Genomic DNA, 144179 nt, shown 5'->3' on the forward strand with positions numbered 1-144179 from the left:
TATGGTTAAACCCAACACAGGCTCAGGGTGATTTGTACTGATATAACTTACAGTGCTAAGCCCACAGTATTCTGCTACCACCTACTGATTGAATTAACGTCAATTTACTCTAAGGTAAATCATCAATATTCACTAGTGGGGTGGAGCCTCCAATGATAAACACAATTACAAGTAAAAAGGTAAAGGATGGGTACTAAACCCGCATATGAAAAGCAGTGGACACTAGGCATACCTTTTCTGCTGTATTTTTGTTGACGTTTAGGAATGTGTGTGTTTCTCTTGCACAAAATAATATTTTTTCTTGTTGGAAAAAAAAAAATCAATGTTTTGGCTACTTTTTCATGAGGTTAAGATATTGCTAAAGAGGCAACAGGATTAGGCAAACCCTAGGCAGCCAGTCTCTTATAACTTAAAGGAAGGGGTAAGATGTAGTGCACAGGAACAACCTTTTGCCTCCAATTCAAGTCCCAATCTGATATTATGCTGCAATAGATTTAAAAGAGAAGAGGATATCCCATTAATGAAGTGAAGACATTAACAACACAAAAATCAATGATTACTTTTTGCTTTGTCATGAAAGAAAATTGCATTTTTCTAACTTTTAGTTAATATTCAAGACAACAGCCATTCCAGCTGATTACCCTTTACTTTATACTGTGGAATGCTCACACTTCTTTTCTGATCTCCAGATTTCTCCTTTACCTTTACTATTGAGTTTCTAAAGTCTTTCATCTATTCATCTTCATGACATTCTGGTGTCTTCTGCTACATTCTATTTACACTTGGCTTTGTCTTCCCAAGAATGATAGATGGGTTCCCTGCAAGAATCCTGCATGGGTTCCCACAAGGCATGCCGGGAGTTGTGGGATTTGGGAGTCCCTACTCCAAAGCACTCCTGGGGATTAGATATAAGGAGCTGCCAGCTTTACATAAATGACCAAGAGTTGGAAGGAAGGTGGACAATGCTTGCAAGGAGGAGTGGGGAGGCAATGACAATGAGATGACAATGGCAATGAGAGAGAGAGAGAAAGAGAGAGAAAACACAAAGAGTTGATATGTTGTGCTATACTATGCTTTACTGCTTGTACTTGTGGCTCTGGTGGGAAACGCTTGGGAAAGAGTTTCCTGCAATAAAAGTGTGCTTTTAACTTGTGTCCAGAGCCTACTTATGTTGGGTGTTTGGGGAGGTGGAGTGGCCCTTGGTGTCCACACCATCTTTAAAGAATGTGTAGCTAGGTCTTTTCGTTTAGTTATAACTGACATCATAATTTGAATCATTCTCATAATTAAACACAATTTTCAGGTTTTTCTATTATTCATGGAATACATGGTAGCAGGCCTTTTCTGACTCCAGCTTTATTTAAACAAGATTTAGCTGCATTTGTGGTGTTTTAAAATAGCAGCCCAAATCTAACCCCTGGTCGCAGAAGCAAATGGGAATAGAAATATTATTAAAGTTCAACAGCAGTTGTTTTTTTTTCAACCTTTCAAGACCATTTTGCATTAGATTGCAAACTGTAGAGTACACTTCATGAAGGAGGCAATTATTGCTATGGTTCATTTGTTCTGCATTTTAGCACAGTTTGCCTCAAGCTCTGTTCTTGAGAATTTCAATGAATGCCTTTAATGTTTAATAGTTTAGCAGACATACAAACAAACATCTTAGTCTGCATTTTGGCCATTTAACTACAGCACTATTTCAGTTTCGAGACAGTCTGCTTTTAGGTATTTCTGTTGCAATGTCACCTAAATGTCAAAATGATACATGTCAAGCTTTGACACACTTATTAAAGACATTCAGCTTAAAACAGTTTTAACCTTGTTAAAAAGTGAAGTTATCTTCAATTTACTTCCTACCTAAAGTAATACCTTTTACATTTCTATTATAGTAAATGGTTTGTATGTTCTATCCATTAAAAAAAACACAGACTTTGGTGGAGTTAACTGTATACACTATTTGTATACATTATAGAGACATTATTCTTCTTTTTGTTGTTTCAAGTATATGGGATGGCATTTTCCAAACCTTTATGCTTGGTTTCTACTATCATTACACTATATAGTAGCATACATCTACCTTATCATTCACTGCATTAATCTGTCATCCTGGGGTGGCTGTATTATTGATTATTAATCAATCAAAAAATCCTACACCCTAGGCCTCATCTCAGGGAGACGTAGTTGGGAGGCAGAGCATAACACTTGTGTGGAGGAAAAGCAGTTGGAAGGACAAGACGAAAGAGGAAGAATTTACAGTCCCTGCGTATGCTGTGTAAAGTACTTGATAAAAATAAAATGATTATATTTGAACCTATGACTGTTTGTGTCAGTTGTGTCCAGGGTTTGGGGCTCAGTACCTGTCTTCCACAACATAATACTTGAGGCTCATGTCTAGAAAAAAGATATGTGGTGAATAATCTTTGTGCTAATGGTATATAAAATAAGCAGACTCAGGAAGACATGCTTTTACAAATGAACAATTTCATAAACATATGTCAAAAAATCCAGCAAGCCATGCCTTTTTAATATAATGTATTATGACATTATATAATTATGGTTCTTAATGGTTACTGCTGCTATCTCAAAATAAAGAGGTCACATCTTTTGGTGCTCTGAAAAATGTAAAGTTTAACTGAATCTGATGGCTCCAAATAGTAGCCTGATTTGTTTTCGATCCTATTTTTGTAAAAATTGATCTATTTGTATGGAATGTTGTGTGATTGCAATAAAATCAATAAAATAAAAAAAAAAAAAAAAACCAAATAGTAGCCTGTCTGAGAGTCCGGCTGTATGCCCTGTGCTGGATGAGTTGTACATGGGTTTTGTCTTGGCACTCTGGTTTATTGTCATATCTCAAAAGCATGTAGGTTAATCTAAATGGTTGTTTAAGTACGAATATTGTTTGCATGAGTGTTCATTATTATGAACTGATGCTCCATCTAAATTTGGTTCTGTCTTGCACCCAATTCTGACAAAATACTTTTCACCCTTTCAACATCCTTTATCAGAATAATTACGTACATAAAAGAAATTAATGAATAAATGAACAAACCGCACTGAATGAAATTACAATATTTCGATTGGTGTGTGGTTATACAATATGTGGTTATGCTGTATCCCCAAATAGTCAGCCGAAAAAAAAATCCTATAATAGCTTCTAATTTTAATCAATTTTAATTTTCACTGAGTTAACACAAATCTTACTAGCAATAAAACTTATGAAACAAATGTATGTATTCAAACACATTATACTTTTTCTGAGCAATATATCATTTCCAGAAGTCAAATTACAGTTTTATCAAAATTTTTGTTCCTCAGAATTAACCTCATCATGCAAAGGTGATTTTTAATATAAAATGTCTTAATATAAAACTGTCACTTTGCTTATAATTAGCAGTTAATTAACCATACAGGCAATTAGCCTTAACTGCTGATTCTCTTAACTAATGAAATAAGTGTCCCATGCTAATACTTGATTCTACTTTTATGTATACAGCCTGAAAGAAAGCCAATTAAAGTAAAATGCTGCCTATACTAAACTTAAAATAACTCTCATCTCCTTGGCTCACAAGTGCATTGAGCATATGTGATTAAAACATACTGTTTTTCATGATTACCAAGTTCAGTCAGCCATGCTGGTTATAGAACATGACTTCTGAGGCTAAAGACTCTTTAAAGGCCCAGCACTTAGTAGTAATATTCCTGCAAAGACCAGGGGGGTATTTTTTGTACGTCACTTAAATCATCCGAGATCAGGTGCCTCATCTTGGATAAGTTAATACCGGTGACACTCATCCGGGATAGGTCGGTTTTTCAAACGCAGCCGTTTATTAGATTAGTCAAGCTGGATCTAATCATCTGAGATTAATGCACGCGCCCGCGCTGAGTGAAAAGCCAAAATATATCGAGTCTAGAAAACATGATCAGCAAGTCTTTGATAGGCTGTAACAAAATGACGAAATTTTTTTTTTCACACGCGCGGCACAAGACCTTTTATTTGAAGGACATGAAGAATTTCAAGATTTAATATGCACAAGGGGTAACACTGCAAAAGCAGCCCAGATCAGAAAAGACGGCTGGCAAAAAGTGACTGACAAATTAAACGCTAAGTAGTGTGCATTGTACTTACTGAATGCAGCGTTTCATTTCCTATGTGTCAGATTAATTATTATTTAATATGTCATAATTCCAGATCAAACGTGAGCACAAGGAGAACATGGGAACAGGTTAAAGTGAAGTACAAGAATATACTTCAAACTGGTAAATATTGATATATAACTATTTAAAGAATTGTTGACATAAACAATCATATATATATAATGTAAAAAATATTAATTTTAAAGCTAATAAGAAGGCAGACAAGCAAAAAACAGCTGGAGGTCCACACGGTCCAGACCTAACCCCTGCAGAAGAGTTGGCTCTCCACCAAAATGCCCATCAATCTGTTTCTGAGGGCATTCCAGGGGGAAGCTCCTCCTCAGAACCAGTGGCAGGATGCAGTGGTCACTTCATTTCAGGTAAAGGATGGTCATTGCATATATTTGTCCTCCATGTGTGCCATAGGTATGTTCCATATAGCCCTCTTTTTTGTTGGGTCAGTTGCAGGGAATGTCATATCCCTTGAACCTGTGTCTGACCAACGAGATATTGACGAAGGTCAAATATTTGATGAAGACACTGTGTCTGATTATTCATCAGGAGGAGAGGTACATTTTCCAAATAATGTTTGATCAAACTCCACTCTGATCAGTCCCATGTGCCCCAAGCACATTTGGAAATCCTGGTAATGAGAATGTTAGGCTGATTGAGATTCTTCATGGAACTGTGGGTGTTTTAGCCTGTGTATTACCTACCTGCAATGACATGAAATGCCTCTTTTATTGTCTGCACACGCAGGTGTCCAGGAAACACTATGAAAACCTGAAGGAAATATTTCAGAGCCAAACAGACTTTACGAATTGCCTGGCAAACTGCACTTTTAGTTAGACTTTCCGCATCGCCTACAGTATATAAAAAAGTGCCGCTTGTAAAAAACATCAAAGCAATGCATACTGTCTGTGTGGTTGTGAGAGCCCGACTTCACCTAGTTTGACTTCCAATATAAGGTGCTAATAAATCTTTGAGGTACAATATTCCCCCTCGGCTAAAGCGGTATCTTTTGAAAAGAATTTCCTCCAGGAGCAATAAAGGATCTTGCCGATCGCGCAAACCCCTCTCTATATGAAATTCTCGTCTTATAATTTGCGCACCAATATCAATTGGTCGCTCATTCATGAACGGCGAAGCCATGACTGAATGAATTCCACGCACGGACACTGATTACGTGTGTGAGCTAATCCTTGTTTACGTAGCACAAACCTGCTCTGAGCAGGTTTGAGGATTAGGATGTGTTGCTATGACAACACTTCCAGCAAGAGTTTCGAAAAACCGACAGATCCAGGATCAGGCCAAATCGTCAACAATTACATCCGGCTAAACGACTAATCCACATACGAAAAATACGCCCCAGGACTCACCATTCAATATGAATCTGAGAATAACACAATTTTGCACCATTACTGCTTAGTAATGTTCCTTGCAGAAATATTTAACAGCAACAACAATTTATTTCTTGTAAAGCCCAAAATCACACAAGGAATGCCTCAATGGGCTTTATCAGGATAAAGATAAGAAAAAACTCTCCATAGATCGAATTTTGAATGTGTATTCCCAACGCTGTCTCCGATTATCTAAAGGTGCAATGTTTTGCAAGCACTGATATAGTGCTGATAAAGAGCATTTTCTGTATCAGTACTGCAGCTAGACAGTAAACAGGACAGGCATTCATCTCAAACCAATCAGCTTTAAAGTCAGCCTTTGAAATCATAAACAGACACTGTGCAAAAAAGCATGCAAAATCCCCCATTTGCTCCTTCTCTTCTATCGTTATTCATGATATATCGTTATAAAATTCCTAAAATAATTTTCAGAACTTTTATTATTGAGTGATGGTTGCTTTCATGTGTGTCTATTTCAGGGGAGGCCTGAACTTAAAAGACCCTCATGTCCATGGCTTTCTGAAGCACTCTGTGATCAACAGACTGAGCTCAGGACAGCCGAAAAGATATAGAGGAAGCCCAAAGCTCAGACAAACCCTTCTTGCATCCTTTTCTTGTGACACCATCAATGCTAAGGTAAGGTTCTACCAGATCAGAATTAACAGCACCACTGACACACACTCTCTATTCTCTGCTTTCACTTCCCTTCTTAACCCTCCTCCAACTCCTCCCCCAAACTCCTTGACTGCTGATGACTTTGCCACCTTTTTCAAGGATAGGGTGGCTGCCATTAGCAGTCAATTCCTACCATTGCTGCCACTCATTATGCCTCCTTTCAAGCAACACCCACCAACATTCTCCACATTCTCTTCACTGTCTGCCACTGATGTTTCTTACCTCCTATCCACTCACCCCACTCCCTATCCACTCAATCCTATTCCATTTTTAAGCTCGGATTTTAAAGGATTTATTTATTGTTTTTATCCCCACTGAACACTTGTTTTTATGGATTATTTATTGAAACCTTGGAGCACAGTACTAACTGTTTTTGTTTGCTGATTTTTAATAAAAGGACCTTTGCACTGATTGCACTATCCCCTGGCTTCATTTGAGAAGTGTCCTCATTTGTCAGCTCATCTCGGTGACATTACTGACGGTGTCGGGTTCAAGAGCTCCCAGCAGTAGGATGGGAGCGTGGAGCGAACCCGTATCGTCACACAAAGAGGAAATCATATATTTTCACTTTTAAGGTTCAGTTATTGAAATGTTGCACATATTGTACCTTACAGCAAATAAAGTCATTACAGTGATTAGGTGAACTGAAGGATAAATCTCCTCACCTTCTAACTTTCACCATACCATATGTTACTTTGTTACATGACGTGATGTGTGATCCTGCAGACGCTACTGATACCCAAGCATTATACTGTTTATACTTGCACATGTAATTTACATAAATCTGTAAGATTCCACCAGGTGGCAGTGCGAGATATCATCAGGGTGAGAAAACGTTTGGCTTCTCTGTGTTATGAATTGCCTGGAACATCCATTAAATTCCAAGGACACCTTGCCACAATATCTCTGAAAAGGATGTTTAATGATTACATCCACCAATCCAGGGATGCACCCATTCCAGCAAGCATCGGACGCGAGACAGAAACAAAATCCCTGGAAGGGGCATCAGCTCATCACAAGGTGAATACAAGCATACACAAACACTACAATCATTTTAGGGTCACCAGATACCAAAACCTTCATTTCTTTGGAAGAAAACCGGAACACACTGTGGAAACCCACCAGAAAAACATGCAAACTCCAGGCAGGGAACACCAGGGACGTGACTCCGTGCGAGGCAGCAGCGCCACTGCTCTGCCACAGAGCCGCCCCCACATGCATAATTATTAACACTATTATTTAAATTAACTTAACGATTTATTTGTTAAATGAAACATACATACTTTAATGCATTTCATCATGAAAGTGATATCAACTATAAATCTAAGGATTTTAAATGTGCAGAGAGCTGGAATACCATAAATTTAATGTGTTCTGTGTAGTGATCTATTGCTGCTTGCCTCTGCTGTCAATGCAGGACAACTGGGTCAGTTTTAAGATGACGTTTACGATGGCCTACTTTAATGATAAAATAAACTATGAGGTTAAATTTTACATTTTGAGATTAAAGCCAAAGTTTCCACATTAATTACAAAATAGACCTTTTCACCATGTCCTTAGTTTTTTCTGATGTACATTCTGATGCTGCTGTGAAGGTACAAAAAAAAGACTGCACAGAAGATGGTATGTGAGACTTTAAAAATGTATCATGTCATTACATTGGGGAATATGCAACGCTTGAACATAAAAGCAACACGAATGCATTTGCATGTCGGTATTTTGCTTCATCACATCGAACCATTCATCAAACATCAAAGCAGGGACATCGATCCTGTACGATCTGCAAAGCAGCTTTCTGTCACATGTAGATAGTGAACAGAGACTCTGATGTCATGTTCAAACTTGATCACACTGCGCCCCCCGACTTTTTGCTGGTACTGGCAGCCATGACACGTGTGCGTACACTTTCTGAGTGTGTAGTATAAACCGGCCATAAAGGAGCAATGTAGTGTCCCTCCCTGTCATCGAACATGTCTGACAGTAATGTGCCAGAACATCTGCAACTTTATCTGGTATTCCATAAAGTGCAACTCCTGTAGAACTTCAGATGTTTCTTTTGCTGTAAAACTTCTCATCTCAGTTCACCTTTATTTGTTGTATCATAATTTTCAAATGTCACTTATTAAGCAAAATATTTGATAATAAAGATATTAGTGGTAGTAATAAAAAGGCAGTAAAGCCATAATAAAAAACCCGTTCAGCATTCAAAGAAAAATATGATGAAGAAATCTTAAACAGCATCCCTAAAGCAATTGATAATTACTGTAGATTGAACTTTATTTCTTTCTGAGGGGTATTTAGCTTTTTACAGGAGCTCTTTAAAAAAATTAAATACATACATACATATAAAATAGATAAATAAACACAGGGTGAGTATAAATTATATTAACATTTGAATGTCGGAAACAATTTATTCACAAAACATACTTCATATCTGCAAGATGATTTACAGGAATGTATCAACCTGTATACCATCATGTTCAACACATGTACCATACATATGTGGCACATAAATTGTCCACAAAAATGATGTGTAAGCATATACATAGCAGCACCATTAGGGTTAACATAATTTTGACTCGCCCTGTATATATATACACACACTATGGACGTACACCAGAATGACAAAAAGGAGGAAAATTAAAAAGAACGAAAATGTCTAAATTGATAGTCACAGTTACAGTGAGGCATTATACAGTCGTACTGATGTTGGTATAAAGGAGCTCCAGTAGTGTTTTTTGACGCACTTCTGCTGAAGAATCCGTTGTCTGAAAGTCCTCAGTGTTAGTGTGTCAGAGCAAGGATGTGCCGCATTGTTCACAATGGCACTCAGCTTTTTAACTCTCTCCTTTGCTACTATCTCCAGGCTGTCCAGAGTGCATACCACAACTAAGCCTGCCCTTTTAATTAGCTAATTAATTTGATGTGCCTCTCTTGAAGTGATGTTACCAGCTTAGCACAACACCACGCTGAAAATCACACTGGTCATCACAGAGTTATAGAAGATGTGAAGGATGTCACTACCCACATTAAAGGAGCGTAGTCTCCTAAGGAAAAAGACCCTGCTCTGTCCATTCTTACATAGTTCCTCTGTTTTCTGTGACCAGTTCAACCTGTCATTAAGGTGGACCCCTAAGTAGTTGTAGTAGTTAACCACCGCTACATCTACTCTTCAAATACTGACTGGACATTGAGGTTCTTTGGTGTGGTGAAAGTCAATAACCATTTCCTTGGTTTTGCTGATGTTAAGATTCAGACAATTCCCTTTAAACGAAGAAACAAACTTCTCAACCTGACTTCTATACTCTGTTTCATCCTCCTTATTAATACACCCAATATGTGCAGAATCATCTGAAAATTACTATTATTATTATCATTTTTAGTTATTATTATTATTCTGTAAATAATAATGACAATACTAATAGCATTAGAACAGTAAAAAATTGAAAAAAAAATCTTAAATTGTTAAACAGCAGGCCAAATATAAAACAATAAAAGTTAATATAAAAAGTTATGTCTTTAGATTTTGAGAGAAAATCTTAGATAGGTATTAACACTATGGTATTAATTAAATTTCTAAATGATTTGATACCTTCTTTATGTTATACCACAACAATTTTGAATGTTGATCAATATTATAAACCTTCTCATTTTTTTCCACTTAAGAAAATACCAAAAGGAAAACAGTGGATGAATTCACAGCATATTTATAGTACTAGGGTATCTACAGTATCGGATCACAACACTCAATATGAACCTTTCTTATGTAACGTCTCTGTTTCAGAGCTGAAATCACACTGACTGAGCCATAAAAATATTGAATATAACAGCCAAACTCAAAGTATCAACCAAGACTTAGCATGTCATTTCTAAACATTTCAGGAGAATTGAACAAATGAGTGCCCTTGGCAGACTTTTCTAGTAATGCCATCAAATATATTTTCGCCTGAGACACAATCATTATAGCTTATGTTTAACTTTAGGCAACCATCTCTCTTTGTCTAAAACATTTTCTCTGTTGTGTCTTGATCAAACTAAAAATGATTTCCCAGCAATATAAAAATGTGCATATTTCTAATTTCAGCATGTAATTTTCCCATTGAAATTAATAAAGTTTACCTAATCTTATCTGATCTAATCTTATCCACAAATTTACGGGGCTCATTTTTAAATCAAATGCGTTGCCATTCCAGGAAATCTTCCTTTCAATATTTTGGTCCCATAAAATCACCTTCTTGATCAGATGTCACACTGATTCCTTTTGTAATTTCCTTGAACTTCTCCTCCTGTTTACCTTGACGATAATCCAGAGTGATGTTCACAAGATCCAATATTCTCTCTGAATTAAGGTTTGGGTATTCTTCCTCATGTACTGGATAGGCTGCAAACACAAATTGTTACAATTGTAAGCGCCCTAAGGGATAGATTGGCACACAAACTGCGATGAGGGGTGATTCTGGCTCAGACAAGAGGCCATAATGGATGGACACTATACATGTCTGGGATGATTCTTGATTATTATCTCAGGTGGGGTGGAAGATTAACAGGTGGACTGGGGGAGATTATCTGTCAAGAGTAGTTCCTTCCCTAGTATGACAGATTGAAGTGCTCCTCTGGCATGGCCCCAATATGGACACCCGCAGGCATCTAAAGCAGGGGTCCCCAACCCCCGGTCCGTGGCCCACTACCGGTCCGCAGCCGTCTGACAGCCGGGCCGCGAGAGAACTGCCGGCAATGGCAAGTCACTCAGACTTTTCAGAACGCTTGGCGGGCGGGGCTTTGCAGCGGTGCAGAGAGAGGAGAGAGACCCATTACAACAAAGTATTTTTATGGTCCTGACAGTTTCCCCATATGACATGAGTCTATAGAAATCGCGTTACTATGAAGTACATTCAACAGATGCTTTCATTACAACGAAGTGACCTTGAAATGCTTGAACGAATCATCCACAGAGCAGTTAGATCTGTGGTCGCAGCTCAGTTGTGCACATTTGCACAATGATCCCCAAACAGAAACATTGTAAAAAAAATCTCTTTCTTCGAACTTTCCTCGTACTGGTTTTTTTTTTTTTTTTTGCTGTTTTTGTTGTCTGTGGTTTTCAGTGATGCCTTTTGCTTATTGCTTGTCAACATTTGAAAAACATCCATTGGAATTTAACTCATTGTCACCCTCCTATAGAAACGGCAGACACGAAAAAAAGATTGCAGTGTTAATGTTTGTGATGTGCAATCTGTTGGATTGGCAAATGTAAAGCATATGTCTTTGTTATATGCAAAAAAAGAAGAAAAATCTCACATTGCAAACGTATGCGAACTGCTTAATAACTTTAATAATAATAGAAATGTTATGTAAATTGTGTATAAAACTGCCCCCCCCCAACCAACCCCCCCTGACTGGTCCGTGGAAAAATTTGCATCTAATAAAGTGTTCCTTGCTGTCAAAAAGGTTGGGGACCACTGATCTAAAGGATATGTAGTCCTGAAGAACAACCTGTTGGGATCCTTGAGTGCTGCCAGAGGGTGCTGCCAGGAGAGGAACCCCCTGTTTTGTGGGGCGTTCACATAACCTAGAAGTGCTTTCACCATCCAGTGCTATGGCATGATAGTACTCCCGGGTCCAACATAAAATAAGCTGATTGACCTCATTCAGGTGAGCTGGAGTCAGGTGTAAGAGGACAATGCATGCCTGAAGGAGAGTGGAGAGAGATTACTGAGTCTGTGCTAGAGATAATTGTGTACTTTAAAGAAAGAACCTGTGAAAGTTACTTTTATACAATTAAAGTCACTTAATTTAAATCCTTGACTATGTTGGTGCATTTTTTCTCAGGGATCTGGGGCTTTGGGGTACCCCCATTTGGGCCACAAAATGAATGTGGTGTTTCAGATAGATAGATAGATAGATAGATAGATAGATAGATAGATAGATAGATAGATAGATAGATAGATAGATAGATAGATAGTACTTGTTGTTCATTTTGTTTTCCACGTTCAAATCTTTATGGTTTGTTGATTGAAAAGGTAAGTCATAACATTAATTAACAAAAGGAGGTATTTACAGTCATATGAAAAAGTTTGGGAATCCCTCTCAGCATAATAATTTACTCTACTTTCAACAATAAAGATAACAGTGGTATGTCCTTCATTTCCTAGGAACATCTGAGTACTGGGGTGTTTTCTGAACAAAGATTTTTAGTGAAGCAGTATTTAGTTGTATGAAATTGAATGTGAAAAAATGGCTATGCAAAAATCTGGGTACCCTTGTAATTTTGCTGATTTGGATGCATGTAACTGATCAATACTGATTACTTGCAACACCAAATTGGTTGGATTAGCTCATTAAGCCTTGAACTTCATAGACAGGTGTGTCCAATATGAGAAAAGGTGTTTAAGGTGGTCAATTGCAAGTTGTGCTTCCCCTTGACTCACCTCGAAAGAGTGACAGCATGGGATCCTCAAAGCAAAAGATCTGAAAACAAAGATTGTTCAGAATCATGGTTTAGGGGAAGGCTACAAACAGCTATCTCAGAGGTTTAAACTGTCAGTTTCAACTGTAAGGAATGTAATCAGGAAATGGAAGGCCACAGGCACAGTTGCTGTTAAACCAAGTTTGGCAGGCCAAGAAAAATACAGGAGCGGCAATATGCGGAAGATTGTGAGAATGGTTACAGACAACCCACAGATCACCTCCAAAGACCTGCAAGAACATCTTGCTGCAGATGATGTTTCTGTACATTGTTCTACAATTCAGCGCAAATTGCACAAAGAACATCTGTATGGCAGGGTGATGAGAAAGAAGCCCTTTCTGCACTCACGTCACAAACAGAGTTGCTTGTTCAGTGCTTTGGACTGATGAGACAAAAATTGAGTTATTTGGTCATAACAAAAAAGTGCTTTGCATGGCTGAAGAAGAACACTGCATTCCAAGAAAAACACCTGCTACCTACTGTCAAATTTGGTGGAGGTTCCATCATGCTGTGGGGCTGTGTGGTCGGATGAATTCAACCCAATATCAACAAATTCTTCAGGATAATGTTCAAGCATCAGTCACAAAGTTGAAGTTACACAGGGGTTGGATATTCCAACAAGACAATGACCCAAGACACAGTTCGAAATCTACAAAGGCATTCATGCAGAGGGAGAAGTACAATGTTCTGGAGTGGCTGTCACAGTCCCCTGACTTGAATATCATCGAAAATCTATGGGATGATTTGAAGCAGGCTGTCCATGCTTGGCAGCCATCAAATTTAACTGAACTGGAGAGATTTTGTATGGAAGAATGGTCAAAAATACCTCCATCCAGAATCCAGACACTCATCAAAGGCTATAGGAGGTGTCTAGATGTTGTTATATTTGCAAAAGGAGGCTCATCTAACTATTGATGTAATATCTCTGTTGGGGTGCCCAAATTTATGCACCTGTCTTTTTTTGTTATGATGCATATTGCATATTTTCTGTTAATCCAATAAATTTAATGTCACTGCTGAAATACTACTGTTTCCATAAGGCATGTCATATATTAAAAGGAAGTTGCTACTTTGAAAGCTCAGCCAATGATAAACAAAAATCCACACAATTAAGTGGGGTTCCCAGACTTTTTCATATGACTGTACTCATATCTTTATGGAAAATGAACACCTAATCAATTTTATAGAAGAATATGAAATTTCTAATTATGCGACTGGAAGAAAAACATAGGAGCAAATGCTGAATCAACATATCCTGTTTTGCACTTCTTTTAAACAAAGGAAATTGCTATTATTTTTTTCAGCAGAGAAAATTAATAAACTACTTGCAGAAGTTGAAAAAAAGAGGATTTGCATTTAACTTCCATAGGTCTTCTAGATAGTTTTCAACTGTGCTGCCTGCTTCTACTCAGCCCATACGTTGTTTTAATGAGAGGAAATAAAATTAAACAGCATTAGCTGAAGTATTAATATAAACTAGCTTAGAACTATGCAAAATAATTATTGTACAATATCATTTAATTTCAACTTTTTCACTTGAATATTTAAAAAAATTAGTTAACCTTTCTTTTGCTAATGCGCAGTGTAGTACAAAACTGAACAGCCCAGGTTCAGAAATTTACAGTATATTATTGATGTTTACAACAAGACTGATGCTTTGAGCATGATCTTTTGACACTATTATCATGGTCCCATGTATCATAATAGGTATCAAATGTACTTTGGGTTTCTATAGAAACTGATGCTTCAGCATGTTGACAGATAAGTGCCAGATTATATTCATCAGGAAATTTGAAAGACAAGTCTATTTAGACTCAAGTAAAAAAAAAAACTGCATTCAAAATATGCATCTATGATCCACTATGTTAGTTCTATTCACGTACAACATTTCTGTCTTATTTCCTGTTCTTAATTTACCCCACCATTGATGCAGCTAAAAATCATTATTATGACGAATAGATGTTTTCAGAGTTATACCCATTGGCACTCTCCTAGAAAGAAAAATTTAAAAGGGTCAATAGTTATGGAAGAGCCGGAATATTACATAAATATGAAATAACCTGAGTTTGTTTTTTGTTACCACCACTGATAAAACCACTCCATGAGGATTCATTTGATCGCAGACAGATGATCCCTACCCACTACACAACCTGTTTAAAATAACAAAAACACCAGTTTAACAGTCCCATTCCCAAAACGGTGAGAGAGACTAAGAGAATGACAGAGAGTAAAGGAAGAAGAGACATACTATTTTTTTGAGTGGTCGTTAAAGTGATGTGCTTTGATTTAGATTTTTTTATGAAAATCATAAAATTAATTGGGGGGGGGGGGGGGGGGGTTTACTAGCAGTTTTTCTTCTTCCTGTTTAAGCTTTTTCTCCTATTCAGCCATGATCTGGGAGCAGAATAAAACAAAGTAAATCAGATCTCCACATAGTTTGGCTATAACTTGGTACACTATCAGCTCATAGTCTTTGCCCCTTATTTTTTTACATCCCATAATGCATCCAGAATCTCATATCAATCTACTTCAGTGACTTCCAAGTGTGGTACATAGCCTGGTTTGGGGTAAGAATCAGGTGGCATTCGCTCTAAAAGGGTAAAGCACCTACCCTTTTCGCAGTAACTTTCAAGATCATTCTAACTGGCAGCAGGCAAATGGCTAGAGGAGTCGAGTCAAAGTTGGGCCAGAGATTACCAATATTGGAGAGCTACATGGATGATGTCACAAGCATCTCCCAGATTGTAGCCTATACAGCCTGGCTCAAGAAACGGATTGAAGAGCTGCTCCCACAGTCTATCCATATGGCGAGGACTCAGGGATGACTGTATCTCCTTTTGTGTGAATGGGGAAAGAATTCCAATAATAGGGGAGCAACTTATCCGGTGCCTGGAAAGATGGAACGCAACTGAGCACTTTGACTGACACATGGCACCAATGGCCATGCAGCAATTTTCAGAAGACCTGGAAGGGATAGACCAATGTCAGCCCCCAGGGAGAAGCAAGGTATATCAGTTCACCTTGTACCAGAAGCTTTGAGCTATGTGAAATCATGACAGCAACAGCAATGAGGATGGAACTAAAGGTAACAACTACATCAGGAAATGGCTGGGCCTGCCACTCTGCTTGTTTGATGTGGGCCTGTCTGGCAGAAGCATCCTTCAGTTGCTATTGAGGTAAATTAACTTTGGCTACAAACATGAGAAAACAAGATTAATTCTAGAGGCGAAGGAGTCCCTGACCAGTTTCTGCAGAATACCAGGGCCCAGGAAATTGACAACCTAAAGCACCAGGAGGTTGTGGTAAGAACAGTCACTATAATGTGCCTCCTTTGTTAAAGCTGCAGAAAATTGTCAGCTTTGCAGAGCACCAAACCCCACACTACAACATATCCTATCCAACTGCAAAGTTGCATTGGCACAATGTTCTTAGAGATGGTGGCACAACCAAGCGTTGTGGAAACTGGCAGAGATCCTGGAAGGAAGTAGATAAGAGGCAAACAGAGGCCACCGTTCAGAATACCAACAATTCTTCATCAAGTAAGGTAGGGAGGACTGCCAGCACTAGGAGAAAGTCAATTCTGACCCCATAAAGCAAATGGAACATGATGGTGGACATCAATTGGTAGCTCTACTTTCCCAAGGATATTATCACAACCTCTCTCTGGACAGATAAGGTGCTGTGGTCTACAGACACAAAAACAGCCATGCTGGTAGAAGCGACCTTTTTTTGGGAGAAATGGATAGAGGTAGCCCGTGAGAGGAAGAGAGAGGTCTATACAAGTGTACAGAATCAGGGTGGAGGACAGTCATCTGTCATGTAGAAGGTGGGTGCCGTGGCATTGTTGGAACATCCTTGTGATATTAAGAAACATCAGTATGTCAGGGTCCAGGCTGGCATTGAAATGGTTGGCTGAGAAATCAGGTAAAGGAAGTTTCCGGCTGTGGCTAAGAAGGAAAAACATCACACTGGGGAGAAAGGGTCCGCTTCAGGGAATCTCAGGGAGCTGTCCTTGCTACTGTTCCATCCCCAGGAGATGTTCTGTGAATAATGAAGCAAAACATTGATGTGGGGAAGGGGGGCCAGCCGAAGACCTTGCTTTTGGCCCAAGGGCACAGTCAGAAGTGCGGCAGACAGTGATGCCTTGCATGTTTTCCGTCTACCTGTACATGTACTCCATCCAGGTAGAAAATTGCTTATCTGAAAATGATTTATTACATCACTAATGATTACTTAATAAAGCACCAAGTAATTGTAAAAAAGACAAGTAAAGGGCAGTGTCTAATTTTCTACAATTCAGATTCCTAAAAAACAGATTATTGACATAATCTTGTCCACTTGTCAGACCTCGATATTTAAGGGAACTACTACCCTGATTTTCTTACATTTTTGGGGATTTTTAAAAATAATATCTGTGGTCAGAATTAATATAGAACATACTAAAAAATCTTCACCACAAAAAACATGGATGCAATCCATGTCAAAAAAGAGAGACACACTGCAGCCTATCACAAGTGAAGCTAGAGATCAAGAAAGTAGATGGAGGTCCTAACATACCCGGCAGTTCAGCATCATAGGAGATCTGACTATCATACCATAGATCCAAACCAAGCCATGCAGCCAACATGGCTGAAAGTGAGGACCCAGCACTCATCTTGCTCAACAAAAACATTCATCCATTAGTTTATCCCCCTGCAACAGAAGGTTATTGGATGACACTGGATTTGTATGAATGCGGAAGTGCTGAGGATGTCTTAGAATTGAAAGATCAGATTGACTCTTTTATCAGAATGGAAGTGGATACGAAGAAAGTAAAAAATCTAAGTATTCACATCCATTACAGAATGACCATGACTGAGTCTAAAACTGTGTCAAAAAATGACCAAAATTGATTCTAAAGCGAAGGAAATCACTGCCTAGCTGGATGATGTTAATAAATGCTAACATTCCATAATCAAGAACTTAAGCAGATATCAATGTTACTACTCTAACTCAGTTAATTAGCTCCAGGTACAATTAACAGAAGAGCAGAACGTGGCTAGGTTGAAAATTTGAGAATTTTAGGGGTTCTGGAAGAAGCGGAGTATGTCAGTTTACGTAAATTCATATCATCCTGTATAATCTCAGGGCCAAAGAAATGGCATTCCAGTAATCCCAAGTACTTCAGACCAGTGTCTCTTATTTTATACATCATGGAGACCTTTGAGAGGCTAAAATAGCTACAACCCCTGGTTTCATAATATATGGATACTCTGCAGTTTGCCTGTCAGGCACATATAGGTGTAGAGGATGCTTTCATCTACATGCTCCACAGAGCGTACTCCCACTTGGACAAAGCCGGCACCACAGTCAGGGTAATGTTCGTTGACATTTCCAATGCTTTTAATACCATTCTGCCTCATCAATGGGAGAAAAAGTTCAATGCTTTGCATCTTGATGCTCCCACATTCTCCTGGATTATTGACTATCTGACCAAAAGATAAGCAGTTTGTGAGGCTGAGGGACTGTGTATCAGAAATGTCGGTGTGCAATACTGAAGCACCTCAGGGAACTGTTCTGTCTTCCTTCCTGTTTATCCTCTAAACAACAGACTTCCAACACATTACCAGTGTTTGCCATCTACATACATTTTCAGATGACTCATCTATCACATATTTCATTAATAATGGAGATGAGTCAGAGTACAGGAAAGTTGTGGAAAAATTTGTCTTGTGATGCAGGGACAGCAACCTGCAACTCAGCATCAGCAAGACAAAAGAACTGGTGCCAAGAAGCCTCAGAGACCAGTCAATATTTAGGTGTGTGTTGAGGGAGCGAGAGGGTGTGAAAGTGGTGCTGAGCTACAAGTGCCTGGGGGTTCATATAAACAACAAACTGGACTGGTCTGACAACACAGTCGCTCTGTAGAAGGGCCAGACCACATTGTACTCGATAAGGAGACTCAAATCTTTTGATGTGTACAGCAAGCTGCTGGAAATGTTCTACCAGTCCATAGTAGCCCGTGTGGTGTTCTACACTGCAGTATCCTGTGAAAACAACCTCAGCAAAAAGAAGCACAATGCCTGAATAAACTTATCAAGAAACCTGTTCCACCATAGGGTGAACCCTGGACACACTGGAGGCTGTTGTGGAATAAAGGGATGATGCCAAAATTGGATGCCATCATGAAAAATCCCTTCCATCCCTACCAGGAGGAGCCCTTGGAGCACTTTTAGCCATAGGCTCATTCCACCACAATATACTCAGAATCACCTCTGGGGGTCTTTTCTGGCCATTGCTATCAGACAATTCAATGCTATATTGATTGATTGATTGATTGGATGTATTATCTGTCTTGTGAGTCTATATTCTTGTTTTTACTGATTCTGCTCTGTATGCATTTAAATTTTCCCAGGGGATATATAAAGTTTCATCCATCCATCCATTGTCTCCCGCTTATCCGAGGTCAGGTCGCGGGGGCAGCAGCTTGAGCAGAGATGCCCAGACTTCCCTCTCCCCAGCCACTTCTTCTAGCTCTTCCGGGAGAATCCCAAGGCATTCCCAGGCCAGTCGAGAGACATAGTCCCTCCAGTGTGTCCTGGGTCTTCCCCGGGGCCTCCTCCCGGTTAGACGTGCCCGGAACACCTCACCAGGGAGGCGTCCAGGAGGCATCCTGATCAGATGCCCGAGCCACCTCATCTGACTCCTCTCGATGCGGAGGAGCAGCGGCTCTACTCTGAGCCCCTCCCGGATGACTGAGCTTCTCACCCTATCTTTAAGGGAAAGCCCAGACACCCTGCGGAGGAAACTCATTTCAGTCGCTTGTATTCGCGATCTCGTTCTTTCGGTCACTACCCATAGCTCATGACCATAGGTGAGGGTAGGAACATAGATCGACTGGTAAATTGAGAGCTTTCGCCTTGCGGCTCAGCTCCTTTTTCACCACGACAGACCGATGCAGCGCCCGCATTACTGCGGATGCCGCACCGATCCGCCTGTCGATCTCACGCTCCATTCTTCCCTCACTCGTGAACAAGACCCCAAGATACTTGAACTCCTCCACTTGGGGCAGGATCTCGCTACCAACCCTGAGAGGGCACTCCACCCTTTTCCGGCTGAGGACCATGGTCTCGGATTTGGAGGGGCTGATTCTCATCCCAGCCGCTTCACACTTGGCTGCGAACCGATCCAGAGAGCGCTGAAGATCACGGCCTGATGAAGCAAACAGGACAACATCATCTGCAAAAAGCAGTGACTCAATCCTGAGCCCACCAAACCGGACCCCCTCAACGCCCTGGCTGCGCCTAGAAATTCTGTCTATAAAAGTTATGAACAGAATCGGTGATGTAAAAACATAAAATGATGTAATTGAACAAAATGTATGTGTGTACAGAAAATAGGACAGAATGATGAAACTTGTTTGTATTTTGCGTACGTGACAAAAAGCATGTATACTTTCTGGAAGTTTTCTTTTGATGATGTGTGTGACAAGAAAATATACCTTTAGGGTAATGACTTTACAAAATTGGAAAAATACAATGAGTCAGGACGCTATTTTTATTTCTTACGTGGTCAACGATCAGGAGATTAGAAAGGTATAAAAGAGCAAGGACATCTGCGCTCGAGGCAGATGAAGCGCGGTGTCCTAGGACTGTGTTTCTCTGTCATTTTACCCTTGTCTGGTATGTATCAATAAAAAGGTTTTGACTAATTTTAATTTTCTTCTCTGTCTTCAGTCACAAAAGTGTCCACAGTTTTTGGCGCCCGGACGTGGGGCAGGAGACGGCCGGTCGACTCCTCCAGCGAGACCATTTCAGTGATCCGTCTTACCAGCGGACTGCCGTCAACTTGAGCGCTCCGGCAGCAGAGCATGCAGCTCCGGCAAAAGTTAGGACTGCCCTGTCCTGAAACAGTTCTTGCGTGAGGAGTCCCTGGTCTCCTCTTTGCTACATCCACAGTGACTGAACGGATTTCCAGACAGAGCTTGCACACTTCCAGGCTGGGGTAAGCACCGGGGGATTTCCGAACATTTTTTTATTTTCTAAATAACGGGAGGGCGAGTTTCCTGTTGACCGTCTAGTCATACTCATATCTCAACGGGTTGCTTAAGGTGATGGAGACTTGACCCAAGCAGTTTGACGCATACGAAAGGTCTGATGAAAGGATACTGGCCTCACCCATATCCTAGACTCGGCTGGACGTATTGATGTAGTATTCTGCTGAACCGAATCGGACACGAAGTCACCTGAGCTGGAATCCGGGGATGTGAGCGGACAGGCTAACGGGACGAGTAACGGGGGTGGTATGGAAATATAAACCAAAAAGAGCACAGATTGCAGGATTGCTGTTAGGAACGGAATGATATGTAGCGCTATGGAAGATATGTAGCGCTATGGAAAAATAAATAAATCTACATACGGAATAAGCAACAATACCGTGTTCTCCTGGGAACTGGGAAAGGACCGATAGTTAGGTGTCTCCCCTTGGGAAAAAGAAGGGAACAGTAAGGGAATAGTGAGTGGCACACTTAATACCTCGCTGATTCATACGGACAAGGGATTAGGCGAATCAGTATATGTAGCGCTATGGAAGATATGTAGCGCTATGGAAAAATAGTTGGAAAATTAAATACAGAACCCGGGAGAGCAAGGGGAACTTATAACAGTAAGCCTGTTAATCGCCGCACAGGGGGACCGAAATCATTAATGCTGGAAGAATTATTTTCGGAGGATCAACAGACGCCCCGTAAAAATGGGTCTCCTAGAAAATTAATAGAAAAGAAGACAGGTTTAGATTTCAAGAAGGCATGTAAGAAATGGAATAGACAGAGTGGTGGGCGTTGGCCGATAGAGGGGACAGGAGATGTAAGTGAAATACAGGAAACTAGGAAGATCCTGTGTAGGAATAAGCAGGGTTGTTATAATAGTGGACCGTATCGAATGGATATGTTCGATAGATGGGAATTAGTAATAAAAGACAGAAATTTAGAAGCAGTACAGAAACAGAATGAATTGTTGCGGGCAAATGAGGGAAAGGCTGAAAAGGAGAAAGAGGAATTACTAATTACATTACAGAAAGTTCAGATAGGCACTGAACCACAGGCAGATGGGAGGAAAAGGAAGAATAATCCAAATAAAGACCCCCTTTATCCTATTATTTTTTCCCCTCCTCAGTACCAACCTCAGGCACCTCCATTATCCCCTCCTCTATCCCCATTCCGACTGCCCCCCCCTGCACTACAACTAGCAGAAGTTTCCCCTGATGATTCCCCAGGCACAGATCACTATGACCCCTCTACCCATCGTGATGACCCACCCTGTACTAGACAAACCCCCGTCTCCAAATGCACTCGAAGTCACAAACCAGCTCCAACTTTTTTCTCTTCTGATCCTTCACCTTTACTTACTTGCCCTTTAATAGAAGTTCCCAATCCCCATTATAACCCTGCCCATCCAGCCGGACCCCAAAATCCCACAACAGTTATGATAAATCGGAACTGGGACATCCAAGAACTAAAAGATGTCGTGAATGCACTTCCAGATCCAAAGGAAGTAGGAGGACTAAAATTTGTTGAACAACTTGATCAGTTAGATAGCATGTATAAGCCTAATGCTGCTGAATGGACCCAGGTACTTCGTCGAAAGCTTGGGACCACATGGGCCACTGTTAGCAGGGGTGTCCGCAATGACGTTCCATGGGTATGGAACCCAGCTTTAACTCGAGGACAGGGGATAGGTGGAGAAGGCGAATTTAACCCACAATGGGAGGCGTTGAGACAAAATATTGCAGAAAAATATAAAAAAGGAACGGACTGGTCCCTTATTTCTGCTGCAAAACAAAAGAGAGACGAAACGGTTGATGAATGGGCACATAGGATTCAAGACCTTATGGCTAATCACTCGGGCTTGGGAAATGCTGATGACCGCACCCGAGCTGCAGTTCCACCTTTTGTTTCCGGTTTGCGCCTTGATATACAAAACAAGGTCCGCACTTCCTGTATTGAGTGGGAAAGTGCCACGTTTGATGAAGTCAAACGACATGCTGAACATGCCGAAAAACAAACTAAGCAGAAGGAATCGGACTCTCATGCCAAATTATTGGCAGCACAGATGAACTATTATACCAGGAATGCTCCTGGCCAAGGTCGAGGATATGGCTTTAGAGGAAGGGGACGAGGACGAGGAAGAGGACGAGGTGGTTTTAGAGCTCCTCCTGTTGACCACACTAAGAATCCTTTTATTCCCTCTCCCTTAAATTCCAATGCTAATTCCTTCTCTTGCTACGCCTGTGGTGAAACTGGACATTTTCGTCGGGAGTGCCCTCACAGACAGCAACAGCCCCCACCTCCCCTTATTCCACCTGTTTTTTCTGACACCCCTGACCAACCATACTGGCCATAGGAAAACGCTGGGACCTCCAGCCATTTTTTTTTCAACTACCTTTGCTCACCCATAATTCAGAGACTGATCCTTTACTGACATTGTTCGTTGATGGCACTGAGACTGTTTTCTTAATCGACACTGGTGCCACTCGATCTACCCTCTCGCTGGCAAAGGTCCCTGCCTCGAACGAAACTGTTACTGTGCTTACTGCTTCTGGACAACCTCACCTTCTTCAAGTATCAAAACCTCTTCAAGTCCAGTCACGTCCTGGCGGACATACCTTACTGCATCGTTTTCTTTTCTGTTCAACCCCCAAGTTGTTGTGTCAAATTACCCCTTACCCCAAACCCTCTTTTGCAGCTTGGACTTTAGATATTTCCCCACACACCATTCTCCTCAAAGCCCTACATTTTTTTTCCCCTTGTCTTTTTCCCAATTTACAGGCCCCTGACATTTTACACTGTACTGCCCAATACTTCCCTATAGAAGTAGACACCCCCCTGGCTAGAATCTTTCCTTACTTCTGGTATTTGCCCCGAAACCCACAAAGGCAGCTGCTTCTGTTCATCTTACATGCTCACAGCACATATATTATCTTGGCGGCACAGTGCCTCATATTTCCTTAGCTAAATCACGCACTGTTAAATGGGGGGAAATAGGACCATGGGCAGAAAAATGCCTTGAAAGAACAGACTGGTTACAAGTTACTCCAGGTATTCTTGATACTCCTGACCGTTTAAGGATAGCCCATTGTGAGCCTCTGGTGATCCACCCGAAATCCTCCCTCCGCCCGCACCGTGCCCAATATCCTCTGTCTCCCGAAGCAGAGGCTGGCATCTCCGCCGTACATCCCGATCTCGTCAAACGCGGTACCGCCGTTGGACATGGACCGTTATGCCTCAGGGATACACTGAAGCCCCCTGTGTTTATGGATAAGCTCTTGCCCAAAATTTAGAAGGCTTTTGGCCGGAAATAGGACATTGATACAGTATGTAGATGGAAATGATATGTAGCGCTACGGAAGAAAATTGTACAATAGATACTCAGAAATTGTTGCTGTTTCTGGGGGAAAATGGCCATAAAGTTTCTAAGGTTAAGCTGCAGCTAATCAAAACAACTGTAAAATATCTAGGTCATGACATTACGTATGGAACAAGAGCTCTCTCTAGCGATCGCATTACAGCCACTACAGACAGTGGGTTCTAAATTTTACTGAAAGAGCACAGCCGTTGCAACAATTGGCTAATACTCCTGGCATCCTCCTTTCTGGCCAGGTCCTATGGAATGAACAGGCTGAGAAGGCTCTCTGTAACCTCAAAACTGCTCTTCTATCTGCGCCCGCGCTAGGTTTGCCTGATCATTCTCGTCCATTCACTTTGTTCGTGGACGAAAAGCAGGGATTTATGAATGCAGTACTGACGCAACAACATGGAGATAAACAAAGACCGGTGGCTTATTTTTTTTTAAAAAAACTGGATCCAGTGGCCGCAGCACTTCCTCCGTGTCTTCGTGCTGTGGCTGCAACAACAGAAGCTGTATTAGCAAGCACGGATGTAGTTCTCATGAGCCCCCTAACAGTTAAAGTGCCTCACGCTGTACATTCTATCCTAGTACAAGCCAAAACTTCACATCTCAACTAGTTACGCAGTGGTCCAAGGGGACCGCCTGCTGGAAGCAAATCGAATTTCATCAAGCTTAAGTGCACAAGCAGCTGAACTCGTAGCACTCACTCGAGCATGTCAGCTGTCCGAAGGGAAGATCGTAACAATTTATACAGATTCCAGGTATGCTTTTGGAGTCTGCCATAATCATGGAGCACTATGGAAACTAAGGGGATTTAAGACCAGTACTGGCAAACCCATCCAACATCAGAAATTGATCGAATCCCTTTTAGAAGCTATAACCAAACCATCGAAGCTAGCGATTGTTAAATGTCAAGCTCACACAGGAAAACAGGATCCTGTTAGCAAAGAAAATGAATTAGCTGACCACTTTGCTAAAGAGGCTGCATATAATAACACACCAACAGAGAAATGACCAGGACCCTGATAATCAAATTATTTCTTTACAGAGTGCAGCCACGGATATCGAAAGGAGAAAATGGTCCAAAGAAGGGTCCCTCTCTGATGGAGTCTGGACTCATAAACACACTAACAAACCTTTTCTCCCAAAAGCCTCTTTCCCAGGAATGGCAAAAATCGCCCATGGCCTCGATCACGCAGGAAGAGATGCCATGGTTCGAGATGTTGAAAAACATTGGGAAGCTGTAGGTTTCTCTACATATGCAGAGCAATTTTGCAGATACTGTGCAATATGTCAAAAGTTTAATGTGGGAAAAGGTACCCAGGTAAGTCCCGCCGTTACCCCTAATCCAATGGGTCCGTTTGAACACCTCCAAATGGATTTCATTGAACTAACCCCGTCTAAAGGGTACCGATATTGTCTTGTGATTGTCGATGTGTTCTCCCGATGGGTAGAGGCTTTCCTTTCAAAACACAACGATGCCAAAACAGTAGCTAAAGCACTAATTAAAGAGATTATTCCAAGATGGGGTATCCCTCAAAAGTTACAGATAATGGCACTCATTTTGTGAACTCCATTATAAATGAATTAACCACCTGGCTATTGTAAATACCATCCCCAAAGCGGAGGCATCGTAGAACGATGCAATGGCACTTTAAAAGCTAAACTCGCAAAAATTTGTGAACAAATTAATTTATCATGGCCGGATGCACTACCCTTAGCTTTAATGGGACTAAGGGGACGGACACACCGACAACTGGGACTATCGCCGTTTGAGATTCTGACCGGACGTCCCATGCCCGTTGGCATGGTTGTAGGAAATGTGAATTTGCATACTGTGGACAATGATCTTCTCTCTAGTCTTGCAGGTTTACGAACCTCGTTGAAGGAAATCCACCAGCAGGTTAATCAAGCCTGGAGGACCAGCCCCCTTTCCAAGGATTTACCAATTCCCTTGGGCACCTGGATCCTGGTTCGAGATACTCGGAGGAAACACTGGCATCAGCCTAGGTGAAGAGGACCATTCCAAATTCTTCTGTCCACACCACACGCCGTGAAAGTTGAAGGACTGCCTGCCTGGATTCACGCCTCACATTGCAAGAGATGGCACCCTTGATTGCTGTGCTACTATGCTTTTCTTTTCCCTTGTCTACTGCCCTGGTCACCTTGACTTTCCCGTTAGGAATTACCACATCAGTGCAGTTTGATTTCTGCTCTATTATCAACTGTGGGACTGGTCGACAAGCCCAGTGGACCGGGTCTGACAAATACGTGTGTATGAGGGGAAGTAACTGCGACAACTGGCAATGGGTTTTTGCTAACACTGGAACTGAGGACTGGGGTTATCAACCTTTTGAGGCCCAAAAATACGGTTTGAAAAATCGGTTTTCTATCATAAAAGGACATGCCTCTCATGAATGTGCTGACAACCATTGTAACCCCTTGATCATTACTTTGAAGAACCCCTCTTTACATGACTCAGGAATATATGTATTAGGGGCATATGTATCTGGAACAGACCCTTTAGGGAGATTTCTAATTAAGATTGACAATCCTGTTACTAACACCCCTCATTCTCTTGCACACACACCCATCTCCCCAACTTTTGGTTCAGACTTTTCTCCTGTTAAGATTATGAATATTTCCACCCTTTCATCCACTTTTTCAGTAGAAACTGGTTATGGGGATCAGAATAGATGGTTGCAGTGGGTTCTCTATTCAGCTAAGCAAGTTAATCGTTCTCATTGTTATGCGTGCGCTGCAGCCCGTCCCCATTTAGCTACAGTCCCTTTCCCATTATCTAACATTTCTGACCCCGTGGGGTTGCCCTGCCTTCTGTACTTATTCACTACTTCCAAGAAACCCCTCTCTGGTTCAAAGTGTTCTAATCTATCTATTCTTTTTCCCCCCACCCGTCACATGGCTACCCCTATGTTTCAAACTCACGAAGGAAATTATACATGTTTCAAATCTAATGGAACGACATGGGTAGGAGAATTACCATTTTCTTTCTGTTCTCAAACTTTTCAGGTCAACTTTTCTCTGAACACCGTTCTGTCTTCCTTTCTTCTCTCCCAAACCACTCCTAGATCAGATATTTGGTGGATGTGCTGTAGGTCCAAATTATTTGCCACCCTTCCCCCTAACTGGTCTGGTACCTGTGCTCCAATCCAATTAGTTATGCCTTTTAGACTTCTATCCTTACCTCCCTCTCACTCCCCATATTATTCCACACCTCCTTTTTATTTCCGACATACCCGCTCCCTTTTCCATATGCCTACTAATATCTCCTTGCATGGCCCTGGAGTATACATAGATGCTATTGGAGTCCCTAGGGGTGTCCCAGACAGATTTAAAGCTAGGGATCAAGTTGCTGCCGGTTTTGAATCTATCATACCCCAAATTACTATTAATAAGAATGTAGACTGGATTAATTACCTTTATTATAACCAACAACGTTTCCTTAACTTCACCAAAGACGCTATTGAAGGCATACATGAACAGCTTGACCGTACTTCTCTGATGACTTGGCAAAATCGTCTAGCCTTGGACATGTTACTTGCGGAAAAGGGAGGTGTCTGTGCTATGTTTGGTGATGCTTGTTGTACATATATTCCAAATAATACCGCGCCAGATGGATCAATAACTCGTGCATTGGCAGGCCTCACTGCTCTCTCTAAAGAACTTTCCACTAATTCTGGCATTACAAATCCCTGGGATCAGTGGTTTGCATCCTCCTTCGGATCCTGGGGACAATGGATAAGATCTGTTTTCATTTCTTTGGTTGTGACATTTTGCCTCCTCCTCCTGGTTGGTTGTTGTATTATCCCTTTGTTTCGCTATATAATATCTAAGTACTTTACCGCCTCTATGGAAAGGGCATATATGCTACATGAGGAGCGCATGTCTCGTATAGCTTCTTCCATTTTCTCCTCCCCATCCCCTTTCTCCCCCCCTTCCCCTTCATCAACCATTTCAAGATAGAATTATATTGCCCACATCATTTTGTTCAAAAAGGGAGGAGTGTAAAAACATAAAATGATGTAATTGAACAAAATGTATGTGTGTACAGAAAATAGGACAGAATGATGAAACTTGTTTGTATTTTGCGTACGTGACAAAAAGCATGTATACTTTCTGGAAGTTTTCTTTTGATGATGTGTGTGACAAGAAAATATACCTTTAGGGTAATGACTTTACAAAATTGGAAAAATACAATGAGTCAGGACGCTATTTTTATTTCTTACGTGGTCAACGATCAGGAGATTAGAAAGGTATAAAAGAGCAAGGACATCTGCGCTCGAGGCAGATGAAGCGCGGTGTCCTAGGACTGTGTTTCTCTGTCATTTTACCCTTGTCTGGTATGTATCAATAAAAAGGTTTTGACTAATTTTAATTTTCTTCTCTGTCTTCAGTCACAAAAGTGTCCACAGTGACAAAGGGCAGCCCTGGTGGAGTCCAACTCTCACTGGAAATGGGTTCGACTTACTGCCGGCAATGCGGACCAAGCTCTGGCACCGATCGTACAGGGACTGAACAGCCCTTATCAGGGGGGCCGGTACCCCATACTCTTGGAGTGCCCCCCACAGGATTCCCCGAGGGACACGGTTGAATGCCTTTTCCAAGTCCACAAAACACATGTAGACTGGTTGGGCAAACTCCCATGCACCCTCCAGGACCCTGTTAAGGGTATAGAGCTGGTCCACTGTTCCACGACCAGGACGAAAACCACAGTAGTTTTGTATATAAAGTTTACCTAATCTTTATCAGTATGCTGCTGCTGGAGCATGTGAATTTCCCCTTGGGATTAATAAAGTATCTATCTATCTATCTATACATATATATAGATATATATATATATATATACTGTATATATACTATATATAATATATTTATATATATACTAGACAAAGAGCCCGTTTCGACAACGTAAGATGAAACAGGCATGAGTTTGTGTCAGCAGTGTATGAAGAACAAATGATAAGTAACGAAGAAGTTGTTTTGTAATGATTGTAGTCCGCTTTACTCATTGCTGTACAGGCTTGTACTGTTAGTTGATGAATTTTCCAGGCCTACAGTATAATATTGAATGATGAATGTTCCAGTACAATATGGAATAGTAATAAGTATAAGCACCACGAACCTGATATAGGTGTATTGAATGAATGCGTAATTGAATCAGAATGCGTAATTAGGCCTTGAGCTGTAGTCGAAATCGCCTTTCAGGCCTCTAGAACTTTAATCGAAGTCGCCTTTCTCTTTGAATTTTTGCGGCCGTAAATCTGCCACCTGCCGCGATGTTGCGGTTGGATGTCGGTCTTGTAAGGTTTTTCGGGCAGCTGTGCAGTCGCCTTCAGACGTGTGTAGAAGGTGACTGCGCATTCGGCTTCAGATGGACGTGAGTGAATGAGTGAGGAGGCAGGCGAATTATGTATTAAGATATATATATATATATATATACATATATATTAAAAAAAGAAAACATGAGTAGTGTAAAATGAAAACAAAGACAGGGAAATGAGGGTTGGGCCCTGAAAGAAGACACATTTATTTATAATCGCTGATGGAAAAAAATGCAGTGTTGATGCAGTTGTATCCAGTGTGTCACCGTGGATTTAAAGAAGAACGAAATAAGCTTTTAGATGCCCAGAGCTACATGTTCCTCCTTAGCTGGTCCTTGAATGAATGCAGACTTGAGGAGTAACTTGCAATTGTGCATTGCCCAGGATCAATATTTCAACTGGCAGAGAAATAACATCAGGGGTCCTCAGGGTTTTTTTCTTCCTCCAGTCTAAGGAGACAGATGGAAGAAACATTAGTGGCAGTGTCAAAATTAATTTCTTCCCTTTATTTATCCATAACAACCCTGTAAATTGTTTCCTGTGCCTAGGTGTCTGGCAGTAGTAACATTTGACACTTTAGAAGAAGGAAATACTGTGGAAAGGAAAAGAAGGGAGAAAAAGAAAAGTAAAGTTAAAATGCATCTGATCGTGAGTATTGCTATTAGTGATTGTATTATGAAATTTTCTTTTTGATTCACCACAGAAAGGCATCACTGTTACTGACATTGAATGTTGATGCCCAGATGTGAATTGCTGTTTCTGTTTTGTAGACAACTATACAATGATAACTGAAAAAAGTCACAGTTATTATTGCTTTTATTCTTACACTATATGGAAGCTTATCTTATTTTTTCACAAAGTTATTGTAGTGACTCAACCTTTGAGAGAACAGTAAGTTGAGGTTCGGAAGAGGGAGGGCAAAGCAATGTTTGCTCTTTTTGCAATACTGCCACTCAGCGTGAATCTCACTTTGTAGGTTATGTAAAATAACAACACAGAATGTAAAAAAACAAAACAAAACAAAAAAGAAAACAAAGAAAGTAGGCACCATTTAAGAAAAAAACAATCATGATATGAGTACATCTATTATTACAAGCCATGAAAGAACATAACCGCTGATAAAACAGAATTGCAAAAGCAATAGTAGGATAATAAGCAGAATACAACTTAGCAAATTTAGGTGGTGTATGTGTGTCTTGTCATAACTCCAACCAAAGTGCCTGTTGCACACAGACAAATGAGCAAGAAACATATCCTTACCTCGAGAAAACAGTACGAAGAATCTGGGATTAAATATATTGTTTCCAGTTTCCATTTGTTGTCACAAACATGCCTCCAAAACATGGAAGTCACATTTTCTTAAATTGAAACCTTTGCTACTTTAAAGTGGAGTTATGCAGCAAGATTAAAGGCTTTTGTTCCAAATTGGATCCTGGTGACCATTAGTTCAATTATAAAATTCAAGAGTGGACTAGTTATTTTTAAAATTTCACAATTTTTTTTTTCATTTTAGAATGCAATGCCATATGTCAAATTAATTTATATCATTAATATGAAGAATTAATATCAAGATGAAAAATATTGAACTTGTTCTTTAATTAATTTATTGTAACACTGTGAATAGCGCCACGTTTTACACTGGCAAAACTGTGGCATTGGTATTTACCTGCTTCTCAATAATAAAGTTAAGCATATCAGGAAAGATGTGTTCCAAACCAAAGATCAATGGAACAGTAAAGTATCTGAATCAGAAACTGAAAGATAATCTCTGAGCCTCCATCCCTGAAGGATGGGCTTTTAAGGACACTTTTTGTTCTAGACTGATATTCGACTGTAGAATCGTTGTTTGTCAGCCACAAACCCACAATGTTTGAGTTACAAAGACAAACTCAGAATCAGCTTCTTAATACTTTGAGCAACAAAGAAATCTGTTCTTGACTGCATACAGTATCATCATCTAATCTTCTGCAAGCAGTGTGCTTCATGCTGAAGTCAGTTGAGCTCTCAATCAGACCCACTTTGTGTACAGCACTGCCGGTTGGCTACAGCTTCCATCTAAATCTTTAGCATACTCACATGAACAGTTTTGTCACTTTTGGAGTCTTGTAAGTGTTTCCAATGAAATTCAACAACTAAACTGACTATCTTGTAGCCAAGTGCAGATAAGGGTATAAAGGATATAATCACTTCAAATTCTAAGGAGCATAAGCTCTCCCACTTTCCATTTGAACATGGATCAAGTGCACAGTCCAAGTGCTTAAAAGAAGTGTCAACACCCACACTGGCCAGCAGATCACTAGCTAAACCTCTGTCCTTTCCATCACAAGACAAGTAAGCCTGGGCAGGCTCAAGTTGGCTTGAAGACTATGAAGCAGATGATTTCATGCTCTAAGGAAGTACAATAATGCTTTGAGTATTGCCCATAATATGTAGTAGATCGTGGCTAATGAAAGTATGGAGCATGTCTTAACACTAGAATTACCACAGCCTACGAAAAAACTCGTAGATCCAGCCCACCTTAAATCCCATCGCACCTCTCCATCAGCGTCTTTTGTCCTGTAAATGTGCCAATAAAGACAAGCAGCAAGCTTCCTGTTATTCCATCCCCCCCACCACCGCGCGTGCACAAATTTCTCCCAGCTCATGCCTTAATTATCTGGGAGTGAAGTGCTGGAGTTTTAGAGTGGAAATAATAGATTGTTATTTGGAACACATGCATTTCATGTGTGTTCTGTTTCTACAATAATGTGTGTAAACACATTGTTAAAACAGAAACATTTTTCATATTTTACTAGTAAATGACAAAATGTTGGCATAAACTATATAATGTGTGATGCCTGAAGTCCAAACATCAAATAAACACTTTCACAAAAGATTCAAGGATGAGACAAGAGTTTTTGTGGTGTAGCGGTAAGAATTGCTGACTTGTAGTTAAGAGTCCCTGGTTCGATCCCGACTTCCTCCTCTATTTGCCATTTTCAGTAGTGAGCTGCTCTTATTATTAATATTATGCAGTATACACATACATTTGGTTTGCATCTGCAACAGATGGTGTACATTTATAGTACTTGTGAAAGTTACCGTTTTTTTTTTCACTTTAATTCTCTCAGTCACGATCACGATACATACTACCACCCTAGGGATCTGACACTGTTAGTTTTTATTTGAAACTGGGAATAACGGTAGATGTGAGTGGTGTTTTGAGGCAATGGAACTGGACATTCTGTGATCTGGATGGATAAAAGCTGACACACAAACTCTGGTGAATCTGCCTTCTTTGTATCTCACCATCACTTGATTTTTTTTATTCAGTTTTATTGAGTGCTACTGCTCATGCTGAATTAGTATACACCTTATGGTTAATGATGTCAAAAAAAAAAAAAAAACAGAGACATACAGTAGGTATACATGATATTTGGAATTATTTATTTTATGACCTGTATAGTATATTTCGGACAACATTGCGGCACGGATGCAACATTATTCATATTCATTCACGTAATATCTTGGTTGTAATCAATGACCGCGTGTTTTTTTTCCCCCCGATCTTTCCAGTCTCCATGTTGCTGTATTGTGGTGTTTCTTTTGTACTCCAGGACATGCAGAGGAAATAATAGTACAGAGAGGTCAGTTCAGCGCTATATGCAATCATTAAATTCAAATGTTAAAAGTTCACATACACCCAAGGACTGTCCTTCCTCCATTTATGAAGTGTGTACCTGTTGCAATGCACACACTTCTCTCTATGCTTTGGTTCCTGTGAAGTGAAAAAAAACTGTAACTTTTACAAGTACTATAAATGTATACTGTTTGTTACAGACGCAAACCAAATGTATATGTGTACTGTATAATATTAACAATAAGAGCAGCTCACTACTGAAAACGGCAAATATAGGAGGAAGTCGGGATCGAACCAGGGACTCTTGATTACAAGTCAGCAATTCTTACTGCTACTCCACAGAAGCTGTTGTAGCATCCTTGTATCTTTTGTGAAAGTGTTTATTTGATGTTTGGACTTCAGGCCTCAAACATTATATAGTTTATGCCAACATTTTGTCATTTACTACTAAAATATGAAAAACGTTTCTGTTTTAACGATGTGTTTACAAAGATTATTGTAGAAACGGAACAACATGAAATGCATGTATTCCAAATAACGATCTATTATTTCCATTCTAAAACTCCAGCACTTCACTCCCAGATAATCAAGGCATGAGCTGGGAGAACTTTGTGCACGTTCTGCGGTGGTGGGGGGAGGGAATAGCAAGCTACTTGCTGCTTGTCTTTATCGGCTCATTTACAGGATAAAAGACGCTGACGGAGAGGTGCAAAGGGATTTAAGGTGGGCCGGATTAACGTTTTTTTTTGTAAGCTTTGGTAATTCTAATGTTAAACTGCGACATAATTGGGGGTTAGTGCACCCCTGGGGCCTCATGTATAAACGGTGCGTTTCCACGGTAGCTCCTACCCTGACGTACACAAGTTCAGTGCTCGGTTTTGCAAACTGGCAGCACCCAGCGTCAAAGCAGTGCTACTGTTCCAGTGTGGTTTCCTATTCTTTTTTATATCCACACCCCGATGCGGCTTTATAAATACACTGAAATTAACCGCATATTGCTCATTAGTTTAATGCATCTGATTGTAATTAACCTGTAAAAATATAATGGTCCATGGAATGGCCAAACTATTCCAAATACCATAGCTACTTTAGCGTTGTTACTCTCACTGCACCTTCCTTTTCTTCTTTCAGCTGCTCCCGTTAGGGGTTGCCACAGTGGATCATCTTTTTCCATATTACTCTCACTGTACCACTCGGAGTATTTATATCACTGTATCTCAGTATGGAATCACAGATCTACAGCAGCTGATCAGAAAGAGAATTATCGGTATACAGCATCAAGCATATGCTGGCTCAGCCATGCTGCCTATTTGAACTGCTCTCACATGGCAAGCGCTTCAAAACCTTTCCTGTACGGACCTCACAGTTCAGAAACAGTTTCATCCCAAGAACTATAAACACACACAATAAACTTGCACTACAGTTATAATATTGCACAACCCGAGCCACTTTATAAAGCGTGTATTTACATATGATGACGATATCATTTTTAAGATGAAATGCAGCAAAATATGTTTATTATATTATACAGATAAAACTTAACTTAATTTAAATAATCTATATTGTTAATAATTAAACATAAGAGGATACGGTGTCACTGCGCTAGCAAGGATCTGGCGTTCCGTTCACGGATTGTTCCTGCCTCGCGCTGTATGCTTGCTGGGACTGGCATGACACTGGATGGATAGATGGATAGAATAATTAAACATGTACTACAAAGATATTTCAATGTTCCTTAAAAGTTTTGAAGAATCAGCGTTCTAAGCTTACAGGTGGCTTAACGCAGCTTTTCTCAACCTTTAAGTATTTGCGACCTGAGTTTTAATCGCACCCCCCTAACGTTTTTTTGAAACCCTAATAAAATTTATTCCTATATTTTTTGCTGCCGATACACCACTACAAGTTTAAAATTTCCCTACGAATAGCGAAATTATGCCACATATGGCAACATTCGTGCCCCCTTTTTTGTAGGGGGGTGCAACCCACAGTTTGAGAACCGCTGGCTTAACGTCTATTACAGAGCTGATTTTGTGACAATTGGGTATTTGGAGAAAGAAAAGTAAGGACAGGAATTGGGGGTTAGTATTTTTGAAAAAGACAGTACTGCTGCAATAAAATATTTCATCGAAGGTCGCGCCCAATCACTGCACCACCGTGATCCCATGTTTAATAACATGCTTTAACTCCTGTCATCATGAAAATTATATCACGTATACATCTCAGTATTTCAATTGTTCAGAGAGCTGTAATATCACGAATGTAATGGATTCTGTGTCCTGTCGGAGGAAGAGAAAGCCCGGAAGCACGTAGTAATTCACACACAGAGGACATAGAAGATCAAATACAAAACAAAGCATTTAGCATGCTACTTTAGTTACGATGGGATTTGAGATACTAGTAAATTAAACGATTTAAAGATGAAGTTTATGATGTTCTACTTTAATGACAAAATAAACTACATGATTAAAGTGGAAATTTCGAGATTAAAGTTGACATTTCGTGCTTTTTTTCCCACTGTGTGCCTTTTTTTTTCTCTGTACCCTAATAAGCTTTCATATGAAACTCAGACGGTGGGCTAGGACTCGCCTTTTCATGGCGACTTTGATATCTGACAACTTCTTTTTTATTTCAGGCACTGTGCGACTTTGTGAACTTGAGCTTTCGAGTTTCTCCGACATGCTATGTTACTCGATCAGCTTCCTTTTATTGTTTATACCACTGTTTAAACCAACAAATAGTACGTTTTTCCTCGCCTCCACTTGGCATTCGCTGAAATTCTTCTATTTTCCCCCGTGCTTTTGACATTGTCTTTTCACAGAAGGCTGATCTTAAGGGCTATTTGTATTGATTTGCATATTCAAAGAGGCGTAATTCTGGGAGGAGTTGGGGTGGGGCAGCAGGCACGTGCACGTGTGTTACTTTTCACGCTGACCGGGATTTATGTAACGGAAGAACATGGAAGTTGGTGTTCGCACAGATTTATGCATCTGGATTTTTTTGTGTGTAAGCACATTTCCGCTTTTGTCCGTATGCCATGTTATAGTGTGAATGCATGAGGCCCCTGGACACCAAATGCTTTTTTGCTACACTTTTAAAGGAAATGTCACAATTCACCAAGAAATAGTGAAATTTTAATGGAACACATTTTTTTCATAATAAGAGCATCACAATTACTTCAACACTGATCATTTTACACGCTGCCAATTGAACTGTAAAATCTATTAAAAAAAACTACTGCAACAATCTATTATTATATGTACAAGGTGCAACTAACGAAATTGATGAAATTCAATAAATCACTGAGCCAACTGCGCTTGAACTGGCTGCACACAAGCACACAGAAGCCAACACTGATGCTTGTAGGCTAGTCTAGTGCAGCGGCTGAATTCCAGGGACAGTGATGCTGCAGTGCTGCAGGGGGCGGCAGTGGTCAATGGCTGGCTGCTCAACGAATGTACGGCACTGACTGATCAGCTCTGGCGTACTGGCAAATTGCATTGGGAACTGACTATAGCTGGTTGCGGCATTCAACGAATGTACGTTGCCAAATATACTCGGCTCCAGCGTGCTGACAAATTGCATTGGGAACCAACTATAGCCGGTTCTGGGGCCTCATGTATAAACGGTGCGTACGCAAAGAAATGTTGCGTACGAACGTTTCCACGGTCAAATCGCAATGTATAAAACCTAAACTTGGCGTAAAGCCACGCACATTTCCACGGTACCTCATACCCTGGCGTACGCAATTTCTCCGCTCGGTTTTGCGGACTGGCAGCACCCTGCGTCAAAACAGCAGTGCTACTGTTCCTGTGTGGTTGCCCTTTCTTTCTTAGACCCACATTCCTGACTCGGCTTTATAAATACACTGAAATTAACTGCATATTATTTATTAGTGTAATGCATCTGATTGTAATTAACCTGTAGCAATATAATGGTCCAGGGAATAGCCATAGTATTCCAAATACCATAACTGCTTTAGCATTGTTACGCTCACTGCATCTTCTTCTTCTTTCAGCTGCTCCCGTTAAGGGTTGCCACAGCGGTTCATCTTTTTCCATATTACTCTCACTGCACCACTCGGAGTATTTATATCACTGTATCTGAGTGGGGAATCACAGCAGCAGTTGATCTGAAAGAGAATTATCGGTATACAGTTTCAAGCAAACACTACCTCAGCCACGGCAAAACGCGTCAAAGCCTTTCCTGTACGGACCTCGCGTTTCAGAAACAGTTTCATCCCAAGAACTATAAACGCACTCAATCAGTCCATCAAGTGCTCTTTGTAGAACTGTTTGTACTTATAAGTACAATTACCCCACTGTAAACTTGCACTACAGTTACAATATTGCACAACCTGCGCCACTTTATAAAGCGCGTATGATGACGATATCATTTTTAAGATGAAATGCAGCAAAATATGTTGCTTATAGTATACAGATAAAACTTTAACTTCATTTAAATAATCTGTATTGTTAATAATTAAACATGTGAGGACACGGTGCCGCAGCGCTAGCTAGTTCACGGATAGCTCCTGCCTTGCGCTGTATTATTGCTGGTGCTGACACGATACTGGAAGGATAGACGGATAGAATAATTAAACATGTACTACGAAGATATTTCAATGTTCCTTAAAAGTTTTAAAGAATCGGTGTTCTAAGCTTACAGATGGCTTAACATCTATTACAGAGCTGATTGTGTGGCGACTGGGTATTTGGAGAAAGAAAAGTAAGGACAGGAATTGGAGGTTAGTACGCTTGAAAGAGACAGTTCTTCTGTAATAAATTATTTCATTGAAGGTCGCATATGGCGCAGCAAGCCTCTTGCGTGAGATATGAATAATGTTCCCATGTTTAATAACATGCTTTCATTCCTATCATCATGAAAAAGATATCACGTATACATCTCAGTATTTTAATTATTCAGAGAGCTGTAATATCATGAATGTAATGGATTCTGTGTCCTGTCGGAGAAAGAGAAAGAACGGAAGCACGTAGTGATTCACACACATAGAGCACATAGAAGATCAAACACAGAACAAAGCATTTAATGTGCTACTTGAGAAACTAGTAAAATAAATGATTTTAAGATGAAGTTTATGATGTTCTACTTTAATGGCAAAATAAACTACGTGATTAAAGTGGAAATTTCGAGATTAAAGTTGACATTTTCTGCTTTTTTCCCCACTGTGTGCCTATTTTTTTTCTCTGTACCCTAATAAGCTTTCATATGACACTCAGACGGTCTGCTGCGAGTCACCTTTTCACGCCGACTTTGATATGTGACAACCTCTTTTTTATTTCGGGCACTGTGCGACTTTGTGAACTTGAGCTTTCGAGTTTCTCCGACACTATGTCACTCAATCAACTTTCCTTTGTTGATTATACCACTGTTTAAACCAGCAAACAGTACGTTTTTCCTTTGCCTCCACTTGGTATTCGCTGAAATTCTTATATTTTCTCCCATGCTTTTCCCATTGTCTTTTCACAGAAGGCTATTTATATCGATTTGCATATTCAAAGAGGCATAATTCTGGGAGGAGTTGGGGCGGGACAGAAGGCGCGTGCACGTGCGTTACTTTTCACGCTGATCGTGATTTATGTAGTGGAAGAACGTGAAAGTTTGCATACGCACAGATTCCTGCATCTGGATTTTTCTGTGCGTACGCACATTCCCGCTTTTGTGCTTACGCCATGTTATAGTGTGAGTTCTACACACAGCGTTATACATGAGGCCCCTGGTGTTTTAAGGATTAATATTTTGTCAGGACCTTGTTTTAGGCCTGTGCAGGCCAAATCCTGCCATTGCAGGTAGGGTTAGACTGCCTGGAGTGAGACCTGGTTATGGGTCTTTTGAGGTCTCACACCCTTTTTTCGCTATTTGGTGTGATTTTGTATCATGACAGTAAGTGGGTGCATAATAGTTCAATGGCAATTGTTACAGCCTTGACCAAACCAGCTTCAGATCTCTTTCCGCACAATACCTGTGGCAGGTTTTACTTTCATCTGTGTCGATATGTTTTTTCTTTCAGTTCTCTGTTTCCTCCCGAGCTTCCAACATATGTAGGTTAGGTTGAATTATGAATTTTAATCAGCCTGGTGTGCATAAGAGTCACATGTGACTGGGTAGCATTCAGTCCAGAAATATGTCTTGCCTGTGTTCAATTCTGCAAGAACAGACTCCATCTCTCTGGAATGGAGTGAAGAAATAAAGCAGTTTTAGAAGATAAATGAATTGATGTGTAAAACCAGGTTTCTTAACTGTATATAAAGTTTGCCTAGAATATTTTGGAACAATTTTTTTATTATCAGTAATCTATTACAGAATTGATTGAAAAGTTATATGATAACTCAATGTACTTACTGCACTCATCATCTTAGTACACAATCTCCTTGTGAAAGTGTGTGATCAAGTAGCATTAGCTTGAGGAATTGAATGAGTTCAGTGCTGGTAATAGAACTGTGGAAAGATTGTTCTGCTTACAGTACCAACTCAACACCACAGTGGCAGCAAAAATAACCACAACAACAAAAAACATTAATCAGGACACAAAAAATAAGTTTGTGTTAAAGAATTTATCAGTATACAAATTCAGCCTAAGGCCCTACTGGGAGACTCACAATAAAAGTCAACAGAGATAAACAGAGCATTTAGCTGAAGTGAACTCAGTGTTCTGGCTGTTATCTTGTCCAGATGTTGATGAAGCCTGAATGATTTGGAGGTGGAAGGTTATAAGGGACCACAATTCAAAAGTCCCAGGATTGAGCAGGTCAGAAGTTGCTCCAGCTCCAGCATTTCTGGGGTCCAGTGGTTGTGAGATCTCAAATGCCAGTGTGTGTGGTAACTCATTTTGTAAGTTTAAGATAATGTTTCAAAATCATGTAGAACCAAGCTTTGTCCACATTTCTGAATATCACAGATTATCCTGGAGAGATAACTAATTCACTTTTACTGAAAGAAAACTATGCAATTTAGATCACAGAATGTGAATATACCCACTGCTCTTAGCTTCTTTAAGAATCCTGCACTATAAAACCTCTTTACTTTTTACTACTATACTACAAGTAAAGAGAGTCATACTTGAAATAACAGAAAGCATCTAGAATATTTTTTATTCAAAAATTGTGGTATGGCTGTCTGGATTTAGTCTGAGCATATATTCGAGAAAATGAGCAAACTCCATACAGAAAGCATTAACCACAGCACTGCACAAGATATGTGCTTTCTTTTTCTTGACCGGACAATATATTTCATCTGTTAACTGTTTTCATCACTGTTCTATTTTTACCCTTGGACTTAAAACTTCCACTTACATTCAAGGAGAGACCACTTTGCATTTTGGTGCAGCACTGATAATGTACAGTAAGGATTTTAAACTTTATATCATCAGTAGAAGTAGATATTGGAATTTGTTAACAGTATAGGTTGACACAGTGAAGCTGTATGTATTGTTGCTGCACCTTTTGGCGGCTGGAATTCACGTTCGGTTGTAGGAGGAGAATGGGTATCTTGGCCTGATCAGAGGATGATTTATTACCCAGAGATTAGGCCAGTGTGATGACACGAGCTAATCAAGAGCCGGGGGAAGGAAATATATTTGCATCTGGCCAGTATACTTTAAGGGGCATACTGATAAAAGACAAGCATCAGGAGTTGTCCCATCCCCCATACGATAGGAGGCAGTGGCCCTCTTATGGTAGCCCAGCCAGGACACCTGCAAAGGTGCTTGGGACTTGGAGTCAAGACGTACAGCCCTGTCGAGATCCCTCAATATCAATAGAGGGTGCTGTCAGGGGAGAACATCCCTACTTTTTCTATGGCCTGGAAGTGCTTCTTTGAAGACACCAGACAACAGAAGCATTCTCAGGTCTGACTTAAAAGGAGAGACTTACATCAGAGAGTCAGAGTCAGAAGACAGTGGGCAAGAGTAGAAAGGAGGAAAAATAGTCTATTTTATGCATTATTGGCTTGTCATTGGAAAGAGGATTGTGAAGAGGTGCTGCTAAAAGAATAAATATCTTTAATTCTAAACCATGTATTGTATTACCGTCTTGGGTTTGGGGCTCAGTGTTGATGATACGTGTCCTTATTTTTCATGGGTCTCATACGACAGTTTCCTCCTACAGCCCTTGTTGTAGTAGATTTTGGCACCAGTAAATCATTCAGTGGTGGCATTTGTATGCATCATATGAAACATTGTTCTACATCGGTGGCAATCTTCAGCTCATTTTTGCTGTCTAAGACTCCGGCTCCCAGGAACTTTGAATTTGAATTTAATTAGACAATTTTTTAAATTATAGCAATATTACAAAGCATGAAATAAAAGATTTACAATACATTTTTAAAAATGTTTTTAATTATATTTCTAGAAGTTTAAATTTTAGCATAGGGTAGCACATAATATAGAAATATTATACATTTGACTGACCTGATATATTTTATCACAGTAAAGGATGTGTGACAGAAAACCAATAAAAACGCCATCCATAAAAGAAAATAATATCCTGAACAGAACAAAGCAGTATACCCGTGGTGTGTCAGGCGAAGCATGTGGTAGTTTTGGAGTAAAACAGCTGACACTCATAAGTGGCCATTTTGTCCCTGAAGTGGCACATTCGCACTGATTCACATACTGATAAAATAACTAATTATCCACAGTTGGATCAAAAAATTTTGCCTTATTGTGCTGTAAGACAAATTATATTTTTGCACTGAGAAAATTAACTCTTTTGTATCAAATAAATATATTTATCACGACTCCCTTTTTAAAATTATGATAATTTCAAATTGAATACTACCTCACAACAGTTTTCATGCTTTTTTGGAGGGTGTTTTGTTCTAGCATTGGTAGATGGGATATTAAGTCTTAGTTGATTTCTTACTATTATGCTGTAAGATTTCACATCTTCTTTGTGCTGTTATTTTTCTTCCGTTTTTACTTACTGTCTTTTTTTTTGGAATTACGGCTGTTCTACTGATTGACACTTTGAATATTCATGCTTGCTGATTTTTGATATTACACTATTGCAGGAAGCACATTTTAATGCTGTTGATTTGCAATAGCAAACGCCATCAGATCATGTTAGGCTCTTCATACCCTCGGATGCTAGTATGTTACAAATTGTAATTCTCAAGTCAGGTGGATATTAATCAGGTTGTTTCTGTTTTTAGTATTAGAAACAGACAGTGTAATATCTGTTCATATTTATATCTGTTCCTTTATAAATATAGTGCCATACAGAAGCCTCAGTATCCCTCGATGGATATTGCAAACAACTTCTTCTTAGGGATAGTTAATTTCTTTTTCAAGTGGGCCCTATAGTGTGTCACAGGTGGCTAGGGGGGGGTGACCCGGCCGGGACGCCCCAGAGGACCGGTGGAGGGCTTACGCCTCCCCCAGACCATGTGGGGGTGACCGCAATGGTGGCTATGGGGACCATGGGTACAGAGCTTTGAAGCTCAACCCTGTAGGGGCTTGTGGTCACCTCCAGGGGGCGCCCCAATGCCTACGGAGCCCTGGACCTCAGCACTTCCACCACACCCGGAAGTGCTGGGGGGAAGAAGATCAGGGACACACAGAGTGCTTCCAGCAGGTGCAGAGCTGGTACTTCCGCCACACTGGGGAGTGCCGGCGGAAGCTCATCGGAAGACACCTGGAGCACATCTGTGTGTGTATAAAAGGGGCTGCCTCCCTCCATTCGATGGCTGAGTCGGGTGGAAGAGGACGGAGCTCGGAGGAGAGGAGTGGAGGCGGTCAGGAGAAGAGAAAGGCACTGTGTTGAGGGCCTGGACTGAGGGTGATTGGTGCTGCGGCACTGGGTTGTGTGTGCATATTGTAAATAGTAATCTGTAAATAAACGTGTGTTGGGTGACAAAACGATGTCTGCCTGTCTGTGTCCGGGCTGTTCCCCACAAGTGTTAGATTTTGTTTTTAAATCTGATTTATGCTCTGTTTTCTCACTTTTTATTTTTGCCTTGCCCTTTTGGTAGTTGTTGCTTTGTTAGTATTCCTCTATACTCTTCACCCTTGTTCATTTTTTGACCATATCTGTTAATTCCGGAATCAACTGCCTATCTTTTTCTATTTAACTCACAATAATCCCTGGACACTCCATCTGTCCTTTAACTGGCAATAATAAAGTAGCTTTTTTCCACAATTAATTTTATCTTGTGCTGGCAGATAAAATCCTTGATTTCCAGGACTATTATATCTGCCATAGAGTGGATACTAGCACACTTAAGGATTATTTATTGATTGCTCTTCTCCTCTCTTACATAATTGCTCTTCCCCCACAATTTTGGCTCTTGGTAAATTGTGCAAAAGCTTAATTTGGGTGAACACTTTTTATATTTTTAATATTTCAGCAAGAATTTTCATTTTACTTTCCTCCTCAAATTCATGTTATTATTACTTCATGCATATTTACCACTGATACCACTGACATGGGCCTTATTCCCGGTGCTATCTCAGATCATAAATGCTGTAATTTAAAGTTGCACTTTTAGTGGCACTACATCAGTCCTCCACGTGATACTTAAATACTATTCTGTTGGTTAGTGCACAATACTGTGAACAATTTTGTTAAAAAATAATTAATTCATGACTTTCACCCCTCAGGGATGACCTTGTAGTTTTGTGGAAAACATTTAAAGATTTTATTTCACACTTTACAAAAGCATTTGCAATTTATTTAACGCACTCAAGAAATAGAGAAATTACAGAGCTTCAAACTACAAAACCCTGAGTAAGGACAACCCATTACTTTTGCTCACAGCTATAAAGGGCAAATTACTGCAATGAGATCAAAGCTTAATTCTCTTTTATAATATTGTGCTGAATTATGATCCATCACACTCACTCTTATTACCATTTGTCTGGGGCAGCTCCAAACAGGCTTTTAGACATAGGAATTATGTAGAGATGAATCTTCTGCTGCCATTCGTACGTTGAAACTGAAGATCAGCAACATAACTAATGGTCACAAAAAAATTAATAATGATTTCTGTGATTTGTTGTAATTTATTTTCTGAATTTCTACTTCCTGTTCAAGGCCAAGTAGATGATTTTTATGGTTAAACATGGCCAAATCATCTGGTGCAGAGACTCGCAGAGTGGATGCCCAATTAACATTATTTGATCTAAAGCAATTTAAGTGTATAAAATATCCCTTTGACAGTTAGTCATGTGGAAGTTTAGTTATTGTCTATTTCTACCTTCTAGTGTTTCTGTCATCATGCTTGCGTGCATAGAAGGCTCAGGTATGCCCATCAATACCTCTCTACGACAGGAGGAGGCATAATCACTATAACTGACGCTTAGCCCCAATCCTGATGCACCTTCCAAACCACGCTCTTTGCAAGCTCGAACCTATTTAAACATGCAACCTGCAGAGGGGGATTGTCACTTGGACCCACTATCGAAAGAGACAGGGCCCTCTCAATTGTTCTGTTAAAGTGCCACAGCAGTGTATTTCTTTCTGCTTACCTTTAGCCAAATTAGAATAATTTTTGTTACTAAACAAGTTTATCCAACCTGGCAGCCCGAACCCTTACACCGATGTCTCATGAGTTCTTGTGCTGTATTCAAGTAAATATAAGCCCATGGAGTGCACTGAAGTGAGCACATGTCTTGGAGGGACAATTAGGAATGGAAGGGGCAATCGGTAAGCAAGCAAGGAAAAGGTTACATAGAGGTAGTGGATATCAAAACAAACAAAAAAAAAGCTAACAGTCTCAGTGGGAAGTTCAACAAGGTCACCTAAGTATCAGGAGAAGCTACCTCACTTGCTGGATGTCAAAAGGTGAAGAAAAAACAAAAGAAAGAAATCACGAGGAATTGTTTCTTTTAGTCAATTTGGGAGAGGGTCTTGTTGGTCTGTAAACGATACAGTAGGGGATGCGGTTGGTTCTCTTTATCTTTAAGCATATTGCTAGGTGATCTCTTGGATTTAAAAGACAAACTGCAAATTAACACTTTACTGGGCTTTTTTTCTTTCTTGCAAACATACTGTATCATTAGTGGTAGAGTATTATTTGTTTATTATAAATTCTCATATATCCTTATTAATGTGTGGAAGGGTACACTGTTTTGTGGTTTGATTTTTTTAAGATGGTAATAGTAGTTTCTTTTCCATTCTCTCCTCTTTTGATGTGTTCTGTATTTGTGGCTGTGGCTTTTAGGGAAGTAGTGTTGGTTACTGGCATTTCTGGAATATTTAATTTTCTTTCTGCTGATAATAATTGTAACAGCTTGGAGTAGGAAAAGTGGCTTGGGGTGCAATACACCCCAATATAAATATGGCAGTTATCTCACTTTTGCTGCAAGTGATAAAGTTATAGAACAATGTCATTGATGAAAATTAATGTGAAACCACTTGTGAAAATTGATTTATTGTAGACTGCTGTTGATCTTTACCAGTATTTACCAGTATATAACAAGTTCTTAAACTGTTATATTTGTATGGTAAAGAGACAATTAACTGCTTAAATTGAAACTATCTTTGGAAAACACTTGACCATATGGTATCTGATCCATGATTCATTATTCATTCAATTCCCCTTCAGCTGTTGTTTTGTCCAACTATAGCATTTCTCATACTGTCCAATTCAGTAGAGTTATATGCTGGGTTGTCTGCTGACCTCACTACTTGTGCTCTCTGCCTGGATCCTTTGCAGGCTGCTCCTTGTAGTACTATTATTTTCCTATATAAATGCAATCATCACATTGTCACATCTCCCTATACGGAGATTACATTCTTCTTTGCCTCTGCAATGCCTCAGAAGACTGTCCAATTACTTTGAAGTCTTTTTTTTATTTATTTAAATCCATATTTAGTGTAAAACATTTACTGGAAGTAATGGTCTTTTCCAGTCTTTAAATCAACATTTTCAACCTACATCAATTCCTTCCACTGTTCATGTTTCTAAGTATTTCAGGTACCTGTTAGCTGAAATATCCTTGTTAATAATGTTGGTAGCCAACATAAATTTCTGTTACATTTTCAATGACGCAAAGAATTCCTCCTTGTGGGATTTTCAGTCGTACTTGCCAGTTGTCTAAATGTATTCTGTCTTCCATTTCAATGGTACCTGATTCACAGTTCCTTTTTCTCTGCTCCCTCATATTGGTCTATTTCTAAATTTTTTTAATGGGGAAGAAACCCAAGTTAAATCATACTTGTTTTATTTGAGACCACGACAGTGCAAGTGTTTCACTTCTGGACAATTGTATTATTGAGCATTCATTATTTCCCTGCAAAAAGTTGTTTTAACCTTTCAATGTCTTTAAAATATAGATATAAACATGGCAAAAATGGACGTGAAGCCTCCAAAAAGTTTCACAAGCATGCCCAGACTTTCACAGACCTGCCTAGAAATGGACTTACCACAGCTTCTAACAACTATCTGCAGGCTTTTAAATTCTTCCCCATAAATTTAAAAGTTCGTGAAAATACAAAAATGCCTTACAAGGAAGAGGGTAACCATAAACCTCTGGGTTGTTGAGACAATCCAAAACAAAGTATAATTAAGAAATTGAGAATTTACTGAATAAATCAGAAAAGGTAACAAAAATAGTATAAAAGGATTTGCCTAAAAGGTAATCCTTGGAGAACAAGTCCCAAAGTGGAATCCAAATAGCAGAATCCAAGAACACAAGCAATCATCCACAGAAACATAAAAATCCAAAAACTGCTATACTCACAGTAACCTGCAGGCAACACTCACTGATCCAATACTGAAAACTTCTCTGACTTCATGAAAAAGGCAGAAGGATGACCCAGTAGCACTGATATTAGGGTGAACTGGTATCCTGTGGTTCCACCCACAAAACACAAGGAATGGTGGCACATTTAAAGACACAGTATAATAATACTAAATAATAAACAAACTTTATAGGAATTACAAAACAACATGAGAAATAATATTAAAAAATAAAAAAAATAACAATAAAACAGAAAAATAAACATAAGGGAATAAACCTTCATTGAAACATAACAGTTAATGCCTTAAATCAAGGCTATGCTATTACTAATTTTTACAGCTATTACTTAATTTAAATTGATAAATGTTTTGTCCGCACATCTTCAGTAATTAAGATAATACAGTAAATATAAGATACCTGGGGCCTAATGCATAACGCCGTATGTAGAATTCCCACTAAAACATGGTGTAAGGACAAAAGCAGAAACGTTTGTATGCACAAAAAAATCCAGATGCATAAATCTGTGCGTTCTAAAACGTCCATGTTCTTCCACTCAGTAAATCCCGGTCAGGGTGAAAAGTAACACACGTGTACACGCCTGCTGTCCCGCCCCGTCTCCTCCCAGAATTACACTTCTTTGAATATGCAAATTAATATAAAAGCCCTTTAGCTCAGCGTTCTGTGAAAAGGCAATGGCAAAAGCACTGGGAAAAATAGAAGAATTTCAGCGAATACCAAGTGGAGGCAAGGAAAAATGTACTATTTTTTGGTTTAAACAGTGGTATAAACAATAAAGGAAGATGATCAAATGACATAGAGTGTCGGAGAAACTCGAAAGCTCAAGTTCAGAAAGTCGCACAGTGCCCAAAATAAAAAAGAAGTTGTCAGATATCAAAGTTGCCATGAAAAGGCGAGTCGTAGCCCACCGTCTGAGTGTCATATAAAAGCTTATTACAGTACAGAGAAAAGAAAAAAAAAAATCGGGACACAGTGAGAAAAAAGCTCAAAATTTCAACTTTAATCACGGAATTTCCACTTTAATCACGTAATTTATTTTGTCATTAAAGTAGAACATCATAAACTTCATCTTTAAATCTATTAATTTACTAGTTTCTCAAATACTATCGTAACTAAAGTAGCATGTTAAATGCTTTGTTTTGTATGTGTTCTTCTATGTGCCATATGTGTGTGAATCACTATGTGCTTCTTAAACGGGCTTTCTCTTCCACCGACTGGATACTGAGATATATACTTAATATCATTTTCATGATGATAAGAGTTAAAGCATGTTATTAAACATGGGAACACGGTGGCGCAGTGATAGTGACGAGCTAGCGCCCTTTCCAGAGACTGCCTCACGCAAGATGCTTGCTGCATCGTGAGCGACCTTTGATGAAATAATTTATTGCAGCAGTACTGTCTCTTTCAAACATACCATCCCCCAATTCCTGACCTTCCTTTTCATTCTCCAAGTAACCAATCGCCGCACAATCAGCTTTGTAATAGATATTAAGCCATCTGTAAGCTTAGAACGTGATTCTTCAAAACTTTTAAGGAACATTGAAATATCTTCATAGTACATGTTTAATTATTCTATCCATCTATACTTCCAGTGTCGCGCCAGCCCCAGTAAGAATACAGCACGAGGCAGGAACAATCCCTGAACTAGCTAGCACTGCGACACTGTGTCCTCACATGTTTAATTATTAACAATATACTGTAGATTATTTAAATGATGTTAACATTTTATCTGTATAATGTAATAACATATTTTGCTGCATTTCATCTTAAAAATGATATCGTCATCATATGTAAAAATGCGCTTTATAAAGTGGCTCAGGTTGTGCAATATTGCAACTGTATCGCAAGTTTACAGTATGGTAATTGTACTAATAAGTACAAACAGTTCTACAAGGAGCACTTGATGGATTGATTGAGTGCGTTTATAGCTCTTGGGATGAAACTGTTTCGGAACCGCGAGGTCAGTACAGGAAAGGCTCTGAAACATTTGCCGTTTGAGAGCACTTCAGTAGACTTTGCGCATGGCTGAGGCAGTGTGTGCTTGATGCTGTATACCGATAATTCCAATCAGCTGCTGTAGATTTGTGATTCCACACTCAGATACAGTGGGATAAATAGTCTGAGTGGTGCATTGAGAGGAACAACGTGAAAGCAGCTATGGTATTTGGAATAGTTTGGCCATTCTGTGGACCATTAAATTGTTACAGGTTAATTACAATCAGATGCCTTAAACTAATGAACAATATGCGGTTAATTTCAGTGTATTTAATAAGCCGCATAAGGGATAAGCATCTAAAAAAGAAAGGGAAACCACACTTGAACAAAAGCACTGCTTTGACGCTGGGTGCCACCAGTTTGCAAAACTGGGTGGAGAACTTGCGTACGCCAAGCATTTAGCTGGCATGAAAATGTGTACTCCAAGTTTAGGTTTTATACATCGATATTCGAGCTTGGAAATGGGAATATTCAACATTTTGTGCGTACGCACCATTTATACATGAGGCCCCTGGTGTGGGTAGATTGTCACTTCTTTCCTATTGGGTTAGTGGCTGAGAAGGGACCCCACCAATAGTGAGCAGCATGTAAAGGAGTGACCGGCCATGACTAAATTACAGCAGAAGTATCACTAGCCTCTGTTGTCTTTGGGATAACTTTTTAGCCTACTCTAAGCTATCCTAGTGAATCCCTATCTGGACCCCTAAAGGACTGGCAGGTTGTACAGACACCACTTATAGAGCTTAAGTGAGAGTTTATTTGTTTTCTGTGTATGAGTGTGTTTGTGTTAAACTTAGGGTGCATGACAATAAGCCAAGCCATAACGAATCTAGAGTTCAACCCTCCACAACAATAAATTACTTTTTCTTTCCTTTTTTCCTTATAGTTATGCCCCGTTTTGATCTATTTTAACTTCCCTTTCCAATGTCTATTTTTTGTACATCGTCTTTAAACTTTTTTCACCTCTCTTGTTTTTTCAACTAAACTGGTTTCTACATTGTACTCTGCAATGTTAATTATCTTTTTAATTGCATTTTTCCCTTAAGTTATGGTCTCTTTTCATTATTTTTTTCATGGAACCCAAGTTGAATAAAAATATTTAGCTCTGTTCCAAAAACCCCAACCTTCAATATATAGAATATGTCACGAGCAGCTGGGGGACAGACCCAGCCAAGACGCCTGGAAGGACCGGGAGGTGGCATGTTCATCCTCCGGGCCACGAGGGGGCAACCGCCCTGGATCAGGAGAGGACCATGGGAGAGGAGCAAGGAGGCTCAAGCCCATCGGGGCCTGTAGCCACTGCCAGGGGGCGCCCCGAGCCTCTGAGAGCCCGGGAGGCATTCACTTCCGCAACACCTGGGAAGATGGAAGAAGAGCCTTCCAGGGATGCCTGGAGTGCTTCCGGGTGCAAGAGTAGCACTTCCGCCACACCAGGAAGTGCTGCCGGAAGAATGTCATCAGGCACCTGGATCACGTCCGGGTGAGAATAAAAGGGGCCGCCTCCCTACAATCGGGGAGCTAGAGTCGGGAGTGGAAGCAGGACGAAGCTCCTGTAGAGAGAGGAAAGGCGGCCCACGGACATTGAGAAAGAGGTCAGTGAAGAGGGTGATTGGTGCTGGGAGCACTGTGTGTTGTGTGAGACTTATTTGTGCTTCAATAAACATGTGCTTTTTGTATAAAGATGTGGTGTTAGTCTGGTGGTGTTCGGGCATGTTTCACAAATAACAGTTGGTTCATTTGTTGTATTTAAAGCAGTAAAAGTGATATGCCATAGAAGTGGCCCCTTCTGGTACTATAACTCTCACTCCTCAAAAACTTACAACTTTTGACATTATGTTTTTGTTCTGTAGTTCTGTATTCTCTTTCTGGTTGGCTGTGTGTCAATCAATCACACTCTCACAACTGATTGGGCACCTTTTTCTTCTTGTCGATTCTTAATTCTTAGAAGCACAAATTAACAAAAACACAGCTAAATTGTAATTTGGGATAAAACTGCTAGTTTAGTCAGGGCCAAGTGGGTTTGCCTACCAAGGCATTTTACTAGGAGTTAACATCTTTCTTCGTCTTCAATTTGTTCTGCTTTTTTTCTCCACTCCCAGGCTACTTTCCATTACTGATTTATGTATCTGTCACTTCACTTGGTCTTTTTCCCATAAATTTGATTTTAATGTCATATGATTTATTTTACAGAATACACCTAGAGTAGGAGGTGTCATGTTTCTATACTGAGATGATACTTTTGCTTCTTACTGAGGATGGGTCATGGTGGATGCATCTTTGTGAGGTTTGGATGCATATTGTGGGGTATGTCATTTGGGGTCTCTGATATTGTAATTTTATTATCTGTACTCTTGCTAACTGCATTTATTAAACATGAACTATAGTAGTTACTGCTGTATTTGCTTTCCTTTTTTAATAACTCATTTTACTTCAAACCCCTTATACAATAGTTTCTCATCCCATTTTAACAATCCACAAATCAAGCTAAGATGTTTGCTTCTATTCTTTTTGTTTAATGTATTATCTTAATATATCATATATATATTTCATATATATCCAACCCGCTAACTACAGGGTGATGGGGGTCTGCCAACACAGGGTACAAGGCAGGAAACAAACCCAGCCCACCGTAGGGCACACACACACACACCCACACACCAAGTACACAGTAGGGACAATTTAGGATCGCTAATGCACCTAACCTGCATGCCTTTGGACTGTGGGAAGAAACCAGAGTACCCAGAGGAAACCCACACAAACACAGGGAGAACATGCAAACTCCACGCAGGGAGGACCCAGGAAGTGAACCCAGGTCTCCTAACTGTGAGGCAGCAGCGCTACCACTGTGCCACCTTGTTAATCCATTTTATATATATATTGTAAGTGAATGGACATTTGGAGGCACTATTGCCCACCTTTTCCCCAACAGACAGACGCTCTAGACACAAGTTATAAGCACCAGAAAGTATTTTAATTTTTTTCTTCTTCTTCTCAAACAGTGCCTCCAAAGCACCACAGCCACAATAAACACAATAAATAAATCAATAAATACAATATTCTTCTCCTGCACACACTCCTTTTTTCAGCCCAGAAGTACTTTCGGGGCTTCTGTCCCCATGACTTAATAGTACTTCCGGGCTATGGAAAAGATAGCATTTCCTGATGGCACCCACGGCATCCAGCAGGGCTGAGAAGCCGAACTCCAAATCCCATGGTGCCCTGCGGGAATCTGGGGCACCACTATGCTGTAGGGAACTTGCCATCTGGCGTCTTGGATAAGGCAGTGTCCCACAGTAACTGCCTTCCCCTCTCCACTTCTTTGGGCGTCCTGGCCGAGATAAGCCGAGATATACAGTATATACTGTATATATTGAAAGAGAACAGACAGATAACGATAAATACGTAAAATAATCACAAAAAAATGCAATAATTGCGGAATGTCTTTTCAGACATGAAAACCCAATTGAACTGCCTCAAGATGGTGGATCTTCTGGTCTTAAGTCCTTCCACCAGGAAATGGTGAGTCCAAGTAGACTGACACCAGAAGTGATGCTGGGTGATATAGGCATCAATCTTCTGGAAAGGGAGAAAGATAAAAGGCTTTAAGACACAGCGCCAACCCCTGGAGTGGTGGGGAATTACAATCACCAGAGCCCTTAAGCTGTTCCCTACATACATGTGCGACATGACTATATATATATATATATATATATATATATATATATATATATAGTAACAATCTGGTAAAGAAAAATACCACCGTAGCAGTGTTGCGGAGAGGGGAAGGAAGAGGAGCCATGTCTGACATTCTTAAATAAAGCAGCCACTGGGATGCTGGGGATGGGAAATTTATATGGAAGTTCCTTTATTTTTTGTCTTTAAATAAAGTTAAGGGTATAAGTTGGTGAGTTTTTTTTTTGACATGTGGTTGTTCTTTGTCTGTTTTTTTTGGGGTACCGGTGCTTTTGTTTTCAGAGTTTGCATTGTTCAGTTAAGGCAGAAGAGCAATAAAACCTTTCTTTTTGGACTGCTATAAGCACTTGCCTGTGTGGTTTATTTCTGCCATCTTGAACTGGATGCTACAATATGTATATATTTATTTTAAACCTTTCACTTTGATTTACAATAAACTACTTTTTGATAACTTATTTTATAACTTATTTAGTTTATTCAGATTTCAGGACTTACTTTTTACCTTGAGAACTAATCATAATATATCCCTTGATTTATGTGTTTATGTAACCCAGCCACAGGGGATTCACAAACCAGTGTGTTTCTTTGTGCTGGTCCCAAGCCCAGATAAATGGGGAGAGTACATCAGGAAGGGCATCTGGTGTAAAATTTTGCTAGATCAATATGCAGACAAAAATACAGATTTCCATACCGGATCAGTTGAGGCCCGGTTAACAATGGCTGCCACCAGTACTGTTAGCCAATAGACTGCTGACGGAAATTGAGCTACTGTTGGCCAAAGAAGGAGAAGAAGAGGTGGAAGGTGTGTCCAGAGGCAGGGGTATAAGAAGAAGTTAAAGAGAGTGAAAGTGAGGGTGGGAACTTTGAATGTTGGCAGTATGACTGGTAAGGGGAAAGAGTTAGCTGATATGATAGAAAGAAGGAAGGTTGATATACTGTGTGTGCATGAGACCAGATGGAAGGGGAGTAAGGACAGGTATATCGGAGGTGTGTTCAAATTGTTCTCCCATGGTGTGGATGGGAGAAGAAATGGGGTAGGGGTTATCCTGAAGGAACAGTATGTCAAAAATGTTTTGGAGGTGAAAAGAGTGTTGGACAGAGTGATGATTATAAAGCTGGAAATTGAAGGTGTGATGATGAATGTTGTTAGTGCATATGCCCCGCAAGTTTAGTGAGTTCTTGAGTGAGTTGGATGTTTGCGGATGACATGATCTGCTACGATGACAGCTCTTCTCCAGGTTGGTTTGAGGCAGTCAACTGACTGCACATTGCCTTGCCGACATGTGTGGGCAGTCTGATTGTCTCAATATCAGCCTGGAGTGGCAATCAGGTGATCGAGCCTGCAACCGCTCAGCATCCTGCAAAAGGGAGAGCAAGATATGAAAACAGGAGAACAGAACAGAGGTTAAAGGGAGAAAGAGAGAGAAGAAGACAGGAGGCGGAAGGAGCCAGTACAAGCGAGTTCAAGAGGAGTAGAGCCAGGCAGCTTTGTACAGAGGACCTGGAGGGTAGCAGGAGGCCAACGTCCAGGGGGCTGCTGTAGTGGAGCGCTCCAGCTGAGTGACTTTGGGGGGGCTGGAGTGATCAGGTGGCCGCAGAAGCCCAGGAAGGCAGCGGGGAGTCAGAGGCTTGGACTGAGAGCCCCATTGTGAGCGCATATGGCCTTTGGGGACCCGAGCCTATGTCCGGAAAGGGAGCCTAACCGTAGCCATGGGACGGAAGGGACCCGGACCTGTGGAAGGTTAGCTGTGTCTGTCAGTAGGGTGAATCCTCTGCTCTAAGGCCCACAAGGGATAAGCAGAGGAGACGCCAGTTAAAAGAACAATGCACATGACTTTTAGAAAGGACACTTTCCTGCCAGCTAGTTTTAACCTCATTTTAATGGATTTATTTATTCTAATTTAAACTGCCACAAATTCACCTTTTTAATTGGGTTATTTATTTATGAACACTTGTTTTATTTTGAGTTGCTTTAATAAAAGCACTAAGCATTTTGCACCTTCCCCTTTCTCTGTGTGGTGTTCTCATTTGCCAAGGTCATCCCTCGGAAAAGATATCGGTGGTGGCGGGTTGAAGAGGGTCCCGGTGGGATCTGGTAGCGTGGAGCCAACCCACACCATCACATGGATATATTGGGAGAAGAATCTTAAGGATGGAGGTGCCTTGTAAGAGGAAAAGAAAAATGATAAACGCAGAGGACAGGGAAATGTGGAAAAAGATGATCTGCTGTAGTGACCCCTAACAGGAGCAGCCAAAAGAAGAAGAAGATTTATGTGTTTATGTATGTTAATAAATAGTACTTTGCTGTTACTGTATAAAAATTATAGATGTAAATTTGTGTAAACACTTTTGAAGAGTGCTAAATTAAACAGAATATATCACAACTATATACTTGTTTGGTAAACTGAAGATAGAATATGAAAAAGCTAGCCAACACTCAAAATGTTTTAGTAGGATTCAGACTGCAGAAGTGTGCATCCTTAGTTTCCCAAGAAAGACATTAACAAGGAATTTTTTTGGATTTCAGTCGATGATTTCTCTCCTGCTACCCTCTTGCATTCACCCATTGATGGTTTCTAAACAAAACACATTAACAACTGGAGTTTGTCTATTAACATGGAGATTCTCTGAGCCACTCTCACTGAACAACACACTTTTTAAAATTTCTGCACATATCTTGCTCATTTGTTTATCACAAGCCCTGGCACAGTGATCCGTGCCCCTGGTGTCCAAGTGATATTCAAGACTAAATATCATGCTTCATGTCACATGAGGAGAAGATCTTTTTAGTCTTTTGTTCTGTTTCATGGTTTTGCATTATTAACCACTTTCTAAATTTACAGAGAAAGATTTCCTTTACATCTTTGGAAGAATTTCTGTGCCTGTTTTTGTAGTAGCTCCTGCCTATACAATGGTAGTGACAACTGTGATGTGAGCTCCAGTATGGATGCTTTTGCTAAGCTATATTATGTATAGTCTTCACTTGCAAATTGTTGAGTACGTTTAAAATGACTAACAGGAGGCATCTGGAAAATTGACTGTAATCCTCTAGTGTCATATTAAATAACAGACTTTATATTGTGAATAAAAAGATTGGTGTGCTTTTTTCTTCTTGTTATCAATATATGCAGTGCTAGATGAATAAAAAATGCCCTTCACTTTTATCCAGGGATTTTTATCCATTGTCGCAAAAACCAGACATAAGAGTCATAGAAAGGTTTGGGGCAGCCAGCCATATATTGGTATTCTGGCTGCAAAGTTGCAAAATGTGCACAAAAACGAGTCCAAAACAGAACTGGGAGAATAGGGAAAAGGTGGAGGCTTTTAAAGGGGAAGACAGGAAGTGAGGTTAAAGGGGGTCGGGCTCATAAGGGTCTTTAGCCATAGGCTCGAGCCCGGACGTGACATCACAGGGACCGGAGCCGGCAAGGTCTCCTTCCATAGGCTTGGACCCGGAAGTGACGTCAAGACGGCCAGATGGAATCTCCAGTGAATGGTCTGCAGGAAAGGGAGAAAAAGAGTCGGTGCACTCTGCCACATCCCTGTCTGATTCGGAATTGCCCTTACTCAAGCCCTTTAGCTGCCTCCCATGCACACGTGTGTGACACCATATATTTCTACTAAAAATATCTACATTTTCTTTTTGTGCATAATGAATTACTTTTTTGTATTATGTGTTTTTATTAGCGTTAAATAATATACCCATGACGTCTTTATTATTTTTTTAATTAAAGGTAGTTAATACTGCATTCCTAAACTTAAGTATAAAAGTGGCAGCTGCCATACCTATCAGATGGAGTGACATGCTAACAAAGCAGTTTGTTGAAGAAACTTACACTTTTTCTTAAAGTTTCAAAAGTGTTTTTTATTTTATTTTATTTTCTTAGTTGCGAATAAGTGTGATAAGCCATTGTTTCATCAGGGTTCTAGAATGTCGAAAGTGGGTTTAGAAAAAACATGGAAATTTGCTGTTTATTTAATATTTTGTTACAGTTCTGCACAAGCAATAGAGCAGCATCAGGCTTCTAGACTGTATTTATTCTTCTGCTTTGCAGTAAAACCTTAAATTTCACCTGTAGATGCAGTGATAAGCAGTGTTGACTGACATAGGTTGACTGAAGTATTCCTGAGCCCATGTCATGATATCTATTACAGATGCATGATGGTTTTTAAGACAGTGATGTCTGAGGGATATGAGATCATGTGCATTCAGAAGTGGTTTTCGGCCTTGCCCTTTATAAGAGGTGAACAGACTCCTTGAATCTTTTAATTATATTGTGCACTGTTAAAGGTGAAATGGCCCACATCCCACTGGTCTGTCTTTTGGGACATTGTCCTAGATGTTATGGATTATTCATTAACTCCTCTGTTGGCAAATTGGTGAGCCTAAACCCGTCCTTGCTCTTGAAGGACTAGGTCTTTTTTGGAGGCTACTTATATATATTTATGTCTACTGTAAAAAAAGCAGACAACAACAATAAAGAGTTGGAGTGTCAGCCCGGTCAACCTGTATAATTATAATGTGCTGTACAGGTATAACAATATTGTTAGCTTTCTTAATGGCCTCTGAACACTGTCTGGAAGTTGACAGTGACAAGTCCACTATGATTCCTAAATCCTTCTCATAAGGTGTACTTTCAATTTTCAGACCTTCCACTGTGTGTTCATGTCTAACATTTTTACATTCCTACTTCGTTCCTTTATGTTTACTTACATTAAATTTCATTTTCCACAAATATGTCAGGCCTAGTTATTCCCCTTTACTATTCCTGACACACTTTACCTCCACTTTGACTATTCTTTTACTACTAAAATACTGAAAGAATCTCTTTGGGTCATTTTTCTCCTTATCTGAAATATTCTTTCTAAATGCCTATTAGCTTATCTATTATCCTTCCTAATGTTTGCCATCATGCTCTCATATACCCAACATCTTATATACCTTACATAGAATTTTTCCTTTGCAGCTGCTTTTTCAACTCCGTATTAACTCACTGCTGAGTTTTGTTTTTATTTCCTACTTAATCAAAATTTTGGGATGTACCTGTCCTTCATTATGTGCAGAACTTTTCTAGACCTGTTCCACTGCTTCTTGAGTGCTTCTACACTTAAAAGTTTATCCCAGTTTATCCCTTTTACACTTTGCCATATCTGTTTAAAATCTGTATTACCAAAGTTAAACTTAACAGGTTTTGTGTTTGCATCTGCGCTCTGCCAAAACACTGAGAACTGTATTATATTATAGTCACTTGACTCTGGCAGTTCAATCACCTATACACCCTGAATTCTATCCTGGTTAATACAAAATACTAAATCTAGACAGGCTTGTCCCCATGTTGATCCTTTAACATACTATGTTAAAAAACAGTTACTGAATATGTCTAAAAACTCCTGCTGTTTGCTTCAGTATTTACAAGGTTAGCCTAGTTAATATTTGGGTAGGTAAAGTTCCCCATTACTTTAATATCTTACCTGTAAACTTGCCTTTTTACGATTATTAAAAAGATGCACATTTAAAATACTGTATGTATTAGGGGGTCTATAGCACCCTCCTAAAATGAGGCCTCTGTCCCTAATGCTTTCCAGACAAATCCAGATGCTCTCACTAAGATGTGACTCCTTATCCAATTAAAGAGGACTTGCATTTAAACTCTCTTTTACACAAATGGCAACATCCCCCTCCCCCGCAAGCTTTTTCTTTCCTGTCTATTCTTCCTACAAATGTGTATCTTTCTATGCTGTACTCATCCCCATCTTTGTTATTTTTGATGTATAATTTATTTTACTTTAGCACTTCAACTTTGGGTTACAAATTGCGTTACAGTACATTTTTACATATTATGTATTTTTGTATGTATTTTTACATATATGTATATTATGTATTTTGTATGTATTTTTACCAGGGCTGGGCAAGTTAATGCGTTATTAGAACATTAATTAACACCAACACTTATTTTTTTGTGCGTTAACATATTTTTTGTTATTATTTTTATTATTTTGAAAGCCTCAGTCTTGCTAGTGATTGAGATCATAGATAGAGATCAGTTATCTTCTTGTTACAGCGCTTTTTGATACACTTTTGCTAGAAGGAAAGTTAGCTTTGTTGATTTGACCTTGATTCCCTGCACGTGCATGAGTAGCAAAGACGAACCAGCTTCTAAAATGGCATGTGGAGAGATACCAAAGTGAATGCTCAAAGCAAAATAATCTATGGATGGCTTTTTTCGTATTATTGATGAATTGGACTCTGATTTGTTGGACTCCAATTTTGATGCAAGTGATCTTGAGATCTAAAACGAAAGTGAGGTACCGGCATCAGCTGATCATGGTGCTGAACACATTTGTGTAGCTAATGCACCTATGGCAACGTTCACCTGGGAGGACAGACACTTACGATGACAGGAGGTACAAACCATATTGCGTCTCACTGCAACTGCCAACCCCGCACACCTGTCTCACAAAGACAGCCAGGCAGCTAGCCCACTGTGCATTCCTGCTAGCCGTCGAGCTACCTCCCGCACAGCCACTGCTGCCTTAAACTGCAAACAGGAGCCGACAGTAGGCACAACAGGCAGCAGCAGACGTTTTATGCTGATTTATGTGTGAAACCATTGCATTGTGCACTTTTCAGAAGTTTTCAGAGTTTTTTTGGAAAAAATATTAACCCTCAAAGAGTTGCTACTGAACATAGACTGTTTATGCTGCCCCCTGATAAAAGAAAATGTTTCTGCTGGTATCTGTTCAGATAAAAAAGAAAACATATTTAGAAATGTTAACTTGCTGTTGCTCAGAAAATGCCTGTTGTTATGTTATGATCGTGGCTCTGGACTTTGAGGGTAACTTGTTTTTCTATAACAAACTAAATAAAACATTACTGCCCTGGCAGTGGCAAATAGCTTTGGTTTTATATTTGATTTGATTACATTAATGTTTAAGTTGAGATTTACAAGAAATATTTTAACTGCTACTATGTAAAGGGAATACTACTGTTAAAAAACACCTTATTTGTTTAAAGTGTTTGCAAACCAAATACACTACTTTTGAGTTCATTATTGAATTTTGCACATAACAATGTGATTGTTGTGATTGTCTGGGATTAATTGTGATTAATCGCAGACAATCATGCGATTAATCACGATTAAAAAATTTAATTGTTGCCCAGCACTAATTTTTACATATTTATTTTTACATGTATATTTTACATTTTTACATATTTTTATTTATTTATTTTTTTGTTACATATTTGTTTTTACACTATTTTTCATCCCTTCATGTACAATTCTAAACCTGGCCTGTACTCAGCTTCCTGTATTCTCCAATTTCCTAGTTTAAACAATCCTCAACTAACAGGTACCATTTGAGTTCTAATGCCCCATAAACCTGAACCCTTTTATCCTACAGCAAGATTTAAGCCTTCTAATTTCCTCAATCTTACCTGCAATGGTGTGTGGCACAGGGAGAACTTCAGAGAAGACTATTTTGTCTTGTTGACTATCTCAACATAACACAACAACTCTTTAAATTTTGATTTTAGAACAGACAACAGTTCTCTCTTAAATGTGTTAACTTTCCTGACTGCTAAGAACTGTTCAACAAAGTAAAAACTTTTACACCCTGCTTCCTTCTTACTAAGAATACTCACTTGCTGTATATCAGCCACTAGTTATTTGCTTATTTAGTTCTCTGTTTCTACCACCACTTGTACCTGATCAGTGCTGTCTAGCACTTTAAAAATTCCTGCATGCTTCTTAGCGGCAATGTAGGACAAAACGGGATTGTCCAGTCTTTTAGGTTTTAGTGGTACACCAGGGGCCTCATGTATAACGCCGTGCGTAGAACTCACACTATAACATGGCGTAAGCACAAAAGCGGAAATGTGCGTACGCACAGAAAAATCCAGATGCAGGAATCTGTGTGTACGCAAACTTTCACGTTCTTCCACTACATAAATCCCGATCAGCGTGAAAAGTAACGCACGTGCACGCGCCTTCTGTCCCGCCCCAACTCCTCCCAGAATTATGCCTCTTTGAATATGCAAATCGATATAAATAGCCTTCTGTGAAAAGACAATGGGAAAAGCACGGGGGAAAATATAAGAATTTCAGCGAATACCAAGTGGAGGCAAAGGAAAAACATACTATTTGTTGGTTTAAACAGTGGTATAATCAACAAGAGAAAGTTGATCGAGTGACATAGTGTTGGAGAAACTCGAAAGCTCAAGTTCACAAAGTCGCACAGTGCCCGAAATAAAAAAGAAGTTGTCACATATCAAAGTCGGCGTGAAAAGGTGACTCGTAGCGGATCGTCTGAGTGTCATATGAAAGCTTATTAGGGTACAGAGAAAAAAAATAGGCACACAGTGGGAAAAAAACACGAAATGTCAACGTCAGTCTCGAAATTTCCACTTTAATCACGTAGTTTATTTTGTCATTAAAGTAGAACATCATAAACTCATCTTAAAATTGTTTACTTTACTAGTTTCTCAAGTAGCACGTTAAATGCTTTGTTCTGTGTTTTTCTATGTGCTCTATGTGTGTGAATCACTACGTGCTTCCGTTCTTTCTCTTTCTCCGACAGGACACAGAATCCATTACATTCGTGATATTACAGCTCTCTGAATAATTAAAATACTGAGATGTATATGTGATATCTTTTTCATGATGATAGGAATGAAAGCATGTTATTAAACATGGGAACACGGTGGCGCAGTGATTGTTCATATCTCACGCAAGAGGCTTGCTGTGCCATGTGCGACTTTTGATGAAATAATTTATTACAGAAGTACTGTCTCTTTCAAACGTACTAACCTCCAATTCCTGTCTTTACTTTTCTTTCTCCAAATGCCCAATCACCACACAATCAGCTCTGTAATAGACGTTAAGCCATCTGTAAGCTTAGAACGCCGATTCTTCAAAGCTTTTAAGGAACATTGAAATATCTTCATAGTACATGTTTAATTATTCTATCCGTCTATCCTTCCAGTGTTGCGTCAGCACCAGCAATAATACAGCGCAAGGCAGGAGCTATCCATGAACTAGCTAGCGCTGCGGCACCGTGTCCTCACATGTTTAATTATTAACAATACAGATTATTTAAATGAAGTTAAAGTTTTATCTGTATACTATAAGCAACATATTTTGCTGCATTTCATCTTAAAAATGATATCGTCATCATACGCGCTTTATAAAGTGGCACAGATTGTGCAATATTATAACTGTAGTGCAAGTTTACAGTGGGGTAATTGTACTTATAAGTACAAACAGTTCTACAAGGAGCACTTGATGGACTGATTGAGTGCGTTTATAGTTCTTGGGATGAAACTGTTTCTGAAACACGAGCTCCGTACAGGAAAGGCTTTGACGCGTTTTTCCGTGGCTGAGGTAGTGTGTGCTTGAAACTGTATACCGATAATTCTCTTTCCAATCAGCTGCTGCTGTGATTCCCCACTCAGATACAGTGATATAAATACTCCGAGTGGTGCAGTGAGAGTAATATGGAAAAAGATGATCCGCTGTGGCAACCCTTAATGGGAGCAGCTGAAAGAAGAAGAAGATGCAGTAAGCATAACAACGCTAAAGCAGTTATGGTATTTGGAATACTATGGCTATTCCCTGGACCATTATATTGCTATAGGTTAACTACAATCAGATGCATTACACTAATAAACAATATGCAGTTAATTTCAGTGTATTTATAAAGCCGCTTCAGGAATGTGGGTCTAAGAAAGAAAGGGTAACCACACAGGAACAGTAGCACTGCTTTGACGCTGGGTGCCGCCAGTCTGCAAAACCGAGCGGAGAAATTGCGTACGCCAGGGTATAAGGTACTGTGGAAATGTGAGTGGTTTTACAGCAAGTTTAGGTTTTATACATCGCGATTTGAGCGTGGAAACGTTCGTACGCAACATTTCTGTGCGTATGCACCGTTTATACATGAGGCCCCAGGCCTGTTAAGGCAGCAGATTTAACAGACATCCAGTTGTGCAAAAGCAGCACTTACATTCCAAAACAAGGGACTGAACTCTACATGCCAGAATCATCCTGCAACTTCATCTGATAACAAAGATGTAAATCTGAGTTGAACTGGCATCTTTGCAAAGCATTCTCTGCAGAGTTCCTGATCCAGAAGACATGAAATGGACACAACCAAGAACAAAGACCTATAATTCAAGGAATGACAACTCTGATGAACAGAATAATTAACTGATTTTGTACCTGGAAATGACTTTAATCTAATTGTGAAGGTTTTTCACCTTCTCTCATAAACCATTTGCATTAATCCCTTTTAAGATTCTTTGCACACTTACTAAACTCTCAAGATAATTCTGCAGGCACTCTGAGGACACTCTCTGAGCAGCACACTGCTCTCTCTGTGCAAAATGACTCTGAAACTTCACTCTGAAACTAAAAAGATAATGAGCTGCTCCCTCCCATAGGAGCTGATGCCCGACAATATCTACATTTTATATGGACCAGAAATCTGAAATCCAGTCTGCCAAGCCAAGCACTGAGCCCAGATTGAAGACTGAGAAGTAGGTATTATTTCAAGAAGGGAACTTCAACATCTAAACTCTTATGCCAGAAAGAATTTAGATGTCTGTTTGTCTGTCTCGAACACTTTGCTGAACTGGTAATGCAGTGATTAAAAAGTGTTGCTCTTTGGAAATGTCAAGTTGACAACACATTTGTTATATTAAAAAGTGACCAGCTGAATGATTTCCACAACCACATCAACACAATATTCCCTGTAATCCAGTTTACTATGAAAAAAGAAATTTCATGGACATCTCCAATGAAAGAGGTAACAAATATACATTTTTAATAACAAATTGGATTCCAAAAAAAAAATCCAAATAACTACCCAAACAAGTATTAGTGCAGTAAATACAACCCCTTCTTTCTTAACTATAATAACAAAAACATAGCACTCAGTTACCCAGTAAATGCCAACATATCAACAATAGAATGAAATTTCTACACAAAATAAAACTACACAAACACAATGACTAACCCTAGCTTAAAATCAAAATCAAGATTGCTTCCTAAAAGGAGAATACCAACTACACTAAATTTCCCATCTAGCTATTAATATTAGTAAAACCCAATAATTCACTAAAAAGATCAAAATAACCAAGAACTTAGAAAGGAACTAAATTATTGCATATTGGAAATACTAAATGCGACACTAGTCCTTTAATTTCAGCAAAGGCAGCTCTTAAGGCATGGATGAACAGTAAACATAACTCAGTCTTTGCCATACGTTTTACTGCTAAAAAAAATCTTTCAACATGGCACAAGCGGTAGTTTTGCTCCGCCCTTGCTATCTGCGGCACAGTCAGCCTCTTTGTGCATTGTAGGAACAGCAGACCACAGCACAGTCCTTATTTCTGTAGTCTTCTATCTGTAGACCAAGCACAGGTATTTTTCTAAACCCATCTTATGTTTATATCAGTTACGAAAACTGCACCTTTCCCGTGTAATAGTTCTAATGTCTTTTAGCTGCCCGTTTGATAACATACATTACTTATAATAATAATGTTCTGATAATGCAGCTGTGAATTTATTTCGAGTGTAATGTAAATGCTGAGTACATACTTAAAGAGCGACTCTGACATAATTAATTTCCTCTTCCATTCACTTACAGGTAACAGACTTTTTTTTAAGGTTTACATTTAGCTTACATAAAGTAGCTGGAGACGTTAGCTGGTGTACAAGTGAGTTATGCATTTATGTACACACGCCTCCCCCAGAGTTTTGACTAATTTGTAATGAGGATCTTTTGGCTGTTATACTAGTAAAAGAGGAGAATATACAAGATAAAGTAATCGCTCTCAAGGTAAAATTGAAACAGTAAACTAATCCATAATTGAAGCTGCACAGAAGGATGCTCTGTTGTAGGATAGACAATTTCATAAATGGTTTTCAATGGGAGATTTTGGAATTTCAAAACTTTGCACAGCAAACTCTATTTGAGATATCTCAACAAAAATTGAACTGCCTCAACAAATTTACCTATAGAATAAGTGTGGCAGTTATAATAATAAAATCAGTCCACTGGAAAATGAGTTGTTTCGTGTAGACAGACAGATGGACAAAAAGACAGACATAGCTATCGCAGCAGGTGCTTTTCACATTATATGCAAATCCACCTAAAAATGAAAATGAAAACTAAGTTCTACATAGTTCTAAAAACCAAGTAAAAATGAAAAACTCAAAAAGAAAAATGTATTAAGCTCAGAAAAAATAACAATGCTACTGACATTAAAAACACTGAGCTGTCTCCATACCAAAATAACAACCAGGGAGTTCAAAAAACAAATAAGGCAAAGGTAATAACACACAGTGAACAAAATAGTACAAAAGGAGAGGGTAAAACAGCAAAGCTATTTCCACAATGGGCCTATCTGTTGTGACCACTCGAAGGTGTTGCAACACCCCAAACCCCAGGCACAACTGCACAAACATGAGTCCTGGGTTCAAGTAACATGCATTTACCGTTCATTCCTCATTCTCTTCTTTCTCCCTCTTCTACTCCTCCCAGACAAGCTTTGTCCTTCTTGCATCTAAGCCAACTAACTTGGTTGAGGCAGAGTGACTCTTTTTATCCCAGAGTACTTCCTGTGCTAGGGGACATTCTGTGTCACTTCCTGAAGACAGGGATTATAAATCCCCACAATACTCCCTGCCATCACCCATTTAACCCAGCGGGGTTGCTTCATGGCACTACTGTGTCAAACATCCTTACTGGTGTCCATTTGGGTAACGAGGCCCAGGGATGCTGCCATCTAGTGTATGGCGTCCTCCCAGATCGCTTCATTATGTTGACCTCCTGGCAAGGTCAAGGTCCTTTACCCAGCCATGCCAGGATGCTGACAGACACTACAGTTTGTTGGCTCCTAATGCCAACCTCATTGTAAAAACAAGGATGCCAACCCAGGTATGTCACTATACACATTTTGTACTAATTTGGGTGGCTGATTCACTTGCCCTCACCTAAGACATTTAGACCCTGGTCAGTAACTACTTTGTGGTGAAGTCTGTACTTTTGGAATCACTTCTATGGTCCTGAATGTCATGCAGAAGTCATTGGAGCTGTATTTTCACAGATCCCTTTGCTACCACAGATACTCTGACTAGGATGTAAAGGGACCAGTAGATCTTCAGGCCGGATGTCCTCTCCTGTAGATTAGAAAGCACATACACAATTGTAATGAGAGCCTTTCTGAACTCTGGGAAGTTTGAGGGACCAACCATGCTGTAGTGATAATTTTTAATTGCCTATCTTTAAATACTTCAGGCCAGGGTAATGTTCTGTGTTTGTCTAATAGCACCCCAGCTGTTTACTTACAGTATCTACATTACTATCATAATATCCAAACAGTACGAAATAATTTCCAGCTAAGATATAACTACATGAAATCACTGAAAAAGCTCTAGGTCATTTTTATAGATAATGGTTAGAAGCCACCATGCTTCCATAGTATCGTCTGAATACATATATTTGTAATTTTTTTTATTTTGATATGGTATATTTAAAATATAAACTTTCTTTGGTTTATTTGTATAACATACTCTGAAACAGAATAGCTGTACATCTTACCTTATCATTTACATGTTGATCTCATGGTGTTTTGCCTGCCAAACAACTTCCTTTTTTTTGTGCAAAACTGTTAACTTGTTACTGAGGCATCACTTGTTGGTAGTACTTATTTGTTAGGCTTTTGTTAATCTGTACTCTGCATAAAAGGCAGTAAACTATGATAATACTTAACTTTTAAATAGACTATAATGGAGAGCTATTCCTCTAACCTTAACAGAACTCTGGCAAAAACTGAGCCGCTTTACATTCACTAGAGCTGTTTGACAACAGATTGAGAAATAATAGTCTTCTACTTTGCTCAATGTATTCCTGCGCTAATGGTCAAGTCCTTGAAGAGAGTGTTCATCTTTCTGGTACCCCTACATTATAGTAAGAGTTACTTACAGTGGCTCTTCTCTTTCTATTTTTTTTGTATCATTTGACAATATTTAAAAATTAGACTTGTTACTTTTCATATTGTTAAACTTACAATTATTTATTTCAGGTTTACTCTACTTAAAAACAGACAAAGATTACTTTACTGGTTTACTGTTCAACAAATTCAATATTTGTTGCCAATTTTCTTTTCATATACAAGAGTAAAATTCACTGCTTAAAGAGTACGTCAAATAACGTCAAATTTGCATAGTTAAGAATTATGTTCAAATTAAGTCTCCGGAGTACTGAGCGAAAAAAGCAGAAATGAAATATGCAGTGTTTCCTTATTCTTAATAAAAACTATCAATCTAGTGTTTCTGCATAAAGCATTTTTTTCTGTGTTATTAATGAGGTTCATGATCATAACCTTCATTATAAATGCACTTGTCATTCACCTAGCATGAACATATTCATAATATAAATAGATTGTAAGTCAGCACTTTCCCCGAGTTTATTGGAAAGAGCACATTGTACCCATACTTTGGTTGTTTGTATTCAAGGAGGGCACTTACTGTACTTAAAGAAAAGAAAATCAGTTATTTCCATTTTTCATAGTATTAAAGACTCAGCTTTATCTTCAGGTTTATGGCTTTCAGTTGAATGTGTGAAAGATGTGGTTAGTAATAAGATGCAAGTAATATCCTATCTTTATACCAAAAATTTGAAATTGTCCCAAAGGCTTAAATATTCTTCAAATTGAATTTTCCATGGAGCTAACCAGCAGTTATGAAATAGAAGAAACTAAAATACAGCAGGCTGATAGATACAGTTCATAGATTCAATCACTATACCAAACATCAGTTAGAAGATAAAATTGACACGGTGAATATGCAATCTGAAGATTGCTTAAAACACAGTAATATTCCTTATTCATCTCAGAAAATGGCTCAGGCACTCAAATGACAAAAATATGTGAGAAAATCTGCAAGAAAATGATATTACTGCAGAAAAACACAAGCTTGATAAGGGTATTTTTACACATCTTCGCCTCAGCTTCTATAGACAGTATACAGTATAGCAGTGTACATACTGTAGTGCATTTAGGACAAAGCAAACTTCGATATAGAGCCCCTTTGAACATACACACTCTACTGAGGAGGTGCATACTTTGAGAATGATAGAGGATCACTTTAATAAAATCTATCTAATCATTTTTTTTTCCATTTAATGGTTGCTTTACCAGAGTATATCACATGGTCATTAGGCAAAATGCAGGAAGCAAGTCTAAATGGTCAGCCAGTACTTTGAAAAAATAAAAAATAATAATAAAGAGCAACAAACTAAGGATTTATAGTTGGTGCACATGTATCCACAAAATATTGAATTATTTTCATCAATTTCAAATTTCAAAATTTGTCACATTGAGATGCTGTTTAGCCATAATGCTTAGTTAGCATGGTGGAGCTCAAATGTTTTTAAAGAAAAAGCAAAGTACAGTGCAGATGCCGAAGCACTTACATTATTTATGCTCTCTGTTTAGTCATTTGGCTAGATTTTATTTTAATGTTTTTCATTGTTCATTGTTTTAATATTCAGTCATTACTCTATGTACTGTATCTATTATTCTTTTTCTTTTTGACATTATTGGGTAATTTACTTTACTGTTTAGTTCTTTTTTTAGCTCGTTTCAATTTATGTTTTATATTCGGTATTGGTCTTTATATTGAGATGCACATTTACAAAAAGATTGCAATTAATATAAAACAAAAAATAATATTAAATAACAAATCAAGACCATTTCAGGAAGGAGTAAATAATAAGAAAAATTGAAGGAACACAATAAATCACGGGAAAACAAACCTTTGCTACCTCTGATTCTTGAATCTCTATCTACCTGGTCAGAACATTCTTCCTATTGTCTGCCTAAAAAGTACACTCAGGATACTCTTGTGAACCTCGTCTCTCTCTTTAGAACACCTATTGCAATAGCCTGTTTGTCTGTCCGTCAGCCTGTCTGCAGGAAACAACTCGGCTCCCAGTGGACCAATTTTGTTGAAATGTGACAAATATATTCTTAAAGGAAATTTGTCCAGATAGTTCAGTTTTTGTTGAGATATTTCAAGCAGATTGTTCTGTACAAAGCTTTGAAATTTCAGAACTCCTTATTGAAAAGCAATGGTGAATTTGCAAATGGGTCTATCTTAAAACAGAGAAACATTCTGTGAGACTACAAATTAGTTTACTGTTTCAATTATACCTTAAGAAAAGTTAAACTTGTGTATAATTTTGTATATTTTGCTTTTTTTCTCATGTGACAGCCACTGAGATCCCTAGTACAAGTTAGTCAAAACCTAAGGAGTTTTCTTCCCAAACGCTGCAAGGGACGAGGTGATGGAACGGAGACAAAACCAGAAACAAGTCCAAACTGAGAAGACAAAACCTACTGCGCCAAAACATAATTGCTAATCATAAAACAAAGTCAAAGGGAAAAATCAAGCTGTCAAAAGCCAGAATTCAAGAAAGAAATGTACATTATTTTGGTTTTAGTTTTCTAAAATCATGGATATGAATGAATCACCACGTTGGTATTTAAAGGGTCACACTGATGATGAATGATGCATCGCTGTTCAAAACCACATTTCTTGGCAACCAGGAGCATCATGCTGCTAACGGAAATCATAACATGGCAGCACTAATATGCAAAACAAGATAGCATAGAAATAAATAATTACTATTGGGAAACATAATGCAAAAATAACTACACAGAAATGTTCCAGAAATAAAGAAACTCATATTGCTATGTATACTTTTGTTTGGTAAACATGTATTCTAAGGATATACATCTCATAACAGGAAGAGATGCTGCACAAGCCATTTTTGCACAAACACACAGGCAAAAAAGTCATCTATTTGGAAGTGAATAGAAGAGGAAAGAAATTATGTAAGCATCGCTTAATAAACATAGACTTAACTAACAGTATAAATTACCTAATGGCTGCAGATGTTATAAACCTCCATCTATCTATCTATCTATCTATCTATCTATCTATCTATCTATCTATCTATCTATCTATCTATCTATCTATCTATCTATCTATCTATCTATCTATCTATCTATCTATCTATCTATCTATCTATCTATCTATCTATCTATCTATCTATCTATCTATCTATCTATCTATCTATCTATCTATCTATCTATCTATCTAACTGAAAGGTGTTTGAATTAATTATTCACAAATGAAGGTGAAGCTCCCTTAAGTGATATAAATATAGCATCGGGTTAGAAAGTAAGCTGCAGTTTATGTATGAGAAGAAGAACAGAGCCATGAGACTTAAAACAAGGATAGCCTTGGGTTTACGCAGTTTCAACAGTGTGCAAAGGGTTGAGTGTCGCAAATAGCAAGAATGGAGCAGAACTCCAGCTTGTTCTCTGCTTTGACAGTCCTTATTTGTATAAAAGTTGACAAAGAGTTGTGGTTACATCCTGAAGAGCTGATTTTCTGTCTGTATTTTGAGACTGAAATTAAAATCTTTAAGATAATTGTCTCCTTTGGTATTCCTTTAATACAATGAATTAGTTCCGTTCCAAGTTCTTAGTTTTAATAAATTACTGTGTTTTAACTTTAAGCTTTTCTTCTCTCATGGAGTACTATTAATTGTTATTTTATACTAGTATTGTTTTTTTCTTTATTTTATATAACTTTTTTGCTTGTACAGTATGATTTGGCCTTTAGTTTGCTTAACTGTGTGGTGTGATTTTATAACTAAGGTTGAGAAAAAGGTGATTGTATTTACTACATTAAATACTTGTTGGATGGTTATTGTTTTTTGTGTTTCTCGTCCCTATTGTTATTAAAACAAAACAAGCAAAACAAAAAAACTACAATTAGTTATAAACCTTCCACAAATATTAACAGTACATCAATTGTTCACATTTTAGAATCACTTAAATTGGAATCTTCTGTGTATGAAAGCTGTTGAAGCACTATGAGTCTGCTTATGCACTGTTTTAACCACATGGCATTGTAAGGTGCTGTTAAAAAGAAGATCTTTAATGTAATGTACTAACACATGTAATTATAGTTTATTATCAGTGTTATTTTTGAATGAATATATATTTTTGAATATTGTTACAAAATATCTCATAAACAAAAATGTGATAACTGACTCTTTAATGAAGTAACTTAAAAGGGTAAAATGCACCAACTTTCATATTAGTTAAGGAAGTACCCGAATGCACCTGAAAGTTATGCCATGCATGTATTTTGTAACTTTTTCTGTCTACTAGGTTAACATTCATCCCATTCAATTTTTCTTGACATTGAGTCCAGAGTGGACTCGTTTGTTCCTTTGCCACGAGGCAAATTTAAACAACAGTATTGCAGATCAAGTACCAGGCAATTTATTTCATGTGGCATTTAATTTAAGTAGTTTTGATTAGTTTTGAATAAATTCAGCTGATTCCTAATTTTCATGAAGGTTTCTTGGTTGCATTGACTAGAGACAACCATAGTCCAGAAGGAGCTAACAAATGATCTATGTGATCTTTATGTTAAAAAGTACACATCAAGAGAGATAAAGAATTTCAAAGGTTTACATATATCATGGAACACTGATGACTATCATTAAGAAGTACATGAAATATGGAATCAGCAGGAGGTGGCAGAGATTAGGATATCTCTCCTACATGACTAAGTGAGAATGAAGGGAGGGTACAGTGAAGCCAATCTTAAAAGAGTAATAGGTATTTAAGGCAGTTACTAATAACAATATAAATGTTACTAAATATTATTATAAATACATAATTATTACTGTCACAAGGGTTTACTGTGGGGTAGGATGACAAGATGGAAGACAGTTCTTTCAAAAAGCAACATCCAGGTCTTTGCAAACTATTCAAGGAGACACTTTCAATCACCTAAAACCATGTAGGAAAATGTCATATCATCTGATGACATGCAGGTAGAACTTTCTGTCCTCAGTTCCAAAAGGATATGTTTGGGCCAACTGCACTCATCACCCAAATAATGCAGTAACTGATGTTAAGCATGCTGTTGGCAGTGCCATGCTATTGGGCTGCTTCTCTTCCAGAAGAACTAGGACTTTGTTTAGTATACAAGGTAAAGTGAATAGCTCCAAATTTCAATATGTTTTGATACATAGCCTGCTACATTGACAAGTGACTAAAATTGAAGAAATTAATGTAATTAAGAGGTGCACTAGGTGCCTTCCGCAGGAAGTATACAAGGCATGGTCCACTGACAGAAGGCCCTGTGGCAAAATCAGGACAGAATGGATGCCTTATTAATCTCCTGCAGACTGGGTGAGAGAGATATATTATGGATGTGTAGCCGACAAATCTGCAGCAACTACGTGATGCTATCATGTCAATATAGACCAAAATCTCTAAGGGATGTTTCCAACACCTTGTTTTATCTATGCCATGAAGAATTATGCCAGTTCTGTAGACAAAAGAGAGCCCAACCTGGTACTAGTAAGGTGTATGTAAAAGAGTGGCCAGTGAGTGTATATACTGTATATAGTCATGCTTGTGTATCAGTGGATCACCCACTGGGCTCATCTAAGGTATGTACTACTACCCCAGGTTGAGAGGGTGTGCAAGCACTAACTATGTCCTCTTCTGTTCTCTCCACAGTGCTGAGAAGACACCCAATGAAGCCATTTGACTCCATCCCTTCAGTCCCCCAGCTGTATATCCCTTTGTCACTGGAAGGAGACATCACTCTATAACAGAGCATACCGCAGGACTGAGGTCATAATTAAGTGAATAAACAGTCGTTACAAGCCAAAAGAGAAATCACGAACTGTTCGTTTCTAGCGCCATCAGGCCTGTATTTTTGTTTATTATTTTCATTGATTAGAGGACTACCAGCTTTGCGCCCCAACATTTCTTCTTGTTGACCTGCAGTACTTCACTCAACCACAACATATGCATACCTAAATCTACCATGTGTAAGGTTGTAAGGTAAGCTTGTTGCTTCTTAGCTTTTATCTCTGTATGTTCCTTTAATTTGTTTTGATTTTCTCCTAGTATGTATTTTCCTGTGGGGGATATACTTAGATCAATTACATCCTCGTGGGCAGACGCTGGAGGCTCTTGCAAAACTGCAGGGTCTACAGAATTGCCCAGTTTTTGAATTCTGACCACAGACTTGTTGTTGCTACTCTTAGGATCCAGCTTAGGTCCAGTAGATTACCACCTACTAGGAAAATGAGCTTGGACTTGGCCAGAGTCCAAGACCAGGCTGTTTCTAATGAATTTGCATGCAGTTTGTGTGAGGAACTTGAAGATTTGGGTGCGACTGACAATCCTAATGTGATGTGGGAGACCTTCCGTGACAAGACCCTGAAGGTTGCTGAGGGTTGTGTTGGTGTTATCGGTGTTCCCAGAAGGAGGTGTTTCATCTCACAGGGCACCCTGGATATCATCGAGAGGTGTTGCAGTGCACAGCTCATTGGCAACTCTGGTCTGTACTGGGAACTGAGAAGGATGGCTGCGAGGGCTCTGAGAGCAGATAAAGAGGCGTTTGTTAGAGGAATCTGTGAGCAAGTGACACACCATCTGTGGTCTAGTGAACCACGTCCTGCTTACAGAAGAATCGAAGCATTAAGCACATTCGAATCTGTCCCACGGAGAGTCACAGTCAGGGCGGCTGATGGAACGGTCCTTACGGATGATACTGCAGTTGTGACCCGCTGGGCTGGCTACTTTGAGCAGTTGTTCAAAGCTGATCCTCCGGCTAGGACAATGGATATCTCTGGGTCCATGGTTCTTGAGGCTGATCCTCCAATTAGCTGTGAACCACCCAATCTCACTGAGATTGCACAGGTGATGAACCAGCTAAGGGGAGGAAAGGCTGCAGGGATCTGTGATATCCGGGGTGAACTTCTCCAGGCTGGTGGTAAGGCATTAATTATTAATTATTAGCATTGTAAGCAATCTTTGCTTCCATTTGGGAGACTGGCATCATCTCAACTGACTGGAAAACGGGACTTGTTGTCCCTATCTGGAAAGGGAAGGGTGATCACCTGGATTGCAGCAACTACAGGGGGATAACACTGCTCTTGGTGCTGGGTAAGGTCCTTGATAGGGTCATCCTCAATAGGATCACTTGCTCACCTACCAGCGACCAGGACAGTCTGGTTTAATGCCTAAGAAGTCTACCATCGACTCATGGAGCGCAAAGTTTCTTTGCAGCCTTTGTCAATTTTCATAAAGCTGGATATCATAAACTCGTACTGTGAGTGCTGTGCAGAGTGGAGGAAGAACCTCTGTGTTTTTCCCAGTTGATTCTGGGGTTCATCAGGGGTTTGTTCTTGCTCCTACTCTGTTCAATGCTTGTATGGACTGGGTGTTGGGCAAGGTCATGGGGTCCAGCGGCTATGGGGCATCTCTTGGTGAAGAAAGATTCACGGATCTTGACTTTGCTGACAATGCTGTGATCTTCGTGGAGTCAATGGAGGCTCTGATCGGGGCACTCGAAAGAATGAGCGAAGAGTCTGAGTGTCTGGGCTTGCGAGTGTCCTGGATAAAAACCAAGATACAGACCTTTAATGACCTCTTGGGCACAGCCATAAGCAGTGTGTCTGTCAGCGGAGAGAGTGTCGACCTTGTCGAGAGGTTTACTTACCTTGGCAGTGACATTCATGTCTCTGATGACTCTTCCTATGAAGTCAGTAGATGGATTGGGAGAGCATGGGGATTATGAGGTCGCTGGAAAGGGGTATGTGGCATTCCCAATATCTATGCAAAAGCACGAAGGTCCAAGGCTTTAGAGTCCTGGTGCGTTCTGTCTTGCTATATGGTTGTGAGACATGGATACTATCCAGTGACCTGAGATGAAGACTGGACTCCTTTGGTACTGTGTCTCTCCGGAAAATCCTTGGGTACCATTGGTTTGACTTTGTGTCGAATGAGGGGTTGCTCATGGAGGCACATTACCTGCATTGTGAGGGAGCGTCAGTTATGGTACTACAGCCATGTGACGTGTTTCCCCGAGGGTGATCCAGCTCGTAAGATCCTCATTGTTAGGGACCCGAGTGGCTGGACCAGGCCAAGGGGTCACCCACGTAACACCTGGCTGCGGCAGATAAAGGGTCATTTCCGGAGGGTGGGACTGGGCCACGTGTCTGCCTGCGGGGTTGCCAACCGGGATCCCGACTTGTTTTGTCGTGTAGTGGGTGCGGCAACACACTGTACCAGTGCATGCTCTCCAACTTGACTTGGTATATACTGTATATATATCTTGAACCACAATCTAAAGTTGTCTACTGCAATGAATAGCTTTCTCCTCACAGCTCCACGTAACTGAACCTGAATTACAGCCCCATCACTGACCATGTGGTATTTACATGCTCTCCATTTTGTCTATATGACTTTCCATCCAATAGGTGACTCTAAAGTGGTTTAAGTTAGTTTATTTCAGAGTTCCCTCTGATGAACTTCTGTAGCTTCCCATTAAGGGTTGTCTCTTGTCCTCTGTAGGATGCTGACAGTATGTGCTCTGGTTTACCTTGATTCTTTTCCTTTACAGAGCATACCAATCTACATACAATATCAATACTCACATCAGGCCAATGAACCAAATGCACAAGTCTTTGGAATGTTAGACGAAGCCAGAGCACATACTGTGTGGGAGACCCATGATGGTATATCAAGAAAATGTAAATGTCAGACTTATATTGGTCCTGACAGTAATCAGACTTAAGCTACTGGATGCTAATCAAACACTGTGATGTCCTAAACTTTACTTATATATTTGAATCTCTAAAGTTAGGCTCTCCATTTAAGGATGCATTTCTGAAATATACCCTATAAAAACAAAACTAAACAGTAAAAAAACTTTATAAAGCCCCAGTGGTCTGTACAGGCAACCAAGCCATTCACACAGTGAAGAAATATAAATTACAAAAAAAAAAAAATAGAGTCATTGCCTTTGAACTAATAACTCACATCAAATAAATGAATCAAGTCATTAAATAAAAAAGATTTTGGTGTGTTTTAGCCGAATCTGTCTTGAGAATGCATTTCTCCACAGTAATTTAATACTTGCAGGCTTCATCCATAGATTATTTCTTTAAAAATACTTTAGAGAAATGCAATTTCTGGAAGATCATCATTATCACAACAGGCAGCAGTACCTGGTTGGTTGAATGAATTATTTTGATCTGCCACAATCCTTTTTCTTGTGGTGAGTCACTCCAAGTGCTGGCTTATTGCATTATCCCTTAGCCTGGCCTGTTTGTATTTTAAGTAGTTATTATTTTCAATTTTTTTTTTAAACTGTCTTCTCATGCCTGATTGATGACTGTCACTCTATAATTAAGAAAGTCAACAAAAAAGATGGAAATCGCCTGTTTTCCCCTCTGCAGTTGTACTTTACTGGTCTCTAATAACTGAGGTGTCAGTTTGTCAAAAATGACTATCAGCAGTTTAGACAGATGATTGCGTGTAAACACAGGAGCATTTCAATCTTCCTCTTTTTTTTTCTTCTTTCAAAAGAGTATGTGAGATCTAATCAAAAAGAAGCTCAATGCAGCTAACGGGCAACACGATTTACAATTTATTTAGCTTTTTAGCTGTGCCTGCAGAAAAAGAATGCTGTTGCAACAAGGTTAATTCAGTATATATTTATATTTATACTGTGACATGTGAGTCCCTGTCTTGTAACCCAAAACACGAGGCTGAGTCTCAGTACTTTAGCAAAACCAGCTTTATTCAGCTTGAAACAGTGTGATAAAATATATGACTCCAACACAACAAAAAAGAGTTGGGGACTATCCCTGTATAATGTCCAAAGGACAATAAAGAAAAAAAAAAACTGTATAGCAATTGACAAAGTACCTGGGAAAGAATGGTGTTTTTATACAGGAAAAAATGGTGGATGAAAGTGAGTTGGCAGGAGATGACGACATGACTGTGAGACAGAAGTAACGTCATCTTTGGAAGCTGGAAGTGATGTGGAGTCGGAAGTGATGTCATCAGGGTGGAACCAGAAGTGACGTTTGACGAGGGCTCCAGAAGTGACGTCACGACGAGGGCACCGGAAATGATGTTGCCTTTGGGAGTCTGAAGAGGACGTGACAGTCGGTCGCCATCTTGGGAACCTGAAAATACTGGAGGTATTTTTTATTTTTTTTGTCTGATGGGAGAGAGAAAGGTGATATTACCATGGATCAACCACCTGTCTCGCGATATTTCACTCACCTCCTGGCTTGTTGACTGCCTCCTAAGTGTGCATGTGTGACAACAGTAACAGCTTGGTTATTTATTGTAGCAGGGTCTACCACTCTCCTATACACAGACACAGCAGTCAGGCATGGTTGTGGCCAAGTAATACTGTTACCAACATTTATAATTTTCCTTGCATCACTCATCAACGACAGGTGTTTATAGCACGACTGCGATCGGGTCGGATTTGCTCCCTCTGCACTCCGCTGCAGCGCTGTGAGCCTTCGGTTGCCTGGACAACGGACAAGCAATCTTCCACAGACACGGCAAACGCACTTCGGGATGCACTGCAGCATGTCCTTGGGGGGGTGTGTGTCCAAAAGAGTTCATAAACCCAATCCCGACACAGACAGGTGTGGGTCACAAGTTTAAGGCACACATGTTTTTAAGTTTGTTTTTTCCCAAAAGCACAGCACAGTCACCAACCAAGCAATCTCTTCTTTCTTTTTCTCTTTCACTTTCTCTTTTCCTCCTCCACTACTCCGGACAAGCTTTGTCTACTCCCATCCGACTCTGGCTCCCAGAGTAGCGTCTGCTGGCTCCTTTCATAAAGCACCCAGAAGTGCTCCAGGTGCTCATTGTTCCACTTCTGGCAGCACTTCCGGGTGTGGCAGAAGAGCTGTCCATAAGGGCAGCATCCACGGAATCCAGCAGGGCTGTAGCACACTCCAAGTCCCATGGAGACCTGTGGGAGTCTGAGGCACTGCTGCAACCCAGGGGGTCTGCCACCTAGCACTTCAGAGGAGGTAATGCTCTGAATATGCCCTCTCCCAAGGTCCTTCCAGCATGGAGGCATCCCTGCTGCGCAAGGATATATATATTGTGGACGCTAGAGGCGCTGTTGCCCCATGAAACCCACCAGACAGACATCTAAGACACACTTGTAAAAAGCACCAAGAAGAATCTTTAATAATTTTTCTTCAATAAGTGCACAAAGCACTACACATTCCACAATTCTCCAATAAGCAATACAATAAATCAATACAATAAGTCAATCCTCCACTCCCAGAAGCTGAGTCACCCAACCTCCCAACTCCAGCTCTCTTTTCTGGGTCTTCACCAGTCCTTCAAATAGTCCATAACTCGGAAGTGTTTTTCCCAGGTTAACCTTTTAACCGCCAACTCCCTAAATATTCCCCATGCCAGGAGAAATCTGAACAATTTTCGTTTTTTTACTTTACATTTATTCAAGCAGTATTTACCTGCTGAAATACCTGCTGAAATACCTGCTGAAATGTTTCAAATAAATGGTCAATCAAAGGACGTAGCTTGAACAAGCGGTCATGGTTTGGATCTTTCATATCTGGCTCAGATAATGGGCAGCAGTCCAGTTGAGATGCTGGGGATACACCCACTCATCGGCATCATCCGATGCGTCGTCATTCACAGTATCATGCAGCGCACGTTGCTGATCATCACTGTCGCTAAAATCTTCTTCAGAATTGCTACAATCATGATCAGAATTATTGTCCAAAATTGCCTGCAAAACCTCACTTGAAGTCAGTTTACGTTTCGCCATATTCACAGCTTTCACTTTCGAATCACATCACGTGATCGGCCAATACAAGCACAGAGTTGTCAAAATACAACGTAGTAATAATACCCACGCCAAACTGTCAGTTATACTACGCGCCAGGCATTCACATAACCACAGGCAAATGTGCCAGATAATTCCGGCAGTAAGGCGTCAGCAATAAAGCTACAATGCCGGATATATCCGGCAGAGGGCGGTTAAGGGGTTAAACACCACATCATTCTTCTCAAGTAGCCCGGAAGTACTGCGGGCTTCCGTCCTCGTGACTCCAAAGTACTTCCGGGTTGTAGTAACAGTAGTAGTCCCCAAGTTCTTTGTGAGCTCCCCCTGGCGGCACCCAACAGGGCTGAGGAAACAGACTCCATGTCCCAGGATGCTTTGAGGTAATCTGGGGAACCGTTGCCATCCAGGGGAGCTGCCACCTAGCGTCCCGGGTGATGCCGTGCCCTGGAAAGGCTGCCTTCCTCCATTCTTTTCTTTCAGGGATGTCCCGGCCGGCTGTCCATCACAATATAATATAATATAATATAATATAATATAATATAATATAATATAATATAATATAATATAATATAATATAATATAATAATTATTATATATATATATATATATATATATATATATATATATATATATATATATATATATATAGTGATATGTGGCCGGCTTGGCATTCCGGCCAATACCCCCAGGCCGCCAGGTGGAGCTTTCCCTGCAGCATGGACATGCCCCGAGTTCCAGCAGGGACTCATGGACTATGTAGTTTTTATGCGCAGCCCTGCTGGATGCCTTGGGGACCACCAGGAGTCGCTGTAGGGAAACCCGGGGACTCTTATATGCCCTATGATCCGGAAGTACGTCATAATCCCAGGACAGGAGGAAACGATGTACTTCCGGGTTAAAGAAAAGGACTGTTTACCCTGACCCGGAAGGAATACGGACTTGGGGGTTGTGCCAGGAACCCCTTCTGGGTCAGGGAGTATAAAGGACTATGGGAAAGCCCAGTACGCTGAGCTGAGCTGGGAGGAAGGGTGGCAACGTGTCTGGGAGTGGTGGTTATTGTGTATTGATTATTTAAATGAGTGTTATAGAGTATAGGGTGCTTGGTGCACATATTTGGCTAAATAAAAGGATTATTTGGACTTTTATATGGTGTCTGACGTCTGCTCAGAGGGTTCAAGGGGTCACGGAGGCCTTAATCTCTCACAATATATAATTAATATATATAGGGGGTTCACCCCCTGCTCGCTTCGCTCGCCAACCTCCCCCGGCCTGTGCTACGTACCAGCCACTTCGAGTCTCTGCCACTCGCATTGTGAAGAGGGGTGCTGAACACACCCCAAGGAGACGCGGTCACTCCTTCGAAACTCCCTCTTCAACGGTGGTACAATGGGAAACAAATAGTTTTTTTTTTTACATCCTTGTTGCTCGATCAGCTGCTGGCTTGCTGCTGCTGCTGCTGCCGTGCCGCATGATCTGCATCTCACGTGGTGCTTTGAACATTTAAAAGCCTGTACAGCAGCTGTCCTACTCTTTGTCTTTTATTTCCGGCCACAGGTGTGGTTAAATCTCTTGGGACAAGGTCTCGTCTCGCAGGACATGAGTTCTTGATATTTTTTAATTTATAATTACAGAAAACAGAAGAGTCAGAAAATCTAACAAAATCACATTAAAGTTTGATAAATTCTGAAAAGAATGATACCAAATATATTTATGTAGGTTTTAAAATAAGCCCAATTTAAAGCGTGACAAAAAACGTGACATAAAATCGTTGCACTTTTAGGCTTATGATTTTATACTGTATATAGATAGATCGATAGATACTTTATTAATCCCAAGGGGAAATTCACAGAGAATATATATACATATTATATATATACACTGTGTTTAATATATATATATATATATATATATATATATATATATATATATATATATATATAGTGATGGATGGCAGTTGGCATCATTACTCGACCGGGATGCCTCCGTAATTGAAGGACAGGGGTAATGGCTTATGAAAGCGATAGTGCCTTTGATTCCCACAGGGCTATATGTGACTTGATATTTGTCGGCTCAGCCCTGTTGGGTTCCAGGGTGCCACCAAGGGGTGCTGCAGTAGCTACAGAGCCCTATTATGTTGGGCTACCAGGACTTCAGGATCTTGCTAACAAGCCACCTGGAGTACCCCCAAGTGAAATTTTAAAGGTGTCAGAGTTGGAGGACAATGCTTGGCAGGAGGAGTGAAATAAAGAGAAAGTGCTTGCTGTGTGCTGCTGTGGACTGTGGACAGCAAGGTGTGGGGAGTGAGGGAAAAAAGCTTCCCGATTTAAACACAACATTTGCTGTGCAACACTTGTGCCTTGTGTCTGTTGTGTCGGGTATTTGTGGTGCCCTGGTGGCATATATATAGTGAGGCTTCTGAGCTCTTTTGAGTTCCCCCCCCAATGGGGCTGCATGCCAAAACATGATTGACGCATCTGTCAAGGGGTGCTTGTCCATCACTGAGACAAACGCATGTTCAGAGTGCCCTGCAGGTTTGCAGCACCACCAAAGCAATTGTAAGTTTGCAGTTACCCTCTGTAATGCGTCTACCACCCAGTGGGTGATGCAGAGAACATTATAATACGGCCACTGACCTGTCCTTATCCCTGCTCATTTGCGGTGTCTGTGTGTAAGGAAGTGGTAACTCCCATTTGAATAAATAACATTGGTGTTCTTGTTTGGATTGAAATAAAGCTGATTTTCCTGAAGCCCTTAGACACCGCCTCTTGTTTAGGGTACAAGACAGAGGCTCATGTGTCACAATATATATATATTTATTTATATTTCCCCAAAATTGTTGTGCCCATTTTGTTCAATGTTTATTTAACATAGGCAGGAACTGTTATTGGGAGAGCGAGTTTCAGGCTCCTGCCCAGGGCGTAATTACGTGGACTCCTCCTGTCTTCAGTAGATGGAAATTTGGCTTACTGGAGGAAGGTTAGAAATAGGAACACCCACTCCAGAACGTGTGCAGGAGCCTACATTACATTGTATTTTATTTTGTTCTCCCAGACGCCAAGGAAATAAAACATCAGAAATTCATGAATTCTGGTATTTTTGTCTTCTGTTACCTGACGCGAAGTGAAGAAAAGAGCAGTGTAAAGGAAGGTTATACTGTGTCGACATTAACCAATAAATAAGTCCTTTTCAGAGGCTTCATTTTGTTGGTTAGCGTATCCCATCTTTATTATTAATAATTAAATAGAGCATTCTTTTATTGGCATTTTGCACTGTCTAAATGAAACTGCATTTCCTTGTTTTGGTTGTCCAAATCTTACTCATCTATTTCTATACACTCCTTTTCCTGTCTTTTCAATTTTTTTGTGTTATCTCTAAATGTTACAAGTTTACAGGCCAATTCAGAATTCATATCACTATTATAAATTATAATTAAAGCTTCTTTTTCTTGTAAGTAGCATTTTACCCAGCATTACCCAGCCGGCAGCTATACTACCAAAACCTGTGGCCTGGATAAATTACTGAGATGAATCTACATATACCAAGCTGTACCTCTAACAAATAATATTTTCCCCTCAATCGACAGTGAATCATGAGCACACAAAAGCAGGTATGTCAAATAAGTGAATAAATATATTAAATGGAAACAATAACAAAACAATACTGCACATTCCCCACGTAGAAAATATATATATAGATATGTATATCCCTCCACCAAAGCAGCAACGTGAAAACACCATATATACAATAACAAACCCTCCCTTGCCCCTGTAACATATAACAAACACAACACAAATAACAACAATGGATGAATACGGAAATCACAATGATCGTGAACTTGAGTCCGGGTATATTACCGTCCTGAGTATGGGTGACTGGTCAACAAAGAATGGATGTGTTTGAATCTCCCAGAAAAGTGGAACAATCTCACCGTGTTTCCTCGGTATGTGGTGGATAATGAAGTCCAACCCCGGGGTCTCTGGCGATGATTGAACTGAAGTAAATCCAGCGGAATGAAAAACAAACTGGATACAAAAGCACAATGTGAAAAATAGCAGGTAATGGTGGTTTGTTGTCGTAAAATGAAATCTCAGTCTTTCTCCTTCTTCCTCTCTTTTCCCTCCTGATTGCTTAAATAGTAAAGATCCAGATGTAATTGATCATGAACAGGTGCTTTCCATCTTGGGGCTGCGGTCTCTTTCCTTCATCTGTCCCCTCTGTATTTACGGGGACAACATTCACTGACGCACACATTATAAACAGCAAATGGGACGATGGAAACAAAATGCACTCAGTACATACATTGAAAACACTATTACTATGTAGCCCCGCTACACCACTTATCAAAATTATATTGCACTTTTAAAATATTTGTTAAAGATAAATTCTCAGAATGGAAGGAGAGAGGCATTATTTTACTTGCATGGATCCATGAGGTACAGAGAAGGCAATGACTGAGTTATAGTTGTTGATTAGCTTCTTGAATACATTAAAAATTGCAGATGTATGTAATTTCTTTCAATTAATGTTCACCGTCCTTGTAACTTAATGAGGAACAAGACTCTGAGAACAAAAATTATTTTTTTTCCTGCTAGTGCCGGAATTAACCTTGTACATGCTTAGCTGAGCTGAGTGCTTGGCAAAACTAGGTGAAAGATCAAGTAGTTTACTTATAGAAATATTTTACACTTTCACTCACATATGACGATTGTCCTGTTGTTTCAGAATTGTTTTTACAGTCACTTCGGGTACATTATTTGCTTTCCCTGTGATTTTAGTGTCTGTTCAAAGTTAGTAAATTCACTAAGAATATCAGAATCCATGTCAATACATGTAAAAATTTGAGTATTTGCGCTTGAAGGACTCAACTGTTGATCTCATTCCATATGAAGCATATCACTGTTTTTCTGTGCTCTAATTTGTTCTACATTTAGATGACGCTAAATGTAAAAGTGATATCTTTTTTCAAATATGTATTTTTTTTTGTTGTGCGATAAAGTGAATATCAAATTTAAATGACAAATGTCTCATTTAAATGGAAAATGCATAGTGGCTCATTTTCAATATTTTTCCTTGTACATTTCCATGGCTTGCTAATTTGTATTTTTATGGTGTTATTTTAGAGTAGTAAAATAAAATTATGAATTTCCAGTTTTTTTCTGTGTGGGCGCATTGGTGACAGCATTACTGCTTCACAATAAGGAAACTAGGGTTCATGTCCTGGGTCCTCCCTCGGTGCAGTTTGCATGTTCTTCCTGTGTCTGCATGGGTGTTCTCTGGGTGCTCCGGTTTCCTCTGTGGAAGGAGATCTCCGAGGAAGAAAGAATAGTTCAATCAATCAGTGTTTATTCAGTCACAGATGAGTACATGGATTTCATGTTTGCAAGGCAGAATAGCAAAGTTCCCCTGTTTCACTCGACTTTTAATAATTTCTCTCCCTCCCACTTCCCCTTATTTATCAATAAGCACAATATGTTTATCTAAGCATTTCGTCTTATATTGTGTGCATCGACTAACAGTTTGTACTTTGTGTACATTGCAAAAGGGGCTCTAAAGAAAGAAAAGTCATCTTTCCAGTGTCTAACGGATACATTCTAAATAAAGAAGTTTTCCTAGGTCAGCTTACTGCAACCTGTTTTATGACAGACGCCTGTATGAATAACCTGCTGTTATAACAAAACAGCTTTTAACCCTTAGTAGCTTGCAAGCAATTAAATTTTCTTTCACATTTCCCACAGTCCAAAGATATGCAGGTTAGGTAAATTGGCAATGCTAAATTGGCTGTAATGTGTGTTTGGTGTGTGGATGCATGTGGTCACCCTGCGATGGACTGGCATGGTTTGTCCATGGTTTGTTCTGGCCTTGTGCTCTGTGCTAGCTGGGTTAGGCTCCAGCACCCCCCACCCCCCCACCCCTGGTCTAAATTAAGCAGGATAGAAATTAACATGAAGGTTATTTTCTGTATTACAATTATCAACCAAAAGGAATAAGAATTCATGACAAAAAGATTTTGTTTAAAAGTTATTAGTATATCCAAGTCATACAGGAGCATGTGACCTTTCACAGTATACTGAACTAGAAGACTTAAATCTAATTGGAGAAGCATAATCTGTTATATAGAAATCTGAAAGTATATTTTAGTTTATTTTATGTTTTGTTGTCTTTTTCTATTTCATATTTTATTGTACGCGGACAAGCTGACCCTCAAATTTTTAATCAAAATACAATGAAAAATGTGTCACCCATAGAAAAGCCAAATGTGAACATTTTAAAACAAAATCGGTTCTGGAAATCATATCATTGATTTTTAAAACCTTTCTCTATCTTATTGAAGAAAAAATACCTGCATTTCTTTAAAAAAAATCAGATATGTCATTTACTGTATAAAAATTGACTGCATTATTTCACAAAAGTATTGCCTTTTAAAGACTTTGCCTGCATCAATGTATGGCATAGTTCATTCACATGTGCTCTGGTTGTTTGGTGATAGATAGTGAGGAAGAAGTCAGTGAAAAGAACTGAACAAAAGTTTACATTTTATCCTGTATGTGATGAGGGATAAATTTAATCTGCCCAGTTTAGAGTCAAAGGGAGGCAGTGATTAGCACAGCATCTCCGAGTATAAGGCAAGAAGCAAACGTTGCACGCTAATCCATTGCAGGGCACAAATAGAGAAGAGTATGCTGCATGCAATCCAGTAACAGAAACCTATAAATAAAGTATCAGTCTAGTGTTAATCCAACTATTTGGAACAGATATTTTAGTTGTGCAGCAAATAGTATTCATACTTTGAATTCTTGGGGGTTTCTGTTTGGGGATGGAAACAGGGGATGGATGTTATTAACATCACAGCAGATAAAGGAATAAATGTATTTATAAACACAAGAAAATGATCAAGATTTGGTCAGTTTCATGAAGGTTCCTCTATGGAATTCAATAACAAATACTGACGAATGAAATTTGCAGTTTTTTTCATGCAGAAGAAAAAAAGTAATGTAAGAGTAACACCCTTGTTAGAATAAGAGAAATAACTATTATTGTATTTAACTCCCTTCTCCATCTCTTATTTATATAGATATTTACTTCTCCCCTTCTTTTGTCTAATGTTGCCTTATTAAAAAGCTTAAAGAAATTTTCCTTTAGCTAAGCTCTCCTTCTCAGGGGTGGGGTTTGATTTGTTTTCAAATTTGTTGGGTTATAAATTGATCTGTTTGTATGGAATGATTACAATGAAAATTAATAAAATAAAAATATTAAAAAAAAAAAAAAAAAAAAAAAAAATAATAAGAGTAACACCCTTGTTATATTATATTTTATAACTATAAGTAACTATACAACATATTTATTCTTTTTGTAAGTAATGAGTAAAATAACTAAGTTATTTTTAAAAGTAATGCCCTGCAATGCTGTTGGCACATGAAAGGCTATAATATGGTTTAATGAGGAGGCAACAAAGATCATAAAGAGTTGGGGCACCACGACGAACATGCTAGTCACTGTGAGACTGAGTTCAAGATGGAGGTGGAGTCACTATTCAGGAAGACAAGGAAGAAAGGGTTAGTTCAGGAGGTCCAGAAAATAAAAATATTGTTGTTGGTAGTCTGCCTATCAATCTTCATTTTCTGCAGAGGCAGGAAGTAAAGAAGCATTTTGGGAAAGCGCCAACCCCTGACTTGGACAAGCTGTGAGGTTGTCTCCCAGGCACACATGTGTGGTAATGGACATGACTACCGTGCATGACTCAGTGCAGTGCTGAGACAGGATAGGAAGGTGACAGCATAAGCTGGGTATACAAATGATGATGGGCAAGGTATGAGTAGCTGCCATGAACCAATGAATGAAGGGAGGATGCTGCTCGGAGTTGGATGAGGGAGAAGGAAAGCTGTGGTGAACTTGAAGCTGAAGTGTGGTAGCATGATATCATTGTTGTTTCACCAAATAATAATTCTTTACATTTATATAGCGCTTTTCTCACTACTCAAAGCGCTCTCCACACAGGGAGAACCCGGGAAGCGAATCCACAATCTCCTTACTGCAAAGCAGCAGCACTACCACTGCGTCACCTGTGAAGATAAATGTTGGAGAGAGAGAGAGAGTGAGACGGACAGACGGACGGACAGACGGACAAGCAATGTCTTCTGGATCAGAGAAAAGGCCCAGAGTGACACTGTGAAAGAGTGGACAGGGAAAGGCACTTGGTTTCCTCCACAGTGTAATGAAAAGTCCATCTACTGCTGACTAGCCACAGCCAGCACAGCTCGGTAAAGTTGTTCTCCATGGCCAGAACAGTTGGGGAGACTATACGTAGTTCAATTTAGAATCACTTCTGTCCCGCAAAATCCTTGCTTCTTCTCCCATTTTGAGCCTCTAACCCTAACAAATTGTTCTTTTTCTTACTATAACTGCATTCTCTGAATCACATTTTTCATTCCTTTACTCACAAAGATGTGGTCACAATAATTTGTCATACTTTATAATAAAATGAGTGAGATCACAGTACCATTCTTCAAACCAAGCATCTATTTTGGTGGTTTAACCTTTATATTATGTATCCTTGTGGCCTTCCTTATTAGCTCCACAGTCGTCTAGTAGGCATTGTTTATGAATTGAGTCTCTAGTATTTTTGCAATGTTTATAAACTCTTCTGATTTCTGTGAACTTTCCTTTACCCAGTATAATGTGCAACATTATCTGTAGATTGTGTATTTTAAAGGAATACTCCACTCAAAAATGATATTTTTAATATGTTACTTACCCCATATAATTTATAGTGATGGTCAAGAAAAATCTTTAATCTCATCTTTTCACCAGTGACTTTGGGTCAGTTGCAATGTGCTATGAATTCAGGATGACCCATACTAATCTGGTTTTAGTATGTACAGTATTTACAGTAACAAAACTAACTTTCAGGTTTAACGATGTTACATTGCGCCACAGGGCAGCAGCAGACCAAGACTAAGACTAAGTGCAGTTGCAGTGGGCTTCTTGGAGTCAGAGAAGGGGAACAAAGTTGCAAAAGTTGCATACTAACTAACACAACAACGTAAGCAGGTTTAATAGACTTATATGGTGTGTAAACAGCCAGACTGAAAAAGAACTAATATGCCATTAAAAAATCTGGAAACCACATTTTATGCTTATATTTGGACTGAAGTATAGAGTGATACTGAAACAAACATATGTACCTCAATACCACTGAATGAAAAAGAGTTATGCATGGAAATATTTTGCGTAATAACTGTATATCTACAGTATATATATATATACTGTATATATATATATATATATATATATATATATATATATATATATATATATATATATATATATATATATATATATATATATATATATGTCTGTTATACCTGCATTTTTATCACTCTTTAATATTGTTTTTTTATCAGTATGCTGCTGTTGGAGTATGTGAATTACCCCTTGGGATTAATAAAGTATCTATCTATCTATCTATCTATCTATCTATCTATCTATCTATCTATCTATCTATCTATCTATCTATCTATCTATCTATCTATCTATCTATCTATCTATCTATCTATCTATCTATCACATAATAAAATAATACTGATCAACATTCAGAGATGGGATTAAATAGTATTGTTCATTCAAGTGTGCAGTTTCTTTCATTCTTTGTCTGCAAAATTGTTACTATCTGCTCCGGCATTGTTTCCAAGTGGCTGTGTACTTCCTATTGTTTATCATGGCATTGTTTTGGACTCCTTTGATGCTGTTTCAATATCAGAGCTAAAAAGTACCATTGATAGACTGGTGGTGAGACCTTGTCTTAAAAGTTAGATCATGTAGTGTTAGCTATTTTTTTCCCAATTTCTCAATAGCCATTTTTGGACAAAAAAAAATTTATGTTCAATTGGTCGATCATCTTAAATCCAATAATTTATTTGAGATCAACCAATCTGGCTTTAGGCATTATCATGGTGTTGAGACAGCTCTCTTGAAAGTATTTAATGACATTTCTCTTATTACTGACTCAGGTGGGCAGCAGTCCTGGTCCTCCTAGACCTTTCTGCAGCTTTTGACACTATTGATCATGAGATCTTGCTGTTGTGGCTTGAGTATCTGGTGGCGCTTAAAGGGGCTGTTCTTAGCTGGTTCAGGTCATATCTAACTGATAGATACTTTTCAGCAACTTTCAATTTGCTTTCTCATCTACTGCTCTTGTTAAATGTGGTGTTCCTCAGGAATTTTATTTTCTCTATACAGTAATCCCTCCTCCATCGCGGGGGTTGCGTTCCAGAGCCACCCGCGAAATAAGAAAATCCGCGAAGTAGAAACCATATGTTTATATGGTTATTTTTATATTGTCATTCTTGGGTCACAGATTTGCGCAGAAACACAGGAGGTTGTAGAGAGACAGGAACGTTATTCAAACACTGCAAACAAACATTTGTCTCTTTTTCAAAAGTTTAAACTGTGCTCCATGACAAGACAGAGATGACAGTTCAGTCTCACAATTAAAAGAATGCAAACATATCTTCCACTTCAAAGGAGCAAACAAATCAATAGTGCTGTTTGGCTTTTAAGTATGCGAAGCACCGCGGCACAAAGCTGTTGAAGGCGGCAGCTCACACCCCCTCCGTCAGGAGCAGAGAGAGAGAGAGAGAGAGAGAGAGAGAGATAGAGAGAGACAGATAAAAAAATCAATACGTGCCCTTCGTGCTTTTAAGTATGCGAAGCACCGTTCAGCATGTCGTTTCAGGAAGCAGCTGCAGCTGCACAAAAGATAGCAACGTGAAGATAATCTTTCAGCATTTTTAGACGAGCGTCCGTATCGTCTAGGTGTGCGAACAGCCCCCCTGCTCACACCCCCCTACGTCAGCGCAAGAGAGAGAGAGAAAGTAAGTTGGGTAGCTTCTCAGCCATCTGCCAATAGCGTCCCTTGTATGAAATCAACTGGGCAAACCAACTGAGGAAGCATGTACCAGAAATTAAAAGACCCATTGTCCGCAGAAACCCATGAAGCAGCGAAAAATCCGCGATATATATTTAAATATGCTTACATATAAAATCCGCGATGGAGTGAAGCCGCGAAAGGCGAAGCGCGATATAGCGAGGGATTACTGTATCTTCATCCTATAAGCGCTATTTTTAGGAACTTTAATGTTTCTTTTCACTGTTATGCTGATGACACACAGGTTTATATTCCAGTGTGCAATTCTGCAATCAGTTGTACAATTGTCTTTAAGAACTAAGATCCTGGGTACTGACAATTTTCTCACTCTAAATCAAAATAAAACAAATGGTCTAAGAGTTGGTCCTGCTGCCAAAGGTCAAATTGGTTTTGAACTTCTTGGCTCTTTCGTCGATTTTTGCAAACCTCAAGTTTGGAATCTTTGGGTTATTTTTGATAGTAACCTCTTTTAAGAAACAGATTAATTCAGTGGTCAAGGGTTGCTTTTCCCAGCTTCGTCTTTTAGCTAAGGTTAAGCCATTTTTATCTTCTAGGGATCTTGAAAATGTTCTCATGCTTTTATCTTTTCTCAGCCTGATTACTGTAACTCATTGTATTCTGGGATTAGTAAATCCCAAGATACACATGTCGCAGTTGGTTTAGAATGCTGCTGCTCATTTTTTGGTTGGGGCAAAAAAGTTTACCTATGTATCTCCAATTTTAGCCTGTTTACACTGGTTCCCAGTTTGCTTTAGAATTGATTTTAAGATTTTGCTGCTGGTTTTTAAATCACTACATGGGTATTCACCTGCCTATTTATCTGAATTGTGTGAAATACACCAGCCATCCAGAGAGCTTAGATCCATTGGCCAATTGAGTGGGTTGAAATGAGCAGATGGATATCCCAGAGACGCTAAAGGATGGTGGTGGAGGAACTGAGCAGAGCTTGTTATGTTTGGGCACCTAAGAATGGTGATGTGGACATAAGCCAATTAGTGGTTGACTGCACTTGCCAGTGGACATCTCCCCTCACTTAGCAGACCATTAAGGGTGAGCAGAGGAGACAATAACACTCTAAGAAAGAGGTTAAAGTCCAAGGTTAAAACACATTCAAGATCTATCCATGAAAATGATGGATGCCAAGGGATGGAGGTGGGAGAAGACAGCAGGGATCATTGGGTCCCGTGGATGTCAAAGGATGGTGGCAGGAACACAAACCAGTTAATGGCTTCCTGCTCTTGCTGGAGAACATTCCCCTCGCTGAGCGGAACCTTTGAGGGAGAGCAGAAGAGACATTGTTTGAGATGGATGCCCCGAGGCTTGTGATGACTTTTATGGCGTAGGTGCCATGGAAGAAGGACAGGCAACCTGGCCGGGATAAAGGAGGGATTCTTGCCCAGCCTGGAGGCCATAATGGATAGACTGGGCAAAAGGGCATCTCGGACGCAGTTCATCCCCTAAATGAAAGATGGCAGTGTTCCTCAGCAATGAACCTGATTAAGATACCTGCAGGGTGGCATTAGAGTTGGAGTCGAGAAATGCAGCCCTGTCAGGATCTTAGATACCACCAGAGGGCACTGCCAGAGGTGGACTGCCTTGCTTTACACATGACCTGTAAGTACTCCAGATGAACAGTGCATGACTCTGGAACAAGGTTATTATAGTTAACGAAAACTAAAATCAAAACTGAAACTATTATTAAAAAAACATTTTCATAAACTAATATAAATTAAGTAATTAACAAAGCCGAAATGAACAACAAAAACTAAACGAAACTATTAAAGTAGCTGGAAAGACTAACTGAAATAGAATAATAATTTACTAATATAATTTTAGTTTTCGTTTTTGAATGATTATATCTTGCCTGAAGAAGGGGCCTGAGTTGCCTCGAAAGCTTGCATATTGTAATCTTTTTAGTTAGCCAATAAAAAGTGTCATTTTGCTTGGCTTTTCTCTACATTCATAATGGCTAACATGGTACAACACCCTAGTACTAACTCTAAAACTGAAAGTCATCCACCAGGAGCTGCCAGCACATATTTATCCAGTGAACGGCGGCTGGTGAAGGAGGGCGGTTGTTCACACAGCATTTGACAGAGCGAGCTGAATACACACGTAAAGCGTGTGGAAAAGAAAGCAATTTATGTGCCGCCTTTCTTTGCATTTGTTGTATATCAAGATGTAATTCAGACATCTGAAATTGGAATGTGCTGGTCAACAAAAACTTTACCATATGGACAGAAAATCACGAGTGAGTAATGTTTCAGTATGTTTCTCAGGTGTCTGCTTTTTGTTGACAGTAATTCACCTGCCACTTCGCACACAAAGTATATGAAGTATAGAGAAAGTATAGTAATCATGAAAAAATCCGACCTCGATGAATTTTGACGTTTTAGAATTCCCCTGAGTCCAAAAATACTTTTCTTTTTTTATTTGGAACTATGTCTGTCTGTGTGTGTGTGTATACACGATAACTCAAAAACGCAACTGGATAGATGAATGAAATTTTGCATGTGTTTGTTACACCAAAATTGTTGATCTGTATTAATTTTTGGGCCAAATCCATCAACTGGAAGTGGTACTTTACCTGAACACATTCTCGATTATTTTTGTTATTAATGCAGCTGCAGAGTCTGATTTATTCAACTTTACTTTTATAATAATTGTTCAATATATTTTTGATTTGTTGTTGATGGTTCTTTAATGTAAATAATATAATCATTGCCTTGCGGTTTACTCCTCAAATAGCCATCCCCATATCTGAGTACACGAGAAAGTCTAGAGGAGACCACTCCCAATTTTTGAAAATAAAATGGCACTGATCCAGAGGCTGACAAGGTCATCATAGAAGATCAGCATATCGTTGCTGACCAATCACTTTTGCTTTAAAAACGTCGTTTAACAACGTATCGATACAAACCTTGTAAAATTCCTGAGTTGGCAATGTCTCTACTGAACTACAGGTAGGTAGGCGAAGAGAGTTTGCCAAGTGATGAAAAGCTAAACATACTAATGTGTTTTTGTATTTATGCTATATTTAGTAATTTATCTTTTTTAGTTAATATTTACAGCTCAAAATACCTGATATTATGAAAATAATCCAGTAGCAGATTTATGTTTTAAAATATCTGTCCCCATTTTTTTAATGTTTCTCTCTCTCTCTCTCAAAATAGATAGTTGAAATATCATATTCTTTTTGTTCTTATCATCAGCCTTATCATACATATTGCATACCAGAGATTTTTCCTGCCTTGCATCCAAACCTGCTTGGGTAAGCTCCAGGTTTCCTGTGATCCTGATCTGGATAAACAGGTTTAGATAATATATATATATTGTTCTTAATCTAAGATCCTGTCTCTGTCGTTTTGTGGCTGTCCATACTCTTACTACCTGCTCTTGTCCTGCTCTGTATGGGTTTACTGTTCTTATGTTGGGCTATTCAAGTCTCACTGCCCCTAACCTTGACACAACATGCTTGTTTTTCTTTATTTCCCTCAATTCAGCTAGGTGGGGTCTACTCATTGATTCAAGCCTAAGACCCCTGTTCTCCCTAAGCCCCCATGATTTTCATGATCACACCTGTCAGAACACAATAGATTCTGTTTTCTAATTTTTTATATCTTTTCAGGCCTGCAGGTGGCAAAATTCTGTCTATAAATTGTTTGTGCCTGAGATGGAATCAGAGATCAATATGGCTGGTAGAAAATAACAAATCCCAGCATTTGAGATTTTTGAATGCAATATTGAGGGCATTCATTATAAGCACACTGTGGTGTGCAGGATATGTTGTGTGCTGTAGACATTTAGAGTAAAAAATCCTCACACCTTAAAATTCACCTAAATTTCACTACAAATTGGCGCATTCTAAGCAATAAAATGAAAAGGAAAAAAGTGCCATCAGGCAGCGCAGATTTGTTCAGCACAAATGACAGAAAATATTTTAAAAATTATAAAATTGTGTAAAATTGTTCATATTCAGTACCTGGTTTTGATTATGCTTGTTTTTATCAGACAAAAACAAATAATAAACTGTGTTGTGTAGTGTAGTTAGCTTCCACTAACATTAAATTCATATTATACCCAACTCCGTTAAGTGTACAGTTCTGTCTCATTGTGACACAAAAACTAAACTCCATAGTAGCTCTTTAACCATACCATAATTAATAAAACTAAAACTGAAACTAATATATATATATAAAAATAAAATAGAAATGTCTTTGTAAAATAAAAACTAAATTAAAAATATATGACAAAGGAAAGATAAAACTAAACTGAATTTCCAAGTAAGGTCAGAAAAAATATAGAAATAAAAACTAATTTAAAAAGGCAAAACTATAATGACCTTGCTCTGGAAGCACTTTCCGGGTCATCTGCCTCACTTAATCGAGTTAGAATCGGGAGGCAGCAGGCAACACTCTATGGGCGATGGAAGGAGAGAATTTCAATAGAAATTATGTGAAGAAGGTGTTCGAACCAAATAAAAATCTTTTATTTGAACCCGGAATTGTGCTTGGGCATTATTCAGTCTGTTGTTTGAGGCTCAGTGGTGTACCCTTGTGGATTATTTATTTAGACTGTTAAACTCCAAAAAAAGACACTGTTTTCATCATGAATTATTTATGTATTTATTACAACTGCACTGCGCTTTGTTTTGAAATACTATTTATTGAAATAAAAGGCACTTTGCAACACCTCTTGTATTATTTCCTCATTGCCAAGATCATCCTCAGTTGATGTCGCAGATTCAAAGATGAGTATTCATCCTGCGGGCAACCTGGGTATTACAAGTGCTGGCAACACTGGCATGGACCACTGGCAGCGAGGAACAAAGATGGATGGACAACAAAAAAGGTTTTGGTGCCAAACGTTTTAAAGAACCCACGCATGAAAACTTGAGAGGATGGCTTATTGAATAATTGAAGTTTTAATATTTATTTACTATTTTTTTTAAATTTCTTTTCTTTTAAAGTCCTGTGTTTTTAAAGGGGACACCAGAAGGAATGTCTCGCAGTGTGACCCTGCCACCAAGACACTTAGTCTACCTGTATGTCCATTGCACCAATACTGTTAAAATTGTTCTGTTTCTGCATAGATATGTGAAGTAATGATTGACAGATACTTCTGCATTGACAGCTGTTCCAGTTAAGCATTTAAAGACAGATGGTTTAGTTCACCTCAGCAGAGTAATATATTATTTTGACCACATTGCATTTTTTATTTGTACAAATTTGTCTTTTTCTGCTATATTTGCAAGCGCAATTGGCTTACATGGCATGATTTACAATTTGATACTATTCAATTTCTATCTTGTAAAATGTGTCTGATTAACAAGCTTCCTAAACTTCCAGGAAAATTTTACACAATCTAATCTGTTCTATCTAATTGAACTCACTACAATTAAACAGGCATCATTAAATCTTCCCTCTCTTCAGATTATCTCAATTTGTCACTCCATGTTATCAGCACCACCTCAAGCATTAGATGTCCTTGTACAGAATCATCTTTTTACATTGGTTCAGTTTTTGATGATATACTGTGGATATTTCAGGGTAACACAAGAAACAGTAGGGTGTGCATAAGTGTCCCTTAATAAGATTTAGATTCTTAAATACTATGTATTTAATATAACATTTAATTTATCACTGGGATGACAGCTAACAAGAAATCATACTAATTAGAACATTCTTAAAAGTGCGTTTTTGCTTTACCTACTTCTTTAAATACACACAAAACTTTATCTTTGGGTTCCCCATTACTCTGTTTTTTTGGGGGTTTAACCTGTTTTACAATAGTCCTTTTTATTTAGTCATAGATCTCTAATTTGTGTTAAAACATTTGTGCTAAAAAACACACACACACGCATAGATAGATAGATAGATAGATAGATAGATAGATAGATAGATAGATAGATAGATAGATAGATAGATAGATAGATAGATAGATAGATAGATATTATTTGTCCCAAATTATAGTACCCGCCAAACAAAGCAAAAGTATAAGACATGTCCTTCTCCCTAATTGTGGCTAATCAGGTGTATGCACCTGAGGTGAAGACTCTGATGTTGTGCCACGGTGGCTGGTTCATTTATGTACTTGATAGGGTGAAGATCGGAGTATTGCATTCATAGGTCTGAATCACAATCTGATTATTCGAATGCTTAACTACCAGGTAATGTTTGTGGTCGGTCGGCCAGCTGGCAAACATTCACCACGTCCTTTCAGTTGCGAGAAGCAAATCATAGATATATGACACATCCATCCATCCATTTTCCAACCCGCTGAATCCGAACACAGGGTCACGGGGGTCTGCTGGAGCCAATCCCAGCCAACACAGGGCACAAGGCAGGGAACCAATCCTGGGCAGGGTGCCAACCCACCGCAGGACACACACAAACACACCCACACACCAAGCACACACTAGGGCCAATTTAGAATCGCCAATCCACCTAACCCGCATGTCTTTGGACTGTGGGAGGAAACCGGAGCGCCCGGAGGAAACCCACGCAGACACGGGGAGAACATGCAAACTCCACGCAGGGCGGACCTGGGAAGCGAACCCAGGTCCCCAGATCTCCCAACTGCGAGGCAGCAGCGCTACCCACTGCGCCACCGTGCCGCCCTATATGACACAGCACCTGCCAAATAATATAAAGAGGACACGTCATGTGTTTTGCCCTATACAGTATATATATAACCCAACACAGTCAGACGCAGACACAAGTTCTTTTACACACACATCTTTATTTCTTGTGGGAAACACTTCCCAAACTGCTTCCCACCTGCACAGCACAAAAGCAGTCAAATAAAGAGCACATGCCACTTTTTCTTCTCTTCTTCCTGTATCTCTCCATCTCTTGTCTGACTCCTCTCCTCCTGGCAAGCTTCGTCCTCTTCCTCCCAACTCAGGAGCACTTCCAGGTAAGGCTGGAGCCCCATGAAGATGACCCCTAACTGGGCTAAGTCGCAGAACTCCAATTTCCATGATGGCCTATGGGAAACTGTTGTGTTGCCGCAACCTAGGGGGGACTGTCTTATAGCCTGGGTGCACTCTCTCCCCCGTTCCTTCCATGTCCTACAGCAATCCCCCCAAACACAAATGAGAGGGTCTGGCTGGATAATAGAAAGCTGCTGCTGTCAACAGAGTTCAGATGAATAGTGTTGCCAATGTTTTTGTTACTAAATACCAAGGATTTTATTGATGTGAGTAAGTATTGCTCCTTTAAAGGTCAAGGAGTCCGAATGATCACTGTCTTTGTATGTCTTTATATGTTGTCCCTTTTTAGGCATTAGATTTCTTCTCTGGCCCCTCTATTTGCCATTAGTCAATTTCTTGCTCTACCTCACCTCCCTGTTTTGGGATTAGCTCATGTCTGGATTTAAAGTGGCTTTAAGCCTTACACCAGGGTCATTTCCATCCTTGTCTTGGAATTACTTCTGTCTTGACAGGTGGCTCCATAAAGTTTAAGTCTGCACAGGCCAGGCTAAATGCTATCAAGTTCTGATACCAGTACACTGCTGAAATGTCCATATATCTTAAAGGGGAAACTATCTTATCTTCTTACTTTATTTAAATGGTAATTTCACCTTTTTGCTGAAGAACAGCATGGGCTGTAGAGAAAAAAAACTGGACCATGATTAGTCCTTTTGGACCTTACTCCAAAGGGGACATTTCTCATTTGAGATCATGTATTACCCTATGTCAGTGGGGGATGTTTTGTCCTCTTTCCAACACTGTGTGCCTTTACCTTTAACCTGCCCCCTGGTACATATTAATTATTATTGCATTACATTCTTTCAATTCAGTTATGGAGACTCTTGGCAATGAACACAATGAGGATGAATGGTGCTTGTTCATTGGTGTCTCAAAACTTAGCTTGAAAACTGCTACTACATGCTACTAGCAGAGTAGTTAACAGAATTATACAAGAACATGAAGTTACTTTTAGAAAACATTGTGTCAGAAATATAAGTGTAATATCTGTCAAAATCTAAAGGTAATTGCACTTTTGTTAGCTTGTACCTTAGCTACACCAATTACTGTTGCTTTATTGTGTCAGTGGGGTAGTCAGTGGGGTAGTAGGGACAATAAGAACCACTATGTTCAGAAAGAGTGACCAAAATGACTCTAAAACTAAAACTAACCATTTTGATGAGAATTCAGTGCCTGGGAGATGCTCTGGTTTAAGCAATTAAAGCAATGGATAAAACACAAACAGGATTCATGTACTTGAGAAATACATTTCTAAGACTAAGGAAGACATTTTTGAAGGTCCTCGGATCACAGAAGTGCTTAAAAAGGACTGATTTGAAGAATAGTTGAATGAAATTGATAATGCTGCTTGGCAGAGTTTCAAAAGTATCTGTGCAAAATTTTGGGAAAATTGTAAGGCTGAAAGCTAACCTGAAACAGTGTGTGACCTTCTCAAGTCAGACCAAAAAAGTGGGTACAATATTTCATTGAAGATTCTTTTCTTGGATGCTCACTTGGACTTTTTTTCCCTAAAATCCTTGGTATGGTTAGTAATGAACATGACAAGTGATTCCATCAGAACATTTCAAAACATCAGTGCAGGAGAGAATCAAACAGGGTTAGATAGATAGATAGATAGATAGATAGATAGATAGATAGATAGATAGATAGATAGATAGATAGATAGATAGATAGATAGATAGATAGATAGATAGATAGATAGATAGATAGATAGATAGATAGATAGATACTTTATTAATCCCAGGTTAAGTCAATGAAAAACCTTACCAGATAGACACATTTTGAAAACATATTTTGATTCAGTACAGAAAATACACTAAGATTCAGGTGTTTTCAACCTTAGGATTTTTTTTGTTCACCATTGTAATTCTGCAATTAATTTTGTTAAAAAGCTTTTTGGTGCCATATAAAATAAATAATCAGTTTGAAAAGTCTGTTCTAGAAGATTTTGGATCCACTGAAAATTTTGAAATTCATGCCTTTTTCAGTAAATTAACAGCAAATGCCAATAGGCTTCTGCTGTATATTAGTAAAGACTACCTTCATTTGTTGATATGAAGCCATTAAATCACTGACTAATTTCTGAAGTGCTTTTAATCTTTCTGTATCTGCCTAACTTCAGTAAAAATTCTCAACTTCTTGGGGTTGCTCACTTTTAAATAGTCTACAATCATGTTCTGCCATTTAAAAATAAAAAATTTTATGTGAAGGACCTGAAGACAAAAGAGAAAACTCATTGATTCTTGTAAAAATATTTAGGGATCTAAAAAAGAAACTTTTTATTCCAAAAGCACACAAAGTCCAGAATCTTTGAAATGTTTTTAATATTAACTGTGAACTGCAGGGGGCGCACCGGCTCCCCAACCTGACACAGACAGATGCAGACACAAGTTCAGCAAAACACACAGACTTTTATTTTGCTGTGGGAAACTCTTCCTAATCATTTCCCACACAATAAGCACAGTATAAAGCACCAATACAGCACACAGCAATGCTTTTCTCTTCTTCCTCTCCTCCCTTTCCACCTCCGGCATCCCGGCTGGGTAAGGGCCCTGGCCATCCCTCACATAACTTAAACCACAAAAAACTTGAACAACAGGAATAGCTATTATAATCTGTTTTATGTTTGCATTTTCTTTGGCTCTATTTACCTATTTTACAATTGCTGTCATTTGAGGTTTTTAAATATGGGGATTTTAAATTTTCTGGTTAACTTTGGTAAATAAAATGTGCCTAATAGTATGATATTATTTTTGAGTCTTTTGTTGACACCATGTTGGTTTTCATGTATGCTGCCATTTTTCTCAGTAACATTAACGTTACCAGCATGGCTGACTGAAATGTGCTATTTATAATTTCAGAAACAAAACTGCATAGAAGTCAGTTCAGCAATTATCTGAGTTTGATTTTTTTTTTTTTGGCTATGATTTTTGACCAGTATTTTGGGTTTTGTATTCGGTTTGGCAAAATGAAAGATTGAGTTTTAGACTGAACTTGCCATGTTTTTGACTAGGTCTCATTTCCTGGTCCTTCTAAACAAAATATCAGAATACTGTTTCAGTCAGTATACTAACGAGGTACCATCTTAAATACTAACTACAACCCCAATTCCAATGAAGTTGGGATGTTGTGTAAAACGTAAATAAAAACAGAATACAATGATTTGCAAATCCTTTTCAACCTATATTCAATTGAATACACTACGAAAACAAGATATCGAATGTTCAAACTGATAAACTTTATTGTTGTTTTGCAAATCTTCACTCATTTTGAATTTGATGCCTGCAACACGTTCCAAAAACCCTGGGACAGGGGCAGCAAAAGACTGGGAAAATAGAGGAATGTTCAAAAAACACCTGTTTTGAACATTCCACAGGTGAACAGGTTAATTGGAAACAGGTGTTTGTCATGATTGGGCATAAAAGGAGCATCCCCAAAAGGCTCAGTCATTCACAAGCAAGGATGGGGTGAGGTTCACCACTTTGTGAACAACTGCGTGGGCAAATAGTCCAGCAGTTTAAGAACAACGTTTCTCAATGTACAATTGCAAGGAATCTAGGGATTTCATCATCTACTGTCCATAATATCATCAAAAGATTCAGAGAATCTGGAGAAATCTCTGCACGTAAGCGGCAAGGCCGAATACCAACACTGGATGCCCGTGACCTTCGATCCCTCAGGCGGCACTGCATTAAAAACCAACATCATTCTGTAAAGGATATTACCACGTGGGAATACTTCAGAAAACCATTGTCAGTTAACACAGTTCGTCACTACATCTACAAGTGCAAATTAAAACTCTACCATGCAAAGCGAAAGCCATATATCAATCACACCCAGAAATGCCGCCAGCTTCTCTGGGCCCGAGCTCATCTGAGATGGACTGACGCAAAGTGGAAAAGTGTGCTGTGGTCTGACGAGTCCACATTTCAAATTGTTTTGGGAAATCATGGACGTCGTGTCCTCAGGGCCAAAGAGGAAAAGGACCATCCGGATTGTTATCAGTGCAAAGTTCAAAAGCCAGCATCTGTGATGGTATGGAGGTGTGTCAGTGCCCATGGCATGGGTAACTTGTACATCTGTGAAGGCACCATTAATGCTTAAAGGTACATACAGGTTTTGGAGCAACATATGCTGCCATCCAAGCGACGTCTTTTTCAGGGACGTCCCTGCTTATTTCAGCAGGACAATGTGAAGCCACATTCTGCATTTGTTACAACAGCGTGGCTTCATAGTAAAAGAGTGAGGGTACTAGACTGGCCTGCCTGCAGTCCAGACCTGTCTCCCATTGAAAATGTGTGGCGCATTATGAAACGCAAAATATGACAACGGAGACCCCGGATTGTTGAGCAACTGAAGTTGTACATCAAGCAAGAATGGGAAAGAATTCCACTTACACAGCTTCAACAATTAGTGTCCTCAGTTCCCAAACGCTTATTGAGTGTTGTTAAAAGGAAAGGTGATATAACACAGTGGTAAACATGCCCCTGTCCTAGCTTTTTTGGAATAGGTTGCAGGCGTCAAATTCAAAATGAGTGAAGATTTGCAAAACAACAATAAAGTTTATCAGTTTGAACATTCGATATCTTGTCTTTGTAGTGTATTCAATTGAATATAGGTTGAAAAGAATTTGCAAATCATTGTATTCTGTTTTTATTTACGTTTTACACAACGTCCCAACTTCATTGGAATTGGGGTTGTAGATGATTTCATCCCTGAATGAAACTTCTGATCATTAAGTGATGGCAACAGAGCATCATTGCCAAAAATAATATGGTTAATGTCACAGAAACCAAAATCACAACGTGAAAGTAAAAATAATTTTAAAAATTAATAGTCAATACAAAGCAAATACAGAACTGAAGCCCTTGATATTCAAAATCACAAAACCTTAACATAAATATAGCTATAATTTCTTGATTTAACACTCACTTAGGAAATGGTATCAGTAAAGACAAAACATCAAGGCAGAAGTTCTGCTTCAAGTGCACTTCTACAACTAATCATGCTTTATCTCCTCTTCATAGTATACGGTATGTAAAATCTGGTTGGCTTTGAACACTTTAATGTCTTGTACACTGATAACATTTTTGCATTTAAGGAACAACTTCATCCTTGATTTCATTTGTCACTAAAACCATTCTTCCATTTTGTGAAAATCAAAGATGTCTGCATAAACAACTTTGCTCTCTTTCCTTAATTTTCTACTTTATAAATTACTGTATAAGTGCTTCTATAATGACTCAGCTTTTGATAATTTAAAACAGAACTAAGAACATAATCTTACAATTAGATTCTTAGACAACAAGTAAAATCCAATATTTTCTTCCTCAGTCACAGCAAGACTGATGTAATTCAATTTAAAATTGTACATTATATCTTTCTCTAAAATAGACTGAGATGATTTTAAACACAAACTTACTGTGACATGTAAGTTGTACTAAAACAGTATTGGGCTATAATTTAATCTGCCTATCTAACAGACTTGACATTACTTTAAATCCTCATCCATTAATAGTGTTTTTTGGAAAACACTACCTGTCTTCTCCCACTGAATGATGAAGCACAAGTTAGTAAGGATGTTTGGGGGTTCGACTAGAAAGCATTAGGGATGGATGCCCAATATTGGGAGTGTGTTATAGACCACCAATGCAGAAAATAGTTTCAATATGTTTTTTAAAAAGAAAAGGTTTAGAGGAGGGTATTATAGACATGGTGGAATTTAATTATACAAGTACTGTATTAACTGGGCTAACCTTACAAACAGTGAAGTAGAAGAGCAGTAATTTTTATATGTATCAGGTATGTTTTTTAACTTATGTATGTTTAAAAAATCAATGAGAAGGAAGGTCTGTCCATCCAGCCATCCATTATCCAGCCTGCTATATCCTAACTACAGGGTCACGGAAGTCTGCTGGATCCAATCCCAGCCAACACAGGGCGCAAGGCAGGAAACAAACCCCAGGCAGGGTGCCAGCCCACCGCAGGGCACACACACACACACCAAGCACACTCTAGGGACAATTTAGAATCGCCAATATTTAGACTGTGGCAGGAAACCGGAGCACCTGGAGGAAACCCATGCAGACACAGGGAGAACCCGGGTCTCCTAACTGCGAGGCAGCAGTGCTACCCACTGCGCCACCATGCTGCAGAAGGCCTGTCTAGAGATCATGTTTTGGTGTTCGAACCATTTCAATTTATTGACCATAATATAATATAATATATATTATATTATATTATTTTTACATTTTACAATATTTTCAAAGAGTTCATTTTCAAAAAGTAAATGTTTTAAGTTTAACTTTAGTAGGACAAATTTTTGGCAAAGTAATAAGCTGGGATAAACGTTTGAGTGTGGAGACAGTTGAGGAACAGTGGAGGAGGTTTAAAAACATTTCAAATATAACTTCATAAAATTGAGAAGCTTTAAGAAATTAAAGAAAAGTCTGCATTGAATAAATAATGAGCTACAAAATAAGCTGGATACAAAAACATAACAGCTATTTAAGTTCTATCTGTCCATCCATTATCCAACCCGCTATATCCTAACTACTGGGTCACAGGGGTCTGCTGGAGCCAATCCCAGCCAACATAGGGCGCAAGGCAGGAAACAAACCCCCGGCAGGGCGGCAGCCCACCACAGGGCACACACACACCCACACCCATACACCAAGCACACACTAGGGACAATTTAGAATTTCCAATGCACCTAACCTGCATGTCTTTGGACTATGGGAGGAAACCGGAGTACCCGGAGGAAACCCACACAGACACGGGGAGAACATGCAAACTTCTATAAGAGTAATAATGCCAGTCCTAACTGTAGGACTTATAAGAGCATGAAAGCAATGGTTAAAAAGGATATTAGAAAACCTAAAAAGTAGTTAGAGAAAAATATTGCAAAAATGGTGAAAGATGACAGAACTATATTATTCCAGTATTTTCATAGTTAAAGAAAAGTAATGGGAGGTAAACAGTATCAGGAACACTAAGGGTCAATTAAAATGTAAACACATGGAAGTAGAAAATGCATTTTTCTGAAGTTTTCATATGTGAAGAAGTAGATAACCTCCCACCAGTAAAGGGACTGCCAAGGAGGTAATGACTGATTTGGAAATTGTAATTGGAGAAATGCTTATAAAAGTTGAAATCAAACAACTTGCCAAGGCCAGTCATAGAAGACTAGTCAGTATCTACATCAAGACTATTGTTCAAAAGAAAATAAAAATTTGAACAGGATGTTACTATGTCTTGCATGAAGTATATATAAGGCAAGGGAGGTTATGCTTAAATTTTATAATACACTAGTGAGGCCTCATCTGGAGTACTGTGTGCTGCTGTTCTGAGTGGTTTGGTCTAGTTTGAAGCATACGTGGCTTGCTCAATATTCCTACTATGCAAGTGGTCAAGATAAGCTGAACGGCATTTTTTATAAGATAATCTAGCTAAGTGTAATGATGCTGTTGGTTAAATAGGCATTCCTCATTTGTTATTCCATACTGTATATTACTCTTTTCCTTTAAGTGTCTTTTCATTTTTAAGCCTTTAAGACTTTTTTAAGCCTGATAGTTTAAGCCTTATAGTTAATATTAATTTGTAAATTAATTTACACATACAAATTGATTTAAAGATAGCCATACTACCTGCAATTCAAAAAAGGCCCTCCACCTAACCCCAAGCATGACTGAGCCCTGTCAGTTCTTGGATAAGATATCATCTTGTAAAAGTTTAAGTTGCTGCTAGAAGAGGTGTTGGTCAGTCCATCGGGGGCACTTATCCTGTGGTCTGTGTGTGGATTCCAATGCCCCAATGCAGTGCTGTGGACATTGTGCTGTAGAAATTGGCATAGTCCATCAGATGAGACATACTGTAAAGCCAAGGTCCTGACTTTCAGTGGTTGCAAAAGTTCCCTCAGCACCCTCTGAAAAACAGTAGGGTTTTTCCCAATATCTTAGCTAAATTGCCCACCATGGCGTAAGTGACTCTGGCCCTCTTATCCCCCCTGTCCCTTATTGGCTAACTTCACCACCTAATAGCTAATGTGTGTGTGAGTGTACTGGTAGCAAGTATGGATGCTGTGGTATCATCCAGGTGGATGCTTCATATTGGTGGTGGTTGAAGTAGCTCCCCAGTGCCTAATTAAAGCACTTGGTGTAGGTTAGAAAAGGGCCATATAAATGTAATTTATAGGCATTATTATTAAATAGTTCTACACAGAAAGCCTAAGTATGACTGGTATTTTTTAGATACACTGCATAATAATAGATAATGTATTTTTCTATATACTTCCTAACATAATGCAAAATTTTCAAATATGATTTGGGCCACACAGTATCATGGCAATATTGGGTGCAAGACAGGAACAAACTATGGACATAGGGTCAATTTGAAATCGCAAAATAAGCTATACAAATAACATTAAGAGATATGAGGAAAGGTGCATAGATTTGAGCCCAGGATACTGGATCCATGAGGTAGCAGCACATACCACTACACCATCATGCTACCATTAGCCCTTCTTTGTCTGACAAGTTTTTTATAAACCTTATTTTGTGTAATTATGTAAAATGCTAGACAATGTTAAAGATGCACTCTATTACAGAAATTTGGTGTTGTGTGTTATTAACACTATTTAAATTGACAGGTGTAATCTTTAAATTGCATTTCCAAATCCTTATATTTTACAGAGGTTAAGAGAGAAGAATAAAGTTCTGGTGGGGTAGCCAGTTCATCAGGATTGCACAGTCCTACACATACAGGCTCTCTCTCGCTCATACCATGCTAATTTAGAAATGGTAATTAACATAATGTGGAAATCTTTAGGATGTGGGAGAAAACAGGAGTATCCTGAAAAAAAAACACAATGTTAAAATGGGAAGAACAAACTAAATGGAGACTCATTGAACTGTAAAGCAGCAGCACTGACCACAGTACCACTATGGCACTACAGTAGTACTAACAGAATACTAAATATGCTTGTAAATTTTCTCTGGATGTTATTTAAAATTCTGTACATTTTCAAGAGAAACACTGTGCCTGATGCTTGAGATGTTGTTATGGAAACCATTTACAGTGACTTTTTGTGTTCTCTGTATTATTGATGGCAACCTACAAATGATAAAAAGCTGGAATGAAACATTGATCTGCAGGGCTTTTTCAACTGTTAAATAATGAGATGGATATTGGCATTGATGCGGGGTAAGTCTGCAGTGTATTAGCTTTGGTCTTATACTGTATGTGAAAAGGCAAACTTACATGATATAGACTCTAAGCCAGGTATATTTTATTCTAGAAGAGAAGACAAATACTAAGTAGCTAAGTATACTAAAAGCTATTTTGCATATTGTGACAGGCGGCCACAGTCATTACCTGGCCAGGATACCAGCAGAATAGAAGGACCGGGGAAAAGAGTTTCAATGAGGCAGTACCTCCCCTGGGACACTAGAGGGCAGCCCTCTTGGGCGGCTGTGGCACCATGGATTCCCACAGGGCACGCTGGGAGCTGGAGTTTGGTACAGCCCTGCTGGGTTCCGTGGGGGCCGTCAGGTGGAGCTGCAGATCCCTATAATGGACTTCTGCCACACCTGGGAGTGATCCCAGGTAATTTTTCACCACCTCTTAATGGCCTGAGTTGGGAGGATGTGGACGAAACTCGTGAGGAGGAGTAGAGGCAGAAGGCCTGGCAAAGAGAAGAGACTGTGGTGCTGTATGGACTGTGCTGTACTTTGTGGGAGCAAAGAAGAAATGCTTCCCCGACTTTAAATAAATCATGTGCTGTGTGGTGAAACTTGTGTCCTGTCTGTCTGTGTTGGGTTAGGGAGGCTGGACAGTGCCCTCAGGCTTCACAATATATATGGTAGTTATATATTATGTTAAGACATTCATTTGTGTTGTTAGGAATAACATTGCCCATTAATTAACAATTAAAGAAGCTGAGGGAAATCAGAAATTAAAACACAACAAAATATTGCTAGTTGTCTCGGAAAACGATAGAATGAATGAATGAACATTCTTCAGGAATAATTTCCACTGTACAATAAGAGGATTTTAAACTAATCAGCATTTCTTTGGATATTATTTTTTATATTATTATTATTATATGCATAGCCGCTCCTTCTATACGCCGATTATGCACCCGTGATAAGAGGACTGATATGGGGGGTCTATTGGGGATTCACAGACCTCCATGATTCAGGAGCTCCGCTGAGCAGCAAATTGGACTGCACATTTATGTTGCTTGGTTTACTTGACTTGAGACAGATAACTCCTCCGCCACAACCCTCATCTTAACAATAGTGTAACTGGGCATATTGCATAAGATCAGTGAAGTAAAATGTAAAGCAACAACTTACTCAACAGATTAAAGCTCTGGAGACCACAGTTTGACTCTGTTTAGGTTAAAACTGTTTCATAAATTGTCATATTAGCATTGTTGACAGTCACCTATTGTGATAATTTTCCATTGATGAGCAGATAGGTGGGTTCAAGTCAACACCAATCAGGAACACAGGAAAAAAAAGCATTGCAGTTAGTTGTGTTTATATATCTAAATCTGTTTAACTTCCAGTAAGCTAGCTAATGTTACATCAATTGGTTCTAAACTAAAGCTAGTGATTATGTGCAATCGTTTTGATATCAAGAGTTTAACAAAAATTATCTGATGTTACAGTACCTAGTTGACACTTGGTTGAGGATTATTTATTACCACCAAAGAGATCTGAGGGCCTACACACGTTATTAAAGGCTGCTAATGTTATTCGATATATGAAGTGCTCTGAGTGTTGTTGTATTGAGGACATGTTTGTAAATTTCACCAACACACAGGCGGCTCTATGACTTACAAATTAGTGAAGGGCTGAACTGTGGAAAAGCACCAGAGCAATTAGTTCAGATTAACTGCAATTGTTGATTAATTTGATTGTCAGCTAACGTTACTGTTTTAGTTAGTACTATACTGCTATCTGCTCTCATTGGAAAGACAAAATGAAGTTTAGATTAATTCATAAGTGTATGTGATATATTCACATGTTCACTTTTTATATGTTTAAAAATTCTGCTTCTTTTTGACCCTGTATTTACAGCATTAAGTAAGTTTATTAAACATGTTCAATAGATATTAGTAGCAGTAGTTTTTTATTTTATTATTATTAGTATTAGTAGTATTTTATGTATTAATAGTAGCAGTTGGATTTTATACTAATTATTATTATTATTATTATTATTATTATTAGTAGTAGTAGTAGTAGTGAAAATAGTAGTATTAAATAGTTTTTGTTGTTGTATAATGTCACAAGTGATATTGTTGGCTATATCAAGTAACAAAGAGTATCAGCATACTGATAACCTGGCCCATTATTATTATCATTATTTATTATTATCATTATTATTATTATTATTATTATTATTATTATTATTATTATTATTATTATTACTAATTAGGCCCTCATTTATAATGGAAAAAAAATCATTTGGTAAATCATTGCCTTTAAATACAATTGAAGTCCAAATTTACGGGTTGCCTTCTGAATTGCAGCAACTCTTCCTGTTATCATTTTTAAAAACATAAGTTCAACAAGACAAACTTGAGATCACTCATGGAACAGCAATAAACAGCTTGGTTATCTTCAGCATCAATTCAGACCTTGCAGAGAAGCTGTTGTGTGATGATTTGCCTCCAGGAAATGCAGGCGTGTGCTATTGTGATATGCAACAAAGAGACTGAAGAAACCCTTAAGCATTAACTTTGAAGTTTTTATTATTTATTTAAAAAAAGGTATTTGGCATTAAATGTTATAGTTAAGTTTATGATGTGTGCTTCTTTATTTATTATTTATTTATATATTTATTGTTCAAATTAAAGCAGTTATAAGAAATACTAATGTAGTGGATTCTGGGAAGATTCTACTTAGAGCCCCAGTTTGGCTAGGGGCAGCACTGATATATGAAAATTTAAAAGGGTTATTATTTTTTTTGTTTAATTTTAAACTTAGTATAAATTAAAATGTATGGAAACAGAATCAAGTACTCCATTAACTTAACATGGAACACTGAAATAAAAAACATTGTAATGAACTAATATTCATTTGAATATACTATTTATTTTAGAATTGTTTGAATCAGTATTTTTTTGGGTTTATACCATAAATTAGGACAACTTACTTTCCAAATGTATTTGGACAAATATATTTCCACTTTCCTTGTCAAGAAAAATTGTAGCGGGGCTACATAGTTAGTGTTGTCAAATGTTAGTACTACATGCATCTTGTTTCCATCGTCCCGTTTGCTGTTTGTGTGTGTGTCAGTGAATGCCGTCCCCGTAAAGGAGGACGGATGATGGAAAGAGACCGCAGCCCCAAACCTGGAAAACACCTGTTCACTATCAATTAATTACATCCGTCACAGGACTATTTAAGCAATCAGGAGGGAATAGCCAGGGGAGAAAGGAAAGGAGAAAGAAGGAGGCCATTTTTTTTCCCCCCACAACCACAGATCAACTTACCTGCTGTTTTTTCACATCACGCTTTTACAATAGTTTGTTTTTCATTCCGCCGGACTGTATTCCATCCCTCATCTGCAGAGACCCCGGGGTCGGATCGTCATCCACCACGCGCCGAGAAATCATGGTGAGGTTGCTCCAATTGCCGGGAAAACCAAACAACTCCCTTCTCTCTAGTTCAGTCATCCGTATTCAGGACAGTTTTTATAACCGGACTCAAATTCACGATCATTCATTCCGTATATCATTCATTGTTGTTATTCGTTGTTTGTTATATGTTACAAGGGTAAGGGAGGGTTTGTTGTATTTATATATGGTGGTGTCTCGTTGTTACTGTGGTGGAGGGATATTTATATTTATATATGTATATATTTCTATTTTACATTTATCTTATTTCATTTAATACAAGTAATCAGTTTAATTTTACATACCTGCTTTTCTGTTGTGCTTATATTTACACCGTTGATTGTGGGGAAAAGTTTAATTTGTTAGAGGTACGGCTTGACAGTTAGATTCAAACTCAGCAAATTATCCAGGCCACAGGTCTTGGAGGTGTAGCTGCCGGCTGGGTAAGGGATCAGCCCTTACAAAATGTCCTTATATTATTTTAGGTTACAACTTTCCATGTACTGCATGGCAACTAAGCTACTTTACTATGATTAAATAGTGATTAATATAGCAATGTGATTGAAAAATGTTTTAAATATTTAATTGTGCCCATCCAGTATCATGATTTATTAATGTGAAACTCAGTTTTACTGCATAACACAAATTTATATGTTTCATTTAAACTTTATGAGGCATACTGGCCTCATCTTCTGTAAGCTAATTTCTCTTACACCTATACATTTCTTATTTCAGTGCCTGGTATTTCCTAATTTCCTCCTTTGGAAGTAAAAGTAATAGTAGTGTTATTTTATTACTCTGTTACTGTATATTTAAATATATACAGTGTAATGTAATTATAATGTATATGGTATATGCATTTCTGCATGCAGTAGCATATTTTTCTCTCAGATTTTAGTTAATCTTTTTAGGGACTCTTATGTAGCGAGGGCATTTTCAATGAAAAAGAATGAAAGTCTGGCACTTTTCTCATTTTGTTGAACAAAGAAATTTAATTATCTCCCTGGTGAGTGTAAACCCATTTAAGATGCAATTACTTTATTTAACAGTAGTTAGGCCCAATTTAAGCAAACCCTTCCATATAAACCTGACAAGTATATACAGTGTAACGTTATCAGTGCAGAGGTTCTTGTAATACACAAGTCCACAAGAATAAGGAGCTCCTTAAACCACCTGGAAATATTTGTTGAAGTCTGTCCATCTAAATAGGACTGCAACACCATTTCTAATGACTCCAAATGAAAAAAAGAAATGTTTATTTTACCTTGGAGTGGCCAAAAACTCCTAATATTTTCTGCATTAGTCTTTTACCAGTTTTGTTTACTGTATACGCAGGTGTTTGTAACTGTATTTTTCTATTTAATCAGAATGGAGTTATGGATTTTTAAACATCTCTTTGGCCTTTTGACTGTAATGCCAGGTAATGATTAGGAATGTGTTGTTCCTCTTAGCAGGTCTTTCCATATTGAATGGCTATGTTTCTGCTTTGTGTTTTCTTTATTACTCATTCTTGCTGGAGGTCTTGCTTCTTTTTGGGAACTGGTTGAGGTACAGTGGGTTTGGGCATCCTGGATCGTATTCTATTTTGTACTATTTTATTACAGTCGTCCATTAATCACATAATTTATTGATTAAATTGTGTAATCCATAAATATCCCTCCTGTATAAATTACAATCCATTTTCTGGACCATATATCTACTTCCAACATTGTACTCTGCAAATTTTGGTCATCTATTATCATTTTTGTTCTTAACCTGACTGCTGAGTATTTTTCACAACTCTCAATCTGATTATTAATATATTGATTATGTTCTTTAGTTTATTAAAAATGTCTCTGTTTAATTTTCCATAACTTTTATCATGTGCAAGTGATGCAGCGTGTCAGAGGTCTGTGATGGTTCAAGGTATAAAAAATTAGTGGAGCAGCTCAGGTATGTGAAAGGAAAGCTGCATGGCTGTGGAGAACTTATTGAAGAAATTGACTAATTATGTGCATGAATGCAGTTAACACAGCCATCCCTCACTGTGGCTCCACAGACCATTTGGTGCACCTGCACTAACTGTATATAAAAAAGGTAGTAGTATAGAGAGAGGGAGAAATTAAGGAAATATGTAAGCAAAAATTAAGAATAAGAAAAATAAGCAAAGTAAAAAAATCAAGGGGGATATGAAGTGACAGAGGGAGTGGCAGAATCAGAGATCAAGCTGGTGCAGGGGAAAGAAGGCTAGGAGATTGGCATGCCCCATGATGGAGCAACATCCACAGTGGTCCATTTTGGGGGGTCAGTGCTTGTGAGTATTAGAGGAGCAAGAGCAGCCAATTGGTCCTGGGATCATCATTTACATGAATTCCTTACTACTCATGTAGTATTTGGCAAAAGTTTGGTTTCATAATTTTATGTGATTTTTCTCAGTAATTACTATAGTGAACTGAAAATAGCTCCGTGATTTGAAAGCAGAGGTCCACAACCAATCCTAATGTTGAGTCATAATTTTCAAGAATGCATCATTATACTCTAAACCTGGGTGAAGTTGCACTCTGACTCTGTATGTCATTATTGTCTTTTGGATATGTTAGGTCTTTTCTTGCAGTTGTTTTGGTTTTGTCCTGCTTTATTTACTTTTTTTTTATTTGAAATTTTCTACTCTGCTCGATCAAATTATAATCAGCCGAATCTTCCTTGTGTCTCATGTGTCTCTTCTCCTAAGCCCCTTTGAATTACTTCTTACTTTCTTTAAAAAAAAAAAAAAATAACAAACAAAAACAACTTTTCCTGCTTTGTAATTTGGTGGCAAGGTTACTACTATTGGGCGGCACGGTGGCGCAGTGGGTAGCGCTGCTGCCTCACAGTTGGGAGATCTGGGGACCTGGGTTCGATTCCCGGGTCCTCCCTGCGTGGAGTTTGCATGTTCTCCCCGTGTCTGCGTGGGTTTCCTCCGGGCACTCCGGTTTCCTCCCACATTCCAAAGACATGCAGGTTAGGTGGATTGGCGATTCTAAATTGGCCCTAGTGTGTGCTTGGTTTGTGTGTGTCCTGCGGTGGGTTGGCACCCTGCCCGGGATTGGTTCCTGCCTTGTGCCCTGTGTTGGCTGGGATTGGCTCCAGCAGACCCCCGTGACCCTGTGTTCGGATTCAGCGGGTTGGAAAATGGATGGATGGATGGTTACTACTATTACATTTCAGATGGATCAGCTAAATCCTGGACATTGGCATAACAAACTGTATTACATGGCTCTAAAGCTGTCTTCTAGAATTAATGATGCTTCTCTAAGGACTCTTAACTTATGGAAATCCATAATAGATAATCTGACAAATGGACTGTAAGACCTGTTTAATCATTGTGCTTTCACTATATCTCTCAATGATAATTCGAGGATGGCCTGGGTGAGATACAGTATGTGGGTTGTGTGCTTTTACAATAGTATAACATATTTTTTTTCTAAGTTGTTATTGGATAGATCCTATTTCTTTCTTATTTGATAGAACTGTTCCCCATTTATTCTGTATTTTAATGTTTTAATTAGATTAAAAATTGTATCCCAAAAAATGCTATTATTTCACATAATCAGACCAGGTTCATTAAGGGAAGACTGTCTTTTTCCAACTTAATATTATAAACATCAACTATATGAGTCCACTGATGTAGTGTTATATCTGATTGCAGAAAATGAATTCAATATTAAATTTTCCTTTTTAATCATCCTCTTATCAAGACAGAGATTCAGTACACCCTGACAAATCTAAATTGAAATGGTTGAAGAAAGTGAGATCTAGAATTTTGTAATGACCACAGGCTACCTCATTTAATTGTGATGTTGACTTTTCTTTTTCTTTCTTAGGAAGCTTGGTCTTATACTACGTATGCATGCCTTGCTCCTTGACTGATCCATGTGACCATGATATGCCTAATGCCGTTCATTTAAATATAGGTGGAAGTGGAAAAGACGCACAGAAGGATGAGGCTTGTGGCCACCAACGAGTGTAGGATAGTCTGGTTGATCCTGTCTGGAGGCGGAAGCAGAGAATCATTAGTTTGCTGTGCCATTCTCAACTCCTTGACCTTAAAAGCAACAGAAAGTTTCCCTTGCATGTGACACACAACATTAAATGAGCACTCCATGTTCACAAACTACAAAATGTTTAATGAAAAGACTGCTACACAGCAAAGTAAACTGCATTTCCACTACACCATTTTGATGGACTAATGAATAACTACTAAAACTGTATGGATATAACAATTGCTAATAAAAATAATTTGACCAGGTACTAGCCTACTCTAAGTTTAAAGGGGAATTATTGTTTTCCATAGAGCACTAAGTTTCTTTAATTAATACATTAGAAATGTATAAAAATGTGTTCTCTTAGAGTATATTGTCAAAGGATAGCCAAAAGGCCCTAGTGACTGCAATTCTACTGCCTCTCCAGGAGTTGGTGCTGTGTCCTAATGCCTCTCCTTTCTCCCTCTGCAGACAAGTTGATTGATGGCTAGGACACCTGACATCACTTCCAGTGTCTGGTCTATAGCTTAACAAGCCCATCTTATATATAAACGTCTACGTGTGGAAGTGTGTGTGTGTGTCCGGCCCGGAAGTGAGAGGTGGAGTCGGGGTAAGGGCTCCACCTCCAAGGAAACAGAAAACTCATATAGCCACTAATAACACAAGCGAGGGCCTACAGCTTAACAAGCCCATCTTATATATAAACGTCTACGTGTGGAAGTGTGTGTGTCTGTCCGGCCTGGAAGTGAGAGGTGGAGTCGGGGTAAGGGCTCCACCTCCGAGGAAACAGAAAACTCCCGTAGCCACTAATAACACAAGCAAGGTCAGCACATCAGCAAAACAAAACCTCACAAGAAAAAGTCACTTAACCGCTAACATCGGTAGAATGGTATTCCTTTTACTTTTCCTCCTGCCACTAATGCACAGGCGATGCGAGCATGGCAAAATGAATCCTCCTAGGAGAGAAATCCCCAGAGTAGTTCCTTTCAATTACCTGACATCTGTACATTTCAATTTTTTTTTCTGACAATTTCAATAGTTTCTAGGACCCTGGCATTTTTACAGCACAGGCTTACTCAGCTAGTTTTTAAATAATTAAATAATTGAATGGCCGGCTGAATCTCTGTAAATGTATGTGCTCATGTAGCAGTGGGAGATTGGTGAGCTAATTGGGGTGAAACGCACCTGCACTTGAGGGTGTGGTCTGTCTCCATTGCTTCATCACTTTCTGTGGTGGGTGACTGATGCACTGTGCCCACGGAGGCATATAAGGGGAGCTGGCACAAGGATCGGGAGGAGAATGTCAAAGAAAAACAAATGGAAGAAGAAAGGAAAAGAACAGAGTTTGAAGAGGGGAGAGACAGAAGCAGGCAGAAAGACGGGAGAATGCTAGTGTGAGACAGAGGAAGCAGGCAACCATGAGGAATGCCCTCAGGGGAGTTTGTGGCCGACACTCGGGGGCTGTTGAAGTGAATCACTCTGGCTGAGCTGTTGGAGTTGGAGTGTTGCAATGCTCAATGGTGAATCTTCTCGCTGCAGAAGTCTGGGAAGGCAGCGAGTGTTGGCAAGGCTCAGATGAAGAGCCCTAATGGAGATCTGGACAATAGGGACCCGATCCTGGGTTTGGATGTGGGAGCCTTGCAGGGAGCCACGGGCAGGGACCCGGACTCATGGAAGAAAGTCGTTGTGTCTGTTTGGTTGACGACTCCCAGGGTTGCAAGATCCAAGCTGGGTAAGCTGGAAAGACGTCCATTTTAAAGGGGAAGCACTTGATTTTTAAGAACAGAAGACTCCTGCCTGTGAATTTTTAACCTTGTTTTAATGGATTATTTATTTAAAGTTTAACCACCATAGTTCACTTCTTTTTATGGATTATTTATGTATAATGGAACTTTTGTCCTGCACTTTTGAACACTACTTTGGAGTTTTAAAGAAAAGCACTGATGCACTTTTGCACCTACCCCTTGCTTTGTGTGTGTTGTCCTCATCTGTTGGGCTCATCCCTCGGGTGTATTATCAGCAGTAGTGGGTTCAAGAGGCTCCCTAGCGCAACTGGGAGAGTGGAGCTGACCTGCAATGTCACAACCTGGACGTCTGTCTTCCTGTCAGAGGGGCCCAAAACCAGATGTTCCGCCATTTTGGAACAGTTCTGTTTTGAACTCATGTCAATAGAGTCAACTACGCAATATTTTGCTTGTTTTTTTTTTTTTTTAACCTCGCTGCCTCAAGACATATGGGGTGGCTGCCTTGGCATCTCAACTCTTTATTGTTATCTTCTCTTTCTGTTATAATATTTAATACTTTAGGTTTGGTAGGTAGTATGATGGCATAGCCTCATGGATCTTGCATCATGGGTAAAAATCAGGTGGGCAGTCCATTTGTAGTTCATTCAGGTGTTATTATTGCCCTCCTACATCCCCATAGTTAATTGGTGATTCCAAGTTGCCCTAATGTGAGTTTGTGTGTGTGTTTCCATGAATGGGCCCTATGATGGGCTATCATCCCCTTCAGGTCAGTCCCTACCTTTGTCCATTTGCTGGCAGAATTGGTCCCGGGCTCCCATGAATGGAACAAGAGGGTTTAAAAATGCAGTGGTAGTGCTGCTGCTTTGCAGTAAGGTGACTGTGGAAGATTGTGGGTTCACTTCCCGGTTCCTCTCTGTGTGGATAGCACTTTGAGTACTGAGAAAAGCGCTATATAAATGTAATGAATTATTATTATTATTCTTTTGGCTGCTCCTGTTAGGGGTTGCCACAGCAGATCATCTTGTTCCATATCTTCCTGTCCAATGCATCTTGCTCTTTTACACCCATCACCTGCATGTCCTCTCTCACCACATCCATAAACCTTCTCTTAGTCCTTCCTCTTTTCCTCTTGCCTGATAGCTCTATCCTTAACATCCTTTTCCCAATATACCCAGCATCTCTCCTCTGCACGTGTCCAAACCAACGCAATCTCGCCTCTCTGACTTTGTCTCCCAACTGTCCAACCTGAGCCGACCTTCTAATGTACTCATTTCTAAACCTATCCATTCTCGTCATACCCAATGCAAATCTTAGCATCTTTAACTCTGCCACCTCCAGCTCTGTCTCCTGCTTTCTGGTTAGTGCCACCATCTCCAACCCATAAAACAAAGCTGGTCTCACTACTGTACGGTAGAAATTCCCTTTCACTCTTGCTGATAACCATCTGTCACAAATTACATCTGACACTCTTCTCTATGCATTCCACCCTGCCTGAGCTCTTTTTCACCTCTCTTTGACAATCTCTGTTACTCTGTACTGTTGATCCCAAGTATTTAAACTCCTCCACCTTCACCAACTCTGCATCCTCACCATTCCACTTACTTTCCTCTCTTTCACACACATGTATTCTGCCTTGTTCCTACTGACCTTCATTCCTCTCCTCTCTAGAGCATATCTCCACCCCTCCATGGTCACCTTAACCTGCTCCCTACTCTTGCTAGAGATCACAATGTCATCAGCAAACATCATAGTCCACAGGGACTCCTGTCTATTTTCATCTGTCAACCTGTCCATCACCATTGCAAATAAGAAAGGGCTCAGAGCCGAACCCTGATGTAATCCCACCTCCACGTTAAATGCATCCATCACTCCTACTGTAGAACTCACTAGTGTCACACTTACGCTCATACATATCCTGTACAACTTTTACATATTTCTCTGCCACTCCTGACTTCCTCATACAATACTACAACTCCTCTCGAGGCACCCTGTCAAATGCTTTCTCCAGGTCCACAAAGACGCAATGCAACTCCTTCTGACCTTCTCTATACTTCTCCAACACCCTCAGAGCAAACATTGCACCTGTGGTACTCTTTCTTGATATGAAACTATACTGCTGCTCACTAATCATCACCTCCCCTCTTAACCTAGCTTCCACTACTCTTTCCCATAGCTTCATGCTGTGGCTCATCACTTTTATCCCCCTGTACTTACTACAGCTCTGCACATCCTCCTTGTACTTAAAAATCAGCATCAGTACACTTCTTCTTCACTCCTCAGGCATCCTTCATTAAATAATCTTGTTAAAAACTCCACTGCCATCTCTTCTAAACACCTCCATGTTTCCACAGGTATGTCATCTGGACCAACAGCCTTTCCATTCTTAATCCTCTTCATAGCTGTGTTTACTTCCTCCTTGCTAATTTGTTGCACTTCCTGATTTACTATCTCCACATCCTCCAACCTTCTCTTGCTCTCATTCTTTTCATTCATCACCCTCTCAAAGTACTCTTTCCATCTGCTCAACACACCCTCCCTTCTTGTGAGTATGTTTCTTTATTCTTTATCACCCTAACCTGCTGCAAAGGTCCTTTTCTCCCTCCTTAGTGTCCAACCTCTTATACAAATCACCTCTCTCTTCACCCTGTGCCTTATCTCATTGTACTCTTGTCTATTTTTTGCATTTCTCTGACTATCCCACTTTTTCATCATTCTCTTCCTCTGTATACTCTCCTGTACTTACCCCCATTCCACCACCAGGTTTCCTTTTCCTCCTTCCTTTGTCCAGATGTTACACCAAACACTCTTCTTGCTGTCACCCTTACTACTTCTGCTGTAATTGCCCAGCTGTCTTGCAACTCTTCACTGCTGCCCAGTACCTGTTTTACCTACTCCCTAAACTCAACCTTGCAATATTCCTTTTTTAACTTCCACCATTTGATCCTTGGCTCTGCCCTCAATCTCCTCCTCTTCTCGATATCCAACGTCATCCAGACTACCATCCTATGCTTCCTAACTATGCTTTCCCTGCCACCACTTTGCAGTCTTTAATCTCCTTTAGATTGACTCTTCTGCATAGGATATAATCTATCTGTGTGTATATTCCTCCACTCTTGTACGTCACCCTATGTGTCTCCCTCTTCTTAAAATACGTATTCACCACAGCCACAGCCATTCTCATCTGACCTTCTTCATTCCTCTCCTTGACACCATACCTAACCATCACCTCCTCGTCTCCTCTGTTCCCTTCAATAACATGTCCATTGAAATCCGCTCCAATCACCACTTTCTGTTCCTTGGGTACACTGTTCATTACTTCATCCAACTCACTCCAGAAGTCTTTCTCATCCAACATTCCAACAACATTCATCATTACACCACCAATTTCCAGCTTCATAATCATTACTCTGTCTGACATTCTTTTCACCTCCAAAACACTCTTGACATGCTGTTCCTTCAGAATAACCTCTACCCCATTTATCCCCCATCCACACCATGATAGAACAATTTGAATCCACTTCTGATCCACCTCGCCTTACTTCCTTTCCATATAGTCTCTTGTATGCACAATATATCAACCTTCCTTCTCTCCATCATATCGGCTAATTGTCTCCCCTTATCAGTCATTCTGCCAACATTCAAAGTTCCTACCCTCAATTCCACTCTCTTTATCTTCCTCCTCTCCTCTTTCCTAAAAGTCTTCCCCCTCTTCTCCTTCTTTGGCCAACTGTAGCCCAATTTTTGCCGAGCACCCTGTTGGCTAACAGTACTGGTTAACCTGGGCCTCGGCCAATCTGGTATGGAAATCTGTATTGTTGTCCGCATGTTGATCTGGCAAAATTTTACACCGGATGCCATTCCAGATGTAACCCTTCCCATTTATCTGGGCTTGGGACTGGCACGAAGAAACACACTGGTTTGTGCATCCCTTGTGACTGGGTTAGCAAAATTCATTATGATAATCCTTAAAATCAGATAATTTTTTACAATGCTGAAGCCATGTTTATGTATGTAAAAATCTATCCATCCATCCATTAACCAACTTGCTATATCCTAACTACAGGGTCACGGGGGTCTGCTGGAGCCAATCCCAGCCAACATGGGGCGCAAGGCAGGAAATATACCCCGGGCAGGGCGCCAACCAACTGCAGGGCGTGCACTCTCACAGACACACACACACACACCAAGTACACACTAGGGACAATTTAGAATCGCCAATGCACCTAACCTGCATGTCTTTGAACTGTGGGAGGAAACCGGAGTACCCAGAGGAAACCCACGCAGACACAGGGAGAACATGCAAACTCCACGCAGGGAGGACCCTGGAAGCGAACCCGGGTCTCCTAACTGCGAGGCAGCAGCGCTACCTACTACACCACCGTGCCACCCGGTATGTAAACATTATATTTTTATATCTGTTAAATGTTTTTAAACCTGTGTAAAAGTATTTATTCTGAGAAAATGTTTCAGCATAAAAATAATTGAACTGAATATTGTGCATCAAATTTGGTATTTGGTATGACAGGGGAACAAATTATGTACACTATAATTTTTTGATTGATTCCACATACTGTTTGTGTTGTCACGCACAAGCGCTTGGGGAACAGCTGATCGACCCGGTTTGCTGTGTAAAACGCCCCGCGGGGGGGGGGGACAACGGCAGTGTACTAATCTTTCTTTCTTTACGGTTGCGCCGTCTCTGCCATTCTAAGGAAGTAAAGAGCACCCGGACGGCTCTAGAAAGCGCACACTTCCGGGTTCATTCTTTCCCTCTGCTGACCCATGATGACATCATGCTCCCAGAATCCACCACGACTCTTCCCAGCATCCCTCACGTTAATTTCCTGTCTGCCAGCATAAAATGTCTGTCCTCCCTCCTTTCAATGTCTTTTGAGTTTATAAAAACAAAACTGACAATTTACTTTACAGTATACGGGGCTAAAAACCCCAAAACTTTATCATTGTTTGTGTCCTTATTCCACAGCGTTCAAGGATTTCTTTGATATTCTGTGATTTACTGCCATTTATTTAGCAAATGGAATGATCACTTTCATGGGTAAAACATATTCTATTAAGGTTAATCCTTTACAAACAGATTGTCAATAAAATCATTACATTTAATAAACATCAGCAAAAAAACTAAGCAGAGGATAAACTAACAAAATAGCATGTTTATATTGGGAGATAGAAAGAGCAAAATTAGAACCACAAATTTATAAAATCTCCTTTAATCTTGTCAGACACATTCCTTGATCGCATAACTGATGTTTTTCATTCACATAGCAATGAGTTCTATTCCAGTACTGCCTCAAGTGTGAGTATTCTTTCAGAAAAGGGCCTATTTAGCATGAAGACGTTCCTAAGAAATTGATGGATTAAATAAAACAAAATGTCTTCCTAGGGAAAATTTAACCTGGACCTTCGTCTTAGCTCATAATCTCTAATTATCTTCAGGGCTTCTTTGAGAACAGCATTCTTGAGAATATCAATCATAATGCCTAAGGGAGAGAATATCAATCAATATTAAGTGACATTACATTAAATATTTAAACAATTTTCTTGGAATACCTTAAATTAATTCTCAAGATACTGTAGGTAACATTTATATTCATGACATAATTACGATCTCTTTTAATAGTGTAATTAATATGAACTCTCTACAGATATAATGTCATGATAGATGCAACAGTTGTGTTGAAGTGACTGGTTTTTCTGGTCTAATGTTAGAAACTTTGAAAATGTAAACTATTTTATGTTTCAAAAAGGTAAAAAAAATCTAATATTGGTATTTGAGAATGTGTTGATGGAAGTTGGTACTACCTTATATGAGTGCTTAAGTACACTGTATTAGTATGCTGCTTTCAGAAGCCAATAGCCACTACCTTTTATTACAAAAAAATAATAGATATTTTGGATCTTTAGCACTTTGTAGTTATATATACTTGTTAATATATTTACCATATTTATTAATTACTTCTCTACCTATTTATTTAAAGAGCTTCTCTAAAAAAGCCAAATTTGCCCCATCTATCTGTTGTAATAAAAATAAACACGCTGGAATACTCAAAGAGTTGGGGAATATCCCTATATAATGTCCGACAAACAATATGCAAAAATGAGGCCAAAAGAATAAAAAAGTTGAAACATTTGATCAGATATATTGGTTACAATGGAGTTTATATAGTAGAAAATGGTGGCAGGAAATGGTCATGACAGCAAATGACAAATGGAAGTGATGTCATCAGGGATTACCAGAAATTACGTCTTTATGGTGGAGCCGGAAATGACATCATTGATGGATTGTTGTGCTGGCATTGTGAAATCATGGCCATTTTGTGAACCCGGAAGTATGGTAGGTGAATTTATTGTTTTTCTTCTTTGTTTCTGTAGATGGAGAGAGAGAGGCATTAGTACATATAATCAACCCTTTATCTGGCAAAATATCACTCACCTTAGGAATTGTTGGATGCTTCCTAAGAGCGTGTGTGTGTGACACTATCAATCTAGTTTATTACCTCTTTAGGGTTGAACTGCTCATGAAACAAATTCCACTAGAAATGCCACTAGGCCCAGCTCCAATTTAGAACAGAACTGCCAAAAGGCACATCAAACACTAAAGCAAGAAAAAAGGGAGGGGTTGAACAAAGACAGAACACAGGGTCTCAAATGAAACTGTTGATGATCATATAAGTCTTTCTGTCTTGCAGAATTCTGATACAGAAGTTTTTATTCAGTTTTTAGGAATAGTGGGTACCCCACTTTTCCATTTCCCAATACCACTAAACAGCATTTCCCAATTCTCATGTCTATTGCCCTTGTGATGGATGGCTGGGGCCCATGCCTGGCCGTGACGCCCCTGCAACATATGTACCAGAGGGGCAAGGATGGGAAACCCAGTATCTCTCCCTGGACGCTAGATGGCAGCCTCCCTGGGTTGCAGCGGTGCCTCGGACTCCCCCAGGGCTTCATGGGGGTTGGAGTTCTGTGCAGCCCTGTTGGGTTCCACTGCTGGCCCCTTTTGGGCACTGGTTTCACCACACCCGGAAGTGCAGCCGGATGTCGGCAATCAAGCACCTGGAGCACTTCCAGGTACCCAATAAAAGAAGCCAGCGACCACCACTCAGTAGCCAGAGTCGGGTGGAGGAGGACAAGGATGCCTGGGAGGAGTGGTGGTAGAAGAGAGGAGTGTTTTGGTGTTTTGAGTTTGTGCTTGGGACTGTGTTGTGGCTGGGGGACACGTGGAAGACGTGCCCTCCAGCTGAAGAACATAAACAGTTTATTTTTATACGTGCCTCCTGTGTCCAATCTGTGTCAGGTCAGGCGCAATATAGTGCCTTTCTTACACCCTGTAAAATACTGGAATTATTTTTCTGCCAAGGTGTGTTCTATACAAATGCAGGACTACTAGTGCACAGTGCTTCTGACTGGATTATGAGAAAGCTTCATCTTCATAGCTTTTGGAAGAGTCAGACAGCTTCAGGCTTGACTTTTGTCTTGTTTGGGCTGCAGGTAATAGGTAATATTATTGGCATTTGGAGGCCTGAAAGAAATGTATTTACTTCCTGCCACTCCTGTGTGGTTTTACTTTCTCTTTCTCTTGGCCTAGGGGATATATCTATTCAACAGACAAAATTGTTGCAGAAACATCAAGAATTGACTAAAATTAACACATCTTTACAGTAGAAAAGGACAACTAAAAACAATACCTACAACAGTTATGATTGAAGCAAAGCATACCATTTGAATAGTAAAGATCTCACCCAGGATAAAAAAAAGGCAAAGGATGAAAATGTTCTCAAGTGCCCTCAAATCCTGAGAGCCTGTCTCTTGTTGATTTTACCATATGCCGAGTGTTGGTGCCAGGTTACTTTGCACTCAAGGCCAAGCTTATTAGTGTGTCAACTGACTGTTCCTGGCTAATCTGTGTGGCTGCCCAAGCACACCATATGATCTGCACCCTACGTGAATGCCTAATTCGCCTTAATGGTGGCGCTGTACCTGCATTTACCCTTTACTACACTTTCACTTGACTAGTTCCTGATTTTTTGGTCATGCTCACAAAATGCCATTGTGCCTAATTGTCTTGTGTCACCCTGTTGTTTAATTTCCTCAGTGTCCCTAGCAGTCACAGCATATCCATCCATGGAACAAAATTATTATTGTTGAAAAAGTAATAAAATAGAGTCAGCTTTGGAAAAGTATATAGTTAAGAAACATTACACAATAAAATAACCATGAATATAACAGATACTGGGAGAGATTCACTGGAAGCTGAACCTGCACTGCCAAAAAAAAAAAAAAAAGAATGTATCATCCATTGATCTGTCATTACATATTCTGCACATATAACAGAAGTGACACAACAACGTTTTTTATGGTTACTACACCATTTGAGTGACATGACACGGAAGTCATATTATGTCATCTTGTCCCACTTACATAAGATGACAGCACACAGCTTCTAACATCTAAGCATCTGATCCAAATCTTCAAACAACAAAAAAGTTCAGAAGTTCAGTGTTAGTTAGGAACAAATGAAACATGTTAGCTTGAGGACACTATTTTCAATAACGAATTTGGTTTTATGCTTTTTTTTTTTGTTTATTGATCCTTGATTCTGAATACTAGTCTCTAGCCAGATCATCTCTACCCAAGTGTATGTAAATGAAACAATTTTAATTTATTTATCTCTTCTTAAACAAGAAACACTCTCCCAAGACACTTTAAAAGTACAGACATAGTACCTGTACTGGCAAATGTTTTAACATTTGGAGTAGAGACAAGTTAAATTTCTTGAAACTTTAAGAATCAGTTACCTGAAGGTTTAAAATCATTTCACACATGACCTAATTAAGTAAGATTCCCTACATAAAAATGAATATCTTTTGGTTTAATGTGGAAAGTTCCTTTTTTTTGGATGCAGGACTGGTAGGACAAATCATAATGGTTTTAGATGGTGTGAAAGGGTGCGTCCCGGACACAGACAGGCAGACACGTTTACAGCCATCACCACACGTTTATTCACACCAATCTATTATTTACAAAGTCCTTACGTGCACCACACCAAACCCCCCACAGTCTCTCACAAGTCCTGGCTCCTTCAGCCTTCTCTTCCTTTCCACACAACACACAGGGCCTCTCCTCGCCCCCTCTGCACCGGCCTTGTCCACCTCCTACCCGACTCCAGCCTTGATTGCAGGGTGGCGGCTCCTTAAGTAGGCGGCTGATTGCGGGCCGCACCCAGCCACCTGCGACAATGGGAAAAGCATGTCTATACAATACAACACCGGTTGCAAAAAATCTTATATTTTATTTAACATATTATCACTTCATACTGTACCTTATTAGAAGTATGTGCTCATTTAAAGATAAATAGCATTTTAAGAAATAAACACAAATGACGATTGTTTCAATGTACAATGATTGAAGTTTCCAGGAATAATACTTGGCACAGTATTGTATCTCATTTGAATACTGTATTGACTTCCTTAGTAGGATTTGTCCTGGAATGAATATAAAGAAATCTAACAAACATTTCAAATTTCACACAAGACATAAAGTATAATGGTCTAACTTGGACTGACAACTCCTCATTATAAGAACAAAACAGTCATTCTGTGACTGTTAAAAATGTACAACAGCAGTCATTTACATGCAGGCACACTCTGTCCACTTGTACTTTGCCTGTGGCATTGCTATCATGATCCATTCCTAGGAGAGCAACCAAACCATCAGTTAGAAGCTCATTATTGCCAATAGTTTCAGTAGTAGTTTTTTGTTCCATTATATTCAATACAGATATTATTTTATGTCCAACATTGGCCATTATTCAGGTTATCCTTTTGCAAACTGTTTAGGACTTCTACATATTTACAAAATGCAAGAATGTTTTCATCACAGTTTAGCTGAATTAGCCTACAAAAATACAATTACAAATGTTAGTTGCATTTGAAGTACCTAATAAAAGTTGGTCCTCCACCTTTTTCTCTAAATGACCTAATTTTTTGTAGAAGGGACTAAATAAGGTGTAAAAGTTGCATACATTTTAGAAGGAGCACACATTTGTTCAGGAAATTTTAAATTACTGTAGCTGACAACCACATTTTTCCACCAGCACCAAAACTGACAATGGAAGCAATGGAAGGACAAATCACTTTAGCTCTTGGGGTGGTTGGGGGAATTGGAATTGCACTTAGCATTTAATAATGGTTTAAGTTTGCACATATGAGCAGCTGTGGATAATACAAGATACAATTCATCATCATTACAATAGGAAGCACTGTTAAAGCAGGACAGAGATAAGAACAATGGATACTCTCCTTTTGTGTCTGCTGAGCTCTGCAGGCTTTCAGTGGCTGCCTCCAGATAGCTTCTGAATAAAATTCAATGGCTGGTTGCTTATTAGACTGGAAAGATTGTTTAATACAGCAGCCACAGAAGTTCAGGGCGGAGTGACTATGCTGTAAGTTTATGCAAAAAGTCGGTCAAGTTACAGAAATGAAAAATGTTTTTTTTTCCTTTTCTTTACTCTCTCTCTCTTCCACTGGTTACGTAACATCTCTATCTGTCTGTCTGTCTCTATCTCTCTTCATCTCTCTCTCTTTCTCTGTCTCTCCTGAGCGTCTTTTTCCAGCTATAAGGTTCTCATAGAAAGCATTATGTAAACATGTGACCTTACAGTCTTCCTGCTTCTGTTGGTTTAAGAATCCCGGGCAGGGTGCCATCCCACCGCAGGACACACACATACACACACACACCCCAAGCACACACTAGGGACAACTTAGGATCACCAATCCACCCAACCTGCATGTCTTTGGACGGTGGGAGGAAACTGAAGCACCCGGAGGAAAGCCACACAGACACGGGGAGAACATGAAAACTCCACGCAGGGAGGACCCGGGAAGCGAACCCAGGTCTCCTTACTGCGAGGCTTCATTAGATTTATGCATTTCTAGAAATTAATGCTGAAAATATACACATTTAACATGTTTCTAGCAGTGTATCTTTTAACATTTTTCACGGTACGTTTCAGCAGCCTGACAACAATAAATTGGAGTCATTGGGAAGCCTGTGTTTAATGTTTCCAAGTAAAAAGATGAGCCATAAATGATCTTTTAGAAATATAGAAATTATCATAGACAATGTATTTATTAATATGTTTATTACAATATATTAAGGGAAATGTAACATAAACATGAACTGCATATGTTTAACATTATATTGCAAGATATGTCCACATATTTATTGGTATATTGCAATATAGTTAATTTTTGTAATTCTTTAGTTAATTGTTTATGCATGCTGGTGGAGTGGTTTGCTTGAACTGCATTTTGTGAGTCACGGGGAGTTAAAATAAATTAGAATTATTAGAAAGACTGGGTTTAATTTTTTCCAGGATAAAAGACTCTAAAAAAGTTTTAGCATTAGAATAATTCTGAAATGATTTTTTAATGTCAAGTCACTGGTTCACTTTCTGATTTTGGAAATTTTTTGGTTTATACATTCTTGAACTTTTCACTATTAACTTTAGCTCTTAATGTGTCTTTGATTACTTAATCCTTCATTTTGTGCCACTATCTATTTGAATTGCTCAGTTCCTTCACAATGTTTCCTTCCTGAGACACATACTTTGGAAACTGCAGTGTTGTGTTCAAAGTCCCTATTTTCTTTTTTTTATGGAGGGAAATGAATTTTAAAATACTGCTAATTGTTTATGAGGCTTTGAGTAGTCTTGCACCTTCACATATCTTGGAATGTTTGTCCCATTACATTCCTAATTGTAATCTTAAATCCTTAAATTCTGTGTTGCTTGCTATTAAAACATAAACAATGAGCTGATTATGCTCCAAAATCTGAAATAATCTACCTATGGAGATGCAGCATGTCATGCTGCCACTGTATAGATTCTGAAACTGTGTCTTAAAATTTAATTTTTTGATCTGGCTCTTTCTTAAATTTGTGACTAATTACCTTGTTTGTCTTTTGTTTTCACTTCTCCATGCTCAGTGCCACCACCTTCTGGATGAAATACCCTGAGGCTGGTGGAAGAAAGAAGGTCTGAGGTCCTGTCCTTGATGATGTCTGCACTGACTGACTCACTTTTTATTCTTTTTTTGCATCTTAAATATATTATAGAATGCCCAGTGGCACCTGGAATGGCTTTTGGTTGTGGGTCCCCAGAGATATTTTACAATATGTTCATTGGAGTTTTATTTTTCCTCTTCCAAATGACTATTAGTATAATTAGTTTATTTGATTATCGTTTCTCTTTGTTTACACTTACTACCGTTTGTAAAGCACTTGCATTATAGTTTATTAGAAAGCTGTCTATGATTGTTGTTGACTTTGAGCTTTTCTTTTGTTTTTTTTCTGATGCTCTTTAGGCCTACAACATAGTTTGTTTGACCATTCTGACGTTCTCTGACATGAACCATCTCCACGATAAGGTGGCAATTTCACTTTTCATTTCCTTATGTGGATGCCCAGGCAAACGTGCAGTAAGCAAAATGCTTAAAACAAATTAAATTAATATTGTGTTATGAAAGGTGTGGACCACTGGGGCATGTAAAGCTGCCCTAACATCGACACAGACAGGCAAAACACGAGTTCCAGTCCAGCACACATTTTTGTTTATAACTAGGAGGCGCTTTTTTCTGCTCCACCAAGCACAGCACATAAAGCACAGCTCTCTTCTTGCTCTTCCTCTCTTTGTCCTTCCACTCCACTCCACTCCTCCAGCTTTGTCCACCTCCTCCCAACTCTGGCTCTTCGGATGGAGTGAGGCGGCTCCTTTTATTCTGCTCCTGAGAGTGCTCCAGGTGGCTCATCAGTATTACTTGGAATCACTCCCAGGTGTGGAAGAATTCCACTGTAGGGTTCCGCAGCTCCCTCTGGCAGCCCCCACGGAACCCAAAAGGGTAGTACCAAACTCCAGCTTACAGTGTGCCCTGCAGGAATCGGTGGTGCCACAGCTGCCCAGGAGGGCTGCCCTCTACCATTCCAGGGAGGTAGTGCCTTGGAGGTACTCTCTCTCTCTCTCCCGGTCATTCCATTCAACTGGCATCACAGTCAAATAATGGCCAAGGCTGTCCATCACAAAGGGAAGGATCAGATTTTCATATTAGTGGCAACCTGGCTATGTAGAGGAAGGATGCCATAGTATGGAGACTGATGGTAGTTCAATACCTACCTCAAACATTCTGTGTAACATTGCTGTTATATTAGTAATACTTTACTAACAGCAGATGGGTAGAATAGGGGGAAAAACAAAGTGTATGCAGCAGACACAATGAAGTGGGCATCACTTTCACCTAAACACCCCCTTCTTAACAAGAAAATTCAAAAAGTCAAGTAGTCTACTTTGTGCATATTTGGCATACATATTTTCTAGCACATTCTTTACAGAAGATTGAAGTGACAAAGTAATCAAATCTATTAAAACCTGAAAAGCTGAAGATCTTGCCACACTCAAAAGATGCTTCACATTCTTCTTAGAGGAATTTACTTGCCCACTACAACAGATGCCCACAAACCAGGTGCCTTTGAAATGTGGTTTTTGAAAGATTGTGTCTTGGCTCACAGAGACATTTAACTGCCTCAATTACATACATGTGATGCATTAATGTGCAAAATCTTAAGCAAATTCTGTAAAGAGAAATGGTTTTAACAATAATGAAATAAAAAGTTTCCAAACATAAAACATATACTATATAGAGCAATAAACATTAATAAACTAAATCAAATTACTATTTGATGTGACCACCTTTTTCCTTTAAAACTGCATTGCATCTCTTAGGTACATTCTCATGCAATTCTTTAAGAAAAATGCATGGTAGTTTGAACTTGCCTCAGTTCTTCTCTAGACTTTAGCTGTCTCACTTGTTGGTGTCTTTACAGGTAGTCCCAAACATGCTAGTTAGATCAGGGCTCAATGGAGGCCATACCATCTGTTTTGGAAATCTGACAGTGTCTTTATTACAGACGCACTGATGTAGGAAACAAAAAAATCAACATCTAAGATCAAAAATAAATTTGGAGTGCTTAAGACGTTTACACAGCACTTCATGGAGCACTAAATGTATTCAATTTGATTGCTTTCATTTTAGCCAAAATACAAATACTAAGAGAAGTAAAGAATTACTGCACAAGGGAAATGAATAAGGAAAAAATGTCCTTCATTTTCTCATTATAACTACACCTGTAAAAAAGCAGAAGGGATTTTAGTGCAGGTGTGAATGAATAAAGATGGATAGGAAGTAATAAAACTGGACAGCTGATGTGAAACGTGTTTCATCTTGCTATAAAGAAAATGTTTCTCCATCAAACAATACTGCTGAGGTGTTTAACAATGAAAAACGATTCACAACATACAGCACTTGCCTCATCCTTGATGCAAATGGTCTCTTTGCCACTCAGAAAGCTTATGCCGCTTGCTGATGTAGAGTGTCATGGAGACAGCACATTTAATGCCCTGACAGCATTGAGAGCCTCAGCAGCAGGCACACCCCATAGTCCTAACATAGGACTACAAACTCTGCAAGTCCTCAGACATTTTCAAGTAAGGGCCTTATCTGTCTTTAAGCCCCCACTCAGTCTAATTAGAATCTCTCCTACCTGCACCACTGCATCTGCAAAGCATTTTTCAAACCCTGTGTTACAGCTAGATGATAAATGGTTGTAAGAAAATTACATACACATTCATCTGCAGAAATGGATAAAAGTAAACAGCCAGTCATTCTGGCAGATCAATCAGCAGGACCTGGGGATTTAGTCTGTCTGCAGGTAGTTGAGACATTTAGCTGCTTTGTAGCATTCTGAAAATTTTAAGCTGCCTATTCCTCTGACTTTGCTGTAATGACTTCCTATGGATAACATTCAACTATTTTTTTTTCTGTTAAAAGAAAAGGTAACTGACTGCAGGCAGACTGCATTCATGATGGAACAGAATTGGTGACAAGGAAAGATTGACCTATTCCTTAATCACTATTCCCAGGAATACCTCATCTTATCTGGATAATGCACAGTTTGCTTAATGAACAATGATCAGTTGTGAGTGGTCTACAAATAAGTAGTGATGGTAATTTTTCATGGTTCCAATATGACATGCTGTGACTGGCAACTTTAGTCACAATAATAAGCACAGGTGAGGTCTTAGTATAGATGACAGCTGAAAGATAACAATTTGAGCAGAAAGAGAAGCTGAAAGAGGAGATGGCTGTCTGTTAGCCCTTCCCTTTAACTTGCTTCATCTAAAGACTTACAGCAGATTCTTGTTGTTATAGATCCTACATCACAAAGCTTCAAATTGAGTGCTGGCCTCAAAACTAAAACCTTTTAGCAGGTCTGTATCCATGAATAGGCCTTACGCCAAGCAGCCATACTCCAAACTCAAATGACAAGCTTATAGTTACACAGGCCGAAAAATGGAGCTAAGGCTTTTAAAAGTTAAAAAATGCAAAAATATCAAGAATGGAGGAGAGAAAAACTGTAAACCTCTGGTTAAAAAAAAAAATACAAAAACATCCATCCATCCATTTTCCAACCCGCTGAATCCGAACACAGGGTCACGGGGGTCTGCTGGAGCCAATCCCAGCCAACACAGGGCACAAGGCAGGGAACCAATCCCGGGCAGGGTGCCAACCCACCGCAGGACACACACAAACACACCCACACACCAAGCACACACTAGGGCCAATTTAGAATCGCCAAATACAAAAACATTGTAAAAGATATTTATTTAAGGGATTCAATAAGGAGAACATAAAAACCTAAAAGTTAAAACCTAAAGGTGAACTAATCTAATCATCCATTACTCCTTCTTCCAAACCCAGTTTATTATAAGCAAGGCTGAGGGGAAATTGAAGCCCATTCCAACAAGCATAGGGGGCAAGGCAGGAACAATCCCTGGACAGGGTGCCAGTCAATCACAGGGTGAACACACACACACCCATATTTTTAGCCAGTCTACCTAACCTACATGTCTTTGGATATTTTTGATATTCACCATCATCATTCTCTCATTTTCTCTCTCTTTCAGGCCCCACCTCTTCTGAGCAGCAGCGAGCAGGAGCACAGAGCAGCAGCGTCTCCCACGTGCATGAACCTCTTCACAAACACCCAAGTAAGTTCAACTAGAGTAAAGCCAACATCCGACGGGAAGTCAAAGTCAATCACCCAATGGATGGTGGAAACTTAAAGCCAACAGTCCTCTAGTGATTCAGCTGAACAGGGAAAGCACCAAAGTTAGTGCAGAAACAGAGAAGACGAACTCAGCTCTAAACATAAGTTCCATCTTTTCTCTGCCCATCAAGGGCACATTTATATGTTGTGTGTTCTGCAGCATGTACAGTTCAGGTTTTTTGGCCGACAATGTAGACAGCTTTACCTGCCAAAAGTGTTTAGTTAATTTAGAGTTGGTCAGGAAAATATGCAAATTGGAGGACCGCGTTAGTAACCTGATAGCAATTAGGCAAACTGAATATTGGATTGACTCAGTTTGTTTAAACAATTCTGTTATTTCTGATTCGGATTCAGTCTCTCCAGGTCCCACTGTAATCAGTGTGCGGCCAAATTCAGCAGCACCAATTCAGCCACGGGGTCAGTGGGTAACAATAAGACGGGGGTCTAAGAAGCCAGTTTAGTCCCTCGGCACCCAGGTCACCAATTTGGACCCAGAACAGCCGGTGTAAAATTTGGGCGCATACACCCTCAGCATGGTGCTGTCAGATCTAAACACTAGTGTGGCGAATTGCTTGTGTACTGAAGTGACTTTAGCTGCATTTTACTTATGTTTGTATGCGTTGTGATACAGAGGAGTCTATTACAACAACAAGCCATGGATTACAAGTGACATCAAGGGCCTTTTGAACCAGAAGAAAAGGGCTTTTAAAGGCGGTGATCAGCATGAACTCAAGCGTGTGCAGAAGGAACTCCGAGTCCAGCTCAGGGCAGCGAAGGAGTAGTACAGGAGAAAGCTGGAGCAGAAGTTGCAGAATAACAGCATGAAGGAAGTGTGGGATGGGATGAAGATCATCACTGGCTGCAGCTCGAAGCGGGGTGCCACCATCCAGAGAGACGTGGAAAGAGCAAACCAAATGAACAACTTCTTTAACCTGTTTGACCACCCTAACCCACTCTCACCTCAGAGTACTGCACACTTCACCCATCCTTCTGCTGATACCAGCATAGGAGAGAGTTTCCCCCCACCCACAATCACAGCAGTGCAGATGAGCAGAGAGCTGAGGAGACTTTGTGCCAGCAAAGCAGTGGGTACAGATGTAGTATTGCCACGACTGCTGAAGGCCTGTGCGTTGGAGCTGGGAAGTCCTCTACAGCGCATCTTCAATCTGAGCCTGGAACAGGGGAGAGTCCCGAGGCTTTGGAAAACATCTTGCATCACCCCAGTCACAAAGATATCACGTCCTAGTGAGCTAAACGACTTCCGGCCTGTCACTGTGATGTCACATGTGATGAAGACAATGGAGCGGCTGCTGCTTCACCACCTAAGGCCACAGGTCCGCCACGCCCTCGACCCTCTGCAGTTTGCACACCAGGAGAATGTGGGAGCGGAGGATGCCATCATCTGCATGCTACACCGATCCCTCTGCCACTTGGACAGAAGCAGTGGTGCTGTAAGAATTATGTTTCTAGACTTCTCTAGCGCCTTCAGCACCATCCAACCTATGCTCCTTAGGGACAAGCTGACAGAGATGGGAGTAGATTCATACCTAGTAGCATGGATCATGGACTATCTTACAGACAGACCTCAGTATGTGCGTCTTGGGAACTGCAGGTCTGACATTGTGGTCAGCAACACAGGAGCGCCGCAGGGGACTGTACTTTCTCCGGTCCTGTTCAGTCTATATACAATACAACTCGGAGTCTTGCCACGTGCAAAAGTTCGTTGACGACACTGCTATCGTGGGCTGCATCAGGAGTGGGCAGGAGGAGTAGTATAGGAACCTAATCAAGGACTTTGTTAAATGGTGCGACTCAAACCACCTACAACTGAACACCAGCAAAACCAAGGAGCTGGTAGTGGATTTTAGGAGGACCAGGCCCCTCATGGACCCCGTGATCATCAGAGGTGACTGTGTGCAGAGGGTGCAAACCTATAAATACCTGGGAGTGCAGCTGAATGATAAATTGGACTGGACTGCCAATACTGATGCTCTGTGTAAGAAAGGACAGAGCCAACTATACTTCCTTAGAAGGCTGGCGTCCTTCAACACCTGCAATAAGATGCTGCAGATGTTCTATCAGACGGTTGTGGCGAGCGCCCTCATCTACACAGTGGTGTGCTGGGGAAGCAGCATAAAGAAGAGGGACACCTCACACCTGGACAAACTGGTGAGGAAGGCAGGCTCTATTGTAGGCATGGAGCTGGACAGTTTGACATCTATGGCAGAGCGACGGGCACTGAGCAGGCTCCTGTCAATAATGGAGAATCCACTGCATCCACTAAACAGTGTCATCTCCAGACAGAGGAGCAACTTCAGCGACAGACTGCTGTCACTGTCCTGCTCCACTGACAGACTGAGGAGATCGTTCCTCCCCCACACTATGCGACTCTTCAATTCAATTCCACCCGGGGGGTAAACATTTATTTATAAAATTATACAAAGTTATTGTCTGTCTGTTATACCTGCATTGTTATCACTCTTTAATTTAATATTGTTCTTTATCAGTATGCTGCTGGAGTATGTGAATTTCCCCTTGGGATTAATAAAGTATCTATCTATCTGTCTATCTATTAGCCAGCGAAAGCGCTGTGAAGAAGCTGTCTGTTGCTACGGCCCTGCCTTTGTCCAGTCTGACAGCGGTCATGCGACATCGTATCTTTGATTGCCAGTACAACAAACAGTTCTGAGAAGGCATCAGCCACAGCACTGCTCTTGTGAAGATAATGAAGATAAATGTCATCCACTCAAAGAGGGAGAGGCAAATTTGTTGTACCATGTAAACGTCACTGAGAGAATAAAACTGAATAATAAAAAAAATTGGTTATATTCTTGAATAAAAGTGCAAGTGTTTATTTGATATTTGGACTAAAGCCTTCACACATTATACACTTTTCGTCATTATTAGTATAACATGAAAAAGTTTCTGCTTTAAGCATGTGTTCAGCATTTCTTGCATTTCTTGCATTTCCTTTCATCCTACACTTACCCAGATCTTTACAGACATGGAACTCACATGAAATGCATGTATTCCAAATAACGATATACTGTATTATTTACCTTATACAACTCCAGGCACATCACACATAGATAAGGAGCTTTGGCTTGAGCTGGGAGATCTTTTTGCCTGTGAGCTGAGCTCCCTCAAGGCCAGGAGATGGGACAGCAGGCTGCTTGCTGCTTGTGCTGATTGACACATTTACAAAACAAAAGACACTGATGGTAGAGGTGTGGAGGGATTTAAGGTGGGCCGGGATTACAAGTTTTTCCGTAGGCTTCAGGAATTCTAGTGTTAATGAGAAAATTAAAAATATAAGATCCCAGATCTAAGCATCATAGTGCAAACCGCATACTAGCTTGGCAGACCCTGTCACATCTTGCATTCAACACTTTAGAAATTTTAATCTTGTGACAAAACAGGAGGTCTTAAGTTGAATTTCTAAAATGAAACCTACTACTTGTTCCCTAGATCCAGTGCCAACAAAACTAATAAAGAGCACAATGGATTTTCTTGCACAGCCTATTATTAACATTATTAATAGTTCATTATTACATGGCACAGTACCTGATGCACTAAAAGTGTCAGTCATCAAACCATTATTTAAAAAGTCAGACCTAGACCCATATGTACTTAATAATTATAGACCCATTTCAAATTACCCTTTCTCTCTAAAATACTTGAAAAAGTAGTCACCAATCAGCTTCAGTCACACCTTATGCATCATAATTTATTTGAGAATTTCCAGTCTGGCTTCCGCACTGGTCATAGTACAGAAACGGCACTAACACGCGTTGTAAATGACATTCTGATACCCTCTGATGACGGAAACTCCACTGTAATTATGTTGTTAGACTTAAGCTCAGCGTTTGTCACCATTGACCATTCTATTTTACTGCACAGGCTAGTAAATTATGTTGGGCTTGCAGGCACTGTCCTTGCCTGGTTTAGTTCTTATTTATCAAATTGATTCCAGTATGTACAGAAATGTGCTGACAGCACTCCATCATTATACACAGAACTCAGATATGGTGTACCGCAGGGCTCAGTATTGGGACCTTTACTGTTTTCACTTTATATGCTTCCACTGGGAACTATCATTAGAAAACATAATGTTAATTTTCACCCATATGCAGATTACACCCAGTTATACCTTTATTTTAGACCAAATTAAGTTTCTCTGATGTTGTCTTTGATTAGTTGTGTTAATGAGTTAAAGGAGTGGATAGATGAGAACTACTTGTCTTTAAACACAGACAAAACAGAGATGATAATTATTGGAGGGAATGATGCTGATCGCAACAATATTTTGTCATCATTTAACTCAGTTGGAATCACAATTAATTTTACTGAATACAGCCTGCAATCTAGGAGTTATCTTTGACTCTAGCATGTATTTTAAAGTGCACATTGCAAAGTTGTCTAAATCATGTTTCTTACATCTTAAAATTTTGGGAAATGAAGGCACTTTCTAAATAAGCAGAATTCTGAGAAATTAATTCATGCCTTTATTTCTGGTAGGATTGACTACTGCAATGTAGTGTTCACTGGATGTTCAAATTGTTCTTTATACTGTTTCCAGTTAATCCAAAATGTCGCTGCAAGAATTATAAAAAGAACAAGAAAATACGAACACAGAACTCCAGTTCTTTAATCCTTACACTGGCTCCCAGTCAATTTTAGGGCAGATTTAAAAATCTTCCTTTTAACATGTAAAGCCTTAAATGGCCAAGGTCCGGCTTACTTATCTGAACTTATTATTACTTACAAACCAGAGCGCACATTAAGATCTAAAGATTCCGGCCTGCATATGATCCCAAGGATTAATAAAATAATAGTGGGAGGTCAAGCTTTTAGTCACAGGGCCCCTAAACTGTGGAATGGTCTGCCTGCTACTATAAGAGATGCCCCTTCAGTCTCAGGTGTCAAATCCCGGCTGAAGACTCACTACTTCAGTTTAGCATATCCTGACTAGAGCTTCTGATTAATTGTACAGACTGCATCTCTGTTGTCAGAGATTAGCTCCCATTAGCACTAACACATAAGTAATAATGATAGTTATAAAATCTATTATGTCCTCACAGGTGGCGCAGTGGTAGTGTTACTGCTTTGCAGTAAGGAGACTGTGGAAGATTGTGGGTTTGGTTCCTCCCTGTGTGGATAGCGCTTTGAGTACTGAGAAAAGCGCTATATAAATGTAATGAATTATTATTACTAAACCCCTCACCTATTCTCTTTCTCTTCTTGATACTCAAATGTGGCACTTGGTGCCACTGCCCTACTGCCAAGTTGTTTTGCCTGCTTAAGGAAAAGTAATCACTGATGGAAGATCACAGGAATCATCGGGTAGAAGGGTCTTTTCATCGGATTGGTTGTCCCAGAGCTGGCTAAGCTGTGGAATGGACAATAAGGGGAGGCAACTTGACAGCCGAGATCTCCAGCAGTGATATTTCAGTTCTGATATTAATTTTAGTATTAGTTTTTAGTTTATTTTATAAAATTAATTTTTATTTTTATTTTGTTCTAGTTTTCAGTGGAGTCAACAATTTTTATTTTCATTTAGTTGCTGTGGTTAAAATTTTTGTTTTTATTTTATTTAGTCCTGGCCTTTTTATATAATATTAGTACAATTTTCTTTTTTTTTCTGTTGCAAGACCACAAATGCTGGCTTACATATATTTCAATGCAAGTTATGTTTCAGTCAACAAAATACACTCACAGGACATAATGCCGTTAAACACAGCTTGACTATCAATGATCAAACAGATTAAGTGGCCTAATGAGTATAGTCAGCAAGATCAAATGTTTCAACCCAAGAAACCAGTCTGTGCAAGCATATTGCTGTGAAGCTTTAAACAAGCACGCATTTCAAGAGATTTGTTCATGCTGCAATGATGTCCATTTTGCAGATAACCACATGGTAAAAGTATTCACTTGATGAACTCCTGTAATGCAGGTGCACAGACAAGGTCCTCGGCCACTGGCACCAGCAGACTGTATGTTGACGATTTCTGCTGCCAGTTCTGAAGTAGTGACGTGTGGTGAGATTTGTGAGGCACTGACTCCTTCAGAATCCGATTTACAAATATATGAACCCATGTATTATTCACTATTTGATTGGCAGCATGCACATTGACTACTGCTTATGTTTCATATCTCATCAGTATTCTTTACAGGCATATAGGTAAGGTAAATATTTGGCTAAGAAAGAACGTTGCATGTATAGTGGCGTGAGAGAGCGGAGAGAGCTCATTTACTCTACACCCTCCATATGTTCTAAATTTGCCATTGCAATTTCAGAATTTATACTAATTTAATACAAATGAAAATATAGAGTGGTGTACAAAAAACAGATTTCAATTGTGACCTTAATTGAAATATTTATTTGTTTTTAAAAGATTTTAATTCTTATGCTTTAATCAATTTTAATCAAGACTGTTCAACAAAAGGATAACAAGAAAAGCAAACAAATATTTTATTTAAGGTCAAAATTTAGTCTTTAAATATTGGATTTTTTTCTTAGTCTGATCACCATTTTTTATAAAATTGAAAAACGTTTTTGGTCTTACCTTTATTTGTAAATGAAGTACATGCGCCTATCCTTCTTCACTAAAATCTCTGTCACTTTCTTTTAAAAGTCCTTCTTGTTTTTCTTTAGTTTTAAATGTCTTAATTTTCCATTTTGAAGTTGGAAGGAAAAATAAAAATAAACGGACCGATGCAGTGCACTTGACTTTTCTGATATTGCTAACTTAATGGCGCATCTGCGTAGAAGAACAGCAGCAACAAGCACCCATTGGGTTCACATCCTCCCCCTCCAGTGCGGCATTACTGTCTGCCTAACCTTGTGCCTTTTCACTGCAGTTTTTTGTCTGATCAGCAAGACTGGATATGTCACATACATTATTAAAGATATTAGCCAGACTTTGGAAAGTCAGGGTGTATAATAAATGTGTCTGCAAACATTATATTGGTGACACACAGAGAGGCAGCAACAGACACGCGCCAATTGCATGCATCAACCCAGTGTGTAAGGGAGAGTGCAGTCTGAGTTGGGGCTCTGCTCGTCGCTGCTGCACCTCGCATTTCTCCCTTGTATTTGATCAGGAAATGCGCAAATTCAGCGATTTTGACTATAAAAAGAATAAAAATTATTGGAATCATACAGAAAAAAAATTTATAGCACAGACCAGTGGACAAATTTATTTTATGTTATCATTATTATTTTTTTTTAATTTTCATGCCTCCACCGATCGCACGTCCCTGTACTGAAGTGCAGTCATGGTGCCAGAGAAGTGCTGGACTTCAACTAAGTACTGATCCAGTTGGTCCAGCGCTGAAACTCCAAGTCTGTTCTTCTCACATGCTACATTTGCTTTTATTATTATCTGCACTGTAATTAAAGTATTTCCACACGTTATTTTCTTACTATCTACCTGCAAACATCTGTGCAGAACTCGCCATCGGCAACCACACGTGCTTATTGCTTCAAACCGACGAAACAAATGTGCTCAACAAACAATGATCCTTTACGGAAGTTTCGTCACATGACTATAGTAAGCCCAAGGTACAAAATCACCGCATAGTGAACAGCGCAACTTAACTGAACGTTCAGGATGACTGACCTGTATTGAACGAAAATGCTATTGCTGTTTTTTTTTCATTTTTACTCATTTTGTTCACATATCACTAATTTTTATTTTTATTTAGTTTTAGTTTCTCTGTTTGCCTTAATTTTTATTCTCGTTCTTATAAAATGAAAAACAATATTTTTAGTTCTAGTTCTCATTTTTGTTATGAAAGTATCACTTGTCTCCAGGACTCTGAACAAATACAAATCGTATAATGTAATATCATCTACTATTGAATTCTGCTCTGCACTTGTGATATTTCTATTGCAGTATTATATTGTATTGATGATTACTTGTGTGCTGTTCTGTGTATTGCATTGTAATTACCCCTTTGTTTGACACCCACTGCACACCCAACCTACCTGGAAAGGGGCCTGTCTTTGAATTGCCTTTCCCAAGGTTTTTCCCTACAAGGCTTTTTTTTTTTTGGAGTTTTTCAAGTCTGGGGGCCTGTCAAAAGACAGGGTCTGTTAGAGCCCATTGCGGCACTCCTTGTGTGATTTTGGCCTACACAAAAAATAAATTGTATTATATTTTATTTGGACTGTGGGAGGAAACTGGAGCACTTGGAGAAAACCCATATTGACATGGGGAGAACATGCAAAATCCACAGAGGCAGGAACTGGGACGTGAACCCTGGCCTCTTTGTTGCAAGGCAGCTACACTGCCACTGTGCCAATGTGCTACCCTAAACTTTCCAAGAGTCACAAAACCAATAAACAGTATCTTAACCAACAGCCAGGGGTTAAAACCAGAGAATCCAAGAATTGAAAATGACAAAAACAGAAGACAGAAATTGACAACCACAAAATACCATGAATACTGCAGCTTCTCTTAATATACAGCTTGGGCAGTGGCTGAGTTGTATCATCAAGTGGCCCCACCCTTTTAGGGTCTACCTAATGGGGACAGGGCATGAAACAATTAAAACTTGTAAAACTAATATTAATATCATGCACAGATTACAAAATAATTAATACACAAAACAATATCAATCAAAAATCAAATTACATAAATAAAACAAAGATAAAACAAAACCAAAAACAGAATTCTTGATGTAACATGAACAAATTGAAAGACTACACAAAGAATTCAATAAATACAGAACTTACCCAAGCCAGAGAAACCTGTGCAGCCAAAAACTAGAATAATTCATAAGGGATACAGATGCTGCTTCAAATGGCAGCAAGCATAACTTGCCTTTTATTAGCTGCTTCATCTTTAATATCTTCTTCTACATTTTGTTTTTCTATATTCTTCTTATATGTTCTCATCATCCCCACAGGGGAGGGAAATTATGTTTTTTGAACTTTTAGGATTATGTTGGAGTGTATGGAAGTTATACCATAAGGGAAGAGTTAAGTTATGGTTCAGCCAGGGTTATAGGCCTGGCTTAGGTTTCTGTTTGGTGTATTTAATGTTTTTGTCATTGTTTACTATGTTTCCATGATCCATTAGCTCTGTTTCTTGTTCTCTTATATGTAAAATAGTATTTTTCATTGACTACGTTTTCTTCAGTTATTTAATTTCTAGCTTTTTTGTTTTTGTGTGTTGTGTGGTGCCTTGCTGAAGGAGTGAATACTTCAGTGGTCCATTGAAGTTTATTGCAGCGCATTTACTCTGAATATTTGGATCTTCTGGTTTATAAGGATTGGCATGAGACTAAATTTAAAATGTTGTGAGCAGAACGGGTGGTTAGATTTTATTCATGTGCTCAGGAGTAAATGGCCACAGTGTAGAAGAACCTCAAGAAAAAAATGCATTTTTAAATAAGCAAATTATCATCAATATTCTAATCAATACTGTTTAATTGTAAAAGTATAGAAGTTAATAATTATTATAATTATTGTGGTGCTTACGTTTATCAACTTGCAAAAGCAGATGCATGATAGTGATTACTGCTTTCAGTATTGCTTTCCTTATTCTCCATTGTAGATTCTGCTGTTTTAAGAATCTACTTAGGCTGTGTTCTCAATTTATGTCTTGGAGTAGAATGAAGCTGAGAAATTGTGAGGAAACAGGATGGAACTTTGTGGGAAAAGACCAGGAACGGGTCTGAAAAATCAACCCTCTAATGTAAATCAAGCAATAAATACAATAATATACTATACTACGAAGTATATTCTTGTACTTCACTTTAACCTGTTCCCATGTTCTCCTTGTGCTCATGTTTGATCTGGAATTATGACATATTAAATAATAATTAATCTGACACATAGGAAATGAAACGCTGCTTTCAGTTAGTACAATGCACACTACTTAGCATTTAATTTGTCAGCCAGTTTTTGCCAGCCGTCTTTTCTGGTTTGGGCTGCTTTTGCAGTGTTACCCCTTGTGCATATTAAATCTTGAAATTCTTCATGTCCTTCGAATAAAAGGTCTTGCCCCGCTTGTGTGAAAAAAATAATACGCCCGTTCTTTCGTCATTTTGTTACTGCCTATCAAAGACTTGCTGATCATGTTTTCTAGACTCAATATACAGTATATGGGCTTTTCAATCAGCGTGGGTGCATGCATTCATCTCAGATGATTAGATCCAGCTAGACTAATCTACTACACGGCTGCGTTTGAAAAACCGACTTAGCCCGGATGAATTTCACTGGCATTAACTCATCCAAGATGAAGTATCTGATCTTGGATGATTTAAGCGACGTACGGAAAATACCCCCCTGGACTTTTGATTAACAAAACAGGATTACATGCTCACCAGTAATTTTTGCTTGTAGACACTTTGTTTTTGTAAGTAAAATAGATTACACTCTAAATGAATTACTTAAGTAAAAGTGTATTCCTAATTATGAAGGCCACTAATATGATCTCTAATGTTGTATATTTCTTGAGGAATGAAACACAAACTTCAGATGTACTATAAGAGCACTTGCCAAGAGTAGAGAGCAGGACTGTTGCATAAATTATTTATAATGTTCTTATCACTTTTATACAATATGGTGAACACATTTTTGTGCAGATGTGTGTATTATCATATTATTCTGACATGTCATGGTTTCACATGCCAAGCCTACAAAAAAGAGCAGATGCAGTCGTGTTGGAGAGGTTGTTTTTAAGCTGTTCTGATTTTATTAAAAATGATCTGTCTATGTCAGCATTTCTCAACCTTTAAGTATTTGCGACCCGAGTTTTCATAACAGTTTTAATCGTGGCCCCCTAACGTTTTTTTGAAACCCTAATAAAATTTATTCCTATATTTTTTGCTGGCCCCCTCCTCGAACCGCCACCTTACCGTGGTGGAGGGGTTTGCGTGTCCCAATGATCCTAGAAGCTCTGTTGTCCGGGGCTTTATGCCCCTGGTAGGGCCACCCAAGGCAAACTGGTCCTAGGTGAGGGATGAGACAAAGTGCGGTTCAACAGACCTCATATGACGAATAAAAAATTTGGACGGCGTTTTCCCTCGCCCGGACGCGGGTCACCGGGGCCCCCCTCTGGAGCCAGGCCTGGAGGTGGGGCTCGATGGCGAGCGCCTGGTGGCCGGGCTTGCTCCCATGGGGCTAGGCCAGGCACAGCTCGAAGAGGCAATGTGGGTCCCCCTTCCCATGGGCTCACCACCTATGGGAGGGGCCAAGGAGGTTGGGTGCAGTGTGAGTTGGCTAGTGGCCGAAGGCGGGGACCTTGGCGGTCCGATCCTCGGCTACAGAAGCTGGCTCTTGGGACGTGGAATGTCACCTCTCTGAAGGGGAAGGAGCCTGAGCTTGTGCGCGAGGTTGAGAGGTTTCGGCTAGATATAGTCGTGCTCACCTCGACGTACAGCTTGGACTCTGGAACCAATCTCCTTGAGAGGGGCTGGACTCTCTACCACTCTGGAGTTGCCCCCGGTGAGAGGCGGCGAGCGGGTGTGGGCATACTTATTGCCCCCCGACTTGGAGCCTGTACATTGGGGTTTACCCCGGTAGACGAGAGGGTAGCCTCCCTCCGCCTTCGGGTGGGGGGACGGGTCCTAACTGTTGTTTGTGCGTATGCACCGAACAGCAGTTTGGAGTACCCACCCTTTTTGGAGTCCATGGAGGGGGTGCTAGAGGGCATACCTTCTGGGGACTCCCTCGTACTGCTGGGAGACTTCAATGCTCACGTGGGCAATGACAGTGAGACCTGGAAGGGCGTGATTGGGAGGAATGGCCCCCCCGATCTGAACCCGAGTGGTGTTTTGTTATTGGACTTCTGTGCTCGTCACGGATTGTCCATAACAAACACCATGTTCAAGCATAGGGGTGTTCATATGTGCACTTGGCACCAGGACACCCTAGGCCGTGTTGTCAGACTTGCGGCCACATGTCTTGGACACTCGGGAGAAGAGAGGGGCGGAGCTATCAACTGATCACCACCTGGTGGTGAGTTGGCTTCGATAGTGGGGGAGGATGCCGGTCAGGCCTGGTAGGCCCAAACGTGTTGTGAGGGTCTGCTGGGAACGTCTGGCAGAGCCCCCTGTCAGAAGTAGCTTCAACTCCCACCTCCGGCAGAACTTCGACCACGTCCTGAGGGAGGTGGGGGACATTGAGTCCGAATGGGCCATGTTCCGTGCCTCTATTGTTGAGGTGGCTGACCGGAGCTGTGGCCGTAAGGTGGTCGGTACCTGTTGTGGCGGCAATCCCCGAACCTGTTTGTGGACACCGGCGGTGAGGGATGCTGTCAAGCTGAAGAAGGAGTCCTACCGGTCCCTTTTGTCCTGTGGGACTCTGGAGGCAGCTAATAGGCACCGGCAGGCCAAGCGGAATGCAGCTTCGGTGGTTGCTGAGGCAAAAACTCATGGGAGGAGTTTGGGGAGGCCATGGAGAACGACTTTCGGACGGCTTCGAGTAGATTCTGGTCCACCATCCGGCGTCTCAGGAGGGGGAAGCAGTTCAGTGTCAACACTGTATATGGTTGGGATGGTGCGCTGCTGACCTCGACTCGGGACGTTGTGGGTCGGTAGGGGGAGTACTTCGAAGACCTCCTCAATCCCAATAACATGCCTTCCAATGAGGAAGCAGAGCCTGGGGACTCGGAGGTGGGCTCCCCCATCTCTAGGACTGAGGTCACCGAGGTGGTCAAAAAACTCCTTGGTGGCAGGGTCCTGGGGGTGGATGAGATACGCCTGGAGTTCCTCAAGGCTCTGGATGTTGTAGGGCTGTCTTGGTTGACACGTCTCTACAACATCGCATGGACATCAGGGACAGTGCCTCCGGATTGGCAGACCGGGGTGGTGGTCCCCCTCTTTAAGAAGGGGGACCGGAGGGTCTGTTCCAACTACAGAGGGATCACACTCCTCAGCCTCCCTGGAAAAGTCTATTCGGGGGTTCTGGAGAAGAGGGTCCGTCAGATAGTCGAACCTCGGATTCTGGAGGAACAGTGTGGTTTTTGTCCTGGTCTCGGAACAGTGGATCAGCTCTACACCCTTAGCAGAGTCCTGGAGGGTGCATGGGAGTTCGCCCAACCAGTCTACATGTGTTTTGTGGACTTGGAAAAGGCGTTCGACCGTGTCCCTCGGGGAATCCTGTGGGGGGTGCTCCGGGATTATGGGGTACCGGACCCCCTGATAAGGGCTGTTCGGTCCCTGTACAACCGGTGTCAGAGCTTGGTCCGCATTTCCGGCAGTAAGTTGAACCCGTTTCCGGTGAGAGTTGGACTCTGCCAGGGCTGCCCTTTGTCACCGATTCTGTTCATAACTTTTATGGACAGAATTTCTAGGCACAGCCAGGGTGTTGAGGGGGTCAGGTTTGGGGGACTCAGGATTGGGTCACTGCTTTTTGCAGATGATGTTGTCCTGTTTGCTTCATCAGGCCGTGATCTTCAGCTCTCTCTGGATCGGTTCGCAGCCGAGTGTGAAGAGGCTGGGATGGGAATCAGCACCTCCAAATCCGAGACCATGGTCCTCAGCCGGAAAAGGGTGGAGTGCCCTCTCAGGGTTGGGGGTGAGAT

This window comes from Erpetoichthys calabaricus, chromosome 6 (genome assembly GCF_900747795.2).
Source record: "Erpetoichthys calabaricus chromosome 6, fErpCal1.3, whole genome shotgun sequence".
Classification (NCBI taxonomy): domain Eukaryota; kingdom Metazoa; phylum Chordata; class Cladistia; order Polypteriformes; family Polypteridae; genus Erpetoichthys; species Erpetoichthys calabaricus.